At 32.6% G+C, this 120,624-nt stretch overlaps 8 protein-coding genes and 1 long non-coding RNA gene across 16 annotated transcripts; 6 read left to right on the top strand and 3 right to left on the bottom strand.

Annotated features, from left to right (window-relative positions):
• Positions 1-22,714: 22,714 nt before the first annotated feature.
• Positions 22,715-49,770, bottom strand: LOC103578409 (cone-rod homeobox protein). Its single transcript, XM_053742991.1, has 5 exons — positions 49,198-49,770; positions 31,718-31,955; positions 28,768-28,973; positions 26,456-26,862; positions 22,715-23,621 (listed from the first exon to the last, which is right to left on the bottom strand). The coding sequence occupies exons 2-5, from the start codon at positions 31,800-31,802 to the stop codon at positions 23,129-23,131; spliced, it is 1,191 nt and encodes a 396-aa protein (XP_053598966.1). The 5' UTR covers positions 31,803-31,955; positions 49,198-49,770; the 3' UTR covers positions 22,715-23,128.
• Positions 49,771-54,022: 4,252 nt separating this feature from the next.
• On the top strand, positions 54,023-81,101 carry LOC103578414 (cGMP-dependent protein kinase, isozyme 2 forms cD4/T1/T3A/T3B). Of its 4 annotated transcripts, none has more exons than XM_008559506.3 (9): positions 54,023-54,963; positions 66,997-67,163; positions 75,003-75,222; positions 75,467-75,530; positions 75,636-75,808; positions 76,587-76,733; positions 78,487-78,933; positions 79,015-79,377; positions 80,283-81,098. In XM_008559506.3, exons 1-9 carry the CDS (start codon positions 54,353-54,355, stop codon positions 80,446-80,448), a joined length of 2,358 nt encoding a protein of 785 aa, XP_008557728.1. In that variant the 5' UTR covers positions 54,023-54,352; the 3' UTR covers positions 80,449-81,098. The 4 variants fall into 4 exon arrangements, with proteins under 4 accessions (XP_008557728.1, XP_008557729.2, XP_053599158.1 ...); XM_008559507.3 differs by lacking the exon at positions 54,023-54,963 and adding an exon at positions 64,857-65,166 and having other exon boundaries at positions 80,283-81,094; XM_053743183.1 differs by lacking the exon at positions 54,023-54,963 and adding an exon at positions 66,496-66,677 and having other exon boundaries at positions 80,283-81,094.
• An 865-nt stretch (positions 81,102-81,966) lies between these two features.
• LOC103578413 (piwi-like protein Ago3) lies at positions 81,967-87,995 on the top strand. Its single transcript, XM_008559505.2, has 5 exons — positions 81,967-82,163; positions 83,157-83,675; positions 83,759-83,957; positions 84,464-86,194; positions 87,324-87,995. The coding sequence occupies exons 2-5, from the start codon at positions 83,158-83,160 to the stop codon at positions 87,654-87,656; spliced, it is 2,781 nt and encodes a 926-aa protein (XP_008557727.1). The 5' UTR covers positions 81,967-82,163; position 83,157; the 3' UTR covers positions 87,657-87,995.
• Positions 87,996-89,764: 1,769 nt separating this feature from the next.
• LOC103578412 (uncharacterized) lies at positions 89,765-90,455 on the top strand. The gene is made up of 3 exons (XR_549459.2): positions 89,765-89,866; positions 89,930-90,047; positions 90,130-90,455. It is a non-coding gene; the product is annotated as an uncharacterized LOC103578412 (long non-coding RNA).
• Positions 90,456-91,249: 794 nt separating this feature from the next.
• Positions 91,250-96,106, top strand: LOC103578411 (cytochrome P450 6k1). Its single transcript, XM_008559504.3, has 3 exons — positions 91,250-92,602; positions 93,412-93,633; positions 93,704-96,106. Exons 1-3 carry the CDS (start codon positions 91,747-91,749, stop codon positions 94,117-94,119), a joined length of 1,494 nt encoding a protein of 497 aa, XP_008557726.1. The 5' UTR covers positions 91,250-91,746; the 3' UTR covers positions 94,120-96,106.
• A 91-nt stretch (positions 96,107-96,197) lies between these two features.
• Positions 96,198-97,744, bottom strand: LOC103578410 (PI-PLC X domain-containing protein 3). 2 transcript variants are annotated; one of them, XM_008559503.3, is made up of 3 exons: positions 97,424-97,744; positions 97,277-97,357; positions 96,198-97,207 (listed from the first exon to the last, which is right to left on the bottom strand). In XM_008559503.3, the coding sequence occupies exons 1-3, from the start codon at positions 97,560-97,562 to the stop codon at positions 96,432-96,434; spliced, it is 996 nt and encodes a 331-aa protein (XP_008557725.1). In that variant the 5' UTR covers positions 97,563-97,744; the 3' UTR covers positions 96,198-96,431. The 2 variants fall into 2 exon arrangements, with proteins under 2 accessions (XP_008557725.1, XP_008557724.1); XM_008559502.3 differs by having other exon boundaries at positions 96,199-97,357.
• A 2,006-nt stretch (positions 97,745-99,750) lies between these two features.
• Positions 99,751-115,312, bottom strand: LOC103578415 (PAT complex subunit CCDC47). 4 transcript variants are annotated; one of them, XM_014439793.1, is made up of 6 exons: positions 115,166-115,312; positions 113,007-113,113; positions 112,146-112,870; positions 111,435-111,529; positions 110,448-110,547; positions 107,039-110,325 (listed from the first exon to the last, which is right to left on the bottom strand). In XM_014439793.1, exons 2-6 carry the CDS (start codon positions 113,076-113,078, stop codon positions 107,343-107,345), a joined length of 3,975 nt encoding a protein of 1,324 aa, XP_014295279.1. In that variant the 5' UTR covers positions 113,079-113,113; positions 115,166-115,312; the 3' UTR covers positions 107,039-107,342. The 4 variants fall into 4 exon arrangements, with proteins under 4 accessions (XP_053598781.1, XP_008557734.1, XP_014295279.1 ...); XM_053742805.1 differs by lacking the exon at positions 115,166-115,312 and adding an exon at positions 114,412-114,569; XM_053742806.1 differs by lacking the exons at positions 107,039-110,325; positions 110,448-110,547; positions 111,435-111,529; positions 112,146-112,870; positions 113,007-113,113 and adding exons at positions 99,751-100,677; positions 101,677-101,848; positions 101,918-102,952.
• Positions 103,938-107,049, top strand: LOC103578416 (kinesin-like protein KIF3B). Its single transcript, XM_008559511.3, has 2 exons — positions 103,938-104,266; positions 104,340-107,049. Exon 2 carries the CDS (start codon positions 104,348-104,350, stop codon positions 106,532-106,534), a length of 2,187 nt encoding a protein of 728 aa, XP_008557733.1. The 5' UTR covers positions 103,938-104,266; positions 104,340-104,347; the 3' UTR covers positions 106,535-107,049.
• Positions 115,313-117,149: 1,837 nt separating the features above from the next.
• Positions 117,150-118,719, top strand: LOC103578418 (uncharacterized). The gene is made up of 2 exons (XM_008559515.1): positions 117,150-117,184; positions 117,709-118,719. The coding sequence occupies exons 1-2, from the start codon at positions 117,157-117,159 to the stop codon at positions 118,578-118,580; spliced, it is 900 nt and encodes a 299-aa protein (XP_008557737.1). The 5' UTR covers positions 117,150-117,156; the 3' UTR covers positions 118,581-118,719.
• Positions 118,720-120,624: the final 1,905 nt, after the last annotated feature.

Genomic DNA, 120,624 nt, shown 5'->3' with positions numbered 1-120,624 from the left:
CAAATCCTAGAGAAATCCTAGAGAAAACTTAGACAAATTTATTTCTCTAGATATCCTAGACAAATCCTAGAGAAAACTTAGACATATTCAATATCTCTGAAAATCCTAGACAAATCCTAGAGAAATCCTAGAGAAAACTTAGACAAATTTATTTCTCTAGATATCCTAGACAAATCCTAGAGAAAACTTAGACATATTCAATATCTCTGAAAATCCTAGACAAATCCTAGACAAATCCTAGACAAATCCTAGAGAAATCCTAGAGAAAACTTAGACAAATTTATTTCTGTAGATATCCTAGACAAATCCTAGAGAAAACTTAGACATATTTAATATCTCTGAAAATCCTAGACAAATCCTAGAGAAATCCTAGAGAAAACTTGGACAAATTCATTTCTCTGGAAATCCTAGACAATTCCAAGAGAAAACTTAGACATATTTAATATCTCTGAAAATCCTAGACAAATCCTAGACAAATCCTAGAGAAATCCTAGAAAAAACTTGGACAAATTCATTTCTCTGGAAATCCTAGACAAATCCAAGAGAAAACTTAGACATATTTAATATCTCTGAAAATCCTAGACAAATCCTAGAGAAATCCTAGAGAAAACTTAGACAAATTTATTTCTCTAGATATCCTAGACAAATCCTAGAGAAAACTTAGACATATTTAATATCTCTGAAAATCCTAGACAAATCCTAGACAAATCCTAGAGAAATCCTAGAGAAAACTTAGACAAATTTATTTCTCTGGAAATCCTAGACAAATCCAAGAGAAAACTTAGACATATTTAATATCTCTGAAAATCCTAGACAAATCCTAGAGAAATCCTAGAGAAAACTTGGACAAATTCATTTCTCTGGAAATCCTAGACAAATCCAAGAGAAAACTTAGACATATTTAATATCTCTGAAAATCCTAGACAAATCCTAGACAAATCCTAGAGAAATCCTAGAGAAAACTTGGACAAATTCATTTCTCTGGAAATCCTAGACAAATCCTAGAGAAATCCTAGAGAAAACTTAGACAAATTTATTTCTCTAGATATCCTAGACAAATCCTAGTGAAAACTTAGACATATTCAATATCTCTGAAAATCCTAGACAAATCCTAGACAAATCCTAGAGAAATCCTAGAGAAAACTTAGACAAATTTATTTCTGTAGATATCCTAGACAAATCCTAGAGAAAACTTAGACATATTCAATATCTCTGAAAATCCTAGACAAATCCTAGACAAATCCTAGAGAAATCCTAGAGAAAACTTAGACAAATTTATTTCTGTAGATATCCTAGACAAATCCTAGAGAAAACTTAGACATATTCAATATCTCTGAAAATCCCAGACAAATCCTAGAGAAATCCTAGAGAAAACTTAGACAAATTTATTTCTCTAGATATCCTAGACAAATCCTAGAGAAAACTTAGACATATTCAATATCTCTGAAAATCCTAGACAAATCCTAGACAAATCCTAGAGAAATCCTAGAGAAAACTTAGACAAATTTATTTCTGTAGATATCCTAGACAAATCCTAGAGAAAACTTAGACATATTCAATATCTCTGAAAATCCCAGACAAATCCTAGAGAAATCCTAGAGAAAACTTAGACAAATTTATTTCTCTAGATATCCTAGACAAATCCTAGAGAAAACTTAGACATATTCAATATCTCTGAAAATCCTAGACAAATCCTAGACAAATCCTAGAGAAATCCTAGAGAAAACTTAGACAAATTTATTTCTGTAGATATCCTAGACAAATCCTAGAGAAAACTTAAACATATTTAATATCTCTGAAAATCCTAGACAAATCCTAGAGAAATCCTAGAGAAAACTTGGACAAATTCATTTCTCTGGAAATCCTAGACAAATCCAAGAGAAAACTTAGACATATTTAATATCTCTGAAAATCCTAGACAAATCCTAGACAAATCCTAGAGAAATCCTAGAGAAAACTTGGACAAATTCATTTCTCTGGAAATCCTAGACAAATCCTAGAGAAATCCTAGAGAAAACTTAGACAAATTTATTTCTCTAGATATCCTAGACAAATCCTAGTGAAAACTTAGACATATTCAATATCTCTGAAAATCCTAGACAAATCCTAGACAAATCCTAGAGAAATCCTAGAGAAAACTTAGACAAATTTATTTCTGTAGATATCCTAGACAAATCCTAGAGAAAACTTAGACATATTTAATATCTCTGAAAATCCTAGACAAATCCTAGACAAATCCTAGAGAAATCCTAGAGAAAACTTAGACAAATTCATTTCTCTGGAAATCCTAGACAAATCCAAGAGAAAACTTAGACATATTTAATATCTCTGAAAATCCTAGACAAATCCTAGAGAAATCCTAGAGAAAACTTAGACAAATTTATTTCTCTAGATATCCTAGACAAATCCTAGAGAAAACTTAGACATATTTAATATCTCTGAAAATCCTAGACAAATCCTAGACAAATCCTAGAGAAATCCTAGAGAAAACTTGGACAAATTCATTTCTCTGGAAATCCTAGACAAATCCAAGAGAAAACTTAGACATATTTAATATCTCTGAAAATCCTAGACAAATCCTAGACAAATCCTAGAGAAATCCTAGAGAAAACTTAGACAAATTTATTTCTCTAAATATCCTAGACAATTCCTAGAGAAAACTTAGACATATTTAATATCTCTGAAAATCCTAGACAAATCCTAGACAAATCCTAGAGAAATCCTAGAGAAAACTTGGACAAATTCATTTCTCTGGAAATCCTAGACAAATCCAAGAGAAAACTTAGACATATTTAATATCTTTGAAAATCCTAGACAAATCCTAGAGAAATCCTAGAGAAAACTTAGACAAATTTATTTCTCTAGATATCCTAGACAAATCCTAGAGAAAACTTAGACATATTTAATATCTCTGAAAATCCTAGACAAATCCTAGACAAATCCTAGAGAAATCCTAGAGAAAACTTGGACAAATTCATTTCTCTGGAAATCCTAGACAAATCCAAGAGAAAACTTAGACATATTTAATATCTCTGAAAATCCTAGACAAATCCTAGACAAATCCTAGAGAAAACTTAGACAAATTTATTTCTCTAGATATCCTAGACAAATTCTAGAGAAAACTTAGACATATTTAATATCTCTGAAAATCCTAGACAAATCCTAGACAAATCCTAGAGAAATCCTAGAGAAAACTTGGACAAATTCATTTCTCTGGAAATCCTAGACAAATCCAAGAGAAAACTTAGACATATTTAATATCTCTGAAAATCCTAGACAAATCCTAGACAAATCCTAGAGAAATCCTAGAGAAAACTTGGACAAATTCATTTCTCTGGAAATCCTAGACAAATCCTAGAGAAATCCTAGAGAAAACTTAGACAAATTTATTTCTCTAGATATCCTAGACAAATCCTAGAGAAAACTTAGACATATTCAATATCTCTGAAAATCCTAGACAAATCCTAGAGAAATCCTAGAGAAAACTTAGACAAATTTATTTCTCTAGATATCCTAGACAAATCCTAGAGAAAACTTAGACATATTCAATATCTCTGAAAATCCTAGACAAATCCTAGACAAATCCTAGACAAATCCTAGAGAAATCCTAGAGAAAACTTAGACAAATTTATTTCTGTAGATATCCTAGACAAATCCTAGACAAATCCTAGAGAAATCCTAGAGAAAACTTGGACAAATTCATTTCTCTGGAAATCCTAGACAAATCCAAGAGAAAACTTAGACATATTTAATATCTCTGAAAATCCTAGACAAATCCTAGAGAAATCCTAGAGAAAACTTAGACAAATTTATTTCTCTAGATATCCTAGACAAATCCTAGAGAAAACTTAGACATATTTAATATCTCTGAAAATCCTAGACAAATCCTAGACAAATCCTAGAGAAATCCTAGAGAAAACTTAGACATATTTAATATCTCTGAAAATCCTAGACAAATCCTAGAGAAATCCTAGAGAAAACTTGGACAAATTCATTTCTCTGGAAATCCTAGACAAATCCAAGAGAAAACTTAGACATATTTAATATCTCTGAAAATCCTAGACAAATCCTAGAGAAATCCTAGAGAAAACTTAGACAAATTTATTTCTCTAGATATCCTAGACAAATCCTAGAGAAAACTTAGACATATTTAATATCTCTGAAAATCCTAGACAAATCCTAGACAAATCCTAGAGAAATCCTAGAGAAAACTTGGACAAATTCATTTCTCTGGAAATCCTAGACAAATCCAAGAGAAAACTTAGACATATTTAATATCTCTGAAAATCCTAGACAAATCCTAGAGAAATCCTAGAGAAAACTTAGACAAATTTATTTCTCTAGATATCCTAGACAAATCCAAGAGAAAACTTAGACATATTTAATATCTCTGAAAATCCTAGACAAATCCTAGAGAAATCCTAGAGAAAACTTAGACAAATTTATTTCTCTAGATATCCTAGACAAATCCTAGAGAAAACTTAGACATATTTAATATCTCTGAAAATCCTAGACAAATCCTAGAGAAATCCTAGAGAAAACTTGGACAAATTCATTTCTCTGGAAATCCTAGACAAATCCAAGAGAAAACTTAGACATATTTAATATCTCTGAAAATCCTAGACAAATCCTAGAGAAATCCTAGAGAAAACTTAGACAAATTTATTTCTCTAGATATCCTAGACAAATCCTAGAGAAAACTTAGACATATTCAATATCTCTGAAAATCCTAGACAAATCCTAGACAAATCCTAGAGAAATCCTAGAGAAAACTTAGACAAATTTATTTCTGTAGATATCCTAGACAAATCCAAGAGAAAACTTAGACATATTTAATATCTCTGAAAATCCTAGACAAATCCTAGACAAATCCTAGAGAAATCCTAGAGAAAACTTGGACAAATTTATTTCTCTAGATATCCTAGACAAATCCTAGTGAAAACTTAGACATATTCAATATCTCTGAAAATCCTAGACAAATCCTAGACAAATCCAAGAGAAAACTTAGACATATTTAATATCTCTGAAAATCCTAGACAAATCCTAGAGAAATCCTAGAGAAAACTTAGACAAATTTATTTCTCTAGATATCCTAGACAAATCCTAGAGAAAACTTAGACATATTTAATATCTCTGAAAATCCTAGACAAATCCTAGACAAATCCTAGAGAAAACTTGGACAAATTCATTTCTCTGGAAATCCTAGACAAATCCAAGAGAAAACTTAGACATATTTAATATCTCTGAAAATCCTAGACAAATCCTAGAGAAATCCTAGAGAAAACTTAGACAAATTTATTTCTCTAGATATCCTAGACAAATCCTAGAGAAAACTTAGACATATTTAATATCTCTGAAAATCCTAGACAAATCCTAGACAAATCCTAGAGAAATCCTAGAGAAAACTTGGACAAATTCATTTCTCTGGAAATCCTAGACAAATCCAAGAGAAAACTTAGACATATTTAATATCTCTGAAAATCCTAGACAAATCCTAGAGAAATCCTAGAGAAAACTTAGACAAATTTATTTCTCTAGATATCCTAGACAAATCCTAGAGAAAACTTAGACATATTTAATATCTCTGAAAATCCTAGACAAATCCTAGACAAATCCTAGAGAAATCCTAGAGAAAACTTGGAAAAATTCATTTCTCTGGAAATCCTAGACAAATCCAAGAGAAAACTTAGACATATTTAATATCTCTGAAAATCCTAGACAAATCCTAGACAAATCCTAGAGAAATCCTAGAGAAAACTTAGACAAATTTATTTCTCTAGATATTCCTAGACAAATCCTAGAGAAAACTTAGACATATTCAATATCTCTGAAAATCCTAGACAAATCCTAGACAAATCCTAGAGAAATCCTAGAGAAAACTTGGACAAATTTATTTCTCTAAATATCCTAGACAAATCCTAGAGAAAACTTAGACATATTTAATATCTCTGAAAATCCTAGACAAATCCTAGACAAATCCTAGAAAAATCCTAGAGAAAACTTGGACAAATTCATTTCTCTGGAAATCCTAGACAAATCCAAGAGAAAACTTAGACATATTTAATATCTCTGAAAATCCTAGACAAATCCTAGACAAATCCTAGAGAAATCCTAGAGAAAACTTGGAAAAATTCATTTCTCTGGAAATCCTAGACAAATCCAAGAGAAAACTTAGACATATTTAATATCTCTGAAAATCCTAGACAAATCCTAGACAAATCCTAGAGAAATCCTAGAGAAAACTTAGACAAATTTATTTCTCTAGATATCCCTAGACAAATCCTAGAGAAAACTTAGACATATTCAATATCTCTGAAAATCCTAGACAAATCCTAGACAAATCCTAGAGAAATCCTAGAGAAAACTTGGACAAATTCATTTCTCTAAATATCCTAGACAAATCCTAGAGAAAACTTAGACATATTTAATATCTCTGAAAATCCTAGACAAATCCTAGACAAATCCTAGAGAAATCCTAGAGAAAACTTGGACAAATTCATTTCTCTGGAAATCCTAGACAAATCCAAGAGAAAACTTAGACATATTTAATATCTCTGAAAATCCTAGACAAATCCTAGAGAAATCCTAGAGAAAACTTAGACAAATTTATTTCTCTAGATATCCTAGACAAATCCTAGAGAAAACTTAGACATATTTAATATCTCTGAAAATCCTAGACAAATCCTAGAGAAATCCTAGAGAAAACTTAGACAAATTTATTTCTCTAGATATCCTAGACAAATCCTAGAGAAAACTTAGACATATTTAATATCTCTGAAAATCCTAGACAAATCCTAGACAAATCCTAGAGAAATCCTAGAGAAAACTTGGACAAATTCATTTCTCTGGAAATCCTAGACAAATCCAAGAGAAAACTTAGACATATTTAATATCTCTGAAAATCCTAGACAAATCCTAGAGAAATCCTAGAGAAAACTTGGACAAATTCATTTCTCTGGAAATCCTAGACAAATCCAAGAGAAAACTTAGACATATTTAATATCTCTGAAAATCCTAGACAAATCCTAGAGAAATCCTAGAGAAAACTTAGACAAATTTATTTCTCTAGATATCCTAGACAAATCCTAGAGAAAACTTAGACATATTTTATATCTCTGAAAATCCTAGACAAATCCTAGACAAATCCTAGAGAAATCCTAGAGAAAACTTGGACAAATTCATTTCTCTGGAAATCCTAGACAAATCCAAGAGAAAACTTAGACATATTTAATATCTCTGAAAATCCTAGACAAATCCTAGACAAATCCTAGAGAAATCCTAGAGAAAACTTAGACAAATTCATTTCTCTGGAAATCCTAGACAAATCCAAGAGAAAACTTAGACATATTTAATATCTCTGAAAATCCTAGACAAATCCTAGAGAAATCCTAGAGAAAACTTAGACAAATTTATTTCTCTAGATATCCTAGACAAATCCTAGAGAAAACTTAGACATATTTAATATCTCTGAAAATCCTATACAAATCCTAGACAAATCCTAGAGAAATCCTAGAGAAAACTTGGACAAATTCATTTCTCTGGAAATCCTAGACAAATCCAAGAGAAAACTTAGACATATTTAATATCTCTGAAAATCCTAGACAAATCCTAGACAAATCCTAGAGAAATCCTAGAGAAAACTTGGACAAATTCATTTCTCTGGAAATCCTAGACAAATCCAAGAGAAAACTTAGACATATTTAATATCTCTGAAAATCCTAGACAAATCCTAGAGAAATCCTAGAGAAAACTTAGACAAATTTATTTCTCTAGATATCCTAGACAAATTCTAGAGAAAACTTAGACATATTTAATATCTCTGAAAATCCTAGACAAATCCTAGACAAATCCTAGAGAAATCCTAGAGAAAACTTGGACAAATTCATTTCTCTGGAAATCCTAGACAAATCCAAGAGAAAACTTAGACATATTTAATATCTCTGAAAATCCTAGACAAATCCTAGACAAATCCTAGAGAAATCCTAGAGAAAACTTGGACAAATTCATTTCTCTGGAAATCCTAGACAAATCCTAGAGAAATCCTAGAGAAAACTTAGACAAATTTATTTCTCTAGATATCCTAGACATATCCTAGAGAAAACTTAGACATATTTAATATCTCTGAAAATCCTAGACAAATCCTAGACAAATCCTAGAGAAATCCTAGAGAAAACTTGGACAAATTCATTTCTCTGGAAATCCTAGACAAATCCAAGAGAAAACTTAGACATATTTAATATCTCTGAAAATCCTAGACAAATCCTAGACAAATCCTAGAGAAATCCTAGAGAAAACTTGGAAAAATTCATTTCTCTGGAAATCCTAGACAAATCCAAGAGAAAACTTAGACATATTTAATATCTCTGAAAATCCTAGACAAATCCTAGACAAATCCTAGAGAAATCCTAGAGAAAACTTAGACAAATTTATTTCTCTAGATATCCCTAGACAAATCCTAGAGAAAACTTAGACATATTCAATATCTCTGAAAATCCTAGACAAATCCTAGACAAATCCTAGAGAAATCCTAGAGAAAACTTGGACAAATTCATTTCTCTAAATATCCTAGACAAATCCTAGAGAAAACTTAGACATATTTAATATCTCTGAAAATCCTAGACAAATCCTAGACAAATCCTAGAGAAATCCTAGAGAAAACTTGGACAAATTCATTTCTCTGGAAATCCTAGAAAAATCCAAGAGAAAACTTAGACATATTTAATATCTTTGAAAATCCTAGACAAATCCTAGAGAAATCCTAGAGAAAACTTAGACAAATTTATTTCTCTAGATATCCTAGACAAATCCTAGAGAAAACTTAGACATATTTAATATCTCTGAAAATCCTAGACAAATCCTAGACAAATCCTAGAGAAATCCTAGAGAAAACTTGGACAAATTCATTTTTCTGGAAATCCTAGACAAATCCAAGAGAAAACTTAGACATATTTAATATCTCTGAAAATCCTAGACAAATCCTAGAGAAATCCTAGAGAAAACTTAGACAAATTTATTTCTCTAGATATCCTAGACAAATCCTAGAGAAAACTTAGACATATTTTATATCTCTGAAAATCCTAGACAAATCCTAGACAAATCCTAGAGAAATCCTAGAGAAAACTTGGACAAATTCATTTCTCTGGAAATCCTAGACAAATCCAAGAGAAAACTTAGACATATTTAATATCTCTGAAAATCCTAGACAAATCCTAGAGAAATCCTAGAGAAAACTTAGACAAATTCATTTCTCTGGAAATCCTAGACAAATCCAAGAGAAAACTTAGACATATTTAATATCTCTGAAAATCCTAGACAAATCCTAGAGAAATCCTAGAGAAAACTTAGACAAATTTATTTCTCTAGATATCCTAGACAAATCCTAGAGAAAACTTAGACATATTTAATATCTCTGAAAATCCTAGACAAATCCTAGACAAATCCTAGAGAAATCCTAGAGAAAACTTGGACAAATTCATTTCTCTGGAAATCCTAGACAAATCCAAGAGAAAACTTAGACATATTTAATATCTCTGAAAATCCTAGACAAATCCTAGACAAATCCTAGAGAAATCCTAGAGAAAACTTGGACAAATTCATTTCTCTGGAAATCCTAGACAAATCCAAGAGAAAACTTAGACATATTTAATATCTCTGAAAATCCTAGACAAATCCTAGAGAAATCCTAGAGAAAACTTAGACAAATTTATTTCTCTAGATATCCTAGACAAATTCTAGAGAAAACTTAGACATATTTAATATCTCTGAAAATCCTAGACAAATCCTAGACAAATCCTAGAGAAATCCTAGAGAAAACTTGGACAAATTCATTTCTCTGGAAATCCTAGACAAATCCAAGAGAAAACTTAGACATATTTAATATCTCTGAAAATCCTAGACAAATCCTAGACAAATCCTAGAGAAATCCTAGAGAAAACTTGGACAAATTCATTTCTCTGAAAATCCTAGACAAATCCTAGAGAAATCCTAGAGAAAACTTAGACAAATTTATTTCTCTAGATATCCTAGACAAATCCTAGAGAAAACTTAGACATATTTAATATCTCTGAAAATCCTAGACAAATCCTAGACAAATCCTAGAGAAAACTTGGACAAATTCATTTCTCTGGAAATCCTAGACAAATCCAAGAGAAAACTTAGACATATTTAATATCTCTGAAAATCCTAGACAAATCCTAGAGAAATCCTAGAGAAAACTTAGACAAATTTATTTCTCTAGATATCCTAGACAAATCCTAGAGAAAACTTAGACATATTTAATATCTCTGAAAATCCTAGACAAATCCTAGACAAATCCTAGAGAAATCCTAGAGAAAACTTGGACAAATTCATTTCTCTGGAAATCCTAGACAAATCCAAGAGAAAACTTAGACATATTTAATATCTCTGAAAATCCTAGACAAATCCTAGAGAAATCCTAGAGAAAACTTAGACAAATTTATTTCTCTAGATATCCTAGACAAATCCTAGAAAAAACTTAGACATATTTAATATCTCTGAAAATCCTAGACAAATCCTAGACAAATCCTAGAGAAATCCAAGAGAAAACTTAGACATATTTAATATCTCTGAAAATCCTAGACAAATCCTAGAGAAAACTTAGACAAATTTATTTCTCTAGATATCCTAGACAAATCCTAGAGAAAACTTAGACATATTTAATATCTCTGAAAATCCTAGACAAATCCTAGACAAATCCTAGAGAAATCCTAGCGAAAACTTGGACAAATTCATTTCTCTGGAAATCCTAGACAAATCCAAGAGAAAACTTAGACATATTTAATATCTCTGAAAATCCTAGACAAATCCTAGAGAAATCCTAGAGAAAACTTAGACAAATTTATTTCTCTAGATATCCTAGACAAATCCTAGAGAAAACTTAGACATATTTAATATCTCTGAAAATCCTAGACAAATCCTAGAGAAATCCTAGAGAAAACTTAGACAAATTTATTTCTGTAGATATCCTAGACAAATCCTAGAGAAAACTTAGACATATTTAATATCTCTGAAAATCCTAGACAAATCCTAGAGAAATCCTAGAGAAAACTTGGACAAATTCATTTCTCTGGAAATCCTAGACAAATCCAAGAGAAAACTTAGACATATTTAATATCTCTGAAAATCCTAGACAAATCCTAGAGAAATCCTAGAGAAAACTTAGACAAATTTATTTCTCTAGATATCCTAGACAAATCCTAGAGAAAACTTAGACATATTTAATATCTCTGAAAATCCTAGACAAATCCTAGACAAATCCTAGAGAAAACTTGGACAAATTCATTTCTCTGGAAATCCTAGACAAATCCAAGAGAAAACTTAGACATATTTAATATCTCTGAAAATCCTAGACAAATCCTAGAGAAATCCTAGAGAAAACTTAGACAAATTTATTTCTCTAGATATCCTAGACAAATCCTAGAGAAAACTTAGACATATTTAATATCTCTGAAAATCCTAGACAAATCCTAGACAAATCCTAGAGAAATCCTAGAGAAAACTTGGACAAATTCATTTCTCTGGAAATCCTAGACAAATCCAAGAGAAAACTTAGACATATTTAATATCTCTGAAAATCCTAGACAAATCCTAGACAAATCCTAGAGAAAACTTAGACAAATTTATTTCTCTAGATATCCTAGACAAATCCAAGAGAAAACTTAGACATATTTAATATCTCTGAAAATCCTAGACAAATCCTAGAGAAATCCTAGAGAAAACTTAGACAAATTTATTTCTCTAGATATCCTAGACAAATCCTAGAGAAAACTTAGACATATTTAATATCTCTGAAAATCCTAGACAAATCCTAGACAAATCCTAGAGAAATCCTAGAGAAAACTTGGACAAATTCATTTCTCTGGAAATCCTAGACAAATCCAAGAGAAAACTTAGACATATTTAATATCTCTGAAAATCCTAGACAAATCCTAGAGAAATCCTAGAGAAAACTTAGACAAATTTATTTCTCTAGATATCCTAGACAAATCCTAGAGAAAACTTAGACATATTTAATATCTCTGAAAATCCTAGACAAATCCTAGACAAATCCTAGAGAAATCCTAGAGAAAACTTGGACAAATTCATTTCTCTGGAAATCCTAGACAAATCCAAGAGGAAACTTAGACATATTTAATATCTCTGAAAATCCTGGACAAATCCTAGACAAATCCTAGAGAAATCCTAGAGAAAACTTGGAAAAATTCATTTCTCTGGAAATCCTAGACAAATCCAAGAGAAAACTTAGACATATTTAATATCTCTGAAAATCCTAGACAAATCCTAGACAAATCCTAGAGAAATCCTAGAGAAAACTTAGACAAATTCATTTCTCTGGAAATCCTAGACAAATCCAAGAGAAAACTTAGACATATTTAATATCTCTGAAAATCCTAGACAAATCCTAGAGAAATCCTAGAGAAAACTTAGACAAATTTATTTCTCTAGATATCCTAGACAAATCCTAGAGAAAACTTAGACATATTTAATATCTCTGAAAATCCTAGACAAATCCTAGACAAATCCTAGAGAAATCCTAGAGAAAACTTGGAAAAATTCATTTCTCTGGAAATCCTAGACAAATCCAAGAGAAAACTTAGACATATTTAATATCTCTGAAAATCCTAGACAAATCCTAGAGAAATCCTAGAGAAAACTTAGACAAATTTATTTCTCTAGATATCCTAGACAAATCCTAGAGAAAACTTAGACATATTCAATATCTCTGAAAATCCTAGACAAATCCTAGACAAATCCTAGAGAAATCCTAGAGAAAACTTAGACATATTTAATATCTCTGAAAATCCTAGACAAATCCTAGACAAATCCTAGAGAAATCCTAGAGAAAACTTAGACATATTCAATATCTCTGAAAATCCTAGACAAATCCTAGACAAATCCTAGAGAAATCCTAGAGAAAACTTAGACATATTCAATATCTCTGAAAATCCTAGACAAATCCTAGACAAATCCTAGAGAAATCCTAGAGAAAACTTAGACATATTTAATATCTCTGAAAATCCTAGACAAATCCTAGACAAATCCTAGAGAAATCCTAGAGAAAACTTAGACATATTTAATATCTCTGAAAATCCTAGACAAATCCTAGAGAAATCCTAGAGAAAACTTGGACGAATTCATTTCTCTGGAAATCCTAGACAAATCCAAGAGAAAACTTAGACATATTTAATATCTCTGAAAATCCTAGACAAATCCTAGAGAAATCCTAGAGAAAACTTAGACAAATTTATTTCTCTAGATATCCTAGACAAATCCTAGAGAAAACTTAGACATATTTAATATCTCTGAAAATCCTAGACAAATCCTAGAGAAAACTTGGACAAATTCATTTCTCTGGAAATCCTAGACAAATCCAAGAGAAATCCTAGAGAAAACTTAGACAAATTTATTTATCTAGATATCCTAGACAAATCCTAGAGAAAACTTAGACATATTTAATATCTCTGAAAATCCTAGACAAATCCTAGACAAATCCTAGAGAAATCCTAGAGAAATCCTAGAGAAAACTTAGACATATTTAATATCTCTGAAAATCCTAGACAAATCCTAGACAAATCCTAGAGAAATCCTAGAGAAAACTTGGACAAATTCATTTCTCTGGAAATCCTAGCCAAATCCAAGAGAAAACTTAGACATATTTAATATCTGTGAAAATCCTAGACAAATCCTAGACAAATCCTAGAGAAAACTTAGACAAATTTATTTCTCTAGATATCCTAGACAAATCCAAGAGAAAACTTAGACATATTTAATATCTCTGAAAATCCTAGACAAATCCTAGACAAATCCTAGAGAAAACTTGGACAAATTCATTTCTCTGGAAATCCTAGACAAATCCAAGAGAAAACTTAGACATATTTAATATCTCTGAAAATCCTAGACAAATCCTAGAGAAATCCTAGAGAAAACTTAGACAAATTTATTTCTCTAGATATCCTAGACAAATCCAAGAGAAAACTTAGACATATTTAATATCTCTGAAAATCCTAGACAAATCCTAGAGAAATCCTAGAGAAAACTTAGACAAATTCATTTCTCTGGAAATCCTAGACAAATCCAAGAGAAAACTTAGACATATTTAATATCTCTGAAAATCCTAGACAAATCCTAGAGAAATCCTAGAGAAAACTTAGACAAATTTATTTCTCTAGATATCCTAGACAAATCCTAGAGAAAACTTAGACATATTTAATATCTCTGAAAATCCTAGACAAATCCTAGACAAATCCTAGAGAAATCCTAGAGAAAACTTGGACAAATTCATTTCTCTGGAAATCCTAGCCAAATCCAAGAGAAAACTTAGACATATTTAATATCTGTGAAAATCCTAGACAAATCCTAGACAAATCCTAGAGAAAACTTAGACAAATTTATTTCTCTAGATATCCTAGACAAATCCAAGAGAAAACTTAGACATATTTAATATCTCTGAAAATCCTAGACAAATCCTAGAGAAATCCTAGAGAAAACTTAGACATATTTAATATCTCTGAAAATCCTAGACAAATCCTAGACAAATCCTAGAGAAAACTTGGACAAATTCATTTCTCTGGAAATCCTAGACAAATCCAAGAGAAAACTTAGACATATTTAATATCTCTGAAAATCCTAGACAAATCCTAGAGAAATCCTAGAGAAAACTTAGACAAATTTATTTCTCTAGATATCCTAGACAAATCCTAGAGAAAACTTAGACATATTTAATATCTCTGAAAATCCTAGACAAATCCTAGAGAAATCCTAGAGAAAACTTAGACAAATTTATTTCTCTAGATATCCTAGACAAATCCAAGAGAAAACTTAGACATATTTAATATCTCTGAAAATCCTAGACAAATCCTAGAGAAATCCTAGAGAAAACTTAGACATATTTAATATCTCTGAAAATCCTAGACAAATCCTAGACAAATCCTAGAGAAATCCTAGAGAAAACTTGGACAAATTCATTTCTCTGGAAATCCTAGACAAATCCAAGAGAAAACTTAGACATATTTAATATCTCTGAAAATCCTAGACAAATCCTAGACAAATCCTAGAGAAATCCTAGAGAAAACTTGGACAAATTCATTTCTCTGGAAATCCTAGACAAATCCAAGAGAAAACTTAGACATATTTAATATCTCTGAAAATCCTAGACAAATCCTAGAGAAATCCTAGAGAAAACTTAGACAAATTTATTTCTCTAGATATCCTAGACAAATCCTAGAGAAAACTTAGACATATTTAATATCTCTGAAAATCCTAGACAAATCCTAGACAAATCCTAGAGAAATCCTAGAGAAAACTTGGACAAATTCATTTCTCTGGAAATCCTAGACAAATCCAAGAGAAAACTTAGACATATTTAATATCTCTGAAAATCCTAGACAAATCCTAGACAAATCCTAGAGAAAACTTAGACAAATTTATTTCTCTAGATATCCTAGACAAATCCAAGAGAAAACTTAGACATATTTAATATCTCTGAAAATCCTAGACAAATCCTAGAGAAATCCTAGAGAAAACTTAGACAAATTTATTTCTCTAGATATCCTAGACAAATCCTAGAGAAAACTTAGACATATTTAATATCTCTGAAAATCCTAGACAAATCCTAGACAAATCCTAGAGAAATCCTAGAGAAAACTTGGACAAATTCATTTCTCTGGAAATCCTAGACAAATCCAAGAGAAAACTTAGACATATTTAATATCTCTGAAAATCCTAGACAAATCCTAGAGAAATCCTAGAGAAAACTTAGACAAATTTCTTTCTCTAGATATCCTAGACAAATCCTAGAGAAAACTTAGACATATTTAATATCTCTGAAAATCCTAGACAAATCCTAGACAAATCCTAGAGAAATCCTAGAGAAAACTTGGACAAATTCATTTCTCTGGAAATCCTAGACAAATCCAAGAGAAAACTTAGACATATTTAATATCTCTGAAAATCCTAGACAAATCCTAGACAAATCCTAGAGAAATCCTAGAGAAAACTTGGAAAAATTCATTTCTCTGGAAATCCTAGACAAATCCAAGAGAAAACTTAGACATATTTAATATCTCTGAAAATCCTAGACAAATCCTAGACAAATCCTAGAGAAATCCTAGAGAAAACTTAGACAAATTCATTTCTCTGGAAATCCTAGACAAATCCAAGAGAAAACTTAGACATATTTAATATCTCTGAAAATCCTAGACAAATCCTAGACAAATCCTAGAGAAATCCTAGAGAAAACTTGGAAAAATTCATTTCTCTGGAAATCCTAGACAAATCCAAGAGAAAACTTAGACATATTTAATATCTCTGAAAATCCTAGACAAATCCTAGACAAATCCTAGAGAAATCCTAGAGAAAACTTAGACAAATTCATTTCTCTGGAAATCCTAGACAAATCCAAGAGAAAACTTTGACATATTTAATATCTCTGAAAATCCTAGACAAATCCTAGAGAAATCCTAGAGAAAACTTAGACAAATTTATTTCTCTAGATATCCTAGACAAATCCTAGAGAAAACTTAGACATATTTAATATCTCTGAAAATCCTAGACAAATCCTAGACAAATCCTAGAGAAATCCTAGAGAAAACTTGGACAAATTCATTTCTCTGGAAATCCTAGACAAATCCAAGAGAAAACTTAGACATATTTAATATCTCTGAAAATCCTAGACAAATCCTAGACAAATCCAAGAGAAAACTTAGACATATTTAATATCTCCGAAAATCCTAGACAAATCCTAGAGAAATCCTAGAGAAAACTTAGACAAATTTATTTCTCTAGATATCCTAGACAAATCCTAGAGAAAACTTAGACATATTTAATATCTCTGAAAATCCTAGACAAATCCTAGACAAATCCTAGAGAAATCCTAGAGAAAACTTGGACAAATTCATTTCTCTGGAAATCCTAGACAAATCCAAGAGAAAACTTAGACATATTTAATATCTCTGAAAATCCTAGACAAATCCTAGAGAAATCCTAGAGAAAACTTAGACAAATTTCTTTCTCTAGATATCCTAGACAAATCCTAGAGAAAACTTAGACATATTTAATATCTCTGAAAATCCTAGACAAATCCTAGACAAATCCTAGAGAAATCCTAGAGAAAACTTGGACAAATTCATTTCTCTGGAAATCCTAGACAAATCCAAGAGAAAACTTAGACATATTTAATATCTCTGAAAATCCTAGACAAATCCTAGACAAATCCTAGAGAAATCCTAGAGAAAACTTGGAAAAATTCATTTCTCTGGAAATCCTAGACAAATCCAAGAGAAAACTTAGACATATTTAATATCTCTGAAAATCCTAGACAAATCCTAGACAAATCCTAGAGAAATCCTAGAGAAAACTTAGACAAATTCATTTCTCTGGAAATCCTAGACAAATCCAAGAGAAAACTTTGACATATTTAATATCTCTGAAAATCCTAGACAAATCCTAGACAAATCCTAGAGAAATCCTAGAGAAAACTTGGAAAAATTCATTTCTCTGGAAATCCTAGACAAATCCAAGAGAAAACTTAGACATATTTAATATCTCTGAAAATCCTAGACAAATCCTAGACAAATCTTAGAGAAATCCTAGAGAAAACTTAGACAAATTTATTTCTCTAGATATCCTAGACAAATCCTAGAGAAAACTTAGACAAATTCATTTCTCTGGAAATCCTAGACAAATCCAAGAGAAATCGTAGACATATTAAATATCTCTGAAAATCCTAGACAAATCCTAGAGAAATCCTAGAGAAAACTTAGACAAATTTATTTCTCTAGATATCCTAGACAAATCCTAGAGAAAACTTAGACATATTCAATATCTCTGAAAATCCTAGACAAATCCTAGACAAATCCTAGAGAAATCCTAGAGAAAACTTAGACATATTCAATATCTCTGAAAATCCTAGACAAATCCTAGACAAATCCTAGAGAAATCCTAGAGAAAACTTAGACATATTCAATATCTCTGAAAATCCTAGACAAATCCTAGACAAATCCTAGAGAAATCCTAGAGAAAACTTAGACATATTCAATATCTCTGAAAATCCTAGACAAATCCTAGACAAATCCTAGAGAAATCCTAGAGAAAACTTAGACAAATTCATTTCTCTGGAAATCCCAGACAAATCCAAGAGAAATCGTAGATATATTTAATATCTCTGAAAATCTTAGACAAATCCTAGACAAATCCTAGAGAAATCCTAGAGAAAACTTAGACAAATTTATTTCTCTAGATATCCTAGACAAATCCTAGAGAAAACTTAGACATATTCAATATCTCTGAAAATCCTAGACAAATCCTAGACAAATCCTAGAGAAAACTTAGACAAATTCATTTCTCTGGAAATCCTAGACAAATCCAAGAGAAAACTTAGACATATTTAATATCTCTGAAAATCCTAGACAAATCCTAGACAAATCTTAGAGAAATCCTAGAGAAAACTTAGACAAATTTATTTCTCTAGATATCCCTAGACAAATCCTAGAGAAAACTTAGACATATTCAATATCTCTGAAAATCCTAGACAAATCCTAGACAAATCCTAGAGAAATCCTAGAGAAAACTTAGACAAATTCATTTCTCTGGAAATCCCAGACAAATCCAAGAGAAATCGTAGACATATTTAATATCTCTGAAAATCCTAGACAAATCCTAGAGAAATCCTAGAGAAAACTTAGACAAATTCATTTCTCTGGAAATCCTAGACAAATCCAAGAGAAATCGTAGACATATTTAATATCTCTGAAAATCCTAGACAAATCCTAGAGAAATCCTAGAGAAAACTTAGACAAATTTATTTCTCTAGATATCCTAGACAAATCCTAGAGAAAACTTAGACATATTCAATATCTCTGAAAATCCTAGACAAATCCTAGACAAATCCTAGAGAAATCCTAGAGAAAACTTAGACAAATTCATTTCTCTGGAAATCCCAGACAAATCCAAGAGAAATCGTAGACATATTTAATATCTCTGAAAATCCTAGACAAATCCTAGAGAAATCCTAGACAAAACTTAGACAAATTTATTTCTCTAGATATCCTAGACAAATCCTAGAGAAAACTTAGACATATTCAATATCTCTGAAAATCCTAGACAAATCCTAGACAAATCCTAGAGAAATCCTAGAGAAAACTTAGACAAATTCATTTCTCTGGAAATCCTAGACAAATCCAAGAGAAAACTTTGACATATTTAATATCTCTGAAAATCCTAGACAAATCTTAGAGAAATCCTAGAGAAAACTTAGACAAATTTATTTCTCTAGATATCCTAGACAAATCCTAGAGAAAACTTAGACATAATCAATATCTCTGAAAATCCTAGACAAATCCTAGACAAATCCTAGAGAAATCCTAGAGAAAACTTAGACATATTCAATATCTCTGAAAATCCTAGACAAATCCTAGACAAATCCTAGAGAAATCCTAGAGAAAACTTAGACATATTCAATATCTCTGAAAATCCTAGACAAATCCTAGACAAATCCTAGAGAAATCCTAGAGAAAACTTAGACAAATTCATTTCTCTGGAAATCCCAGACAAATCCAAGAGAAATCGTAGATATATTTAATATCTCTGAAAATCTTAGACAAATCCTAGACAAATCCTAGAGAAATCCTAGAGAAAACTTAGACAAATTTATTTCTCTAGATATCCTAGACAAATCCTAGAGAAAACTTAGACAATGCAGAGTTTAGTTTTATTTAATGCAGAGTTTAGTCGTTAAAGTAACCAAAATCAATTTCTTTGTAGATTCGTGTCTAAGCTCTATTTACCTCTAAAAAAATTTGAATAGTTTAAAAATTTACGAGTAATTCGAATACTCCTAACTTAGAATCATTAGATTGGAAGTCCAAGTCGATTAGTTTTATTTGATTCGATACAAATAATTTGTCAGTTCGAAGTATTCCTACATCCATAGTATTATACTATCCGAATATTTATCAGATCCAGCTGATGCCGCTAATTCCCAATTACTTCATTTTCGCTACCATAGATAAAGTGGACAGAAGGATAAATGAAGAAAGTGGAAATTTAAAATAACTATTTTCTGGTTAATTTAGATTAATATGATGTTTGTTTTGTAGAAGTTATCTTTTGAAGTTTCATTTTTATTTCAAAAACTCGTTATTTGAAGATCCTACGGTTCGAATATCGAAGTTGATGTTTTTTTCTTCTAATTTTGTTAGCGTACAGCTTTGAAGGCCAAAATTTTTTGTATATCCTATAGAAAGGTTGTAATATAAATTGTAAATATATACTCGAAAAATATTTAATATAATTATATTTGACTTTCACCGTCGGTTAAGTTTTATTTTTTATTTCGTTAAAAAAAATTCTTGATTACATTACATTATTGTTTTTATATTCCATAATTTTTCACCTTTGGCAGAAAAAATTTAAGCGCTTATATAAAAAAATATACTGCGTAATTTTTTTTTAACGAAATTGGAACCCCCACCCCCCACCTCGGCCTGGGTTTCCAACTCGGTCTGGTGACGGTTAAAAATGAGAGATCCCATAAAATGTTTTAAGAAATAAAATAAATATACCTGAGGGAATGATGATATAAAAAAAATGTATATAAAGCCAGAAAGTGGATTTTAAAATTGAAAATCATTGCGGTTTTTGATCCCCTTATTTCCGACAGCAATGATAAATTTACCTCTCTCTTTTCATCTCCGAATCCCTCAATTCACTCTCGAGAAATCAACTTTGACTTACATCTAAGCCCATAACTTACAACCCCATGATACCTTTACAGAATAAAATAACACTGAAAACAATTATCTATGACGTAACACAAAGGCATGTAAATAACGTAAAAATCAATTTATATTATCCTTTTCATGCTATAAAGTATTTTTTGAATATTAATTAAATGATGAAAAGTAATCGCGTAGGGTTTGAAAAATGCCTGCGCCATTTTATGCATAAATACTTGAGAGTGTACTCGTGTTAGACAAGAGAACATCCCGTAAAGAAGTATAAGGAAATGCGTTACCGCATTCTCTTGATACTGTATTCTGGGTCTTTCTCTCTCCCCATACTGCAATATATATATTAGCTTTGACATGCAAATTGCCGACAATGAATTTCGTAAAACCTTTTATCATCGGAAAGGGAGAGAGTGAGAGAGACAGAGAGAGTTAGCTCGAGCTCCACAAGTTAGGAAGGGTGGGCGATGCTGATATGGATGCATGAGGGTAAAGTGTATGAGAATGTGGTAGCAAGACATGCCCGCGATATTAAAGACCAAATTAAGTGAAACAGAAATAGAAGAGCAAGAAGGAAAAGGTTGAAAGGAAAATGACGTGGTATTAATCACTGTCTAGCAAAAGATAATTAACTTCAGTGAATCTTGAAATTTAATTCCTCGGCTGCATATAATTTCAATTAATCTGCCTCTATTCCTAACGGAGCTTCGTTAATTACAAAGGCTTTTAAATGGCTAACAAATTTATCCAACTTGAGAATGGAATAAGACTAGACCTTTCCAGGGAAGGTGATGCTGCTTCGTAGGAAAGGAAGAGGTTACACGCGAGTATCGAGATACGTCATTAGATCGTCTGCAGTAAAGTGGTTTGGCGTCTCCCTCATCACTCTTAAATGGGTGTTTTGGTTGGTCTATGCTACGGCCACTGCTATCGCTGGTGTACCAGGTTCTCAGAGGACCTAGATGATCTATAAAGAGCACAGTCCACAAGCTCGGAGAATGAATAAGTCTGGATGTTGGGCGAAAAGGAGTAAAGAGATTGGTAGGGAGAGGAGAAAGCTGATGTCTTGCGAGGATTGAGAGGCAGAGAGTGAAAGAGAGATCTGACTGAGGAGCCAAGGGGATCAGGGGCTAAGGGGTTGATGGGTTTGGTTGGGGGATAAACCATGATGTCGTTGATTAATACGGTTTACCAGTAAGTGTAACGGAGTGTGCATAGTTGAATCCCCTTCCAAGACTCGTTCCTCGCGAGCGGGGAGAATCGTTAAGGGGCTGCTGCTTGGAGATACTTGGAATTACTTGGATGTAGTTAGGGGTAGTTGAATTCCCTCTCCTGCGACTGCGGCCACGTGCCGATCAATGGCGTCTTGGCTCTGATTGGCTGAGACTACGACCAACCCCCAACAGCCTTATTTAGCCGCGTAAGAGCCTTCATACTTGCCAGATAAAGACAGACTGTAGAAAAAGTGTGAGGAGAAAAGCTTGCTTTTTTCTTCGGCAGAACATTGATTGCCAACAACTATGTCTACCTCTTACATTCAACCATCTTCCTGTTTCCGAGGTTTACTTGCCTTTTTTCATCTCGCTCCCTGTTACTCCTACACTCTGTTCATTTTTCCTCTTCAATCTTGAATTCGTTTTCACGATCTGAGAAAGCGGGTAACGAGTCTACCTTGAGATTTACTCCTTACATTTCAGTGGCACGCGACGATCATGCTTCTGGAACTCGAGAATTAGACCAATGTCTGATAGATTTAGTGAACCAAATCATGGTATCTGATTTTTTATATTTATATATACACTTTAAAATCAATGAAGCTGAAAGAGAAAGCTCTCCATTAACGAGGTATCGATGGTAAGTAAATGAAAATTAATATTATTTATCACGAGAACAAGTTTTTATTCCGACTTCTATAATGTCAGTTTACAATACCTAAATTTAAATCGTTTAATTTTTTTATTTATATATAATCATATAATTTTATTTGTATATTTTTTTGTTACATCATTTTCCATTAATGCATATACAAGATTTATCATTTTTTGTTGGATTTTTTAATGTCTAATACCTAAGATCGGTTCACCCTAAATAGCTTTCATTCCTTTATTCCATTGAAAAAAACATTCATAACTTTCTACATATTTTTCTATATTATTATTAATAGTGTTAAAACGTCACAAGACGCCTTTTATAACATTACCATTCAATCTCACTTTCTAAATAACACTATAGTCCTAGTAAATCAATCATCAGGCACAACACATATTGGTCCTGATTCTCCATAACCTTTTTTAGACCAGCGTGATTAACAAATACTTGTCGTGGTTTGATTTCTCTTGCTTCAAAAACGTCTACGACAAAATGTCTTCCATAGAGGTCTGTCCTTATGGATCTTCTTTGGTCGTGGGCTGGATTTGATGGACTACACTTGATAAATGATGATGATGATGATGGTCAGGTCGCCGTGACAGTCCAAGTAACGGTGGAAGTAGAGGCAAATGAAGAGGCAACGGTAAACCACCAGGAAATCCAGCCAACCCACCAAGTAACGCTGTCGCTGTACTGTGTTCCTGTGCTTTACGACGTAATTCAGCTAGACTGCTGCTCCGATGGAGATCACCACTACCAGGCTTGCAGCAGCCACACAGTGATCCTGGCCAGCCTGCTGGTGTTGTCCATGACAGCATCTCCTGCAGGCTGCTTGGACGATGATCACTGGTGGTCCACAATGACGGCGTTGCTGATGTCAGTGACGTCGATGCCGTTGAGCCAATTATTTTACTACTGCCAAACAGCGGTGGTGAAAACTGGGCTGCCAAGTGGGGGGAAAAGAACAACGATGTTGGAGGTTCCAATGGCCTGAATCCTGCTGTTGAGCTGAAACCAGAAAAACTTTTGATTATCATTCAGTCACGTTACCATGGTAAACAGTTTACAAAGTGATTTTTAAAGCTACGAATTATGAATTTGCATAGTCAATAACTAAGTCTTTAGGTAAGTTAATTATTCAGCCATTCAAGATGTCACTTTATCGATGACTTTGATATAGCGCTGATCAGTTTTAAATATTTATGCGGAACATTTAGGTAACATTCGATCAGAAACATAGAGGTAAGTATTTTGAATTTTAGAAGTGACATTCCACAAGTGAGATGGAACCAATGATTAGATGTAGAACGTTAGTTAGAGTAAGCGCGATAATTAACGGCAATTAGTTGCGCAGAATCCCGTGTAGTGTATACGTTTGGGGAATTAGTTGGTTATATTACCTAGAAACTTTATAAATCTAACACCTACGAGGGAAATTGATACACAAATATAATATATATTCTCATGTGTAGTTTGTATAAACTTATAGTTCCAAAGTTATCTTCTGAAAATCAGAGAAATGCCTCAAATTTACTTGAAGGCTTTCAAAGTTATGTCACTTTTTCAAAAATTGTTAACGCTTGATGATAAAGAATAACTAAAACTAAATAATGTGATCTATGACTCGGATTACTTTAATTGAACATTATGAGTATCGCAAACTTTGCCTCGTTTCGTAATTAGAATCGCTAATAATTTTGCTAACATCAACGCGACCAAACTCTTGTATGCATCGTTAGTGAGTTCCAAATTAGAATATGCTTCGACAATTTGGTCACCAGTCTACAAAAAAACATATTATTGAGACTAAGAAAGTCCAACGCAAATTTCTTAATATCTATCATATAAAATGAAGGGTGAATACCCTGTTCTTGGTACTAATTACTCTAAATAGTATAGAGATGGTATTTAAACTTTAGAAGAAAGGAGATGTGTGGCTCTATTATTCGTTAGAAATCTCTTGAAGCTCCGTTGAATTTCCTAAATTCCTTGAACTATTACCAATGTATGTACTTCCCAAAAACTCTAGGATACACCAACCTTTTTATATACCTTTTATATATATAAAACTATACAGGTTAACTTTGGCATGTAATCACTTGGCCAGCAGTAGTGGAAGAGTTAGACTTATTTGAATGTAATCACCCGCTATCGACCAATGCCTAATTGCCTGTTTTAACATCTCTTAGAAAACAGTAAACTCTAAATAACGTATTGTAAAAACCTAAGGGTTTGATAGTATCACTTAGTTACTATTATGTAATGTAATGTATCGACGTAAATTTAAATTTAAACATAAACTTAATGTCAAAACATACTTTGTAAGTCTACGGATAAAAAACTGTTGCTGCAACAGGAAGGTTCTGTAGCAGATACAAGACCCGTATTATTACAGCTACAAGATCATTCCCGTTGCAGCTACATGAATAATCCAGTTCCAGCCATAGGTATATTTCTGTACCTGCAACAGAACTGATCGTGTGAATACTACGGGGCTTTCCTGTTGCAGGTACAAGGTTATGTTCTGTTGCAGCAAAAGTTTTTTTTTTCTGTATAAATTTAAATAATACACTTGTACATATTTGTCACTCTGTAATATTAAGTGACCCTGTTACTGAAGCAAGCTGTTGGGTCTTTGTATGATAAATAAAATAGAATAATAAAACTAAAATAACCATAACCTAAAATCGAACCCGGCCTTCGACTTAGCCAGGCGTTCATTGTTGGATTGGAAGAAAATTGGATAGTTTTTGAATTGGTTATGCATCGTAACAAACTTATAATCCAGTATAGACGTTAACTTTCTAACGGAAGAGGATTCTCAGAAAAATATAGCGAGTGAAAAGTGGCGCTCTTTAGTACGGTAGAAAAAGATAAGAAAATGCTGGGGAAAAGAAGATACCGAACGGGGTAAGAAATGGTTACTGTGTATGTATGCGAGGTAATGTCTTGATAGAGCGGGGAAAAGGAAACGATGGGAGCGGGTTCGTGCTCGAGAAATTCAGAGCTTACCCTCTCGGGTACCAAGAAGCTTCTGGAGTAGAGCAGAGCTAGTTTGAATAAATGATGAGGATATATTTACGGCGAACTGTTTTTAATAAATTACAGATACGAAGACCAACTACGTCTCGACGTTATCGTATTTTTCTATTTTATTTTTTATTATTTTTTTTTTTTTTACTTATTTCCAATATCTTCCGAAGCTCAACGTCCTTAAATATATGAATAAATACGATGGTTCGTTTTACATCGAAAATACAGGATTTTTTGAATAATCGAATGCTGATGTGCCATTCAAATATTTCAAGCCCTCTACCAAACTCAAGTTGATGAACACTTAAAGTAGTGAAATAATTAGCAGAATTAATTACATTGACTAGAATTAAAGCTGGCTGTTAAAGACGGGAATAGTTTAGGGTAAACTATAATAGCGGGTCTTAGTAAACAAAAAATACCAGAGGAAAGCGAGGGAGCATAACGGAACTATGTACAGAAAAAAAAAAAACAGAAGATAAGGTCGGTAAGTTTAATGGCGCGTATCTAAGTTCCGGTTTCACTGGCTTGGACACATATTGCTAGGAGGGTAGTTTATAATCTCAGTGATATTTCCTAAAGGCGTAAATACGAAGAGCTAAAAGCTCACCTCGCTGTTGGGGGTCTGAGACCACCAGCTGTGAGAGCCATTTTTACGAGACTGTGTGTGCCACGAAAATTCAACGTCGCGACACGAAAATTCAACACTACCCGGCGATTTACGATACTACTGTTTATCATGCCCATTCATTTATTCAAGATAAAAAGTTTAAAACCCATAATAAAAAAAATAGTAAACGATTATTTACCTTTCCGAGGGTGGCCCTAGCGAACCAGTAACAGAACTAGTCGACAGTGGCGCCCTTATTGGCGTCGGCGGTGGCGTCGCAACACCACCCAATGACGGCTGGCTCTGTGACTGCTGGGGTCTTGGACTCACGGACGCAGATGTCGTGCTGGGACTGCGAGAACCAGTCCCGCCACACTCTTGTCCGGTTTCCTCAACATCATTGGTCTCCATTGGGTCGCCCTGATGACTCGTCGGACTGGGGCCACTTGAAGAAGATGGCGGCATTCCTGCTTCGGGTGTCGCACCTCCCCCACTGATACCAGTACCAGGAGTACCACTAGTAGCTACCCCTCCTTCACGCTTTCTCTGTTCCTCCTTCAGCCTTTCGCTCTTACGCCACTTGGCTCGCCGGTTTTGGAACCAAACCTGTAATCAGCAAACATCATTAATGGGATTGTCCAGGTCTAGTGTAGGGTCTAGGGGGAACTTTGTTGTTAACTCATTTGTACGACCAAGTCTGTAATGGTGATAATTAGAGGCGAGTATAAAGTGATAAGAGGTTATTTTTGCTGACGGCAAAAGAAGGCAGAGTAGGTTTGCTCTGATGGTATTCTGGTGCATGTTCAACGAGCCATAAACCAGCAACGAAGACCACTGGGACCCGAGTGTTGTTGTAAAAAGAGTCTGCATTCGTATTAACGAGTCTAACTTGACATAATGCCAACTGGTAAAAAAAGCTACAGAATACCGCCTAGATCTAGTTGTAGCTGGGAAACTCAACGGATTTCATCAGCCAACATAATAAATTAACCTCTCAAAACACCTTTTTCATAATTACACTAGCGTGCTAATATAATGAGGATATACCAGACTAAATAGATGTTATTTTATGTGACAAAATAAAAAAAAAGGAAATTGTGGTGAAGAATGCACACGTAGTCGGAAGGATTTAACGGCACAATGAGCAGGATGTCGAGGTGGCTTTTAAACTTTTCTATCGTACCTAAGGGAGGGGTTGCTCGTGGAAAATGGTTTAATAAAATAAATACACGAGAAGGCAGACGTTCGCTTGCTCCGGCTGGTACTCGGGTGGGTGGAGAATTCTCCGAGATCAAGTAGACGAGGGAGCGAAAGAGTAAAAGAGGATGTTGGGGTGCTTGCTGCTGGTGGTACGACTAGTGGGGTGCCAGAAGGAGTTGGGTAGCAGACAGGAGATATAATAATATCCTAAGGGCTGGCGGGGAGAGAGTAATAGCCAGGAACAAAGCCATGTTTCCCGTGAGAATACTCTCAGAGCCTCTCTCTTGCATCCTTCAATGCTTCTTTTTCCCGGTCCTATTTTTTTCAATATAAATTTAATCCCTTTTGGTGCATGTCAGTACTATGTACGGCCTTAAAACTCCTACTTCAAGACATTTCGGATAAAAAAAATAATTATCGTTGTAAATTTTATTAGGGACATTATTTTAGTTTTAATCCTTTAAAAATGAATTTATTATTGTTAATGGCCGAGAGAAAAAGTTAAGTGTCAGGTGTGGGTAGATGACGTTATACATGACGCGTGTACGTGCTTCGTGTGTTGTCGGGCCTCCCAGGAGCCCCTAATTGGCGTGTACAAGACAGAGAATGACCGGGACGTGTGTGTGTGCGCTAGTATATATTTATATATTATATCACAGCTGTATAAAGTACACATTGAGACTGAGACAGAGTGTAAAAAGTACTGCATAAATGCGCCTATTTGTTCATTATTTCAGATTCTCTTTGTTCTTTACTAATGAAACAATGAGTCTGCGCGGTAATTGCGTCATACTCAAGCCCCATTTTTATTTTTTTTTTTTTTTCAATCTTTACTCTCGCTTCTTGTTTCTTCCTCTTTTTACCACCACCAAAGCACCGGCATTATGTGTATATTCTTCAACGCTTTCCGAATCTCTACCGCATAAATCTCTTACGAAAAAGCACCTGCGTTATGCTAATCCAGTAAAGCTGCAATAATTTAAATGTCTTTTATTACCAACCGCAAATTGTTTTCCTTTTGTATGGATCCGAATTTCTGACGGTTTTCTTTAATACGTTGATGAAAAAAAAAATAACGTACAGTTGTTGGGAAAGGGAGGGGGGGGGGCACGAAGAAGTAATCCAACAGGATTACCGGCAGCTCACCTCGTCAGAAGATTACGTCAGTTTTAGGGTGTCAGGTTTACCCTGGAGAGCCCAAGTAGGTTGCAGAGGTAACCTATGTCACGGTACGCGTTAGTTTTCTCACTCATCTACCGATTATTCATGCTAGATTATGCTGCCCGAAGGCTATTACAAATTAAAACAAACCTGGACACGAGCCTCCGTGAGGTTTATTTTCATCGCCAGATCCTCACGTGTAAATACGTCTGGGTAATGGGTCTGAGCAAAAGCTGACTCCAACTCTTCCAACTGCTGAAGCGTGAAAGTCGTCCGATTTCGCCGTTGTTTCCGTCGGACAAATGAATCCTCGCCGACTCCATGCAATGCCGGGTGATAGGCCGAGTAACTTGTGTCTGAAAATGGATTTTGAAAATATGTAACAAAGAAAAATTTTTTATTTTACATTATTTGGGGATTAAATAAATTTTCATGTTGTCTCTGGGTTGTCCAGAAACCATAAATCCACTCGGGAAACCGATAATTTATTTTTAAATCCAATTTACAATGTTGTACATACGTTACTGTATTTTGTGATTACAGGGTAAATTTAATAATGTGATATTTGTTTCATTTGTGATTCGGTAATGGATTTCTAATTGCTTGAGATTACACATTATAAAGTAGATGAGTGTGGGCGTATATGTGTGTGGGTTCAGTGTCATGCATTTGATCACGAGCACAGTAATGATGGTAGCCTTTGAATCCAGCAGCACAAAGCGGGCAAACGCTCTCTGGTTGCACAGTGAGGTTTAGAGAGTAAATCTAGTCGAAAGGAACGTAGCACCAGTAGTAATAAAGCTTATAATCACTTTATCAATGATGCAAAGCAATCAGCACAATTAATTACCGCAGCATTAATCCCTCCTACTATACGCGGGATCAGCATACAAAATTAAGCGAAATTGATTTTTGCATTGAGAGTAAAAATAATGAATTTTAAATTTATAATTGTAGCAGTTATTAAATCTGTAATGAAAATTAAATATTTAGCTGACAAAAAAAAAGTATCGATTGAAATAACAAGTACTGAAAAACAAACACTGAAAAAAGAATAAAGAAAGAATGATAGTCGTAAATAAATTTATCCTGGTCGTACTGAACTAAAATCCACTCAAGATCTTAGATTAGAGTTGGGAAAGTAAAGCCAGAAGCTAGACAACTCATACAACTCATCCGTGCTGCTAAAGAGAGGGCGAAGTCCTCAGTATCTTGGGTCTATAGATATAAAGTCTATATATATAGATATGAGATGTAGAGAAGACGGGAATGAGAAGTTGATCCAATTTATAAAGCAGTGGTAGGGAACCGAGGAGTTTGCGAGCTCGAAAGCCACGAGCCGATATTCTTCATTTGATTTCTCAACCCCAGATAGCTCTAGATTTTGTTACTCGATCTACCGCAGGTAAATAAAAATAAATTTTCCATCTTGGATGTTCCATCGAACCTTGTGGAATAAAGGCTGGATGTATTCATTACTGCCGTAATCCTTGAAAGTCTATTGTAAAAAGGTGACGTGCTTGATTTGATAGCAAATGGATCTTGCGACCCTCATATTCCTGTCTCGATGATGAAGTACCCACGTAGACAATCTACTTCATCAGGATCCAGGACATCCTCCAATTAATACCAACAAAGTAAAACTTGATTTCCGACGTCGCGATGACGGAGGTCGAGTCACTTTTTTCAGTCAAGTACCGGAGCACTTTTACTCGAGTTTAGCAGCAGTAGTTACATCAGCAGACCAGGGTTGAGTCGTCGGTGGAAAAACTACACGTAGCAGGAGCCAAATCTAATGACACCTCGACCGTCACTAATGACACTAACGAGGTAGTGAGATGTTAGAGAACATCGTGTGGTACTCAGCTAGTTCATCCTGCCACTGTTGTAGGGGAAAAGACACATGTACGATCCAGCCTGGCTGTGTAGGGTCCAGTGCTTGGATCGGTGTGTGGCCCGAATGAACCCACTTACCGACTTATCACGTAGTTACCTAATCTGTTTATCCCAACATGAGTTGTGTGTGTAAGGGGGAGACGTTAATGTACGGACAGGGGTTTGATGTTGATGATGTTCCCGATGCTAGTAATAGTGATGGTGGTAGTGCCGCTGGTAGAATAATGCGAAAGGGTGTGTCTCGATGTCCCTAAGGGATTTTTCCTTTCTTCCTCCCCGTTTCATATATTGCTCAATAAGCCTTACTCTATTATATTATCACCGAGTATTGAAGCCAACGGTAACAAGAATCTAATGATAGAATTACAAGTTTGCTATAAATCGAATGAAAGGTTAAAATAAAATATAGTTAAAGTTTTCATTATTTGGAAGCGTAACCGAGGTTGTGAACAGTCCGAAAACTTTTGACCCGGATGTTCGATTTCAGCTGGGGTGGAAAAGCGAATTTAGCCCGAAAGGTCTTGTCCGAGTCCTTGGTCTGAGTTTCCACTTTGCGTAACTCAGTCTTGTAACTCTCGGGTAATGCAACTATCGATGTGTTACACTGAAACAACTATCCTGATAAAATTCAATATCGTGTAACTTTATTTCCCTTGGATATTTTTATTTCGACTTGCCACTGCTGGCTGTCTTTTAGGATGTAGAGAGCGTCTGTGTGTGTGTCAGTGTCATCATTTAAGTACTTCAAATTGCGTAACCGGTATTTTGCGATAGGTATATATTATAATCGTATAATTCATCTTCATAAGTACTATTTCCTGCTACTATGATCAATAATTCAACAAGTAATAACGTTTGTGTGACATAGACTAAGGGCCCCCCACATCGATCTCCACTGGTTTTAAGTTTCACTTTTAAAAATACCTTGAAATTTATATTATAGAAACTCTTAAATAAAAAATTTTTTCACCCTATCCGAGGGGTGAGCCACAGAAAATTCAAAACTGTAAAACGAACTAGTAATAATTCACAATATAAAACTTAAATTCATTTATAAATTGATAAATTACCCGTAGGGAGATTATCATACTTATTTCAAACATATAACTACTAACGCCCCCCCCCCCTTACCCGTCTATCTTGATCGAATTACTACCGAAAAAGCACAAGTTTGCTCTGACAATGACAATATTGAGTAACTTACAGGGATGAGTGGGCGCAAATGAGTACTCCAAGGTGGGCGGAAGTCTCGGTGCCGGCAAACCCGGGGGGCAATGATAGCAAAACATGCCCCCCGCCCTTGCTGCGACACTCGGGGTAGCGCTTGGGCCCCCCGTCGTTGCTCCGGTACCTGCCACTGGATTTTGTGACTGCGGCGATGTCGACCGTACCTGAGTACCTGATTGATGATTCGTCGACTGGTGGCTGTGGACTGAGCCAATCTGTAACACACAATTAATATTCATTAGAATATATGTACACTAATACATATTTATACAAATATATATGAATATATAAACCTATTGCTACTTTGATCGACGTTTCGCATTCAGAAACTGTCAAAGTGAGTTACGGGGGGGAATGTTACGGGGACCCGTACCAAGATTATCTTTGGGGATTGTAAATTCATGCATAAATAATGGAGTTAAATTGAATAAAGGCACAGCAAACTTTAAATTAGTAATGAGTTTATTACTTTTGGTCGACTTAAAAGACATTATCAAAATGGCGAAGGCTCTTCTGTGCCTAACTCACCTGCCCTATCATATATCTATATATTCATGCGATATACTACATTATAAATAGTATTGTATGTGTGTCTATCATACATTTATGCTGAGTGGGTTTAGCAACATCTCTGTTGATTCAAATCTCCCTCTCACTTGTCGTCCCCGGATGGCTGTAGTCTATATAGACCTATAACACTACAGAGGGACAAATTGAATTTTAGATCATGGCGTGCTTCGACGAGGCGTCCGGGGACGTATACCCAACCCGAGAGCAGTCGCTGAGATGATACTAATTGAAATTTGAAATTGATATTAGCGGATTATTATCATCCCCACAACCTATGGGCATTTCTCTGTGCTCTGTACTCTATACTCCTTCGTCTCATTTAAATTTACAGATATCATGATGTTAATTATTTACGTCTCTCTACAGTATCCTATCTTTAAAAATTAGATTACCGCGTGTCGGATATCAAAAGTAATTGCTGTAGAAACTTAACCAAATTTTGTTAATTTTCAAAGCTCTTGCCTTAGAGTTGTAATAATAACAGCACTTCCGAGATTTATAGTACATACCCATATAACAATCTTTTTCAATTTTTGAGCAAGTCTGCTCCCAACATCGATAGGTGCTAGTGTCTTTCTACGTATGTGTCTTGCAGCAGATACTTGTGACCAAGATCTGCTCGTGACTCAAGATCTGCTTGAGACTCAAAATCGACCTTGAACTTTGAGCAGATCTTGATCAAACCATGCGTAAGTTACTGGTGCAAGAAATGCGTCAGACACTTCTTCATTGCACCGTGTTCAAGATATCTTTAATATTCTTGCGTATGATATCATGAGCAAGACATACACAACTCTTGACATAGGTTTATTAATGCACGTTCTTGCGATACACACATACGTAGAAAAAGACACTAGCAGCTAGGGGTCTTGCACAAGATACTTACTCCAGAATCTTGCTCAAACACGTGTTACTCGGGTAGTCAACTTAACGTTAATTTTAGGAAATAACATTTATTGTAAAGTAGAATATCATTATGTAAATATGAATAATAAAAAAAAACTATTTCCTTAATAATGAATATTGTAAGAGCATTATTTAGTTATTTATTTTACCAACTCCCCAATTCCCATAACTTAAATCCTATAACCCTGAAGCGAAAAGATTACAAGCCACAACGTATGACTATGACTACATCATCGTCATTATTATTATCATCGGGGGTCCCAAGCCATTAATCGTAAGTTTGATTCAAAAGTTTACTACATAAGAGTATTGAGTTTTATGGAAAGGGGGGCTGACATTCATGAGTACCACCGCTCAAGAGCCCCCTGTTGTGTAAATACGTCTATGAAGCTGAGGTGGCGCCACTGAGAACAAAAAGTTTGCTTTTTATCACGGAACATACGCGTCGACAGAAGGGATGAAATGTAGCGAAGCTAATCCGTGTGTATAGAGGGTGAAGAGACCGGGCTTCCATTTCTCGATACTCTGCCCCCTAGACTACTGCACTGGTTACATTTTGCTACACAGTGTTTAATAGCTACTAGTCGGCATGTGGTCGACAATATTTGCACTGGTCGTGGCCAATGCCCCGAAACCTCCACTCGTCTGTGTGATCATCCGATCGCGCTAAGAAGGGTTGCGGGGTTCGATCTCAACAAGGGATTGAGGTTTCAAGTGTTTACTTATCGACACTCACTACACTATTATTATAATAGACTTCTTTTACAATACAAACATTTTAATGGCCCTCAAGCAATTTGCTGTTTACTTTTGATAATTGGCAAACTTTAATAAGTCCTATTATTTTTGCTAGTTGATATCTTATCGAATAGTCGTCATTAGCTCCAGACTATGCCGTGAAAAAAAAATTCGTCATAAGCCTGGTCTAGGGGACGTAGGAGAAATTTTTCTTGGAATTTCAGATCCCCACCCGTGCGATTAGTTTTGTTATCGACTACCCGTTATAAGCCTGTTTTATTTTATGCAATTTTGAAGGTTATGTTTGCGTTTTGTTACATCCGCCAGTCCCGATTTTTCTGCTGCTTATGGCGCTAAAATAAATACTTATCTTTTTACACTAATAATAATTATAATGCAAAAAATTATAATGACAACGGTATTAATTACAGTAATAATAATAATAATTTTATTGATCAACATAATGATCAATAAAACTTTTAAATTGTAACAGAAGCTTTAAATGCAATTCCGGATTACAATTATCAACAATAAATTATATTTTACTTAACAATGATTAAATTATTCTCCGCGAAACATAGATAGTAAATTATCATCATTAATTTAGATATTTTGTTTCTACTGTTAGTTTATAATTTTGTCAATTTTAACGGAGGCTTATAACGGGCCGTCTGGTACAAAACTCAAAAAGTGGTTAAGTGGGGAGCTGTGGGCCTAGAAACTGCCAATTGGGGGAAAGGGCTTTCTACAGGCAGGCTTATTATTACGATGACGATCGACTATGTCAGTTAATGTATATTGTCATATTTAATAATTGATCTTAATATAAACTATTTAATAAATTTTATCAAGCAATTATGAAATTTCTTAATAGCACTTATGTAATTGCTGGCGTATTTAATTTATAAAATTCAGTATTGTGCCACTATGTCACTCTATTCCTATAATTTAAATTAATTACTCGTTTCTAAGCTACAAATTGATGTTTATTGTTTGATATCCAATGAAATTCTCACCAGCAATTCGTCTCTTACTATTTAACTTAATCCGTATGATTGAAAACAATAAAAAATTTAAAAAGTTGCAACACTATTTTAAGTAACGCATACTGTAAAAATAAAAAAAATAATTAAACTGATAATTGACACTACAAAAAATTTATACAAAAGAAGATTTTATCATTGGGGCGTCTCGCTTTTATGTAATCCACCCTTATTGGTAGGGATGGTCATCGCTATTGCTTCCGGTTTCCGGGGATAAATTCGTCATGGACCCGTGACTCTGAACGGTTTCACGTTAGAGATATATCTCTTATGAATAGACTAAATTGCCGAGGATATTCATAGCATAGTGTCCTCGTCAGACTCGATGCTGCTTCAATAAATAAAAAATCCATTGAGAATACAGTTCTCCGAATGAGTTTATTGACTGCTTTGGCTCCATTTATAAACACGTATAAATATATGTGCATTGATAATATAAATTAATAAAATATGTTGCATTAATTGATCAATGCAACCTAGAAAATACATACTCAGACGGAAAGATTAAACTAACATAACCAACATACTCTACGTAGTATGCAAAATTAACCTCCATTAAATGCGTTTACTAAACTTCGTCTAGAAAATGAACGTTACCAAAATACGTTTAATTTCATTTACATCATAAATCTTCATTATACTTGACACTATTGTTAAAAATTTAGATATATTCAAATTCAATTTTTTTTTCTTTACTGTAATGTAAATTTATAATGTAAGAAGAACGTGGAGTTTTTTCTTGGTAGTCGAAGAATAACTCAGATATTTTTGATGAATCTGCTGAACTCTGAGGTTTTTGTTACTTTACTATGACATTTTATGTAGAGAAGAGTGGGACAATATGAAACAGTTGGCCAAAATGGGACAGTAAGACCAAATTTTACAAGTGAAAAAATGGGTCAGTAGGTAAGAATGGGACGGTTGGGCTAGTGGGACAGGTGCTCGAAATGGGCCAGTTATAAAAAATGGGACAGTTGGGCAGAGTGGGGCAGGAACAAAATGTGGCAGCTGAACAAAGCAGGACCGTGAGCCAACATGGGAAAGTTGTGCCAAGGGGGCATTTGGACAAAATGGGACAGTTGGAGAAAATGGGACCGTGACTCAACATAAGACAGTCTTTTTAAGGGGACATTTTGACAAATGGGACAGTTTCGCAAAGAACGAATTTACACAAAAATGAGACAATTGGAGAAAATGGGACCGTAACTCAACATGGGACAGTCATTTTAAGGGGATATTTAGAGAAATGGGACAGTTGGGTAAAGAGATAATTTACTCAAAATGGGACAGTCAGAGAAAATGGGACTGTGACTCAACATGGTACAATTGATTTAAGGGGAGATTTGGACAAAATGGGACAGTTCCAGAAAATGGGACAGTTGAGCAAAGAGATACTTTACTCAAAATGGGACAGTTGGAGAAAATAGGACCATGAGTCAGCATGGGAAAATTGGACCATGAATTTGTGGGACAAATGGGACAGTGGGCCAAAAATGGGACATCATTTTTTGCTAAAAGAATTGTTTTAAGTAAATGTCTATTTACCCTTCACAAAAAATGAGGTAAGTTGGTCAGTCAAATAGTGCGACTATCTCAAAATTTTCTTTAGGTTTCTTATCTCAGGTATTTAACTGCAAGTTGGTACAAATGCTGGTAGATAAAATAAAAAACTTCAAAAAAAAAAGAACTTCTTTTATGAACTGTATTTCAGTGAACTTTATTTTTAAAAATTCGATAAAAGCAAGATTTGATCAATACCATGGCAACTTAGAGTAACTGAACCTAAATAAATTTATCTGAAATGAATATTTCTAAAATGACTGCTGGGATTTCATACATTTAAAAAATTGAAAAAAAAAAATGTATTCTTAAATTAGACGTATTTTATAATTTTCTAGACATAAAATACTCGTAAAGAAAAGTGGGTTTCTCTAAATAGCTAAATTTTATCCCGCATAAAAGAGAAATGTATATTTTATCCAGCAGAGTTGTACAAAGTAAGAATAAAAAAGGGGTCAGACTCAGAGAAATGTTAAAAGAATAAAATAAAATATATATTAAGTAAATAAAAAGATAAATAAGAATAAGAACAAGACCAAGAAGACCAAGTTAAGTGAATAGTGGAGATGGTTATTAAATTGTGTCATCTATGAATAAGGGTCTTAACGCGCAGCATCAAATTTTCTTATGGTTGATTAATTTTAATAAGCTCTCAAGCTTCACTGGTGGCATTTCATATATTTATATACATTATCCATTATATATACATGCATCATACATACATTTATTAACTACATATATATATAACTACAAAAGATAACGTCACAGAACGGCTACCCTCACATTGGCCCTAATGAAATCTTCGTTAATCTCAACTGACCGAATTGATTTATATTAATTAACCATTTATATAAACAATATATATGTATAAACATTGTGCGAGATCAATCTATCTAACCTATTTTAATTAACTATTCATTACTCACAATATCTCATCATGTAAATCAGTCCAATAAAAAAATATTGTTGCGTCAATTGGATACACGGATAATTTATTTATGAAGACAAATGTTTAACTCAAGAACTTTTAATTTAAAAAAAAAAAAATATATATATATTAGGGTAATTCAAAAAATAATAAATTTTTTTTCTTTTTTCGCAAACAGGTTCAAAAGTTTCATTTAGATAAAAAAGACGCCTGTGAAAATTAGAGCTCTTAATACTAACAAGAGGTTCCGCATTGCACTTTTCTATTTTCCATAAGAATAACATGGAAAAAATTTTTTTTTCGTCTTCTGATTTTTATAAGTAGCTAACGATGCGTCATAGGAATAATTGGCAGGCATATTTTTGTAGGTAATTAAACACTTTACAAAAAAAGTTTCTTGTCATTTTTTGATAAATCTATTTGTTAAAAAGTTATTTGAGGTTGAAGTCGAATTCATATAAAATTTTGAGATTTTTTTACTTTTCCGGCGAAACTATCAGACCTATTACAAAATATCATGGGACCTTTTTTGTAGACAATTTTATTCCCTATAAGTTATTCTAATAAAGTTTTTTCGAATTCCGCATTGTTTTCTAGTTATTTAAATTTTAATGTCAAGCTCATAAAAGAAATAGTTTTCTGATCGATTTTAAGAGCTTGACATTAAAATAAAAATAACTAGAAAACAATGGGGAATTCGAGAAAATTTTATTAGAATAACTTATAGGGAATAAAATTGTCTACAAAAAAGGTCCTATGATATTTTGTAATAGGTCTGATAGTTTCGCCGGAAAAGTAAAAAGATCTCGAAATTTACTATAAATTCGAGTTCAACCTCAAATAACTTTTGAACAGATGAATTTATCGAAAAATCATAAGAGACTTTTTTTGTAGAGCGTTTAATTCTTTACAAAACTATGTCCTGAACTTCCTTACAATGACCCATTGCCGAGGTAGAAAATTCCAAACTTAAATTTCTTTCCGTTATTTAAATGGAAAATAGAAAACCGCGATGAGCGGCCTTTAAATATTAATATTAAAGGCTCTAATTTTAAAAGGCATCTTATTTTACCTTCCTGCAAGTATAGAAGCTGTTAGAGCATTTAAAAAAAAAGTCCTAAAATTGCACACCCTAACATATATATTAAGGACGCGCGTGATATATAATAAACTAATAAATAAAAACTATTAAATAATTATTTTTTAATTGGAATTTGTGCTAGATATTACATATTTTCGCGATTCAATACATATATATATATATATATATATATATATATATATATATATATATATATATATATATATATATATATATAAATATATATATATATATATTTGTGTGTGTGCATTGTAAACGTCGCGTGCCGAATTATTTAACGCTGACGTATGTGATAATTGTTGCTATATATATATATATATATATATATATATAGTAATGATGGTATTCAATTCTTTGGTAATTTGCCGCATTCGTCAATTATAAAATTAATTGATACCGTCATTACTAAACTACTTTATTAATTCAATCTATGTCTCGAATAATTTTTATAAAGAAAGAAAAAAAAAAAAAAAAAAAAAAAAAGTTTGTATACAATATAATTTTTTTCGAATCGACAAATGAAAAATGATTATTTAATTTTATTTAATAAATTTAATTATGATCAATCATTTCGTATATGACGGTATAATAAATAAGAGTGAGTGTGTGAGTGTGTCATTGTTTGGTTTAAATTAACTTATAAAATATATGAGGAGAATTAATTTGATAGGGTTATGTTGCGGGTTGACTGAAATTAAAATACACAGGCGAGTATCAAATGGATGTTGTGAATAAAATTTTAAGTTAGTGATGTAATCTGTTTAAATTATTAAACAATTTGATGAACAGAATAAACAAAAGTCATATATATTTTTATGTGTATATATTTTATAGCGAAATTAAGTTGATTCGAATTTGCATCAAATTGCCTGTAATAGTTATTCCGGGATATTCCAAAGGCCATCGAAATTCCGATTTGCTTCCGGATTCTATCCCCGGGGATCAAAACAGAGACAGACTCAGATTTAGGTAGTCTGTAAGACCGAGGCTCAAGTTCGATCTCTCCCTTTGGCTTTATTCTACGGCATCCACTCGATTCCAGCGCATTACCCTCAATCTAGTTCCTTTCTTTGTCATTACAAACCCCACTCCAAAACTCTCTTTCCGGTTATTTTTATTCCGCCTATAACAATTGACGTCCTACCATCAACAAACTCGCTCGGGACTTTAACTCGAGTACTTTTTACACCCTATATATTTTTGTTAACATTAAGCTCGTATTTATTACAAGTCAACTTGTACATTTCATTTCTATGTTGTGCCGCTATTGCACTTTAGTCATAAGACTAATAAATTTTTTGGTTCTTCTTTTTAATTTCTTTCAAAAAAAGTCATTAGAACTTATGAAAATTCATAAAAAAGAAAATTTATAATTTATGGTTGGATTACTATGTCATTTTATTGATATTCGTACGAGTAATTAATGATTATTAAGCCTTCAGATATTTTTTCAGTATCGTATTTAATCAGGATTTCACTTAGAAAGCTGGCAAAATTATTGTCTATTTATTAAAACCCATAATATTTCATTTTTAATTCAATGTTTCAATACTATGTCATTTTAGTAATATCAGTATCAGTAAATAATGATAATTACGCGTTGAAAAATTTTTTAGTATCACATATCATCAAAATTTGACCATAGGAAACTTTCAAAATTACGTTCTCTTCATTAAAATCCAAAATAATTTTTTCTATGAAATGTTTCATTACTATGTTATTTTATTCATATCCGTACAAGTATTTAGTACTTATTACGCCTGAAAAAAGTTTTCAGTATCTCATATCATCAAAATTTGATAATAGGAAGCTTTCAAAATTACATTCTCTTCATTAAAATCCAGAATATTATTTTTTTCATATTATTATTTCATTACTATGCCACTTTGGTAATATCCGTATCTTTAAATAATGATAATTACGCCTGGAAAAAGTTTTCAGTGTCACATATCATCAAAATTTAACCATAGGAAGCTTTAAAAATCACAGTCTCTTCATTAAAACCCAAATTAATTTTTTTTAAATATAATATTTCATTACTATGCCGTTTTATGATTATCCGCACAAGTAATTAATAATTATTACACCTTGGAAAATTTTTCAGTATCTCATATTATCAAAATTTGACCATAGGAAACTTTCAAAATTACGTTCTCTTCATTAAAAGCCAAAATTTTTTTTTTTTTTTTCATATTATTGTTTCATTACTATGCCATTTTAGTAATATCCGTTCAAGTAATTACTAATTATTACGCCTTCAAAAATTTTCCAGCCTCAAATTTTCCAAAACCTCATACCTAAAGCTATCAAAATTACGTTCTATTCATCAAAACCCAAAATACATTTTTCAAAATTCAATGTTTCATCACTATGTCACTTTATCAATATCCATCTAAGTAATTAATCATTATCCATCATATATATTCATTTGTACCTTCATTAAACAAATTTTTCGTGTGTTCTCAGAATAGAAAACTGCTTTAAGAGCAATATCCCCGAGTTAGTCACCATCGAATTTACTATTAACACAACAAAATGGCGCGAAATTCAAATGCTACCTTACCTACATGGCATAAAGTCATAGTAAAACGTAGTGGTCACTATATAAATAGTATTGATGACCGTAGTCGATGCTAGACGTGTGTTGAGGTTATCCCAAGTCACTGGAATTTTTTTACCCAAACTTGAGATAACCTCAACTACAGCCGCTTTAGCAACGAAAATTTGTTCCCGTAACTGTGTAACCCAATAGTACATCGGTCGCTCATCAAAACGAACCTTTAAATAGCAATTTATCACATTGTCATTCCATAGAACATCAACTATGTCATTTTATTCATAGGACAATATTGAAATCAACCAACTTAGTAATATTTAATACCAGGATTATAATTTCCATTATCGGTTATTATATTTGCATCGCACACTACCGAATAGTTTTATTTATACTTAAGATTAAACACCGCTCAATATCAATAACAGTATCAGCGGATGATTGAATAAATAAATAAATATTATATGTCATGTATAATAATAAATAAAAAAAATAATCACAGATACTCATAGCAAGCTATAAATCAATGAATATATTTACAAATACCAATATAAATAGATAAAAACAGTAACGTTTATTCAACGCTCATTTTCTCGATGCATTGATTGAATTAATCTGGCAATTTAGCAATTACGCGGATGAGTTTGTTTGATGGCGTCCTCGGTGGCGTTCATCGATCACCATTGGATCACTAAATGTGGCGCGTGAATACACACAATTACATCGCTATAAGCCTTTATATATGTTATTTACAATTTATACACATATACATTTATCAATCTACATAAACGTACGTATATAGAGTCGACAATACTAGTAAAATTAAATCGTTTAAATGTGTGCGTGTGTGTGCGTGTGTGTATGTGTAATAAAATGTGAAGCATGCGTAACCGCGTGGCTCGGGGCACAGATTCAACGAGCTCAATTGGTCCACCACCAAACGCAAAAGAGCTGGAGAGGATCGTATTGATTCTAGAAATTATCGTGTAATGAAATGTATTTATAATGATAAATCAAATTTGGTAATCAAAATTATCATCATATGTCCTCTTGACAAAATATTTAATTTATTAATAATATTTGGATTTCATATAATTAAATTATTCATTTTTGTATAAATATTTATTTTATTTTATTTTTAATAGAGTTATTTGGTGATTAATTTCTTGAATAAGTAATTAGTTGAACAGGTACGAGTTTTTAAAAGTGATAGGAATAGGCGGTATTTGAAACTAAGGAATAGCTGGAAGGTATCATAGAGTACAATTACTATGTCTGTTTTAGATTATATGCATCAATTTCAGCGAATATGTCGCACTGAGACGAGAATCCTGCGCACTCAACATGTCATGTCTTAGCTCCAAGTTGTTCTTACACTATGTCACTTTAGACTTATTATTTTTATAAGTTGTTGATTCATCATTTCTAATATAAGTCTGCTGTTAAACGAGGGTAATTTATATATTTTTTATTGCTATTGTAAGAATTTTATATAGGAAAACTTTTTAGCGGCTGAAATGTGGCTGACAAAGGGCCCAGTAGTGATCACAAGGCCGAAAAATGTCCGAAAATTAGGCCTACAAGAAGACCGAAATTAGGCTGATTCAATCTATTGGCCAATTTTCGGCCTGTTTGTGAAGAATAATCAAATTTCGGCGAGATTTCGACCAAATTTAGGCCTTTTTGAATAAAATTCTATAGTTTCAGTGTGATTGTAGTTAAATTTAGCTATTTTGGTTAAATTTCGGCTTTTTCCAATAAAATTCTTCCACTTTAGCAAAATTTCGGCCAAAATTAGGCCTTTTCAAATTATTTTTCATGTTTTCGGCATTCCTTCGACTAAATTCAGATCTTTTTGAATGAAATTTTAAGTTTTCGGTCTAATTTCGGTCGAATTGAGTCTTTTCGGCCGAAATTAGGCTTCTTCCCATAAAATTCTACGACTCTAGCAAAATTTCGGCCTTCTTAAATTTATTTTTATGTTTTCGCAGTATTTCGGCTTAATTCACATCTTTATAAATGAAATTTCAAGTTTTCGGTCTAATTTCGGTCGAATTGAGTCTTTTCGGCCGAAATTAGGCTTCTTCCCATAAAATTCTACGACTCTAGCAAAATTTCGGCCTTCTTAAATTTATTTTTATGTTTTCGCAGTATTTCGGCTCAATTCACATCTTTATAAATGAAATTTCAAGTTTTCGGTCTAATTTCGGTCGAATTGAGTCTTTTCGGCCGAAATTAGGCTTCTTCCCATAAAATTCTACGACTCTAGCAAAATTTCGGCCTTCTTAAATTTATTTTTATGTTTTCGCAGTATTTCGACTTAATTCACATCTTTATAAATGAAATTTCAAGTTTTCGGTCTAATTTCGGTCGAATTGAGTCTTTTCAGCCGAAATTAGACTTTTTTCAATAAAATTCTACGGCAACGAGGTAATTTTCGCAAATTATAGTCTTTTCAGTGAATTTTCAGCCAAATATTTTAACCCGCGTTAAAAAAAATATTATGATTTTCGTAATCTCACGAATATGTCATTTCAAATTTATTTGTTATATTATTTTTAAATTTATGAATAATGCAGACTGTTATTAATTTTAAAAAAAATAATATAAATCTCGCAGAATTGTTTTTACAAGATAGATTTTTTAAAAAATGAATAATGGGTTTAGTAAAGCGTAAAATATATATTGCTATGAAAAAATAAAATAAAGATCAGGAAAGAGCTAAGAAAGATGGCGTTTTCAGGTGCATTGTAACTTGTATATATATACTCACATATATACTTAAGAGATACGATGTAAATATATATACTTCGACCCTCATCTCATTTTTTTTTTCTTTTTTCCCACCTCGTGTTTTACGCCTTTCGACTTTTTAAAGATTTATTCTTAGCTTCCTTGCTAAATCGTTTTCCGGAAAAAATTTATGACCAAGCAATAATATTCTCAACGTCAATATTCATTGCACTAAGTCATATATTTATAAATATATAAACATTAAAAAAAAAAAATAATAATTTTCAGTCTCGTATAAAAAAATTCAATTTCATTTTCTGGTAGCAAATAATTCTGCACCCTAAATTTTTTCATCATTTTAATTCGCATGGAAATGGCAATAAAATATTCATAAAAAACAACCTATTGATTATATTTATTCCAATAAATATTTATTGTGTTTTTAGTTGTTTTTTTTTTTTCATTTCTGTTGAGGGTGGGGGTGAGGGTGAACGGGTGGTAAAAACCGTTGAAATAAAATTGACGAAATTGTAATTGAAACAAAAACGTTGATCCATTAGCCGGATATTGGTAGTCGGAATCCGATAGCTAATGTCCTTTTGGACCGCGCGCGTCCTGCTTTAATATTGTCGAGGGAACGAGCTTAATACAGTTTGCAAATCCATGGATTCACCGTGTGCTATGAGGGGTTTAAATAAATGAAGGTATAGGCGCGCGCATACTCTAAAACCAACCCCCGCTTATCAGTGTCTATATATATGTATATAAATAGAGGAAATAAGAGAGAGAAAGAGAGTTGATCAGAGCAAGCTTGTTGGACCGCCGCTGATCGTCAAATTCATTTGTGACGCGGGTAATTATTAATGGCGAAAGGCGCGCCGATTAAAACGCTCAAACGAGGTTTTGAACCTCTACCGCATTTCCCGATTGCATCTCGTGACACGAGACATAAAAGCTTTCATAGTTTTAAATAGTTTTGGGAAACCAAAAGCGCCCACCTCAAACGATTATTTGAAAAACAAAACCAATTTCGGTTTTAATTTTGAAATAACTCTAATTAACTCGACTAAAATTTTGATCATTATGATTTATGGTTCCTTACAATTGTTAGTAGGGTTCTAGACTATCATTGGATGGACCGACTTATGAAAAATTTTTTATTTTATCAGTTGAATACTAGGCTCGCCCAAATAAACCGAACAAGAATGCTTCAAAAATCAGCTGGATACAAAATTTTTAAGGGGTCGAAAAATTTTGAAAATTTAAAAAATGATTTAAAATTCGGATTTTTGTTTTTAAGTATGTTCTTTCTCGTGAGAGTGATAGTTTGTATGTAAAATCTTTAATATGCTGAAAATTTAAGCCCGAAATTTGAGTATTTGAACGTCGCTCGAGAATTTCGAATTTTTTCGAGTGCTGTCTTTTGGAAATTTTCGAGTGACCCTGAAATATTAATATTAAGGTTTCTCGATTTTTTTACCACCATTTTGTATCATAATGATGATAAATTTAACCCGAGTCATAGAAAAAATGATTTATTTACACACTTTTCCTTTTTTAATTCAATTTTTAGGTTTTTTGGTTTTTCAAATCTTACCCAATTTTATTGTTTAAAACTGTCCAGTATATTTTCGGTTTTGCAAAAGTTATATTTTAGTGGAATGATAATAAGTGAGTTACAAAAAAATACAAAAATTAATTCAAAGTATCAGTTACATATTATGAGTTAATATTCAAAATTATTGAGCGACGTTTAAAAATCTATATTTTGAGCTAAAATTTTCAGCATGGTATTTATTTTACATAAAATATTTCTGCTGCGAGGAAGAAAAAATTTCGAAAAAGAAAATCCGAATTTCAATAATTTTTGTAATTTCCAAATTTTTGAGCGACCCCTTAAAAATTTTTTATCCAGGTGATTTTTGGAGCGGGTTCTTAAAACATTAAGCCAACAAATTTTCATATGAGTCTCGAAAAAAAAAACAGTCTGTTTTTTTGGGCCCTCTACTGAATATGCTTCGGTAAAAATTTTGAAATTATACAATATAATTTTTTCATCTATCTTTGGTCATGACGTTATAAGTGAATTGACTAGCAAGCGTTAATAATTGAAATAAATAAATAATAATTATGGATAAATTGAAATGATCTGTCATGATGCTCGAGCTTGGGTTTATCATATTGACCGGTTGCGAAACAAATTGATGGAAATGGTCCGCTGATTAAATTCATTCAGTTCCAACGTTAAACATATCACATATATACATATATATTTAACAACGAGTAGAGTGAAGTATGCTCAATCTAGTTACAACAACTTATAAATTTAATATTGACTGAAATAAGAGGGCAAGGAAGTGGCTCGTGGCACTTAGTATTATCCAAGATGACATTTAGTAATGATTGATCAGTTTATGTCTGTTTTTATTGTTATAAATAACAATAATCTAGACATTACACTATCACTTATTCAAACTCTGCCAGGAATAAACTTGAATGAAGATATCTTGGGAATCAGACGGGATTAATCTGCCAGATTGACGAGCGAGTTTTCTCAAAATCTGGCAAAGAGCTTTTCATTTTTATCCCGAACATAAAGTGGATTCTAGCGGTAGATATTTATACGTGTGTGTGACAAATATGGAGGTACAAGAGTATAAAGTGTTCTAAAGGAAGTGTCCACCGTGCCGCGTCGTAGAAATAAACGGTCAGTGACGCGCGGTAATGGCCGACATCCTAATCCTGGCCCCCTACAGTTTAATGGCATATACACACTCGGTAAATGATAATACGCTAACTACACTACATACTCTCAGAAGCACTGCATGTGCCTTTTTTATCATTACCAGTTGGGATGAGTGGGGATTTGCGGTGGATGTGTGTTGATAATGAGAGTAGACTGCTCAGCAGGCGCTACCGCCGTCCTACATTGTGACCCTCATTGAACACCATTTTGACCTTTGTCTAATGACCAACTTTTTGTCCTTAGGTCCTTGGTCTAAGTCTGCGATTTAATTGAACTATGGGTCGAATGATTTGATCTGATTTGAGTCTAACTGGACTGCATTTAAACTAATTGGTCTGTTTTTGAACTGTTTCGAAAAATAATTGCGCTGCGGGTAGACAGAACGAGATTAAATCATAGACTTGTAATAGAGGCGACTAACCGCCATAAGTTTGCCCGTAGAAGGTTTCTTCTCCCCAATCGGCAGTTACTGGGCCCACAGCTCCCACTTAACCACTTTTTGAGTTTTGTACCAGACGGCCCGTTATAAGACTCCGTTAAAATTGACAAAATTATAAACTAACAATAGGAACAAAATATCTAAATTAATGATGATAATTTACTATATATGTTTCGCGGAGAATAATTTAATCATTGTTAAGTAAAATATAATTTATTGTTGATAATTGTAATCCGGAATTGCATTTAAAGCTTCTGTTACAATTTAAAAGTTTTATTGATCATTATGTTGATCAATAAAATTATTATTATTATTACGGTAATTAATACCGTTGTCATTATAATTTTTTGCATTATAATTATTATTAGTGTAAAAAGATAAGTATTTATTTTAGCGCCATAAGCACCAGAAAAATCGGGACTGGCGGATGTAACAAAACGCAAACATAACCTTCAAAATCGCATAAAATAAAACAAGCTTATAACGGGTAGTCGATAACAAAACTAATCGCACGGGTGGGGGTCTGAAATTCCAAGAAAAATTTCTCCTGCGACCCCTAGACCAGGGTTTTGACGGGAAGTCGACTGTATTTTCAATTATAGACAATATTTATCAAAAATATTCAAAGTTACAGAATTGACTATGTTTTGTTTACCCTTTACTTAGTGTTTTATTTACAAATGTCGGCAGTCAATGATAGTTTGACGACTTTTTTTTCAGTTATCTTGAATGAATATTTATAATATTGAATCAAAGTAATGTTCTATTTTTGATCTAAAGCCGATTAAAAGTAGACAAAACACTTTATTTAAAAAAAAGTCTGTTTTTGTCCTAAAATCAAATGAACACAGGCTGACAATCATATTAAAAAATTAAGTTCATAATCTAAAAGTCATAAAAACCGACTAAATACAATACGATGTCAAGTCTGATATTAGCCTCAATAGGGAACATAATTCAAAAATCTAAATTAAATAAAGAATATTTGAATTTATCATAAATTTTGAAACAGATCTAACTTTTCGACCGGGATAACGTCATTCAATAGACGAGAAAACATAAAATGAAATCTATAAACTAGATTTGGATCAATTTAATAAACGAGCATTTGCCATCAGGACATCATTTTAATTCACGCAGTTGATACGTGATTAATTTTACCCGTTATTATTATTGTAATAACAATAAGACAAGTCAGAGCAAGACACGCATGAAGAATATTGTGAAAAGTGACGTCAGTAGGTCAGGACCCGTTTCGTTGGTGGATATTTGTAAGCATCATATCTGCGGGCTTGTTGTTTGTTCTCTTTGTCTTTGTTCATGTCTGCTGCTGCAAACTTATATATATATATATATATATATATATATATATATATATATACATATATGTGTAATGTGGCTTATGAGATGAAGATTTAAGTGTACAAATTATGGGACATGTACAAGTTTAAGAGAGAAAACGATACTAGTGGAATAAGATGGAAGAATGAGGGCGGCGGAGACCCGCAGCTGCCTGGCTACCAACACAATAATATCTAATTAATTTATTAATGAGGTTAAGTTGGCAGTATTGGACGTCAGACGTGCGCCACTCAGTCGTTATAAAGTTATTAAATTCCATCATCGAATTCAATTTACTTCCATTTAAATATATATATATATATTTAAATAGATATTTTGATGAAAACTTTTAAGTAAGACGTAATTGTGAAGGATCGGAAGATCCAACCGTTGTCTTGGAAGGGAAGCAATGAGTTTATTATATTACGAGATATGAAATAAAAAGATAAATGATTTGTGGTAAAAGTTACGATGAGCTTTAGTGCTGGTGAAAAGCTTATCCACCCGCAGACAGCTGCCTTTTCTGATGCTCAGTCCCCGGAGATATTTTTGGCGGGGATCCCAGTCAGACTTAAATTGCATCTGACAGCTATCCTTATACCCATCATCATTTATAGTCCGTAGTATTCGCTTTCCGTTTATGTTTTTGCACTTTGTGAGTATCGTATGTGAGCAGAGTACTGTCCTGTTATACCGAGACTATTTAGGATCACCTTAAAAACCCGTCGGATGCGGTTATTTGTAGCGAGATCCTTTTGGAAAGGGTGTAAGGTAGTGGACAGGGAGTAAAATCATACCTTGATAAGTGGCGGACTGTGCTGTGAATGGTAGTGTCCGGTTGGTGGGCTCGCAGGAGGCCCAGTGCCTCCGGGCGAGACAGCACCACCGCCGGGGGTGAGAATCCTGGACTCGTGGCTGAACAACACTTTCCCGATCTCCACCGCGACCTCGCGGAACTCCCACGACCTCCAGATTCGTCTTCTTTCCTGGTAGAATTCGTCGTTGCTGGACGCGTCGTCACCGACGCACGTTAATTCGCCCTCAAATCCCGTGTCTGATACTTGAATATTTATTTACTTATCAAAAATACTCAACCCCACAACTATCAACATCACCCTGTTGCAGTTTCGTCTATCCAACGAAAAACATTTATCACAAAAGCTAAATATTATTGTGCAAGCAAGTCATTGCACTTTTTTCGTCACTTAAATCCTTATGACACCTGAATAAGAATCACCTTTTATGGTCACTTATCACTTTAGATAGGCGGGAATTTGAATTATTGCTCGAGATGACAACCGGCAACTTAATAGCGTAGAGTAAACTTGTGATTTTCTACGAATAGAACGACTGTCACAAGTTCTGTGTGAAGAAGCTTTGGCCGAAAGTAGTAAGCGTGTGTATCCAGATCCAGAATCCACTAACTGGACCGAAAGCGTGCGTTTGATAGGCGTGCCGCGCTTGCGTATTTAGCCATGTAGGCGGTGATCCACATCACGTCCCCACTTTGTGTTACGCTATAAAACACACGTACACACACTTGCTACACAATGATACTGCTGAGAAGGGGTAAAAACCCACGTGGTTTTATTGGGCAAATAACGCGAATGACAAACATACTTATTTCTGTAATACCGTGACTCGGAAAACAAACACTGTTTGAATGTGTTGTGAGTTTGTTTTCACAAGTTCACCGAAGTTGGGGATGGGTGAGTTCGTAGCTGGATAGTCCCGTTGAAAATCATGCTCGCGATTAAATAAAAATTGATACCTCATATCTCGTATCCGAGAAGATACCAGGGTACGAAAAATCTATCTTGGTTGGATCCAATTTAAATGTCATCAGCCATCACTTTGATCCTTGTCAATTCAATATAACCGACAATTGATACACATATAACTTTCGTAATCCAGCAGAGCTACTTTGGTAATAAAGGATGGGGTGGATGCTGCTGCGTGCTGCGAAATATCGTTTTGGCTCATGTTGAATTTACAATTTCAACACCCAATTATTAAGCCAGTTGAAGGAAGAGGAGTATAATTTTAGCTCTGATGTATCTGGTAAATGAGGGAGAGGTTGCGTAATAAAGTAAGTTGATTAGGCTGCTATTGGACGTCGTTCAGCGTCGAGGCAACGGAAGAGGGAAAGGATGTCTCGGTATCTCGTCGACGGAATTTTCGTGTTTCTATATGACATTAGAGTGGAAAAGAGTAATGTAATGTAATGTTGTGTACGGAATAGAGATGCGGGACGAGGGACAAGGGACGACGGGCTGATGAAAGAGACAGGGGGCTGCAGATTGAACGAGGACAGGACATAACGAGGAACGAGGGTGTCCAAGTGATGGAAATACTGGAGCTGAGTGTAGGTTGGTTCAGGGTAAAGGACAGATGTTGGGCGCGAAGAAAGGGGAGATGCTAATACATAAAGTAGCTTAAAGTAGAAAATTGTGGAAGCGTCGTGATGCTTGGTGATTGCGTTACCTCCGGGCTTTGATTTAAAATGCAACGAGGGGCATTACGGAAGTGAGGAAGAGGAGAAGAAGGAGGTAGAGGAGAAAGAAGAGAAGGGTGGCTTGCTATGGAAGCTCTGCTACTAGAGATGCGAAGGGAGTAAATGTGGAAGCTCTTGATGCTCTTACTCACTTACTCACTCAAGTAACAGGGGGTTGGTTACCAAGAGCTAAAGGACGGAAGAGAGAGACTGCGCCCGCGGCTTCACTCTCAGGTCGGGGTTTCTAGAGACGGTTTCTCCTACGCCATCTTCCATTTCTTCCTCACTCCTTTCCCCGACTACATTTTCATTCGGTTGATGTTAGGAGGCCGTAGGGGAAGGACTCAGACATCTTACAAATTTATTTTTTATTTCGTTTACTCATATGGGTACTAAATTTTTTTACTTTCATTGCTGGGTTTCCAAGTTATTGGAAGCCCGCTCCATCACGGTGTTCCTCGTCATGGATAATTTGATCGGTCCTTCTTTTTTTTGACAGTGGATACTGGTCAGATTAAGCTGCGTTTTAAGATGACTGACAGGCTCACGTTAAGATACTGGGATTTTAATCTCATGAGAATTTATAACCAACTACAGACCCACGACATGGGTTTCCCCGCTGTCAATATCGAAAATATATATTTTATAGCTGATATAAATTTATAGCTACCACTTTTAGACCTATGTATATATATATACTATGTATATACATATATTAAGGAGAGTTTTCTTGGGTAAACATCATCATGGAAGATTCGCTACGGATGCTTTAAATTATTACTTGCTCAAACTCTGTTAGCAAGTAGCAAGTTCTGAAAATTTTAGTACAACGGGTGAGAATCTTAAAACTCGTTATAACAAAGAAACGTCTGGTTGAGGCCTTCAGGCGAACAAGGTGGTAGTTAAATTTCATTTATGACATTTATAATAAATGGAATAATTATTAAATTTTACGGTAATTAATATTTTATTACAACTACAACCCGACCAACTTTTTATCGGAATCGAATAAAATTACAATCCATTAAAAAGCAATAACTGCATTGACAGATAAGTTGACGTGGGTACAGAAACGTTAATAATAAATAAAGTTATTTAGTTTTATATTTTTAAGTGAAGCTCTAGGGGACGAAAGCAGTTCTGAGTGATGGGTGCGTACTGGAAACAAAAGCTCAAGAGCTTTCAAAGAGGTTCTAAAGATCAAAGCTCACTGCCTACTCTTTTTATTCAATACACTATTGTTTTTAAAATAAACAAATCTTTTTTGCAACGAAAGTACCATCAATTATTCACATTTGTTTAAAAATTATTCTGCCAATAGGGATTTTTAATGCGAGCTCCATCCCAGCTCTCATGGTGTAACAGACCCACCCTCCCCCCCACCACATGTTAATAGAAAAACCAACGGCTATACAATATTTTTATATCGACGTAAAATTGGATTACGGTCCACCGAAATCAGCCAAAGAAAACACAAAAAAGAAGATTGGGATAGCAAGTTAATAATAACGATAACGATGTCCTAATCTAATTCCATGGTGATCTGCAGTGTAGTTTGATCAAGAATCGACAGCTCATAGCTCATAACAGAGAGCACAGAGCACAAAGAAGAGCCAATAAGCTCATAACAAGAACCGAAGAGAGTGATAATAAGTAAAGATAAAGCAGGAAAGTAAACGCGTGTGAATTAAGAGGGTTTTGGGTTATTCCCTGATTGCCGGCGGTCGTAGCTGACTCTCTCTGTCAGCCACCAGCAAAGCATATAGCGGATAGGAGGATATACCAGCGAGACAGATGGAAGCTTAACGAGTACACAATGTGATGCAAATTGGCTGGACTCAACCATTCAATCGGTTGCTGCGTCTACACCACACCAGTCTAGTCTGCAGAGTAGTGTAGTGTTGTTGCCTCAGTATGTATCTATGTTCCACGATGGTATTACTAACATCGCTATTCTATTATAACATTACCAGACTCACTCATGTGTACGCTCACTCGTGCTTATGCTCCCGCTACAGCAACTGCTTGATGCTTGCTATTATATTCTATTCCCTGCATAGCACAGCAGTGTTGTGTATGCGATATATAGCTATTACTCGGTTCTCTACCTCCGTTAAATCTACTACACACTAACTCGCTCCCTGTAGGCAACCAATCAACTAACTCGGTAACTACCTGCCACCCATGCGAGAGAGAGAGAGAGAGAATGACGAAGAGAATTGCCTTAGGCTACTGAGTTATATATATATATATATATACATATATTCTGTCAAATGATTTTGACTAGTTCAGTTGTATTCGCTGGTGGTTTAATTCAATTTAATATAATTGATGACTTGGAAAATTACTTATTTATAGTTCTCGTCTAAATAATTATATTCATATAAATAATTGTATTTTTAAATATGAACCGACAAGTAAATTGAAATAACTATTGACAGTGAAACCTGGAAGTGGGACCCAGGTAAGTGAAAAACCTCTATATCTGAGACTTTTTGTCGAAAAACTTCTTAAGTGATACTGAGAAACCGCTCTAAGACGTTGTTTTAATCTATTCATTGTTTACTTTCATAGTTAAAGCTATTTATTTTATTGTAAAGACAACGTTTGTTAGTCTGTGCTAAAATATCAAAAGGAAGCTACAGATGTGATCATTAATGCATTTTACACTAAAGTATAGCAATGCTGTATTGTCTAAAAACAGGTGATAAATTAAAACGAAGGAGTTTTTAAACTAATTTCGATGTCCTTAAATAAAGTATTATTTATAACTATATACATTAATTATGTGTATTTGACTTTTATTTGTTTTGCTATCCTTACCTTGTATTGTTACTTTGAATTTGAAAGTTGAATTCAATAAAATGTATGCAGCGACATCTGACTGTTTGAGTAGAAAATAGAGAGTAACTGTATCGGTAATCAGTGAATTATCATAAGAAATGACAGATGGTGTAAAGTGTGAAGATTTAGCCAGGAGATGTCAGTTAAGCGGAGGAATGATTTACTGCGCATGTGCGATTTGAAAAAAGCGCCTCTGTCGGTTGTGGAATAAAAATGTTTAATTGAAATGAAATGGAATGCTGAGATGTAAGTGAGACAGTGAATTGAGAAAAACATGCCGAGTGAAGAGAGTGAGGGTAGAGCACCCCACCTCGTGGTACATATGAATCCGGGCTACCGTCGTCGTCCCGGTCGCTAAAATGATGCGGCAGACACTTTAAAGTGACGCCCGTGGTCACGGTACACGGGTAACGTGAGTTTGTTAATCGGTAATAAAATAACAATAATAAACTTCGGGTTTATTTATCAATAATATCGATCAACTAAAGCAACAGTTGGTTCTGAGATCCTCGGCTAGAGGGCGTATTTTAAATGTTTACTTTTAAATACCCGGTTTAATAAAAGATTAATATAAATTTGAATATAAATATAAATAAAAAATAATATAACGTTGAATGAACGGGAACGAGTGTGGAATTATCAACGACGCCTGCGTGTCTATGCGCGTGTGCTTTGACAGTTTGTGCTTCTCGTCGACGCAGCAAAGGCTCGCCGACGAGGAAGACGCATTTCAACTTCAGTCGAACGGTACAGCAACAGTTGTCTCCTCAACGTCAACATCTTCGTCCAGTTCTCCGACGTCTACCTCTCCTACTACTGTGACAACGGTCACTGCTGGTCTCAATTCAACCACAATCACGGCATCAGCCTGCAGCGAAGCTTTAGGGGCTCAGGTCGGACCAGGTCAGGTCCTGATCCGAGCCACTACGCCCCCCAACAACATGATGCCCCAAAATAACAACACCATGGACACACTAAGGGAGCTCCAGGAGCTGCTCCGAATCAAGGACGAGAAGATATCCCAGCTTGAGGCGACACTCAATCAAAAGGACAACGAAATCCAGGACCTTAGGAGCCACTTGGACAAATTTATCAGCATAATGTCCATAAAATCGCCACTGACACCCACCAAATCCCGGCCCAGGAAGCAGAGGGCTCAGGGAATCTCCGCAGAACCTCCACTTCATCAGCTAACACCTCTCAAGTTCTACGACAAGAGCGACAGGTTCGTATCCAAAATATATATATATATATATTACATAGGCTTGCTTTTTACTGAATCTAAAATATACGAATATCGGATAAAGACGTTTGAGCAAAGTGATTTTCCACTCTAGGTCACTTGAATGACATCCATTGATAAAAGTATGTACGCACTAATATATTGCTGTGATATTTTGTTTGTTATGAAATAATCACCGCTACTAATTACTGTAAATAGAGATTATTGTCTATCTACAATAAGTTTTTTCATTCCTTAAAATAGTTTTTATTGATAACTGCGATAACACATCGGCTAGAAGTAGAAGCATAAAAATATTATTTTCTTACAATACTTAACAATATGTTTGTAAGTATGTATAGATATATCTGTATGTGTGTGAATGTTGGTTAGATTATTACATTACTATGTAAATTGTCATTGCTCGTGTAGGTTTTTTAGCTGACATGCTATCACACTGTACACTAGGTATATATTTACATTCCACGCTCAAAGTGACGGTTCATCGTTGACTTAATAATACATACGGCTTTCGATACGATAGTTGCTGATATATGTCTATGTATACATGTACATATATATCTGTGATTACAGTCCACACAATTGTGTAGGAATTACAGATATATATTTTATACTGTAGTACTATATTACTAAGAACTATAAGTTATGTCAATAGATTGATAAATTGTAATAAAATCTGGGCTTTAATTAAACCTCACAAGTGTCATAAAATACGTTATTTTGTAAAATAAGATTATATATCAAGGTCTTATTAGTAACCTTACATGTAACAAAGCCTATTATGTACAATAAAACTACTAGACTTCATGGCCGAATGGTTCTTTTGGTTTTCCGAAATCCGAGTGAATTGAAGAATTGGGACCGGTTGTAAAGAAAAGAATCAGCTGGAGACCTGACGGCCGAAAACGCATTGGGAATTTAAAAATCCGTATGAAAGTGTCGTGGAATCTCTGGACAAAGATAGCGAGCGTCTTAGTTGTCAACAGGCGGTGGCGGAGTCCGTCGATTGACGTCATCCTGGCTGTCGCAGAACGGCGATTGGTTTCATTAAATCACGCATGGCAGCCATATCACGTGGTCATCATCATCATTATGATCATAATATAGCCAAACTCCCGAAGAGAGTATTGTTAAGCTAAACTATCATATCTTACAGAATTAATGAATGTATAACAGGGATTTAAACTCATTGATTGGTCCCTTTGTTCCAAAAATGAATAGTATGTTTATGGTTATAATTGTTGTTAGAATAAACTGTTGATAATTAGAGGAACCCGTTAAGTAAAAGTGAAATATTGTTGTTTTCTTTGGATACGTGTTGACCAAGATCGTACCTGTTGTTTTTCGACGAGGGTTTTTAATAACTACGGGGCGTCGAAAGGCGCCATTGACCGGTTGTTTCGCCGCGGGCCCCTTGCCACTTAAAAATTGTATTTTCGTCCTTTTAAATTCCTCTGGTTAATATATATCAAGACCAAACCACATTCTTCTTTATACGGTCTTATTATTTTTATTTTATTTTGTCGCTGAATGATGTCCGATCAGATGTGTGAATTCTAGCGTCTTAAGATTGAGAATACAAGAGACATGGGTCACCTCCAATCCCACTCATACAGTGACTCTCAATATTTCTTACGTCATATATTTATATATAATATGGTAGTGTAAAGTGCAAATGGGATAGATGTTGAGTATCAGTTTAAGTCAAGTGAAAAAGAAGAGTCAGGCGCCATCGACCGGTCTTTCCACTCGTGCGCAAGCAATATATTCCTCGGACTTATTTATGTCCAGTCGTTAAATCACGCCTACTTAGAGTACTCTGTAAAATGCCACTTGGAGTTAAAACTTTGCTAATTTTTATTCATCCGTCAAAAGACTGCTACTTGGACTGAATCACCATCGCCAGCAAAATCACCAAAATTATAGATCTATTGCCCATTCTGATGATCAATTCTGCCACGAAACTACTGACGGGCCATAATTTGAGAACCCAGTCCCTGATCCAGTTCTTGGTCCTAATTTCGACCACTAGGTTCTCAATAAGACGATTTAGTGACTTGTGCTCGGAATAAGCCAACTGATCCCACATGAAAAAAATTCATTGCCATGCGGAAGTACTTGATAAACAGACAGCAATCATGATTTAATTCATTCAAATGTACTTAAGTCTTTATTCTTAAGTACCGTATCTATTTTAAGACCAGCAGCGGACTTTCAGTAACATCTTACAAGCTTATTTAATAGCTACCTATAGATGTTGACGACCTACGCACATCAAATTAGTCCTTTTTTCTTTCCCGGTTGCTTGTCACTTCCGGTGGATATTTTATCAAGAGAATTAAGGATCATTTGATGAAATCATGCAACGCTCGTGATAATAGTCCGTCTGCAGTAATTTCAGTCCACGTTCGTTATTAGCGACCGTCAGGGATCGTAGGGAAAAACTATTGGAAAAATCCAGGATTAAGGATCTCTCTGCATTTTAGTTCTTTGCGCAAGTTCTGCATGCGTGACGTTTTTCTGTCACTCATTATAAGCAACGATTGAAATTGAATTAAAAAGACTAGCATTCAATAAGAAATTATGTGCAAATCAACGAACGTCGAGACGTGACATTTCAGTGACCAAAAGAGTGGGAGAGCTTAAAAATCGTAAGGAATAGTTCGACAGAGGAAATTGCTTATAACGAGTTTGGACTGTATTTGTATATGTGTGTTGGGTTTGCGTGCGTAAAGAGAAACGGCAACCAAAACACCTGCTACGAGGTGTCCCCTGTCTTATTTTATTAACTTCAAAAGCTATGCAAACCGGTATGCTCGTCCATCCTTGTCGTTATATTAATTCCCTCTTAAAGCCAAACTCGTTTCCACTCTTCGCGGCGATATATTTTATGGCCTCGTTACATCGCGCTTTTACCCCCTTTTACATACGTCGCTTCTCTACTCGAACACACTATCATACTTTTATCTATTGCCGATCGAAATCTTCCGCTCATTGGATTTAGATGAAAATCGACCAGAAACTTGGTCCAACAAATCCTCTAACCAAGTAAACGTTGACTAGGTCAATGGTCGGTGAATCATAAAACTTCTTATCGCGAAAGATTCAAAATCAGTAAATATTTTTGTAATATTTTGGTGTCAATGTCAATTTATATCTGATTATAGCTTTAAAGTTAACACACCGTTTAGTTAAAAGATCAGTCTACTGTTCATAATGTTAATGTTAATGCTAATGTTGCAACTAATGTTAATGATGAACCGGCACTCCTGTAATATTGTAATATCCCACGACCTAGACTTTCTAAAAATACTATCATTTTCAAAATTTAACAAACCACAAAAACCAAAGTGCGAATGAACATTCATATTGTCTTTTATCAACTCACTATCGTATGCGTTGTCAATAATATCATTTTTTTCTAGTAATGAGGCGTTTTCGAACGAGTTCCCATATGGTTTCCTATGGAAATTCAGCTTGGATTCATATGTGGATTTCCATGGGAATTCACATCATCCAAAAATCTATATGGAAGCCTAATTTAGATTCCTATATTCCTACATCGCCTTTTTGTATGGATTCCCATATGGTTTTCTGTAGGAAAATCCAACATAGATTCATACATGGATTTCCATGGGAATTCACACCATGCATAAATCCATATGGAAGCCTAATTTAGATTTCTATGTGAATTCTCTCATGGCGTTTTCGGACGGATTCCTATATGGATTTTTTATATAGGAAACCAGATACCCATACTTCCTTACATGGATTCCTATATATCTGTTCTGTCCTTTGTTGATACCCATAGATCTTTATATAACTCTATAGTTTTCTATATGGGTTTCTCAGTTTCCCATATGGATTCCATATAAATCTATATTCTTATGTTGATCCTCATGTAACTCCATAGTATCCCTTATAAATTTCATGGACCCCCATAAAATTTTTTGACAGAATTATCCAAATTCAAAACCACGTGTTTTTCGGCTATCAATAGCTCGGCAGTTTGCAAAAAATGCATACATGTATAAATAACTTTTCAGACATTGCGTAATGTAATTTATCAATGAATGCTTCGCGACTTTCACCAGGTTGCTTATAGTTACTTATGGGTTTATTTAAACGCTCATGTTTTATTTAATACATCAAAAAATTTAAAAGGTCTTTTGTTGAATATTTCCATCTACTGCAGCCTTGATCCCTTCCTCTTTCATTATATATATATATATATATATATATATATATATATATATATATATATATACATACATATATTTAATATAATACAATCCAACAACACTACATGCGTTTCTCATTACCATGACGGCTTGAGATGTTGGTTGTTAACATCAGCAAGTGATCTCATGGAAATCACCAGATAATTATATATTAAGTATACATTTATTTATTATCTTTAATTGTAATTATCCATCTTTTTTAAATCTACATATAATTAATATATGTGTGCATATATGTATACTTTTTGTTGTTATGCTCGGTCTGCTGTGCACAATTCAATTCGTTGTCGCACTTGTTTTATGTCTTTTATATACTGCAATTCAACATTCTGAATTGTTACTGGCATCAAAACCAGTTTAATGACGTCATGGATAATTAGTTATTTTTTATTTTTTTTCTAACCACAATTTTAATGTTATTATTGTCTATATATATATATTTTTTTTTATCTCTTTTGCTCTTGTGGTCTTAGTATTTATTTATTATTATTATTATTATTATTATTATTATTTTGTTTCTTGAAGCCCACGGGATTCTCTTCACGTCCCACCGCGTCACTCTCTCGGCCTCGCTTATCTCACCGTATTCTAAAAATAACCGTTGTCACGGCCACCGGCGACATTTTAAAAAAAACTTTACCACATTTATACTTTTATATACAGATATATATTTTGTATATATAAATATGTATAAAGAGCTATACAACAAATAACAGATATTTAAAAAGACAAGTCAGTGCCATCTTACACAATACTTCAGTAAACATTTTCGTAGCCACATCAACAAGTGGCGCCCTGCGGAAGTAAGCGACACTAAAATGGTAAACAAGATTTTTATCGGCTAAGTTATTTTGAGGTACTTCGTCTTTCAAACGGTTGTAACAACGAAAATATTGACTTTATGGAAAAATGTTCCAAATAAATTTTGTAGGAAATTTAATGCTCTACAAAAAAGGTCCTCAGCAAAATGACCATAGGAACACTATTTACAAAGTTACAGCGCAAAATTGTATGGTTTAAAAGTTTCTTTTTTTTTTTTCAGTTTCAAAAATTTAATTTTCGTCTCCAGCTTCTAAAATTACAATTTTCGATAATTTTACTCTGAATATTTTTTATAGCAAATTTAATGCTCTACAAAAAAGGCCCTTATCAAAATGACCATAGGAACACTATTTACAAAGTTACAGCTCAAGAGTAAATAATTTAAAAGTTTTTCTTTTTTTTTTCAGTTTCAAAAATTTAATTTTTGTCTCCAGCTTCTAAAATTACAATTTTTGAAAATTTTTGTTCTTACATTTTTTGTAGGAAATTTAACGCTCTACAAAAAAGGCCCTTAGCAAAATTGCTATAGGAGCATTATTAGCAAAATTACAGCTTAAAATACTATAGTTTAAAGATTTTTATTTTTTTCCCCAAGTTTAAAAAATTTAATTTTCGTCTCTAGCTTCTAAAATTACAATTTTTGAAAATTTTTGCTCTTACATTTTTTGTAGGAAATTTAACGCTCTACAAAAAAGGCCCTTAGCAAAATTGCTATAGGAGCATTATTAGCAAAATTACAGCTTAAAATACTATAGTTTAAAGATTTTTATTTTTTTCCCCAAGTTTAAAAAATTTAATTTTCGTCTCTAGCTTCTAAAATTACAATTTTTGAAAATTTTTGCTCTTACATTTTTTGTAGGAAATTTAACGCTCTACAAAAAAGGTCCTTAGCAAAATTGCTATAGGAGCATTATTAGCAAAATTACAGCTTAAAATACTATAGTTTAAAGATTTTTATTTTTTTCCCCAAGTTTAAAAAATTTAATTTTCGTCTCTAGCTTCTAAAATTACAATTTTTGAAAATTTTTGCTCTTACATTTTTTGTAGGAAATTTAACGCTCTACAAAAAAGGTCCTTAGCAAAATTGCTATAGGAGCATTATTAGCAAAATTACAGCTTAAAATACTATAGTTTAAAGATTTTTATTTTTTTCCCCAAGTTTAAAAAATTTAATTTTCGTCTCTAGCTTCTAAAATTACAATTTTTGAAAATTTTTGCTCTTACATTTTTTGTAGGAAATTTAACGCTCTACAAAAAAGGTCCTTAGCAAAATTGCTATAGGAGCATTATTAGCAAAATTACAGCTTTAAATACTATAGTTTAAAGATTTTTATTTTTTTCCCCAAGTTTAAAAAATTTAATTTTCGTCTCTAACTTCTAAAATTAAAATTTTTGAAAATTTTTGTCCGAACATTTTTTGTAGAAAATTTAATGCTCTACAAAAAAGGTCCTTAGCAAAATGACCATAGGAACACTATTTACAAAGTTACAGTCCGAATTTCAATGTCAAATTTTTTCCTTCTTTCAAAAATTTCGAAAATTTGATTTCCACCTTAAAATCCCACTAAAAATAATTGAATTTTTCAGCCACATTTTTCCGCAACGTTTCCGTACAATTTTCTATCACAAATAATTTTCTAAAAAATTCCATATTTATTTTGTCGCCAAATCTGTCGTATTTAGCAAATAAATATTTATCTATAAATCATATTCCAAATTTATATATCTTATCTTATCTATGATAAAGTCATAATGTATTCATCACAATTAGACAAGATCCATTTTCGATTTACATCAATTATCAATCAGTTTTAAATTTTTGAATAAAATTATTTATCTCCCAGTATAACAGCAGCCTTCAATTAAACGAATTATTTCACTAATAATATAATCCGATCACTAAAATACAGACACAATAGCCTCTAAATAGCCTACAATAACTGTTGTATTAAAAGTTGTAATAAATTGTGTAATAAATATTCTAAATAGTCTATCAAGTTACGAAATAAATAACGATGGTGTTAAATAATAATAAAAATATCACGATCACTGAATGGATAATAATAATAACGATGATGGTGTGACTTAAATAATTCAAAAGAAACCGACCATATAAACGTCGTTGAATTGTCACGCTAGTTTAATACGTGAATAAAAAAAGCACGTGCCTTGTTTGGTCGCCTGAAAGTGAGGCAAGGCCTCTAGTCTAAGAAAAAAAAAATCCATAAGATTACGAAATAATAAATTAATATATTGAAAATACAATATTATTATATATTTGTATTCATATATTAGGTAATATGATACATAGATATATAAATAATAGCATTGGGTGATAAAAAAAAAGTGCGAGCCCCAGGCGACATTTTAATGACCTGGTCCTGGTCCGAAATCTGGGGCACGAAATTTTGAGTCCTTGATCCTGTAACAGAAAAAAGTTTGGTCAAGTATCGCAGACGAATATATGTGTATGTATATATATTTGAATTGGTGGTTTTTTGACGGGAACGTCAGTACGTCTGGTTTAGATGCCTAAGGGGCTATTGGAGAACGTGACTGAACTCGGGATGTTGATCATCATTCTGCAATATACAACAGTTGTGTTCAGTCGTTATTTGTGATTCCTCCGTGACACTGGATAGAATATTTTAGATTTTTTTTTTGTGGAAAAAGGTGACAAGTCACTGGTTTCGTGTGAAATTTAGTGAAAGGATTTTTTGTAATATATATACATATATATGGATACAAAAAAAAATTTATCTTGAGTCAAGACGATATTTTGGAAGCCAAACATCTCAGGAACACAGTTAACATTTTTTTAAGCCAAGAAAAGTCGTCTTTCAAAAAAAAAATTTTTTGAATCAAAAATATCTTTACCATCGGGTAATATTTTTTTCTTGTGGGTATATATGTATATATATGGAGATATTAAGGCTGTGGGAATTGAGTTTGAAATGAATCGAATTTAATATTTTACTATTTGATTTGAAATTAGAAAAGAATAATTTGAATTTTTGAAAATTTGGTTTGTAAATGTCCGCATGTCGATTGACATTTAAATAGTCGGTTAAAATTTTGAAAATGAAGTTCTTGTTTAGTTTTTAATAACTTATAAAAAGTAAAATTTTGAATAATTTAAGAATTATGCAAATTTTTTGAGTAATTATAAAAATTTATAAGAATTTGAATTTTTTGGATAATTTGATAACTTACGAATAATTTTGAAGCTGGTAAATGATTGGAAAAGTCGAGAGTAATGTGAATAGTTTGAAAATTGACAATTCGAAAATTGGCGGGGAATTTAAATTTTTGAATTTGAAAATTCACTGATTATTCGAAAATCGACGGGAAATAAAAATTTTTTAAATAATTCGAAAATTTACGATGAATTCTAAGTCACTAATCATTCGAAAACTGATAAATAATTTAAAAAGTCACGAATAATTCAAAAAATTCACGAATAATTCGAAAATTGGCGGGAAATGAGAACTCCTAAAGTAATTCAAAAATTTACTATAAATTTCAAGTCACGAATCATTCGAAAACTAATAAATGATTTGAAAACTCACGAATATTTCGAATAATTCAAAAATTGACTTATAATTCAAAAATTGGCGGGGAATTTAAATTCTTGAACTCGAAAATTCACGAATTATTCGAAAATCGACGGGAAATAAAAATTTTTTGAATAATTCGAAAATTTACGATGAATTCTAAGTCACTAATCATTCGAAAACTGATAAATAATTTAAAAAGTCACGAATAATTCAAAAAATTCACGAATAATTCGAAAATTGGCGGGAAATGAGAACTCCTAAAGTAATTCAAAAATTTACTATAAATTTAAAGTCAAGAATCATTCGAAAACTAATAAATTAATTGAAAACTCACGAATATTTCGAATAATTCAAAAATTGACTTATAATTCAAAAAATTGGCGGGGAATTTAAATTCTTGAACTCGAAAATTCACGAATTATTCGAAAACCAACAGAAAATAAGAATGTTTCGAATAATTCGAAAATTTACCAACAATTTTAAGTCACGAATCATTCGAAAACTGACAAATGATTTGGAAAGTCACGAATAATACAAAAATTGACAAATAATTCGAAAATTGGCGGGGAATTTAAATTTTTGAATTCAAAAATTCACGAATTATTCGAAAACCTACAGAAAATTTGACTTTGTCGAATGATTTGAAAACTGATGTATGATTCGAAATATCACGAATGATCGAAAAATTGAGCAATAAGTGAATTTTCCAAATCATTAGAAAATTCAAATTATTCGATTCGATTCGATTAAAACACTTTCCACACACCTCCACATTATGCATAAATTTCCGAAATAATCACTCAGAAATTATAGATTTCACATGTTTATTATTTTTATTTAAAGTATTTGAATATTCCGCCCATTAATCTGTCAACACTTTCTTCGGCCCCAACTTCTTCTTCTTCTCTTCTTCTTCAATAAGTGATTAATCTTATAAATAGACCTTGTGGTCTTTGGCGAAGAAACAACGGTAGAAATAATTCCGAGTTTATTTATTCCGATAAACTAAATCCATAATTCAATAAGATCTGAAGAAGATTCCAAGAAGACGAGGACAAGAAGAGGATTACAATTAAAAAAAAATTTATTTCATTGAATTATTAAAACCCAATCACGTGTTTCCTTGCGTCAAGAAGGAGAACTGTAAGATTCTTCATCAGTCACGTTATTGTCTTAATGATCGACGCACGCGATAAATTTATTTAATTTTTTTTTTTTCAACAAAACATTCAATATTTAGCTTAGATGTTTTGCAATTGCGCGCGTTTTCTCAAAAAATTTGATGACATGGACTCAGTCCAGGATTTGAAACGTCTATTGTACGAACGCACCGAGTCGTTGAAACGACGGGAGGAAAGAATTGAAATGCTTGAAAAATTACTCGAGGAACGGGAGTCGACTATTTGTTATTTGCAAAATGAAATAGATAAATTTCGTCAGATTGTCGAATTGTCGATGAATGCGGGTGCTTTGAATCCGAGATTAAGATCTAAAAGACAGGCGATTTCTGCTGAGCCTTCGATTTACGATTCAGAACCGCTGGTTAAATTTATCAAGCCGCAGAGGTGAGTTGACTTCAATTCGATATTTCAATGGGAAAATTTTTTTTTATGTTCTATTGTTTATCTATTACGTTATTTTATTATTTTTGCAATGGGATATCTATTGAATAGTTGTATTGTTTTTTTTATATATATATTGTATATCTATTTAAAAGTGAAACTGGTTATAATGCTCAGGCTCAGAGAATGAGGGTTCAACACTTTCGCTAACATGACCTACTATTTCTGAACGTGATTGTCTTTTTTTTTATTTATTTTGTTAGTCGAGCACTTTTTAGCTGCTTATTATTTTATTGTGATATTTGGTGGTAAGGAAAAGTGGCAAACATGAATTAAGTGTGAGGTTATTTGAAATTTTTCTGGAGAGTTTAAGCTTGAACGCTTGGAAATTTTTAAATATTAGAGATAGCGTTTCAGTGCTAAGGACCTTTTTTGTAGAGCGTTGAATTTTCTATAAAAAAATATTTTTGAAAATTTTTAATAAATTAATACAGTTTCATTGTAGAATTTTTTCAGGAAAATTTTCGATAGAGTCAAAGTTTGAACGCTTGGAAATTTTTAAATATTAGAGATAGCGTTTCAGTGCTAAGGACCTTTTTTGTAGAGCGTTGAATTTTCTATAAAAAAATATTTTTGAAAATTTTTAATAAATGAATACAGTTTCATTGTAGAATTTTTTCAGGAAAATTTTCGATAGAGTCAAAATTTGAACGCTTGGAAATTTTTAAATATTAGAGATAGCGTTTCAGTGCTAAGGACCTTTTTTGTAGAGTGTTGAATTTCCTACAAAAATATACTTTTGAAAATTTTTAATAAATTAATACAGTTTCATTGTAGAATTTTTTCAGGAAAATTTTCGGTAGAGTTTAAGTTTGAACGCTTGGAAATTTTTAAATATTAGAGATAGCGTTTCAGTGCTAAGGACCTTTTTTGTAGAGCGTTGAATTTCCTACAAAAATACCCCCTTTTATCAATAACTATATATTTATATATTTATCGGTAATAAACAGGAAAATTATTTTGTCATAACTTATGATTAATAATTGCTATAAAAAAAAAAGTATTTATGTATATATCAAATTTATAAATTAATCGTAATAACTGATAAAGTCCATTTGCATTGAATTAAAATCTTCATAAAGCCAAACTAAATATATATTCACAAACTAAATCCCTATTCTCAAAAGTAAAATTTTCTGACCTGCCTTAACTCAAACCCTCAGTACACTGTACTATTTACAAACTAATTACGCCTATAATTATATCCATAGACTATACACAAAAAAATTAAAGCTGTACTCACAAAACTTAAGTCCTCAATTAAAGTTCATCAGTTTGTCTTGTTATCTTGCAAAGAGACGTCAGAAATGTGAAACTGTACAGTCATATTAATTTATTAAAACATAACCAAGTATTTTCCTTTTGGAAAATTACAACAGAAAAATGTTTAAAAAAACTAAAAAAATATATTTCAAATTAATCCGTAACATAAGACAGCGATTGCGCAAAAGAAGGTATTATATATTTATTTTTATTATTCCCCTTAATAAAAAAAACGTTGCGTTATAATTTATAATAGACCGCAACAATTAAATTATAAATAGAATCGCAGTCTTGCGAATAAAAAAAAATGTTTCGAAATTATCATCCATTTAAATTGCAAGTTAACAATAAAAGGAATAAATATAAGCGAGCACTTAATTTGACACGTGTGTAGAAATATAGTTTGTTGTTAAAACAATAAATTTTTTTTGTTTATAAATATGCAATTCGTCTACTTTAGAAAAATATATGAGCGCGTTATTTAAAATTAAATTTTTTTTTTTTTTTCAGATCCCGAGAGCTCATAAAGGCGGCAATTCTGGACAATGATTTTATGAAAAATCTCGAACTAACCCAAATCAGGGAAATTGTTGACTGCATGTATCCAGTGAGTTTTCCTGCTGGAGCGATAATTATTCAGGAAGGAGATGTCGGATCAATTGTTTATGTTATGGAAGGTATGTTTCATTTTTTTTTTTTTATTTAATTCATGTGCCGTTGGAAAATATTTTGAGTCCAATGGAGGGGAAGTTTTTTTTTTTTTTTCTCAATTAATTTTTGCGGAAAGTTATATTGGGCGAGGAGAAATTTATGCTTGAGAGGAAAATTGACGTGAAATTTTTCGATAAATTTATGAGTCCTAAGAAATGATGAAATATTTTGCAATGTGGATACTAGATGGCCTCGTAGTTACGGACGGGCGATTTTTGCTGGAGTCGATGTGTCGGTGACTAGAGTTTTATACCGGGCTGTGATGCCGAAATTTTGAATGTTGTCATTTTTTATTGGACTGTTGTTGAAAACTTTTTATGTAGGATGCTAGGAATTTTTGGTTGGGAGTAGGGAAATTTTGATTATTCATGATTGTCTTTGAAAATGTGTATCTCAAAAACTATTGATCGGAACTAGGTCAACCAAAGATCAAAATTTTAGCTTGAAATTTCCTCTGGAAAACGAATCCAAGACCAAATTTTTATCTTAATTTCTTCAAAAGTTATGAATTTTTTAAAAATGTAGAAAAAATAATGAGATCAAAATTTTGAATTTTTGAACTTTTATTGAGCTAGTCTTTAAAAATTTATATCTCAGAAACTATTGATCGGAACTAGATCAACCAAAAATGAAAATTTTAGCTTGAAATCTCTTCTTCAATATGAATCCAAGACCATATTTTTATCTTAATTTCTTCAAAAGTTATGAATTTTTTAAAAATGTATAAAAAATAATGAGATCAAAATTTTGAATTTTTGAACTTTTATTGAGCTAGTCTTTAAAAATTTATATCTCAGAAACTATTGATCGGAACTAGATCAACCAAAAATGAAAATTTTAGCTTGAAATCTCTTCTTCAATATGAATCCAAGACCATATTTTTATCTTAATTTCTTTAAAAGTTATGAATTTTTTAAAAATGTATAAAAAATAATGAGATCAAAATTTTGAATTTTTGAACTTTTATTGAGCTAGTCTTTAAAAATTTATATCTCAGAAACTATTGATGGGAACTAGATCAACCAAAAATGAAAATTTTAGCTTGAAATCTCTTCTTCAATATGAATCCAAGACCATATTTTTATTTTGATTCGTTGAAAAGTTATAAATTTTAAAAAAATGTAGAAAGAATAAAGAGATCAAAATTTTGAATTTTTTGACTTTTACCGAGTTTTCCTTTAAAAAATTTATTTCTTAAAAATTACATCTCAAAGTCTCCTCTTCAAAATAAACCCCAGCTAAAATTTTCATCTCCACTCTCACAAGTTAAAAATTTCCAAAAATTTGAAGCCCCAAATTTCCACATAAAAAAATCTTGTAAAATTCCCAACCCACATAACCACAATTTTAAAAAACAGCCAAACCCTTCTCAAATTTTCCACTAAAAAATAATTTACAAAAACCTCAACTCAAAATTATAAAAATAAACTCCATCGCCTCCATCAACTCCAACAATTTGTTTCACAAAATAACTTACTAAAACAATTCCTTATCAACAAAAACGTCCTTAGTACTAAAAATTCCTCAGGCCAAGGTCTTATCTTATGGAAAATTCCCAGGCATGTCACCACAAGTTATAGGAAATATGTAATGAGTATAAGTGAAAATAAATATAATAAAGGAATAAGTAAATAAATAAATAAATGCCCAACTGAGAACCACTGTCTCCTTTCTCTCACGTTTCGAAGCAAAGCAAAGTGGGGATTTGCGTGACTGTTTAACAAGGTTCAAAGAGGGGGTGCCTCTGTACATACGTTGTAAGTTTGTGTGACGGGTCTTAAAGAACCGAGTATACAACCATCTATAATTTTATCCCAGTCCCAGTATAGTACAAGTTTCAGTCTCGTATCGGTCTCAGTCTCAATCTTGAGCCCTAGTCCAAGACCAAGTCCCAGTTCGTCCAAGACCAAGTCTCAGTTCAGTTTATCCGAAACCCAACCAGTGTCTTGTATCTCTACCATTATTACCTTACCATAAACTGGTACCATAAAAAAACGGGCCCACATGCATCCGCATTCAAGCTCATACGTGACACACACGCGGCTGGATCCACTGGACACTTTACTGGTGACTCAGAATTTATTCCAAGTCGACGTAGCCAGCGGACCGAGTCGAGATTAATTAATATGTGATATATTTATAATTAATATCAGTAGCAAGTAAAATGTTAAAGTGAAGACTTGAAGGGAAACACGTGCGGTAAAAATCTAAAACGATGAAGGTGAGAAGTTATCCTGGAAGAGCGGTCCTGGAGGACTCGGAGTTTATTTTGGACCCAGAGGCGACCCGCGGTCGGGCAATGGAACTACTTTACGAAGCCAGTTGGCGCGAATGTGATATTAATTGGGCCAATGGATCGTCGAGCCATAAAACGTCAACTAGTCACGGTCTCTCAAGGGAAATTGACGATTTTAGAAGACACGCGGATGTTTTGAGTCAATTAGAAAATGTCCTTGATCGTGATGATGATGATGGTGATGAGGAAGAAGACGAGGAGGAAGGGGAGGGGGAGGGGGAAATTACTCGGGACAGACTTAGCAAAAGCTCTAAATGCAGCTCTGTAGATAGTGATCTAGAAATAGGTGATAAGGACAACTCGAGTGCCAGTTTTTTGATCCCCAGGCCGAGGCTCATTGTGCCGGTTCACACTTACGCGAGGAAACGGAGAACTGGCGCCCCTTTACCTGTAAAGAGACACAGAGGTACTTGTGGTTTATTTCATTTTTTATTGGGTTATGAACCCAAGGTCTCATCTAGATTTTTTTTTATACATTTCGCTTTCACTAGCCTACTTTTGGAGAAAGAGATGTGGAGCCGACTACAATAGGGATGAAATGACCATGGAATTTTTTTTGTTCACCGTTAACTTGACCGCAGTGTTTTGTAAATTTTTAGTTGAAAAATTAAAATTTCGCAGATATTTTTTTTTCATATCAATTTTTTCCTCAAATCAAAAATTCTAGAGTTTTATGCTATGGGTTCATTTTACTCCTGATATTTTATTTTTTATATGCCCATTTTACCTCAATCAAAATTTTTAATCTAAAATTTCATGGGTTCATTCTGCCCCTAATTAAACATTTCATAATTAATTTTTTAAATGTCCATTTTACCCCTAATAAATTTTTACATTTCGATTTTTCCTCAAATCAAAATTTTAAATTTTAATTTCATGGGTTCATTTTACCGCTAATCAAAAATTTCATATTTAATTTTTCAAATGCCCATTTTACCCCATATTAATTTTACAAATTCAAATCCCATAAGTCTAATTTTCAAAAAAAAAAAAAAAAAAAAAAAAACCATAAGTTCATTTAATTTTCAAATGAGCCCTGAAAAATTTTTCCTGCCCACTTTTATTATCCTATAAATTTTCTCCATTTCCCTCATTACAATAACAGTCCAATTAACAAATAAACTTTCCAACAAAAATAAATATTTATTAATTGCATAAATTTCTCAAACAATTATCTCAAACATAAAACACATAAACTATAAAACTATATATTAATTCTCTATAACACTTTCACACGCTATATACTTATATTATACTTAAAATTTTGCATTGAGAACAAAAACCTCCTTCCCATAATTAATATCCAATAGAAAATGCAACTGAGCCGCGCACTAGTCGCGCTATTCTACTAGGTCAGTAACAATGAATATTTATATAATAAAATAAGGCATAAAAAAATAAAATAATAATAAAAATATTTTTTCCGGATTCTTATGAGGCAATCAAGTAAATCCCGGAAACTAAATATGTTGAATAATGATTAGCATCAGTGTTCAGTCACTGAATAAATTGTTTCTCATCGTATCAGTTTCTCCCACAGCTGGCCAACTTTTTTATTTCATTTTTTTGTAAACGGAAAAACACCCGTTTCACCAGTTCAATTACTAAACATACTCTTCATATAAATATAAACGGATATATATACATATATTTGTACATTCATATACATATAAATATACATAAATGTATGTAGAGTATGAAACAAATATATTAAGTATCGTATGCGAAGCATGAATTCTCTTTGTCCTGTTATGTCGTCATGCTATATATATATATATATATATATATATATATATATATATATATATATATATATATACATAAAATTTCTTACTTGAAAAAATTTTTTATACTATGAATTGAAAAAAGAAATTTTCTCACCTCAAGAAAATTTTCTTGAGGCGAGCGAAAATTTTTGCAGCAAAAAATTTTTTTTTTTTCGTCTCGAAAAATTTTTGACTTCAATTCAAAATGCAGACAATTTTTTTGTACTAAAAAATTTTTTATTCATTGTACATATATCGAAAAAAAATGATTTCTTGTTTCATGAAATTTTTTGTACTCTAAATTAAAAAAAAAAAAAATTTTTTTTCTCATCTCAAAAAAATTCTCAAAAAATACTAAAAATATTAAATTTTTCAATAAATTATATCATTCAAAGTTTTGAATTAAATTCTTATGCTGAACCAAGTTTTACTTTTCTAAAAATTGTTTTTTTTTTTTGTGTCAGAATTTGTGGTCACTATTGAAATTTTTTTAAGGGGTTCTATCCCCCCACTTCAGTCCTTTATTCAGTGAGGAAAAAAAAATTTAACTAAAAAATGTCGGAATATTGAAAAGAAAAAAAATTTTCCATAACGCAGTTGGTGGTCGGTTTGTTGTGACTGGTTCATTTGAAACCTGGAGCATTCAAAGTACCAGGTGTTGGAATACAAGTGAGTGTAAAATGATATTATGAATAAGTATCAAGTTGAGAGAATGTAAAACATAAAATAAAGTAAAGAAATTTAAACGAAGGATTCGAATTTTTTGAAGCCCTAGAAGTTCCCGGATGTATTTGGTCTAGACTTCTTAATTCTTATGGCGAACTGGAATAGAAATGATAAACCGGTATCGCAACTAAACGTCGATGTCTTGGTCTTGGTCGTGGTCTTGGATTTTTTTTTCTATCGAGTCTTAGATTGAGTAAGAATTGTAATGACATGAGTTTTGTTTCATAGAATATTGATGTAGATAAATCGTACGGTTATGAAATTAAATGAGTTACTGAGGCGGAGATAGTGGTGGAATTACGGAATAGACGTTGGTAAGATAACAGGATTGTTAAGACGTCGGAGCTATTTCTGGATATAATTCGCCTGTGGGCAGTTTAGATAACGTTATTTTTTATGCTTTTGTGAAGATTGTAGCTGAGAATATGGAGTTGACATGAATATAGAGTAAATTTTTTTAAATTTTGGTTACTGTGATAGTGGACAAGCAGCGGGAAAAATTTGAAATTTTTCCCGCGAAATTACTTAGTTTTTAAAATTTATATCTCAGAAACTACTGAACGTAATTTAGTAAACCATAAACCAAAATTTTAGAGGGAAATTTTATCTTTAAAACGAATCCAAGACCAAATTTTTATCTTTACTTGTTCAAAAGTTATGAATTTTTTAAAAATATAGAAAAAATAATGAGATCAAAATTTTGAATTTTTGAACTTTTATTGAGCTAGTCTTTAAAATTTTATATTTTAGAAACTATTGATCGGAAGTAAATCAACTCAAAACCAAAATTTTAGTTCAAAATCTCATCTTCAAAATGAATCCAAGACAATATTTTTAGTTTCATTCGTTCAAAAGTTATGAATGTTTAAAAATTTTGAGAAAATATTTGGATCAAAATTTTGAGTTTTTATTGAGTTTGTCTTTAAAAATAAATATCTCAGAAGCTATTGACCGGAAGTCCATCAACCAAAAACCAAAATTTCAGTTCAAAATCTCATCTTCAAAACAAACTCAAGCCCATATTTTTATTTTTATTCCTCCTAAAGTTATGAGCTTTCAAAAATTAACTAAAATATACTCAGAGCCAAAATTTTCAATTTCTGGGATTTTATTCTCTTCAAAAATTAATATCCCAAAAACTATGGACCGGAATTAGACCTAAAAACCAAAATTATAACGGGAAATTTCATCTTTGAAATGAACCCAAGCCAAAATTTGAGTTTCAGACTTATAATGAGTCTTATAAATAAAAAACAAAGTTATCATCCAAAAATTACATTCTCCTCAATCTTTGATCTCTCCGTCAAAATCAATCAACCCTCCAATCACAATTTAAAAAACAGAACCTCTCTTATGAATTTCTCCCAGCCCATATCATCTCTCGCGATTCCACGTACGTATCTCGTTCATTATTACAATTTTATTCTCAACATCGAGCCCGTAGGTGTTGGAAATAATAAAAAATATAAAGGCCAAGCCTTTCACCAAGGTTACATGTCCCACTTACTTGCGCGTTCTCATCTCCGGTACCGCAGTAACTAAATTCAAATTTTAAATAACTACCGACGATAATAATAAATATATAAATAATAAATAAATAACATCATTAAAATGTAAAAAAAAAAAGTTAAACAAAACAAATAAAAAGTGATAGATGGTTTACTGACCCCTGACCTCTTACATGTTTATTATCAGAACTTTCTTGTTTCCTCTATCTCTTTACTACTACACTCTTACACGCCTATTATAATATCTCGGTACACATACAAGAGGAATTAGAAAACTCTACAGATGATTAATATATTTATTAAAAACTTTCTAAGGTTAATATTAGATTTATTATTTTTACTTATATAACAAAATATAATTTATTATCGCGAATTCTTTGAACCGCGGGAATTTTATTTAAATTTTTTAAAAATTTTGAAGTCTAGTTTTTGTTGCTTTTGGTCAGTTTTATAAAAATAAAAAATTTTTAATGTAAAAAATGATGAAAAATTCGAATATTTTGAAATTTTTAATTTTCCGCCAAAAAAAAATAATTTTAATTTTAAAAAGTTCGCGGTTTTAACTTTCGCGCCAAAAATAAAAAATTGCAATTTTTATTTTTGCGCCAAAAAAAATATTTAATTTTTAAAAATTTGTGGCTAACTTTCGCGCGAAAAATGCAAATTTTTAATTTTTAAAAATGCTGTTTTAATTTTCGCGGCAAAAATAAAAAAATTCGCGGTTTTAATTTTCGCGCCATAAATTAAAAAAAATAAAGTCTGAATTTATAAAAACTTGAAGTTTAAAAGCTTCAATAAAATACTGAACTAAATTATTGTTATTCTTTTACTGATAATGATAATTATTATCAATTATTTTTATTTGTTTTGTCTATAAAACGGCAAGTGTAAAAAAAATTTTTAAAATAAAACTTTTACTTGAAATTTCCGGGATTGTAATTTAGATATTTTGAACTTCGTGCATTTTTTTTTTCTGCAGTTAATTTTTGAAAATCCCTAATTAAATTTCGCGGCAAAAATTAGCGGGAATTTTCAAAAATTCAAATTTTAAATTACTGTGGATTCAATTAGTATGTAGTACAATTAATCAAAAAGAGACACAAATATTTTATGAACAAAGAATGAATAATAAAAATAATAATTAACGAGAATTAATGACCGGAGATGGACTGCATATGAATAAGTCCTACGTACATTTGTCTTGTTAAATATTTAACTACAGTATTAACTATATGTATATATAAATATATATATATGACATAGAGACAAAGGTTTCAAGTAGACGGTTGAGATGCTATGCGTGGATTGTGAAATTTCCTGTGTAATGAATTGTACATTTTCTTTATATCTTGTCGCGTCATCATCAAAGCAGAGAAATTAAATAGGAACTATTCGCTGAATAATTATAGACATTTAAAATTTTTTTATATGATTATGGGTAATTTAAAATCGTGATGTATAAATATATATATATGTATATATAAATGTATATATTTATTTAATTTTCAGAGGGAAAAGTCGAAGTCTCGAGAGATGGAAAGTATCTCAGTACCCTGGCACCGGTTAAGGTGTTGGGCGAATTGGCTATTCTGTATAATTGCAAGAGAACAGCAACTATTACTGCTGCAACAGACTGTCAATTATGGGCGATTGATAGACAATGTTTCCAGACTATTATGATGAGAACTGGATTGTCCAGACAGGCTGAATATACCGATTTCTTGAAAAGGTAGATATTATTATATGTATTTCTGGGTAACTATTGATCGGAACTAGATCGACAATTAACAAAAATTTTAGCTTGAAATCTCCTCTTTAATGTGAACCCAAGACCATATTTTTATTTTCATTCGTTCAAAAGTTATGAATTTTTAAAAATTAAAAATTTTTCCCGCAAAAAAATTTAAATAAAAAAATTCCACTATCCAAATTTCCATGTTAAATTAATAGCAAAAAAAAATTCTTTATTCCAGTGTGCCCATATTCAAAAACTTACCTGAAGACACTTTATCAAAAATATCTGATGTCCTGGAAGAGGTAAAAATCCACTTCCGTTATATTTAAAAATTAATATCTACCATTATATATTTTGACATTGAAAAAAAAAAACTTATATAATACCAATAAATTAAAATATTGCAGACCTTTTATAATAACGGCGACTACATAATCCGTCAAGGAGCGCGGGGCGACACTTTCTTCATAATAAGTCGCGGTCAGGTACGCGTGACAATAAAACAACCGGATACAACAAATGAAAAGTACATCAGGACACTGGGCAAAGGAGATTTCTTCGGTGAGAAGGCATTGCAAGGGTACGTAGTATTTTTACATTTAATCTCAACATAAATCTTTCTTAGACTGATTCAAAAAATTTTTTTAAATTTCCGGTCTCTTTAAATAGTTTGACTTCAAGCCTAATGGCGCCCATTTTTAAAAATAATTTTTATATTTTCTATATTTTTCATCAGGGAATCAGTGTATCGGATAGGTCGATATATATTTTTGTTGGAAATTGACTGCTCTACAAAAAAGATCTCTTATTATTTCTCGATAAATTCGATTTTTAAAAAGTTATTCGAGGTCAAAGGGAAATTCATCGCAAATTTTAGTATTATGTGACATTTCCGGCGAAAATATCAGACTTATCACAAAATGTTACAGAACCTTTTTTGTAGATCATTTCATTTGTTACAAATTATCTTTTATGAAGTTTGCAAAATTTTTGAAAGTTCATTAGTTATTTGCATTTAAAAGTAATTAAGTAATCGGCCAGAGTACGATTTCTTGGAGGAAATTGACATCAAATGCAAATAACTGAAGAACTTTTTGGAATTTTGAAAACTTCATAAGAGATAATTTGTAGCAAATGAAGTGATCTACAAAAAAGATCCTATAACATTTTGTGATAAGTCTGATATTTTCGCCGGAAATGTCAAATAATACGAAAATTTTCTATGAAATTCCATTCGATCTCGAATAATTTTTGAAAAATTAAATTTATCGAAAAAAAATATTCGATTTTTGAATCAGTCTACTCTTCATATTAATATGTTACTTACTAATATATATATTTTTTATTTTTATACTTAGCGATGATTTAAGAACCGCAAATATAATAGCCGATGATCCTGACGGTGTCAGTTGTCTCGTTATTGACCGAGAGACCTTCAATCAATTAATATCATCACTAGATGAAATCAGGACACGTTATAAGGACGAATTAGTCGAGCGCAGAAGGTAATTTTTTTTTTATTTCTTAAACTTTTCGCTGCTTCAATTTTTTATTAGAAAATTTGAAATTTCGCGGACGAAAATTTAATTTATATGCATAAATATATAAATATGTAAATATATATAAATCATTGTTTCATGCTAACATAAATAGAAGGACTGGAGTGTAAGACTCAACTAGTAAGTCACGATTTATTTTGTAATATCAAGATAAATGGATTTAATGAAATGTCATCAAGTGAATCTTCATTTTATTATTATGTTTTTTTTTTCTACTGACTGAAAGAATTATTGTGACCTAATTGTACCACTTGATATTTCTTCTTTAAATTTTATTTTCATTGTTTAAAATTATGGAAATTTTTTAAAATTAAAATTTATCCATTTGTTAAATAGAAAATTTTTGGCGCCAATTAAGTGATTTTTAAAAATATTCATGTGAATTAAAAAAAATTAATACAAAAAAAAATTTCTTTGGCATTTTTAAAAAGTCGCTATTTTAAAAAATAAAAATTTTTTATTCAACAAATGATCTAATTTGATATTAAAAAATTTTTTTATTATTTCCATAAAAAATTAATTTAAATATTTGAAATTATATTTCTTACAAATATATATTTTATATATTAGGGTGGCCCAAAAACACCGACTATTTTTTTTTTCGAGTCTCTTATGAAAATTTGTTGGCTTACGATGTTTTAAGAAGCCTTCAAAAATTAGCTCGATAAAAAATTTTCAAAAGGTCGCTTACGAATTTTGAAAATATCAAAAATAATCGAAATTCAGATTTTTTACTTATAAATTTTCTCTTTGTCGTGGCAGCAAGAGTTTATAATTATAAAATCATGTCCATGCTGAAAATTTCAGCGCGAAATTTAAATATTTAAACGGCGCTCAAGAATTTTGAATATTAACTGATAATATGTGACTAATACTTTGAATTATTTTTCGTATTTTTTTATAACTCAATTATTGTCATTTCATTAAACTATAACTTTTGCATAACCAAAAATATACAGGACAGACTTAAACAATAAAATTTGGAAAGTTTTGAATAAGCGAAAAAACCGAAAAATTGAATTAAAAAATAAAAAAGTATGTAAATAACTTACTATTTCTATTTCTCGGGTTATATTTTCATTCATTGTGATGCTAATTGATTGTGAAAAAATCGAGAAGCTTTATTATTAATATTCAAGGGTCGCTCGAAAACGTTCAAAAGACAGCACTCGGAAACATCCAAAATTCTTGAGCGAGGTTTAAATATTTAAATTTCGCGCTGAAATTTTCAGCATAGACATGATTTTATAAATATAAACTATTGCTGCCACGAGAAATAAAAAAATTTGAAATAAAAATTCAAATTTCGATCATTTTTGATATTTTCAAAATTCGTGAGCGACCTCTTGAAAATTTTTTATCGAGCTGATTTTTGGAGGCTTCTTAAAACATCATAAGCCAATAAATTTTCATAAAAGACTCGAAAAAAAAATAGTCGTTTTTTTTTTTCGACCCTATTATATATATGATATATAAGACCATAAGAAATATTTATAGATTTCAATAACAATAAATATTTCTTTGTTCCAAGGAAAAAATTAAAAAATTTTGCGCGTACTTTTAATAATTATGTCTCCTCATTAATAATTGTTTTTTTTTTTTTTTCATGCAAAATTAATTATTTTTAAGTCAGCAATAAAAAAATATATATCACTTCTAACTAATACTCTATACATTTTATTAAAATAAATAATTTCAGATTAAATGAAGAATTCCGCGATTTACGTTTACAAGACTTGCGTTCAATAGCGACATTGGGCGTCGGTGGATTTGGACGAGTCGAATTAGTCCAGATGGCCGGTGATAATAATCGATCATTTGCCTTGAAGCAGATGAAGAAGTCTCAGATCGTCGAGACGCGTCAGCAGCAGCACATTATGTCAGAAAAACGAATAATGGGCGAAGCTGATTGTGATTTCATCGTTAAATTATTCAAGACTTTCAAGGACCGGAAGTATCTGTACATGCTGATGGAGGCCTGTTTGGGCGGGGAATTATGGACGATTTTACGTGACAAGGGACATTTTGATGACAGCACTACCAGGTTTTATACTGCGTGTGTTGTCGAAGCATTCGATTATTTGCACTCGCGGAACATCATCTATCGAGATTTGAAACCGGAAAATTTATTACTAGATAGTCAAGGGTAATTATATTTTTTTTTCTTTGGATTCATTTAGCAGCTGGTTAATTGACTTGTTAAGTAGATGAGTAATTTCTTTTTTAGTTACGTGAAATTAGTCGATTTTGGGTTCGCTAAACGTCTGGATCATGGCAAGAAAACTTGGACCTTCTGCGGGACACCGGAATACGTCGCGCCGGAAGTTATTTTAAATAGAGGGCATGATATTTCAGCTGATTACTGGTCCCTGGGTGTTCTGATGTTCGAATTGTTGACTGGAACTCCTCCGTTTACTGGAGCAGACCCCATGAAAACTTACAATATTATTTTGAAGGGAATTGACGCCATTGGATTCCCGAGAACCATCACCCGGAATGCGACCAATTTAATCAAGAAATTGTGCAGAGATAATCCGGCTGAGCGGTTGGGTTATCAGAAAGGCGGGATCAGCGAAATTCAAAAACACAAGTAAGTTTCAATTTTTCTTTTGATTTTGTGGCCGGGTCTTTAGAATTATTTTTTAAAATTATGGGAGAGAAGTAATGGATGTCTAGTTGAAGATGTTGGTTTAATTTTTGGTAATTCGAATTCGAGGTGACATTAAATTTTTAGGTAGAAAATTTTATAAATTTGAAATTTGTATATTTGATATATTTTTGTATTTTTGAATTTTTAAATGTGAATTTTTGAGAAATTTGAGTTTTTAGATTTAGTACTTTTGAAGAACTTGAATTTTTAAAATTTATGTAAAAGAAAAATTTTTAAATTGGAATTCTTAATAAATTAGAATTTTTTAAAAATTTTAGTTTTTAAATTTTGAACTTTTGAAAAACAAATTTGAAACTTTTATTTTAATTCTGAAAACAAATGTATAAAATTTGAATTTTTAAATTTAAATTCTTAATGAATTTGAATTTTTAAGAAATTTGAGTTTTTAAATTTATAATATTTAAAAAATTCAAATTTTAAATTTTAAATTTCAATAAATTAAATTTTTTTAATTTCTAACTAAAAAAAAAAAAACTTGAAATTTTCGAATTAAAATTTAAAAAATTTCATCTTTTCCAAAATCTAGAAATTTTTTAATTTTTTTCTAAACAAATTTAAATTTCTAAAACTCTAAATTAAATAAATTTAAAATTTTGAATTCTTCAAAATTTAAACCAAAAATTTTTCACATCCTCACTATCATAATTAATAAAATTACAAACTTTCCAAATAAAATTTCCGCTCAAATAAAATAACCAAAATTTTAAAAAACCCGCCAATATTTCAAAATTTAAAATCCAACTTTATCCCCCCAAAAATTACACCCGCCGCAAAATAATTATAGTAAAAACACTCATTTACAAAAAACTTTTTTAATTAATCAGGTGGTTCGATGGTTTTAATTGGGAAGGATTGAGAGCAAGGACACTAGAGCCTCCAATAATGCCGCGTGTCCAAAACCCAACAGATACCGCAAACTTTGATGAGTACCCGCCAGATTCGGACCCGCCACCGCCCGACGACGTCACCGGATGGGACAACGATTTTTAATTATTATTATCATTATATTTATTATTATTATAATTAATTACGTCTTCCAAATCAAAATTTTATCACTTCCAATTTTAAATTTTTTTAAAAATAATAGTAATTAATAATAATGATAATAATTTGTATAGTTACCAGTAAAATAAAATGGAAATTAAAAATGAAATTTAATAGGAATAAACTTATATAAAAACTAGATAATTTTTAAATAATTAGATAGAAAAAAAAAAACTAAATAAAAGGGCCTGTGATAAAAAAAAAAAAAAAATGAAATTAGGCCAAGAATTTATGAATATTAAATGTTTATTGATTTGATATTTAATCAATCAATGTTGGATTAAATTAATTAATTACTTAGTGATTTAATGAGTGAGTGAATTTTAGTAAGAATGAATTTTTTTTTTTTTTTTTTTAAATTTTCGGACATTTTTAATTTTAAAATTTGGTGTTTAATTAATAGTGCCAGTGTCACGTGCCATTGTAATTAAAATAAATCAAAAAAGAGTGTTTTTAATTTTTTAAAAGTAATTAATAATTTGATGAATAAAAAAAAGTTTAAATTCTTGCCAGATAAATAAATATTTAAATGCACTCCTTTATTTTTTTACTAGTAAATTTTTATTGTTCTAATTATCGGAAATTTATTTTTATTTCAGTAGTTAATTATAAAAATATTTTTTTCAATATATATATATATATATATATTTTTCCTTGATAAATTGTTATAAATATGAGAACTTATTAAACAATTTTAAAATATTGTAAATAAAAATGAATGTTCATTTATTTTTGTCTGTATTTAATGTGAGAAATTTTTTTTTTAATAATAAAACTGATAAATATATTTTGTTGCATTTAAAAAGTATATTCTTATGAGAAATTTAATTTCTGATAAAAATACTCCTGTGTGTTTAGTTTTTAAATTTTATGGGAAAAAAGTTATCGGGCTTTGAAGTCTGACGTCTCGGAAATGGAAATTCAAAATTAATTTTTGAAAAAATATATATAACTTTTTAAATATTGAATTTAATGACTAATTGCACTGGACTTTTTTTGTAGGGAATTAAATTTTCTATAAAAAAGGTAGCAGTGATAAACTCTGTAAACCCAGTATTTAAAAAGTTATCAGACTTAAAAGTTTTATTACCCGGGAATTATTCAAAAAATTTTAATTTTATTGAAAATAAATTACTTGTTAGTAAATATATATATAAATATAAATATATACATAATATACACAGATGTGTACATTTTCACATAAATGTATACACATATAAATATATATACATATATATCTAAAATAAAAAGAAATAAAAAAAAAATTGAATTTTCCCGCCAATTTAAACTAAAAAAATTCAAACCAATGAAACCATCAGAACTGAGAGTTTGAACCAATGGCAATCACTCACTTATTTTCTTTGTCTTTTAACCAATGAGATAAATCCCAACCCTTCTTCTTCTCTCAGATGATTCTGGGAAACAAACACCAGACACCCGAGCAGACAAAACACGAGGCAGGAACAGACGCGCGTTACCACCGGCATTGACATCTTGTGTCTCGCCGGAAAAAAAACCGGCAACCTTTAATTCTTAATAAATTTTCCATCATCCAATACAATTTAGTTTCCTCAGTGTTAATTTGTGATAATTAATAATAATAATAAATTAATTATTTAAAAATAATTAAAAGATAAATAGAAAAGTGAAAAAAATATCAGGTAAGATTTTATTTTACACGACGCGATTCTTCTCTTTTCTTTGCCGTCTTACTTTTATCTTTTCTCATGTTCATATTTTTCAAACATATATATTTATGAATTTTCATTAATGAATTTTTTATTTTTTAAATTTTGTTTTTTTTACTGATTAAATTTTATAATGAAATATTTTTATTTATTATGTTGTAAGTGAAATTCAATAGATAGCGTCATAGTTTACATTGGTAATGCGATTGAAGATCAAGTTACTTGTGTATTTAGGGGGAGGTAGAGAAATTTAAAAGATTTTTTTAAGATTTAAGTTTTTATCTTTCATCTTTTGTTACCATTTCATTATTATTTTTATTTTTTAAACTTCAAGTTTGTAATTTATATACTTATATATATAAATATAGATATATGTATATTTTTTTTTAATTCAATTATTTATTTAATTGTTTTTACTACTGTAAAATGAACAAAAGTAATGACTATTATTTTTTTTTTAATTTATTTATTATCGTACTGAAGATGGCAGACGATTAAAAATGTTCGGATTTTTTTTTTATCGAATGAATTACAAAAAAAAAAAAAATCTAAAAATCTGCACATGTGGGGAAATAAATAAACTACAAGTGCAATTTTTTTAAATATTTTTTTTTTATTGTTTATCATTTTAAATAAATTTCAAAAATTATTAGTCGGATTAGTTTTATAAATTAGCCAACGTCTGATAATTTTTCGATTTTTAAAAAAACGATAAATTACAAAAAAAAAAAAATATTTAAAAAAATTGCACTTGTAGTTTTTTAAATTTTCTACATGTGCATATTTTTTTGCCGTAAGATGGACAAGAAAAATTGATTTATTTTTTTAAAAAATTAATTTCTCTTATTTATTAACTAATTTAATTTTTGCCATGAAATGCGCGGGAAAAAAATTTCAAATTTTTTAAAAATAATTTCTTACATTTCTAAGTCTCCACATAATTTGTTTTTTTTTTAATTTTCACAGAATGGCTGATCCAGGACGTGGTAGAGGTTCAGCAGGACGTGGCTCAGCGTTGCTGGCCATGTTAAAAAAATTACCGGAAGCAGAAGTAGGTGAAGCTGTACCCCACCCACCAGCTCCAGCACCAGCACCAGCTGGTTCTCAATCACCCGGTGTCCATGCCGAGCCAACGCGACCTCGAGGACGAGCATCGCTCATGGACATCGCCCGCCAATTGTCAGCACCCGGCCAGGTCCCGCCTTCTCCACCCGCACCATCAGGACCAGCAACCGTGCCTCCATCCAGACCACTTACAGTATCAACGAGCGTACCTATGTCCGGTCGAGGTGCCGGTCGCGCGACACTTCTGAGTCTCGCACAAAAACTGAGTCCTCCTGGTGAACCAGAGCTCATCAAACCCCGAGCTCAGACTGCTGCTCGTCCCGGTGGGGATTTGCCAGTAACCGCCTCCGTTGCGGGACTCAGTCTTGACTCCAGCGACTCACGTGGTCCAGTGATCCGTCAGGGTACCGATGGAACTACGTAAGAGATTTTTTTACTTTTCACTTGGTACCCAGCTGCCTAATCTAGACAAATGTTAATTTAATCCTCGATTTTTTTTACAGGATCGATATAATGTCTAATTATATAAACATCAAAATAAATCCCAGCAAGGGAATTCATCGCTATGAGTGTAAATTTGAACCAGAAACCGATTCCCCACGTCTACGTAACGCTCTCCTGAATCAGCACTTGGCATTTTTAGGCAGAACAAAAGTTTTTGATGGAATTATTTTATTTTTACCACAAAAACTTCAACAAGATGTGAGTTTTTTTTTTCCATTCATTAAAAATCACCTGGGATTGGAATTTTTTTTAATCGTCTTCTTCCGCCTCTTTTAAATTCGTCCTTTTTACACAAAAAATTTTATTTTAAATTATCGGTACCAAGACCAATAACGCGGCAGTAATTATTTTTTTTTTAAATTTAATTTTTTTGGCGCGAAAAATTTTTAATCCCAATAAATTTTTTGCATTTTAAGTTTAAAATGAAAAGTTTTTTTGGCGCCAAAAAAAATTCTTGCGTCAAAAAATTTCTCGTCTTTAATATCAAATTCAAAATATTTTGGCACCAAGAAATTCAAATTTATATAAAAATTTGTCCCTCTATTGGGTTAATTGTCCCACTAATAAATTCCACGATTCAAAAAAATTGTTTATCATTTAAAAAAAAAAAAAAAAAAAAAAAAAAAAAAAAAAAAAAAAAAAAAATCGAATGTCAGGTAACTGAATTAAAATAAAAAAAAAATAATAAATATATTTATTTGCAGCGAACAGTACTTGAGTCAGTGCGCAAAGACGGAACCAAAATAACAGTGACGTTAATTTACCAGCGACAACAGCGCGCAGACTGCGCCGAAAGTATCCAGTTCTTCAACATCCTCCTGAATCGCATTCTCCGTATGCTGAAGATGATCTGCATCAACAAAAATTACTATAACCCACGAGCGCCGCACAAGATCGAGCAGCACAGGATGGAATTGTGGCCCGGGTACGTGACAGCGATTGAAGAAATGGAAGGAGGGTTAAAATTGAACATCGACGCGTCGCACCGCGTGATGCGCACCGACACGGTCCGCGATTTCATTCAGGACATCTACAAGACCACGCAAGACCGCGGTAACTTTAAAGAAACAATTTTCAAAGAGCTCTGCGGCATGACGATACTCACCCGGTACAACAACGCGACCTACCGCGTGGACGACATCCTCTGGGAAAAAAATCCCACATTCACTTTTGATTACAAGGGAACCCAGACCTCGATTGCCGAGTACTTCAAGTCGCACTGGGACCTAGTGATCAGAGATTTGCAGCAGCCACTGATCCTCCATCGCGCCAAGAAGAAGCTCTCCCAGGGTGGAACTCGCGAGGAAGAAGTTCTGCTGGTACCTGAGCTCTGTTACTTGACTGGTCTAACGGACAAAGTCCGATCCAATTTCCGTATCATGAAGGACCTGGCCCAGGTGACTCAAGTCCAGCCTCAAGAACGTCGCGGGGTGATAAGAAAATTCATTCAGACGGTCAACGAAGAACCAGCAGCTGCTCAACTGCTTGCAGACTGGGGTCTGTCTCTAGCAGACGACATCGTCAGACTCAAGGGTCGCGTTCTGCCAGCAGAGAAAATTATTTTCGGCAACTCGAAGGAGTTCAATGTCAATGAAAAGGCCGACTGGGGTCCGATGGCTGCGCGAAACCCGGTTTTGACATCCGCGAGCTTGCAGAATTTCTGCATCGTCTATGTCCAGAAGGACGAGCGAATCATCAACGAGTTCGCCAAGATCCTGAAGAACGTCTGTGGCACGATGGCTATTAAATGCGGGGACCCTATCAAGGTTCCGCTGCGCAATGACTCAGCCCAGAGCTACATCACCGAGATCCGGAAGCTGATTAATCCCAAGCTGGACATGGTGATCGCGGTGACTCCGACCAACAGGAACGACCGGTATGCGGCGATTAAAAAACTCTGCTGCGTTGAGTCCCCGGTCAAGTCCCAGGTGATTATGACCAAGACCATCTCCCAGGAAAATAAGATTAAAAGTGTCACGGAGAAGATCGCGCTGCAGATGAACTGCAAACTGGGAGGCGCTCTGTGGGCACTGAAGATTCCGATGAACGACATCATGGTCGTGGGAATTGACGTTTATCACGCGGGCGCCGGCGCCGTGTCCAAGGCAAGTGTCGCTGGTTTCGTTGCGAGTCTCAATCAGAATCTGACTCAGTGGTACAGCAAAGCCTACTTCCAGCGACCTGGACAGGAGTACGTTGATGTTCTCAGAGCCTGCTTCGTGTCGGCGCTTACTTCCTACAGGAAAGTCAGAGGCGAGTTTCCCAACAGGATTGTCGTCTACAGAGATGGAGTTGGGGATGGGCAGCTCAACACTGTGGCTGGTTATGAGGTCGAGCAGCTTTCAAAGACTTTTGCGATGGTTGATCCTAACTATTCGCCTAAGTTGACGGTTGTTATTGTACAGAAGAGGATCAATACACGTGTCATGGCCTTGGTAAATTTTATTTTTAGTCATTGAATTTTTTTTAACTGAAAATTTGGACATTAAATTTTGAAAAAATTTTTTTTTATAAAAGTAGCTATTGAATTTTTGAAAAACTTTTTTCTTAAAATTTTTAATCACAAATTGATTAATACAGGGTGAAACGGGCCGAGATACAAAAATAAAAGAGCATCTTTGTAATTTTTTTTTTTTTTTTCAGAGTATGTTCGTTATTAAAATTTTCAAAATTTGTGACATAATTGAGTGACATTCCAAGAATATTCTCCTAAATTTTTGGAAAAAAATATTTAAAAATAAGCCAGTGGTAGTGGGGAGAGACGAGTCAAAAAAAGTCTCCGTGCCGTAGGCAGGATAACTAATGACTGCCTCATCTGAAATAAAAAAACCAAAAAGATTTCTTTAGAACACAAGTTTATCTTGGATTTGAACGAAGAAATAAACAAAATATTCATTTTTGAATTTTCGGTTAAGGTGCAATAAAAAAAACTATGATTTTTCCCAAAAATTGCTCCTTTTATTTAATTAAAAAATGAGTAGTAATTGAAAAATAAAATCCTTTGTTCAAATCTAAAATAAATTTATGTACTAAAGAAATCTTTTTGGTTTTTTTATTTCAGATGAAGCAGTCATTAGTTATCCTGCCTACGGCATAGAGACGTTTTTTTTTTTTTGACTCGTCTCTCCCCACTACCACTGGCTTATTTTTAAATATTATTTTCCGAAAATTTAGCAGAATATTCTTGGAATGTCTCTTAACAATGTCACAAATTTTGAGAATTTTTATAACGAAGCTACTCTGAAAAAAAATCACAAAAAATATCCTCTTTTTTGTTTTTTTGTATCTCAGACCTCTCCCCTTAATAATCGACTTGCAATTCAAAATTTGATGAAAAAATTTTTCTTACAAATTCAATGGCTACCCTTAAAAAAAAAAAATTTTCCAAATTAAATGTCCAAATTTTCAGTAAAAAAAAAAACTCAACAGCAAAATTGAAACTTTTCTATTGAAAAAAAAAAAAAAAAAAAAAAAAAAAAAAAAAAAAAAAAAAAAAAAAAATCAATTACTAATTAATGGCAAGAAAAAAAAATTTAATTCTTAAAAATAATTAATTATTTACAGAAAGGACAAAGATTAGACAATCCACCACCCGGTACCATCGTCGACTCAGAAGTAACCCGCAGAAACTGGTACGACTTTTTCCTGGTGCCTCAAACGGCTCGTCAAGGTACCGTCACACCAACGCACTACGTCGTTCTCCGCGACGAAGCCGAATTTAAGACTGACTACATCCAGAGACTGACTTACAAAATGTGCCACCTGTATTACAACTGGCCTGGCACAATCCGCGTACCTGCACCCTGTCAGTATGCCCACAAACTCGCGAATCTCGTCGGGCAGAGTATCGGCACTGAGCCCAACGAGTGTCTCGCCGAGTCCTTATATTATTTATAAATTATTTATTATTTAAAATTACTGACCAATTAAAAATTTTTACTCGAGTATCAATCAATACCTCGACCTACAATTAGCGTTTTTTCAAAAATCAAGTCCGCGCTTTTTTTTCTTTCTTTTTTGTAAAAATTACAAACGCTAATTTTAAGTTTTTATTTTTTTTCTTTTTTTTTAATTCAAGTAAACGTAAGTGAAGTATTATCGTCAGTAATTATTTTTCATATTAAAAAAATTTTTTTTTTATTACGAGCAATCGCCCGAAGAATTAGTTTTCTAAGATTTGATATTTTAATATCAATTTAAAAAAAAATAGAAAGAACTTCAATGAAAAAAAATATATATATATATCTATATAGATATTTGTTATAATTATAAATGTTGATTACATTTAATAAGTTTGTTAAAACTGGCGCGAGTCGCTGGTTTATTTCAAATATTAAAAGATATTTGTTATTTAATCGTTACTATTAATGATGAATTAATATATTACGCTTATTAATAATATATTGATATTGATATTTAGTTGACAATAAGTATTATTGTAACTCAAGTGTATTGAAATTCGATATTTAAGTACATTAAAGTTCTTTCAAAATAATTATTTTTATTTTTTTAGCCAGACCAAGTTTTCGCGCTTAAAATTCATTTAAAATTTTTTGATAATTAGTAGAATTTTACGAATTTGGAATTTTGCCGGTGGATTTATAAAATTTATGATAATAAATATGAGTTTTTTTTTTTTTTTTTTTTGAAAATTGGCGGCAAGATTTAAATTCTGTAAAATTTATATGGAGGCTGGGATGCCCAGTTTTGTCTGGTTTAGTTTTCATTGAATGAAATTTCCTAGATGGGTTGGAAGTTCTTAAGAATTTAATTTCCTACAAAATTGTTCCTGTGGTTTTTTCCTTTAATCTGCATATTTCATGAGACATTTAAAAAAAAGCAGGTGTTTTTTTTATTTCAAAAGAAAAAAACCAAATTCCCCATGTATTTTTCACTAAAAAGAAACTTTTTATGGTGCGTTTGAGAAAATTTAATTTTTAACGACCACCTTAAAGTGGATAATTACAATTAAAAATTAATCTAGGACACAGTTTTATTTTTTTATAAATTCGACGACACTATTCTTGCTTCGACAATTTTTTATTCAATGTTTTATTTGTTATGAAATTACTAGACAGCGTATTAACATAAATATATCGATGTGTATGTTGAGGAGATTAAATTATTTTAGTTTGTGGCCTGTCGCAAGTTGACACACGTGAATTTTTATGTACCGACTATTGACACCCGATATTTTTAAATGATAATTAAGATTTATCAGTCTCAATCAATGATTCTGGGGTTATTTAGACTATAAATGATTTGAAAAAATTTTGAATGATGCATTTACATTAGAACTGTATAGGGAAATCCGTTTCTAAAAATACGGTCTCTCTTAACCCAATTGCTAATAAATTAAAAACATTCTAGCGATGGTGGTGTACTCGGGAAAATAAATTTTTTTACAGCGAATAGTTTATACCCAGAAATAAAATTGAACTATTTTTCCATTTAAAAATATCAAAAAATTGATAAGTATTGAGCAATGTGATTATTCATAGTTTATTAAAAAATTAATAAATTAAAAAAATATGTCAATAGTAGAGGCCCTGCCATTAATGGGGGTTATTACCTTAATAGTGAAAAATAAATTTTTTTCGGACGTGGACACCAAGTTCCACTTCCCTGTACATTTTCTCGGCAGATGGATTTTTTTATCAATCATAATACCCAACAAAATTTTTGGTAGTAAAAAATAAATAATGACTCAATATTACTTACATTATCCACATCATTATTAATATAATGCTGGTAATAAAATAATTTATTTTATTTAATTACTAAAACTAAAATAAAGAAAAGAATTTTAAAATTTTTTATCTACGCAAAAGGATCATAAACCATCTGTGTTTCTATTAAATAATTCATGTCAAATAAAAGATTCTCATAAAGCGTTTACTCAAGTGGAAGTATAAATATTTTATTACATCCACACAATCTTATCTTAAAATTTTGAATGTAAAAATTTGCTGTTAATTGCAGATGTTTTACTTTTATCAGCAAATTAAATTATCATAATATTTAACTCGTTTGTTTCTTCAGCTTATAAAAGAATGTCTATAAATTCCAGAGCAATTTAGTTACTTCCTTGCACTTCATCGTGATTGGTGAGTTTTTAAACAAATATTTCTATTTTATTTTTTCAATAAATTAAAAAAAAATTTTTTTAGAACCGGTTCATAAAAAATGAAAATGGTTAAATTTTTCTGGTACGTTTTCTTTGGGCTAATCTTTAAAATATTGATGGTAAACACAGCCGCAGCCGAATGCCTGAACTCTGGTAGCAAAGTTAGTGTAATTTTTAAAAATTAAACATTTTATAGATTTGTTAATTAATTACTATTATTAATTATAATACTAATTATTATAGTGCACTTCAGACGATGATTGTTGTGAGAATTATAAGTGTCAGCATGTGTTCATTGGTATGTCGCTTAAAAAATGCCGCCTGATATAATTTCATTATTTACACAATTTTTAAAAATTATTTTTGATACAATGTAAATTCGGAAGCGAATTTAAACTTTATTTTGTTATGAATTCACTACTTCATTCAAGGTTCTGGAGTTTTTTTTTAAATTACTCCTATTAGTAAATAGAATGATTATTTTCTTTATCAGAGTGATGTAAATTTCATTTTAATTCTAATATACTTGAAATAAATTTTATTACAAGAGAATTAAATAAAAAAAATCATTTTTATTCGATCCACATACTCCCCATCTGACCCGCAATTCGTCTTTCATCCGCATTCTCCCAATAATTACTCCGTATCTAATCCGCGTTTACTCCGTACTCGATCCGCGCGAATTCAAAATTTAACCCGCGAATTTTCAACAGCATTACCAATGTACCTTTCAAATCTCATCCAGTTTCCGTAGAAAGTAATATAAAATATATCATCCACTTTAGGGTGGTCGTTAAAAATTAAATTTTCTCAAACACACTATAAAAAGCTTCTTTTTAGTGAAAAAGGGAATTTGGTTTTTTTCATTTTAAGTAAAAAGAACACGTTTTTTTTAAATATCTCATGAAATATGCAGATTAAAGGATAAAGTCATAGGAACAATTTTGTAGGAAATTAAATTTTTGACAAAAAAGGTCATATTCATTTTTTTTTATAAAATCGGTATTTACGAAGATATTTTAAAAAAACGTTTAGATCTGATGAATAGTGCGTTTTAAGGATCGCGAATGTTAGAAATGAAGTTTTTTCTCAAATATAGACAACTTTGTAACTCGTAGCATATCAATCATTAATGCTTGTTATAGTTTCTGTATACTTATAAAAATGTTGTTTTCAAAATTTGTATTTATAATCTTTTAAACGCACTATTCATCAGATCTGAAGAAGTTTTTTTAAAATATCTTCGTAAATACACATTTTATGAAAAAAATTAATTTGACCTTTTTTGTCAAAAATTTAATTTCCTACAAAGTTGTTCCTATGACTTTTTCCTCTAATCTGCATATTTCATGAGATATTTAAAAAAAACCTTAACTTAGAAAAAGAAAATCAAATTTCTCACTTTTTCACTAAAAAGAAGCTTTTTATAGTGCGTTTGAGAAAATTTAATTTTTAACGACCACCCAATCCACTTAAATAGTACCAAATCTATAGTTTCCTATTCATAAATAATTAATTTATCATATTATAAAAAAAGATGATTAATATGGATCCAGTTTGTATTTATCAATTAAAAATTCGTTAATGTTTTTATAAGTAACATTTGACCCAACATAAATATACGAAGCAGATACCAACTCACGATAAATTTATCTACATATATCCATATATATTTATACTACTTGATTATTAACAAAGTGAGTTGTCATATTTCTAATAACCGCAGTCATTTCTCTTAAAAGGTTCATTAAAACCGTTTCTGTCGTGCGCCATCTTGTCTATCCACCAAAGCTCCATTAACCAGTGGTCAATTAACCAATCAATTGATTGCATTGCCGATTCGTAACCTAAAAATTGGCAATGGGGTATTCAGTGGAAATACTGTTGGCCATAGTCGCGGTAATAGTTTTAATTTACTACTATTTTGCATCGGCTTACAATTTCTGGTCATCCCGGGGCGTGAAGGGGCCGAAACCTTATCCACCCCTGGGTAACATCACCAAGATACTTATGGGTAAACATAACCCTGGTACATATTTACAAATGCTGTATAATGAGTACCCAGATAAGCCAATCGTTGGAATTTACCGTGTGCGTGAACCAATAGCCTGCATTAATGACTTGGACCTAATAAAGGACATTCTGATTAAAGACTTCAGTAAATTCGTCGACCGCGGAACGGAAATGTACGAAAATCACGAGCCCTTGTCCATAAATATATTCAATTTGGAACCAAAACGCTGGCGGTTATTGCGGACAAAGTTGTCCCCCATTTTCACATCCGGTAAATTGAGGGACATGTTCCATTTGATTGTTAACTGTGCGGAAAGTATGGGAAAGTATTTGGAAAAACATAACAATGAGGTCATCGATATACGAGAAGTTTCCGCGAAATTTGCAACTGATGTCATTGGAGTTTATGCATTTGGGCTGAAAGCCAACGCCCTGGAAGACGAGAACAGTTTGTTCAGACAAATCGGCAGGCACATGTTTGAGGTTAAATGGACGACGGCGGGTAGAAATTTACTGGGAACTTTTTTGCCGACGATTTACCGCATGATAGGTTACATCATGCGCGATGATAAGACTCATGATTTTTTGATAAATGTTACCAAGGAAACTTTGGAGTACAGGCAGAAAAATAATATTGTGCGCAATGACTTCATTGATTTGTTATTGGGGATCAAAAACCAGGGGAAAATGATTGATGATGTTGGTAAGTATTTGGAAAATTACTTTTCAAATAAACGCAGACATTTTCTAAAGGGAAATTATCCTGATTGATGTAATTGACAGTCATTTTTAGGGCCAAGATTTTGCTTTGATTTAAAAATAATAGTTGATGATTAATTGGGTCAAATTTTTGATATTATGGCAAAAATATTGGTCGTATAAAAAAATTTTTGCAATAAAAGTTGTTCAGAATGTAATTTTCTAAAAAAAATGTCTCTTATAATTTTGTCATAGAACTAATAAGAAAGCCGTAATTTTAAAATTACGATTTTAGTAGTTGTCAAAAATTTGAATCAATCATTATGAATCTTAATTTTGGAATTACGGTTAAAATATTAGTCATATCAAAAAATTTTTCAAATAAAAGTTGTTCAAAATTTAATTTTATAAAAAAAATGTCTCTTATGATTATGTCATAGGACTAATAAGAAAGCCGTAATTTTAAAATTACGATTTTGGTAGTTATCAAAAATTCGAATCATTTATTATGAATCTTAATTTTGGAATTACAGTGAAATTATTGGTCGTTTAAAAAAATCATAAGAGAGATTTTTATTAGGAAATTAAATTTCCTACAACTTTTATTTAAAACTTTTTCTGATAAAACCAATATTTTCGCCTTAATATCAAACGGGGGTAATTAACCGGAAACTTGTACAGTAAATTTACTGTCGCAGTTAACTGGCCGTAAAAATTTGGTAAATTTGTCGTCAATCGAACAACGAACTGCAAAATTTTTATAGAAATTTTGTACCATTGCCATAAATGAACTTAATTTACATGATTATTTAGAAATAACGGATAATTTACTGGCTGCCCAACTGTTGATTTTCTTTGTGGGAGGATTTGAAACCACGTCATCAACAATGAGCCATACATTGTATGAACTGGCTATAAATCAACATTGTCAAGACCGTTTGCGACAAGAAATAACCGAGCAATTGGAAAAAACGAATGGACAAATAACTTACAACAGTATCAAGGAAATGAAATATCTCAACCAAGTCTACCATGGTAATGAAAATTTCTGTACTGTATTAACTCATTACTTAACTGCGGTTTTATAATTAACGTTTATTTTCAGAATCATTGAGAAAACACCCGGCGCTAATGATGTTCACGAGACGTTGCACGGAACCTTATACATTTGCGCGGACGAATGTCACCGTGCCAGCGAACACCAAAGTCTGGATCCCGCTGTACGCGATTCAGTGGGACCCCAGGTATTGGCCGAACCCAGAAGTCTTTGACCCGGAGAGATTTAGTGAGGAAAATATCAAGAACCGGCACCCGATGGCCTTCCTTGCGCTGGGTGACGGACCGCGGAACTGTATCGGCGCGAGATTCGGTGCCTTCCAGGTCAAAGTTGGGATAACAAAATTCCTAAGCGAATTCAAAGTTGAAGTCTGTGAGAAAACTGATCTGACCCATGAACTAAATAGACGCGGTTTTCTTTTGGTACCGAAAAATGGAATTCACTTGCGTGTCAAGAAAATATAATTATTTTTTTTATTAGATAATAGTTTTTATAATTAAAGTTTATTCGACTTTGGTTTATTTTTATTGTTAATGATCAATTTTAGGGTAAATAAAGTAATCATATCGTAGAGATATGTGAGGTCAAGATTTTTATAGAAAGAAGAACAGGGGACGCTAAAAATCATACGCTCGGAGTTTATCTATCGAGTGCGAGCGTCTTAGACTCGATTGTACGTGATTGTTTCCAGTATCTCGTTATGAGTCCGTTTGACTTGAGTGTTATGTTTTTTATATGTAAATAGGACTAATATGATAAATAAACTCTTAATTTCTTTTCATGAATATACGGACTCATATCCAGACTCTGAAATTAATTTTTTTTTCACGTTGTGGAGGGGGAAGGTCTTCCGTGGAAATCCTGGTTTACGGACTCATAACGAGCGGACTCATAACGAGACTCGACTGTACATTAGTTTTTGTGACAGATATTTGAAATTTACTACATTTAGTGCCTATGAATGGCAGGTTATAAATCCGCGTTTATTTATTTGGTAAGATTGTTTTAAGTATTTATTGGAAATTAGGGAAAAGTCGGTAAGTGGACAAATTTAAATGATAATAAATTTTGTCACAAGATGGCTCGTTAAGTTACTTCGATATTTTTTGGTCGTTTGCTATCGCACATCATGTAACCAAAAAATATTTTTTGATCCGATAATGATGTCACCTTTAGAACGGTTAGGTATCTTTTTTACCAGCTGTATCTTATCTAATATTTTTAGCTGCCGGCTATAGGCGCTCAATGTCGTAGATTTCAAGTATCTGTCACAAAAAATAATTATTATTTTTTTTTTACTACACGTCATATAATTTTTCATCTTCTTTATACTAACGGTCCGATAGTAGGGAAAATGTTAGTTTTTTTTCTTTTTTTTTGTTGTATTGAACTAAAAATACTCATATATGATTATATATGCCCAGATATAATGATATATGATGATATATGATTAGATATGAGTACATGATATATGACCAGATATGATCATATATGGCCATATATGATGATATATGAGCAGATATGATGACATATGCCTAGATATGATGATATATGACCATATATGATGATATATGACCATATATAATCAAGCAGGATCATATCTGTGAACACATAGATACTGAGTATTGAAGAAATTCAAAAAAATAGGCTATCTGATCATATATGCACGTGCATTATATCATAATCTATATGATTGTATATTATAGGATCATATAAAGTCATATATGTCTACATAAGAGCGTGCATAATGTTATATGCTCATATTTTGCTGTATATGACTATATGTGACTCTATAGCTGTATATAAAATCTGATGTTCAGATATATCAGATACGGCCATTTTTGTATATGACTAGACTTGAGTGCTCGTACATAATTATATATGACGATATATGATCAGATTAAGCTATTTTTTGTAACAAATCGGATCAAATGTTCGTGCAAAATCATATATGATCATATAAAATCAAATAGGAACAGTTTTCGTATTATATAAGATCAATTGCTTGTATATGATCATAGAAACTCATATATGTCTATATATAATCATATATAACTACTCGTGATCATATATAATCAAATATGATCATATATGATTAAATACTGACATTCTTCGTACCTCATCAGATCAAATGTTCTTATATGGTCACATAAACTCATATATGATCATATAGGATCAAATAATGAAATTTTTCGTATCTCATCAAATCAAATGTTCCTATATGGTCACATAAACTCATATATAATCAAATAGTGACATTTTTCATATCTCATCAGATCAAATATTTGTACATGATCATAAAAACTTATGTATGACTATGTGTGATCATATAAACTCATATATGACCATGGGTGATCATATATGATCAAATAATGAAATTTTTCGTATTTCATTCGATCAAATGTTCGTATATGATCATACATTCTTATATATGATCCCATAGAGCCTATATCTCCAAAAAAATTTAAAATAAAGAATTTTTATAACTTTTATCAACTAATAAAGTAAAATAATGGAATAAATTGCTTTAGTATTTTTAAAAAAAAATATTTATTTATAAAAATACTATTTATTTCCTCCTCTAACTAAAAAATTAAATCTAAGAAATACTTTTTACAACTGAGCCATTTAAACCCTCAATTATTTATAGCCTACGAAAATATTTTTTACATAAACAATAACTGTTGAACATCATAACTGTAGCCTATATCTAACAAAAATAACCCCGTAAAATTAATTGAGCAATGACCCTGGGTTATTTAACCGTCACCTCAACTTACAACTCCTGGCACGGATGCTGACCAAAAGTATCCAAAAATTTACCGCAATTATCCATCAGCAAAGCATTCCTCTGAATAACAACCCGCGAAAACATAAAATTGTTATAAGAAACATAGTCCGTGATGACGATATTGAGCCCCCCAGCTCCGGGCGCGTGTCTTCTGATCCAGTCCAGCGAAGTCTTCCTGCAAACCTCTGCCAAGTCACGATGAAGACTCCCGCACAAATGTTTCAGAATATATCTAGCATCCGGGGTCAGCAGGCACTGGGACACGAACCCCGTGTCCGCTAACCGGGTCTTCAGTCTCATGTCGAGAAAATCCACCAGCGCCCTAGGTCTCGTAGTGTCTGGCCACGGGGTCGGCCACAACCCACTCGGCCAAAAATTTATTTCCTTTCTAATTATTTCATTCCTGTAGATGATGATCACCTGGTACCGGTAATTTACCATCCACTCCAACGTCACCTTCCACAAATTGACCGTCGACGGGCACATTAAATTCTTGAATATATTTTTAAGTTTGCTGACGAATTTCCCATGGACCCGTTCGCTGAATGAATAAAAATGCTGGCAATCAATGATTACTATTTCCCCTGGATGTGACAGCAGCCAATGATTTATTTCTACTAGATGTTGTGTCACCTCGTCACCATAGAGACCGTGCAGAAAATAGACATCGTCATCATTGCGTTCAATATCATTGTCATTATTCCTGGCCTTGGTCGCCAATCGAAAGTCTAGGTATCGCACTCCCCCGTTTAATTGCTGGACTACGTCATCGTATTGCGTGACAGACCAATTAAATATGAGAGGTTTTGAAATAATGGAAAAATATTTACCGAAAAACTGAAGCGAGGCCGGTTCGTCGGGTCCTACGTCATTAAAACGGTTTATTGTGTAGGTCATTGTGTTGTGGGAGCCTAGAAATTTATGGCTGATTGTTGATTTAGGTTAACTATTGACATTACACTAGACTATCAACGCACCTGGAATCGCCAAGTTGATGAGCGGGATTTTTTTCAGTGCTCCTGGGAGTCGGGTCATCCAGAACTCCAAGTTTTTGGTCAGCACCTGATCGTTATCGTGATTTGGACCAATGAGATGCGTTCTGATGTTCTCGTCCATGATTGATTTTTGATTTATTTTTTTTTCTTTTGTTTTTTTGATTGTTTTTTATTGTTGTTGATATTGGTGGAAATTGTTGAGAAAAATTAACTCGAGAGACGACGACAACACTGACGTGGCTTTTTATGAAGTTGTTTTATTTAATTATTGATATACTTGGAGAGAAAATAAATTTTTTTAGTGGTTAGGGCGAAGGTGCGTTTTTTTGCTTTCTACGCTACTGAGTAGCGGGAAAATTTGAAATTGAATAATTGCAGAATTATTTATGTATATAATAATTATTATATATACAATTTTAAATAATTCTGAAATAATTGAATTTCAAATTTCCCGCTATTTCCAGTAGTAAAAAAACAAAAGAACTCGGGCCATCATAAATATTTCAAATAAAAAATTAAAATAAAAATTAAAATTTCACCTAATGGCCCATTCTACCCCCCCCCCCCTCCCTCTGTAAAACTATATACATTTATATATTTTTATAGAATAATTTCAAATATTTGAAAAATAAATTATTAACAAATGGAGACAAATTAAAATTCGTATGTTAAAATAAAATGGCCGCAATATGATAGAAAAATATTTAAAAATAACACTTGAGTGTTTGAACAAACCTTGGCGGAGAAATAATATGCAGAAGGGTATCCTAATACACTTGGAGATTTAAATAAAATTGCTTTAAGTGTATTGCAGCTAAAAAACGTCACTTAACTGCTATTTCCCCACCAGACGATGCCAGATGATTTTGCTCAGGAACTTGGAAGTTATCAGCATCAGCCATCAGCAACACTTTACACTACCACTGAACACTTATCACTTAACTGCACCACAGACACTTTGCACAATTTAAATTAATAAAAGATAAATTTAACAATCACTGCACAATTTTACACGACAACTGCAATACTGTGTTTCAATTCAAACGTAAAGAAAGATCTGGACTACTGCTGCCATTTTCGATGATACTGACTGCCGCTATCAAACCTCCAGTTGATACACAGCAATCGATCTTGTGATTCATTCGACTTTCCCCACTCTAGCATAAATTTGAACATTGAGTACAGTAGCGCCAACTTGGCGCGAAATTTAAAAATTGAAATTTAATTATTTTATTAAAAATTAATTGTGTTAATAATTATATTAATTAGGTTGCAGTCCGAGATGCTCTTTTTAAATGACAACGCCATATAAATAAAAGTATAGAAGAAAATAAGTTCATATAAATAAAATTAATAAAATAATTAAATTTCAATTTTTAAATTTCGCGCCAAGTTGGCGCTACTGTACTCAATGTTCAAATTTATGCTAGAGTGGGGAAAGTCGAATGAATCACAAGATCGATTGCTGTGTATCAACTGGAGGTTTGATAGCGGCAGTCAGTATCATCGAAAATGGCAGCAGTAGTCCAGATCTTTCTTTACGTTTGAATTGAAACACAGTATTGCAGTTGTCGTGTAAAATTGTGCAGTGATTGTTAAATTTATCTTTTATTAATTTAAATTGTGCAAAGTGTCTGTGGTGCAGTTAAGTGATAAGTGTTCAGTGGTAGTGTAAAGTGTTGCTGATGGCTGATGCTGATAACTTCCAAGTTCCTGAGCAAAATCATCTGGCATCGTCTGGTGGGGAAATAGCAGTTAAGTGACGTTTTTTAACTGCAATACACTTAAAGCAATTTTATTTAAATCTCCAAGTGTATTAGGATACCCTTCTGCATATTATTTCTCCGCCAAGGTTTGTTCAAACACTCAAGTGTTATTTTTAAATATTTTTCTATTATATTGCCGCCATTTTATTTTAACATACGAATTTTGATTTATCTCCATTTGTTAATAATTTATTTTTCAAATATTTGAAATTATTTTATAAAAATATATAAATGTATATAGTTTTACAGGGGGAGGGGTAGAATGGGCCATTAGGTGAAATTTTAATTTTTATTTTAATTTTTTATTTGAAATATTCATGACGGCGCGAGTTCTTCAGGTTTTTTTACGCTACTAAAAATAGCGGGAAAATTTGAATGTTAATTATTGCAGATTTATTTAATTATATAAATATATATTACTATAGAGGGGCGAGAGGTACAATACGCCAGTGAAAGCTGGTTTTTCTAAAAAAATTTTTACTTAACATATTTACGACCCATTGATAAAAAAAAAATGATAAAAATAAATAAATTTTCAAATAATTATTGTAAAACGCACGTTTTTATTATGTACAATAAATTATACGTTATAATAAGTATTTATAATTTATAATCTATTTATAATTATATGTAAATTTTGTTTTTTCTTTCATTAAGTGGATATTTTATTTAACGCACATCACACTATAAAACAATAGTTTTAATTCACTCAACATTTAAATATTATAAACTTAATATGCGATATTACATATGTAGATAGTTATTATTTATCATATTTTTTAAATTAACTCACAGTAGAACGATATTTAAATTTATTACTACAAGGCGCGAATTTTAAGTTATAAAAAAATTTTTTGTAATTTTGAATTTTTTAAATTCGCGGGCTTTCAAAATTTTCGCGCTCAAACTAAAATTTGATATTTTGGTACAAATATTTGTGGTTAGACTGGTTATTTTTGAAAAATCAGATAAATAATTATCACCTGATATATTTATTTATAATTATTGATATTTGTTCGAGATACAACAAGAAAAAAAAGAACGCAAAATCTTTAGTGATAACGGAAAGGAAAACAATAAATTAATATGTGAGATATAAATTTAATATTCCCAATGAAAGTATGCACGATTTAAATGCGATGGTCAGTCCTCTTCTCAAATTATATATATGTAAATTTATAATCATGATATTAGATTACTAAAAAAAAGATATTTATAAAAGAATTTAAATCACAGGGCTTTGACTTTAAGTTGTTTCATTCTGGGAGCGCGTTTTTTTGCCAAACGCTTTTGTTCTTTTTCTTCCCACTTGCGTTGTTTGTCAGGATCCTCTTCTTGGAGAATTCTCTCTTTCTCTTGTCGACGTTTTTCCTCGCGTTTTGCTGCCGCGGCTTCGGCTCGCGCTGCGTGAGTAGTTTTCAAAAAAGCTTCCTCCACTTTTTGACGGTTTTTGTCTGCTTTACTTTTACCCTGGAAATAAAAAAGTTAATTAAAGTCTGTACGGGTCGAAAGTAATAGTAACTGTTCCCAGTATATTAGGGTTCCCAGTAGGAAAAATTTCAATAATTATGGGAACGAGTGTCGTAATGGTTACCATAATAGTATAGTAACAATTACTATAATAGTACGGTAACCATTACCATAATATTATCCTAATAGATATTATACTGTCATAGTAATTATTACCGTACTTTTATGCATTGTTATAACATTAATGTAATGGTTACTATACTATCATAGTAATTATTGCCATAATTTTATGGTAACCATTACTGTAATATTATAGTAATTACTACCATAACAATAATATAATATTTATTATACTGACTAGTAATTATAACGATAACACTATGATAATTGCTATTCCGTATTATGTTGACAAAGTAAACATTACCGTATTTTTATGGAAAATATTACTATACCATCATATTAATTACTATTATAACACTATTGTAATGGTTACTATACTATCGCAGTAATTATTACCATAATATTATGATAATTATTATACTGACATAGTAAACATTACCATGCTTTTACGGTAACCATTACTATACTAACAGTAATTATTACCATAGTGGCATGACAATTGCTATTATATTGACACAATAATTATTGTAATACTTTTACGGTAACAAATACTAAATTATCATAGTAATTATTACCATGACATCATTGTAATGATAACTATAAAATTTAAGTAATGATTACCATAAAAGTACGGAATTATTTTCTATGACATGAACAATGTCTCAGTGTGATGGTAATCATTACCACAACATTATTGTAACCATTGCCATCACATATGGTCACGTTTACCATAGTAGTATAGTAACGATTACCATACCGATTTAGAAATTATTACCATAATTTCCAATGAACTATTCCAATATCGTACAGGAAAAAAACCCATACAGATAGTAATTGTTACCGTAACTTATTATTTATATAAAAAAAACTATTCCTCACTTCTTTCGACAATTTAAACCGCCTCAATTTATCAACAAGATAAAACGTCAACTGCAATAGCGCTCGCATTTTTTCCACACATTCAGCATTAGAAATTTTTCCTTTAATGCTGATATTCAGTCCAATCAGCAACACACGTTTTACTTCTGGCATCGTCAGTGCTCCCGAGTCCCTAAAAATAATAAATAAATTATCGAATTAAAAAAAAAAAAAAAAAAAAAAAAAATATCAATAAACTCACTCCTGTTGTTTTGTTCCGCTGTACTGATCACTGACATGAATGTAATCAATAAATTGTGAGTATTTATTAAAAGCAGCAACGACTCTCGTGTCGAGAATCGCCGGTGTAGCCTCCGCTATTTCGGACATGACGTAGAAACCCGGGGGTAATCCAAACTTCTCTCCGGGTCTCTTATCGGGGCAATAGGTCGCGATATCCGCGATATCGCGGATGAAATGGACGGCGGTTCGCTTGGTAGCGACTGCGAAAACAAAATTATCCGTTTCATCTTTGGCCAACTCGATCTTCAAATGCGTCTGGTCATTCTGTGGCCTCAATATTTGGGCGATTACGTTTATCAGATCCTGTCGCTTCAATAACTTAAGTTCAATCAGCAGCGAATCGCAGCCCACTCGACCTGAACAGTAAATGCTGTATTGAGACTCGCTTTCTTTTACTAAACAACTTTCCGAAGACTCTTCGATTGATTTTCCCGTGTCGCCGACTAGGGAAAAATTGTCCTGAAGAATTTTACGGTGCTCCGCAAACCAGGACTCGGCAATGCGGCAGTTTTTCGAACACCCGGTGAAATAGTTGATGAAGTAAATTATCAACCCGGCGACCATCAAAATCTCCAGGTAGTAACTGTCCCAGCGAGCACGTAAATGCAGGGGTACTTTGGTTATGGTAAGAGTCGAAGGCTCGTCGGATTTCCCGGGACTTTTGTTCTCGAGACCCTCGAATTCTTCTTCGTCTTGGAAGTGATCGAACTCGGAGTCGACGTCATCTTCGACTAGGGTATCGTCTTCTTCGTACTGGTCTACTTGATTGTTATCATCCATATCATTATCATTGTTGTTGATATTGTTGCTATTTATGTTTTTTTTTTCATTTGAAAACTTTTCGGAAGCGGCCGCTGATTTTTCGTCTTCGAAATCTTCGAATTCAGCGAACTCGTTGTCTTCGGTCAGCTCTTCATTGTAGTGAGCAGTCGCCCATAAGTTTGTGCCGACGAGGATGATGTGAATTATCACCAGCCAGAGTTTCATTTTCAATCTGGAAAAATTCAAATTTTTTCGATCGAAATTAGGGTTTTAATTATTGGCCATTTCTGGACATTCATATAAACAAAATGTTTAACTTCGGAGGTCTTTGGAAAGGAAATTTAATTCCCTACAACTTTTGTTTCAGTGAAAAATACCCTAAGATCAATTTTTCAAAAGTTACAGCCATTTTTTTAATTTCAAAATTTTTCCATTTTGTTACATAACTAAAAAACGCCATATCTTTTGAAATATTGATTTTATAAAATTTTTCAAAGACACAAAAATTGTAGAGAATTCAATTTCCGATCCAACGATCTCATTTTTTATAGTTTTATAATTTTTTTCAAAAATAATACGAAAATTCGAATTTTTATCAAAAAACAAAAAAAAAAAGAGACGTCAACCTTCAAATTAAGGGACGAAATCTCAATCACACAAATATATACATAAATATATGTCATAATATTAAAAAAATTCTAATTAATAAAAAAAAAATTCAACTTACAAATAATGAAAAAAATCGTAATTATTTTTTTTATATTTGACCACGTCCCCTCATGTGATTTAGGTTTTAATCAACTTAATTATACAGGCCGAGGTAGAATAGGTCGAGATTCTAGAGCTCTATAATACATATATATATACGTAAATTCTATATATATATGGCGGGTCGTAATCCAGCGGTTGTAAAAAAAATTATAAACCCATTTGTAGACTGAAGAGAACTAAACTCGTACTTTTTTAATTGTCTTAGTTGTCACTATCTTACTACACTATTTTGCGAGGATACTATTGGAGTAACGTCATCATCTCGCGTGGTTACAATACTTGACCCCTGGTTTTGTAGCCACAAGTGATAGAAAACTCAAGATTTTTCCGCGATTTAGGCATAGTTTGGTCTCAAACTCTACTTTTCCACACTACGGTAACACGAACTCCTGTTTTACCTTCGAAAATCCCGAGTATTCCCTCTCTGTTCCACGCATTCATTGATCGGTCGAATGAAAGTCCGAGGTGACTACGCGTGCGCAACTTCAAGCAAAGTCTTGAATGTGAACTGAATTTCGATAAACAAAAAAAAAACGAAAGATGTGACGCTTATCCAGAAAAAAAATCTAAATCGCAGTTATCAGAAAAGGCGAAGATATTTTCAATAATCATTTTTATAATTGCCGCGATTGGAATCGAAAAATATAAGAGAGCTATTAGAGGTGATTGATTCAGAAAACATTGACATGGTTGGTATGGACTCAAACAATGGATCAATACACTCTGTTTCCAAGTGTTAAATAACAAAACTCTTAATAATTAATAAGGATCCAAGGTAAGTTGACATTAACTGATAGAACTTACCCTAAAAAATAAAAATTTTTTACGAGAAACAACGAAAATTTCAGATTTCAAGATGGAGAAAGAAGGGAAGCTGTCGAAAAAACGTGCCAAGGCACTGACGATATCCGAAAGTGGTACCCAGTGTGTGCAAGTTGTGGTCCGATGTCGGCCGATGGATGCCAAGGAGACGTCACGTCAGTGTTCGAGGGTCGTGGAAGTCGCCCCTTCGCGCGGGGTCGTTGAAATCAAGAACCCGAGGGAAGATCCGTCGAAGGACAACCTAAAAATATTCACATTCGATGCAGTGTACGATTGGCACTCGAGTCAGCAGGACATTTATGAGGAAACCGTCAGGCCACTGGTGTCCTCAGTCCTTGACGGGTTCAACGGGACGATATTCGCTTACGGTCAGACGGGAACTGGGAAAACCTACACCATGGAAGGCTCGAAGAACGACTATGACCGTCGAGGTATCATTCCAAGGTCATTTGAGCATATATTCAATCATATAGGACGCACTGAGAATATGCAGTACCTGGTGCGAGCTAGTTATCTTGAAATCTACCAGGAAGAAATACGGGATTTGCTGCATGCTGATCAGTCCTTGCGGTTTGAGCTCAAGGAGAAGCCGGAGAGCGGAGTTTTCGTCAAGGATTTGTCAACGGTGGTCTGCAAAAGTGCTCATGAGATTCAGCAGCTGATGAACAAAGGGAACCTCAACCGGACGATAGGCGCTACGAATATGAACGAGCATAGTTCGAGGTCTCATGCTATATTTCTGATCACTATTGAGATGGAATCGCTGGTAGGTGACAGTCGGGGAATTCGAGTTGGTCGGCTGAACCTGGTTGACCTAGCGGGTAGTGAAAGGCAGAGCAAAACTGGTTCTTGCGGTGATCGACTCAAGGAAGCGAGCAAAATAAACTTGAGTCTTTCAGCTCTGGGTAATGTCATCTCGGCACTAGTTGATGGGAAGACAACGCATGTTCCTTATCGTGACTCAAAGCTGACTCGACTGCTTCAAGATTCCTTGGGTGGTAACTCCAAGACTATTATGGTAGCTAATATTGGACCGGCTTCTTATAATTATGATGAGACGCTGACGACACTGAGGTATGCTAATCGTGCTAAGAATATTAAAAATAAACCGAGGATCAATGAAGATCCTAAGGATGCTTTGCTGAGACAGTATCAGGAAGAGATCAGCAGATTGAAGGAACGGCTGGCACTCAAGGGACCGGTTGCTAAGAAAAAGAAAAAGACTAAGAAACGTGTAGATAAAAGTGATAAGGACGAAGATGATACTGAGTCGGAGATGGAGGACAGTCGGGAAGACAACCGGGTTACGGAGGCTGAGAAGAAACTTATTGCCGAGCAGCTGCGTGCTGAGAAACAAGAAACAGAACAGCTGGTGATGAGGATCAAGGAGCTGGAGAGCAAGATGTTGTGCGGGGGTAAGAATATTGTTGACCACACGAACGAGCAGCAGCGGGCACTGGAGCAGAGATCTGCGGAGATCGCCGAGAGGAAGAAGCGCGAAGTCGAGATGCAGCAGAAGCTAGAGGATGAGGAATCAACTTTCCTAGGAGTGAGAGACACTTATGCTAATTTGCAACAGGAAGTAGATGTCAAGTCCAAGAAGCTGAGGAAGTGTTTCGCTAAACTGCAAGCTCTGAAGCAAGAATTGGAAGACATCAATGGCGAGTACAACCGGGACAGGCGTGAATTGGAGGAGACCCAACATGACCTGATGAAGGAGTTGAAGCTCAAGTACTTGATCATCGACAACTTCATTCCTGTGGAAGAGAAGCACAAGATCCTATCCAGGGTACGGTTTGACGAGGATGAAGACACTTGGGTCATCAAGGAACCCAGTGTCTCCAGTGTCGAAGTGATCCAGCGACCCACTGCGACTCCTGGTGCCAGAAGACCTACAACTGAGTATGCAAAGATAGCTCTGGCCATGGGACGAGGCTACCGATACGCTGGCGAGAACATCCTTAACCTGGAACTCGACATGCCTTCGCGTACGACCTTGGACTACCAAGGGCCCGCTATCGCCCCAACTATTCAAGCTGTCCTCGAAGAAGCGCTTCGTGACGAAGGCGACATCGACGTCGACGCATCGAATGTCAGGCTCAGGACACCCAAACCCAGGATCCCATCTGCTAAGACGAGGCCTCGGAGTGTTGGTAAGATCCCGCAGATGCAAATTCCCGCTCCAGTTTACCCTAAGACCCGGGGACTTGTTCCTAAATAGGCTTGTTTTATATTTATATGTTATATATATTGACTTATGTCTACGCTATTTTTCTCGCTGGTCTCCAGTCGATTTCACGTCTGCTTATCCTAAGAAATCAATGGAAACTTATTGATTTTGAGCAGGATTTTTTATTTTTTATAAAATTCATAATTGTACAGCAGTAATTAATAAAAAAATATCGGGGCGTTTAACTAATAATAGTATATATTATTAATTAAACACCCTGATATTTTTTTTGTCCATCAGAGGATGGTCAATAGTTTCAATTAATTTCTTTTACAGCGGTTTAGGTATTTTTATCAGAGTATTTTGTAATTATACAAGAGTGGACTCCAGAGTAATCTCGAGTCGACTTTTGTATAAAAGCCGTATTTATAATTTAATTGTCTTATTAAAATTAAATGACTAAGGATAAGATAATGAACGTGTACTTGTTTGAAATAAAACTAGACTGAATAATCTAGTCATAAATGTGCAATTTAAACACTTAAATAAAATAAATAATTATTAATTTGAAAGTTTATTTAATCACTAGCTTATTGACGTACTGGGTACATAGTAAAATCTTAAATACTTAATTTAAGCTGAACAATAAAACAAATAATAATTAATTAGACAAATCTAAAAAAAGAGTCATGTTAACATTTTTTTACACGATAAAAGTTAAACCTTTTGTTCACGCAGGCCTGTAAAAAATGCGGTAAAAAAAATATCAATTTGTTTTCCAGGCATTGGTTAAACTTAAGACTTAATTTAAAACGGAGGACACTTAAAATCAGGGGTAGTTTTGTCACTTAAGTGGAGATTAGTAGAACCTGTTACTGTAGTTGCTGTACTGGTTGTTTTGCTGGGGGTACCCGATGGGTCCAGGAGCTGAAGGTCCTGATCCGTATTGAGGGGGAGGGGCTCCGTACATCTGCTGAGGCTGGGGCTGGAGCTGGGATTGGGGCGGGTACTGGTTCTGATGTGGTGGAGGTCCGTATTGACTTTGGTTGGAGTTGATGTTGTTGCCAGAGTAGGGTTGGTTGTAATTGTTGTACCCGTTGTTCATGGTGGAGATCGGCTGGACGTTGTTGTTCATGTAGCCGGAGTTGGAGTAGTTTTGCTGGGGGGGTTGATAGTTGTAGGGCTGGTTGGGCAGATTGTAGGGAACTTGGTGAGATGGGGGCTGATGCTGAGATTGGTGGTGCTGAGACGGTTGGGGTTGGTGCTGAACCTGGTGAGCCTGGGTCTGGGGCTGGGATTGATGGTGGCTCTGAAGCAGGGGAGGGTTGAAAGCTGGGTAACTTTGGGGAGGGATCGTTACGTTGGTAGAACCCGGAGGCAAGACGTCGGTATGGATTGGAGACCGGTCTCTCTGCATGTGGGATTTAACGACATACTTATTGGGAAGTCCGCCCATGATATTGTCGATAAGCCGTTTGGTTTCGTTAAGAATAGCGGCCGCGTCGTTCGGCTTTTCTTTGCGATGCGGCGAGCGCGATCGCGAACGCGACCACGAGCGTGCTAGGGAATCTGAATGTCTTTTAGCTTTCTCGCTTTCCAGAACGTTCTTGTCAGCAGCTTTGTAGATGTCTTCAAATGAGTAGTCGTCATCGTCGTCAGACAAATCAAGTTTCTTGGATTTATCGTCTTCTTTGAGTCTACGATCTTCGTCCTCGTCGTCGGCAAATATATCAATCTTGGGTTTCCATTTTAGATGCTCGTCATCTGAGGGATTATGAGCGCCCTTACGCGAAGCGAATGGAGATATGCTGCGAGATGTTTTTGTGGTGATCTCATCATCACGCGGTGAATCTTCACGATGTGAACCTCCAGCATTACCAAGATTCACGTAACCACGTAGTTTTTCAACCCGCGCTGGGTCACTGGCTTCGAGTTTCTTCAAGAAGTTTATCAGACCGTGCTGTTTATCAGTTCCCAAGTCGTTGAAATTTTGTAGTAGATCTTTAAGATCATTGTCAGTAAGATTTTCCATCCTTGCGGTATGAGCTTCGACAGTTTCGACTGGTGAAGGAGCTGGTTTCTTTTCTTCAACTACAGCTACAGGAGCTGGAGCTACCGGAGCTGGTGCTACTGAAGCTGGAACTACTGGAGCCGGTGCTACTGGAGCTACTGCTACTGCTACTGCTGGAGCTGGTGCAGGGGCAGGAGCTGCAGGTGTTTCAGTACCAGCCGTCAGACTCTTGACGAAATTAGCAGTAGTAATCGGTTTGTCGCTGTGTCGCGAGGCTTCGGCCATTCCCACGACAGCATTTATCAAAGTCTCCAGTTCATCTTGCGACACATTAGTCCGACCTTGAGCAACCAACGCTGCAGCTATTTGCTGAGCAATAGCAACTTTATCAACGGCACCAACACCCGGTACACTGACTGGTTCCGATTTAATTAAACCTATATCCGTAAGACTGCGCGTTCCCAAGAAAGAAGATCGCGATAACGAGGCTAAGGAACGTGCGATTTCCTCAGTCTGTTTCTTACGTTTTTCCTCTTCTTCTTCCTTCTTACGCTTATCTTCTTCCGCTTTGTGCAACAACTGAGCGATATTTTGTATCGCTGATTTAGTCGCTGGAATCGCTTTCTTTTCAATCATACCCGCGAACAACTGACCCTTCAATTTCTCTTTTACCGTTTCAAAAAACACACTTACCTCGTCATCAACCAACAATTCTTCCGCGGAATTCGGCTTTGCTTTTTCCAAAGCCAACGCGCGTTTCAGCAGCTCCACGACTTTAGGACCCATCGAACCCAACTGCTGCTCGATAGCTGACAGTAAACGCAACAGACCGATTATCTCCAGGTCCTCTTTCAGAGCATCCAGGTTCTGAGCAGATGGACTTGGAGATTTTTCTTTCATCGCGTACGGGGCGTAGTGACGCGGGCGGGGATGAATCACTGGTCTAGGGGTCGCTTGATAATAGGGTCGATAAGGCGGCTTATCACGCGCATACAAGTAACCATAGTCACGATCGCGTACCAACTCGCGACTATGCTCATGATGACGTTCACGATCGCGAAGATATTCACTGCTGCTACGAACAGTCGGCTCCGGTTTTATGGTTTTGGTTCCTACGTATTCGACATCATCGTCGCTGTCCTGCTGCCGTGACTTCTTACTCGGAGGCGGGGGTGAAGGCAGACGATCTTCTTTGTTATTGCGTTTGGTACTGGATGCCCATTTGCTGATTTGAGGCTCTGGTGGTTTATCTTCGGGCAATTCCAGCTGCTTACGAATCTCCTCTTTACGCGACGCCAGCTGCTCGTTATGGATTTCGCGCATCCGTTTGTTCCAGAACTCGATCCACTCGGGCTTGAAGTCGTGCTTTGATGGATCTTTGCCTTCAGCTTGAAGTTCTTTGTACCGACGGTTCCAAAACTTCTTCCATTCGTCCGGATACGCTGAATGTTTCTCCGGATTTTTCTCGTGGAAGGCTAATGCACGGTCGAGATTTTCCTCGGCGCGACGTATCAGCTCGCGGTATTTTTCCCATTTATCACGTTCCCGTCGAGGCTCGAGGGAGTGGGAACGAGAACGTGATCCACGTACGTGGTGACGTGATTTCGAGGACGCGAGACGGTACTTTGAGGAGGGATGGGCATGTTTCGAATGGTTTGGTAGATCGAATCGTAAATCATGGGGCGAGCGTGAGCGCGAACGCGATGGCGATGGACTACTTGATATACTTGACAAGGATGACAGTGATTTTGTATCGTCTGACGGACGTATATTGTCTTTTGACGGCTTCTTCATCAATTTTTCTTTTGTCACTATCCGTATTTTCATTGACCTAAAAAATAGTATCTATTTTTAGTATTTATTTATGAGATGATATTTATTATAGTGTTTCACTACTGGATAGTTTTACTGTGGGATGTAGAGTTTTTATATATTTTCATGTTTATTACTTACGATTTAGTAGTATCGGGTTCTATTTTCTTAGGGAATGCTTTTTCCATAACTTTGTCTTCTTTTTTTGGTTTTTCCTCTTTATCCACTTCTTTTGACACGTCTTTTTTGTAATAAAATCATAGATTATTAGTCAATGATTTGAAAATTTTATCGTTTATTTATAATTATTCTTAGTAATCATAACTATTCACAGTAATTATTAGCAGAATAGTATTTTTCTAAGGATTGGTACGAGAGATTTACTTATATGTAAATTTTTACTGCAGAGGTAAGAAAACATGGTCATAGTAATTATTACTGTAACGTTATTTTTACAGTAGTTATTACCCGAATAGTATAATTCAAAGGATTGGTAGCAAAGATGAACTGTTGTTGAAATTTTTAGTATAGAAATAAGAAAAAATACTCATAGTAATTATTACCGTGACGTTATAGTTATAGTAATTACTACCGGAATATATTTTTAAGGATTAGTAGCAAGGATTCATTTACATTAGAATTTTTTCTGTAATGCTAAGAAAAAATATACTTAGTAATTATTATTGTGATATAGTCACAGTAAATATTACCAGAACAGTAGTTTCTAATAATTTGAAGCAGGAATTTTTTTACTGGAATTTTTGTTATATCGTTACAAAAAATTATTCATAGTAATTATTACTGTGACGCTATTTGCAGAGTAATTATTACCAATAATATTTCTATAAGGATTGGTAGCAGGAATTTACTTTCATTGAAATTTTTATTGTACCACTAAGAAAAAATATTCATAGTAATTTTCACCGTGAAACTATATCCTCAGTAATTCTTAAATTACTAAAAAGAAGTCTCCACGGTAATCTTTACCATGGAATTATCTTGATAGTGATATTGGCTAAAAAAAAACAATCTCTACAATAATTATTACAGAACTACCTCAGTAATTATTACTAAGAAGCTCTATATTTTTTTTATTTGAAAAAATAATTAAGAAAAATACACACTCACCTTTTTTTTCAGCAGACGATTCAGCCAATTTCTCTTCAAAGTTTGTCACCCATCGCACATCATAAACTTCCATAAATGTTAACTCTGGCGTTTCCCTGCGCACGTAGGAAACAGCCACTTTTAATATATTCATATCAAACAACATTAATTTATAACAATACATACATATATATAATATATATATAGACATATATATATATATATATATATATATATACATATTATATATACATATATCAACAAAACTTCCACTTCCCGTATTATTTACAAGTTGATTTATATGTTTACTTTAATTACTAACATCATTTCTAACTAATCAAACAATATCTCCAAAACTATTGATCTTACAAGATTTTTTATTGATACCAAATTTATAGATCATCAAATTTCCTATCCAAAACCCATATAGCAAATCAATTTATCCCCCATAGATAATGAGATATTTACCCTTACAAATATTCTCCCTAAAATTCTTTACTATCCCCATTTTGATTTCCATCAACTTAAGTGGCTATATCTCCAAAACTACTGATCTTGCAAGATTTTTTATTGATACCAAATTTATAGATCATCAAATTTCCGTTCCAAAACCCATATAATTTATCAATTTATCTCCAACAAATACCAAGATATCAGTAATTAAAGTCAAGGTAAAAAATCAACTCAAAAAATAATAAAATGCAATTAAAAGTAAATAATAATAAGACCTACCTGAAGTGATAATCTTGAAAGACATTTTTAATAAACTGAACTCTGTTTTTTTCAAATTGCGCCTTATCAACAAGCTGTGGTTGCAATCGACCAAATTTTTCTTCTATTTTTTTAGCCACCAACACTGACATTTCATTCGCCCCACGTTTATAATTAGGGGTACGTGGTAGGTCCGCGATAGCACGTGATATAGTTGGAAAGTGACGATTCAAATAAGTAATACGATGATTATAACTGGTAATGTGCGCCATAACAGTGCGTGGGTCACCACGTTTATCACACAACACACAAGTGTAACTCGGTTCACATGAATCGTTATCAACTAATTCTAATAAATATTCCAACCCCACAAGCGGTGAACTCTGATGGCGATCTAAGCTCATCTGAATAGTAGTAACCCGGGTTATCTGGTCTTCCATACCCGGCGGAACGGGTTCTCCGGGCGCCAAAGAGTTGGGAATCCCAATTGTCCCTCCCTGCGGGCCCTGCAGTTTCTTAACCGTGTCCCTGTCGGACCACAGTGACACCGGGTAAGGCCATTCGTCCAGCTTCAATTTGTGTCTCGACGACGTGTTGTGGCTTTGCAACTTGTGGGCGCCAAATAATTGCAAGTTACAAATGTGGCACCAGATGTCACCATCTTCCATCCGCGAGTACACGGGTCTCAATGTGCTGTCTTCCGCGGTTACGCTGCATCTCATTAATCTTTTCCGATCATTTTCTTCCTGAAATTAATTTTATTATTTATAAATACGTTGACTCTCTCGACCTAGTTATTATTTTATTATTTATTGGCTGAAAATAAGTTTGTTTAGTCGTTGACTGCGACTGGTTTATCTTCGGATGATGACATTTCTTTACCTTTTCGCGCTCTTCTTCAGATAAATACGAAGGATTACGTCCTTCTATATCGAGATCATCGAAATTCTGCATTCTGTTCGGTAGTTAGCTTAAGTTTTTAACGCATTCTGAAAGTATATATATATTGAGATTTTTGTAAAAGTTACCAAGGGGTAATTAGTTTTTACTTAAACTATGGCCGTGTCATGTAATCTATCCTTTAAAACCACAATCCATCTACTTACCGGAGTTTTATTATTTCTTTTTAGGTACAATTACTTTAAGAGTAATTGTAGGAAATACTTTTTTCAATTATTGGTTACTTGTTTAAGTTTTTAATTATTTTTATTTGACAAATTTGATAACAAGGTTTGGAAATTTCTGTTAGAAAATTTGAATTTATTTACATATATATATATATATATATATATATATATATATATATATAGAGGTAATTGTCGATGTAATTTATAAAATTTATCATTCTCTTCAGAAAATATAGAAAACATTTTGATAAGTGGGCGCCATTAGGTTCCAGGTTAAGAATTTAAAAAGCCCGGGAATATTTAAAAATTCAAAATTTTAAAAATAGTCACTTTCAGAAATACTTTCTAAAGTTTGATAGTTTTTTAAACAAATATTGATATTTTTTAAACTAAGCCGGAAAATTTCAAAAAAGCGCGCGCAAAATAAAGATAAGAAAGATTAGTTTTGTACAGAACGCAGCGATGCGAACTGAAAACTGAATATTGTTTTTTTTTATAATTCGGAAAAATTTCACTTGTAATTAATAATTTTATTAAATTCTTGGTAGTAAATTATTTTTTTGTCGGAAAATTTAGTAAAATTTTTCGATTATTACTTTACTGTAATTCAAAAAAGTTTTAATTACCCGACGGCTGTACAGGATATTGGTACCATTTATGGCCACTGCCATTTGTGGTCAATGGTAAAAAATTTCATTGCAATGAGTGTAATTACAGAAACATTAAATCCATTAAAAAAATTAATTATTTCATTGCTTATTATTAAAATTAAATTAATTTATTTAAATTTAACGATCTTGAAAATAACAGACAATTCAAAAGTTTCGACAAATTCATTAAAAAAAAAAAAAAATCAAAAAATGCACATATAGAAAATTAAAAAAACTACAAGTGCAATTTTCTTAAATATTTTTTTTTTATAATTTACCGATTTTAAAAAATTTCAAAAATTATAAGACGTTAGCTGAGATCAGTATCATGAAGTTTTGACAATCAACAATTTTAGAATTTTTTTTCCCACAACTCAACTGAAAAAAAAAAAAAATAAAAAAATGCACATGTAGAAAATTTAAAAAACTACAAGTACAATTTTTTTAAATATTTTTTTTTTATAATTTATCGGTTTTAAAAAAATTCAAAAATTATTAGAAGTTGACTACCTTCAGTATTATATTTTTCCAGCGTCCAAAATTGGCCAGAAACTGTAACCTCTAAAAATCCCTAGTAAAAATAAAAAATAATAACAATAATTACAAATATTTATAAAAATTTCCAGCCTATTTTTAAATATAAATTTCAATAAATCAGTATAAAATTTTATAGAAAATCTTAAACAAGTCACCGATAAATAAAAAAATTGTTTTTTAGTTACCATTAACTATAATTATTAAATATATATATATATAAATATATCGTGTCTTGATCACAGAGATTTAAAAAAACAAAAAATTTCATAAATTTTTTTTATAACTTGTCAACAAATTATCACAGCTTTCAACTTTTTACGAGTAAATTACCACTTTACTTACCAACAACTTTAATATATAATTAATTTATTATTTAATTACGATATAATTCAACACTTACACGTATTTTTTTTTTAATTCAAAAAAAAAATGGTAAAAAAATTGGTATTTAATTTTTAAAACCAAGTCAGCGTCTCGGTAAAAAAAAAAATGATTAAATTTAAAAATGTAAAAAAAAAAATATTTAAAAATAATCATAACAATAAATCATAATTTTATTATTTAAAATTATTTTTTTATGAAATTTAAAACAACGCCGAATTTTAGCACAACGTAATGTATGTATGCATATATATGTATGTATATATGTACGGACGTAATTCAATTATTTAATAAAATTACTTGAATAAATTAAATTTACAAATAAATAAATCAAGTAATCACTTACCAGCGCGCAAAATTTATTCAATATAAATATATGTGTATATTTATATATTTTTTAATATTAGTTATTTATATTTTTAATAATTAATGATGAATTTTTATTGTAGTCACGTTTAGATATCGAGTCTGTGACCTGATTGCGTCCATTTTGTTTTTTTTTCCTTCGAGTAGAGACGGAGACAAAGAAGTTTGCGGTGCTGCCATCTGTTAATTTCTTTAAACATTCACTTTGCAGGTTGAGGTCTGGGTTTGAATTCTCGGCGGGAAAATTTGAATTTATTTAATTAGCTATAGGAATTATCTTTTTATTTCAGGTTTTACATGGGTTTGTGTAACAAATATATGATAGTTAATAAATTTTTAAAAATACGCGTGGATTAATGTAAAAAAAATATCAGTTGATTATATCTTATATTTATTGTTTAATAATAACTTGAAGTTAATCTGGAATTTGTACGAATGCATTGTAAAGTCATGTGTATTACTTTAACACATATTAAATGTGTTCTATGTTTAAGAGTGTAGTCTATTCGGTAATTTTTTAAAAATCGTTGTTTTTTTTACATTTTTTGAATATATGTGTATTCAAGCATATTGTGTCAAATTTTTATGAAGACCCGATTAGTGTAAGTGTATTTTTCTGAATCTAAAGTTCGACACCATGATTTTACACGTACATCGAATATGTGAACCGCCACTAAACGAATCCAAATAAGAAGCAAACGAAAATTTTGAACAAGAAGAAAGCACTTCGTATGCTGCAGGCATCGAAGAGTAAATTTCAGTAAGATTTTTTTTTTTAATTTAAAAAAACTTTAAACCCGTTTATTTCAAAAATACGTTTTCGCCAACGTCAATCACGATTTCTCCGGAGCTCGTGGGCTGATTCTTCTAAAATTTTAACCACATTCTACACATAAGTACTTACAGGTTAGAGACTAAAATCATGTTAAAATTTTCATTTTAAATAATTTTTTTTTACAAATAACACCGAATACAACACTTTTTTTCAATTTTTTTTTGTTAATTAAAATTAGTAAAAATAGTCTAAAATTAATATTCTGTTATACCGGATTAAAAACACTTGGATTTTTTTGTTTCAAATAAGCCGTTGCTAAGATATCGTGATTGAGCCGACCTGCCTTTAAATTATGGCATTCCGTTAGAGTACACCTTTTGTATGAACATACTTATAAAAATAAATAAAAAATTTTTTTTTTATAATTCAAGACTTTATTTATCATCTCTAACAGTGTTTGTATACTTATCTTTTATAGCAAGCTCACAAGAAATTCCCAAAAATAGACTTCTTTTTTAGCCCACGAACTAGACTACACCCTTAAAGTGGGCGACTAATGGTACTGATAATATTTTGGGTCTTTCACCTTAAACCAAATATTAAAAAAAAATTTGATATTATTCAAAATTTATTTTTATTTCACTGTTCACTTTTGTCTCAATAAAAGTATTACAATTTGAATTTTAAAATTTTTTTTTTAAATTTTATTTCCTAAAAGGATAAAATTTATTTGTGCCGCGGTATTTGATTTTAAAATACAACTTATATTCGGCCGCGAGCACGTCGCAGCGCAATGTAAAATCAATATTGTTGACAAAAAAAATCTTTTGTTCCCCGGAAACTTTAGTTCCGCGTCGAAAAAATACTAAATCTACCTTAAATTATAAAAAACATCGTTAATTACAAATAAAAGTAACATTTTTATTAAAAAAAAACATTTAAGCTCTTACTCTACAGCTCCCATAACATAAATTGATTAAATTGAACGTGATTACGTTGAATTGAATAAATCGTACCTTTATGGAACCAATTGTCTATATATCTATACCTATATATATACATATATATATATATATATATATATATATATATATATATATAAACAAGCACATTAATGTTATATATTATATGAGTATGAGAGCTTTAAAAGGACGCTTAAAAGCTTCATTCCTCGTTTAACCACCGTCAATAACGCTATGGAGTATTTGATACCCTTTCTTCTCAGTAAGTACTCACATTTAATAACTAACCAAACAATATATGTATAATATATATCAGTGTGGTCTGTAAAAGGTTGATATCCTAAATTTTTTACTATCACTTCTCAAACGGTTCAAAATATTAAATTATTCTAGTGGTTTTTTATAATTTTTAAATTTCCCGCCATAAAAATTTCAAATTTTCAAAAAAAGAAGTTATTGGTTCATGTTCGATTTTCGATGATCGAGTTTTCATCAGATCTTGACATTTGGAAATCTTAGAAAATTATTCTGTTTTTGGGTCGACGTTCGTGTGTGGGTGGGAGAGGGGGGTGTGTAAGCTAATTTTTGTCGTATATCTTTGGAACAAATCAACCGATTTGAATTTTTTTGGCGGCAATCGAAAGGGCTTATCAAAACTTAGATCTGGATAGATTTTGAAGCCGAAGGTCCAGTCTAACGTTTTGCGAGGTGATGGTAAAAAATTTCAAAAATCGCTCTTTTAAGGATAGCTCTATTATATATATTTTTTTTTTTGAATTATTTCAGCTGCCCAGTATTCAATAAATGATCCAAATGTTTACTACGCGCCCGAATATGTATTCAACTTCACTAAAAATTGGGAAAGGCACTACGACAATTCAACAGTCGGCCACGGAAATATTTTGACGATACTGAAATGTCAAAATTCATCGCTTACAAGTATAATTTGTTTTGTAGAAAATTCATGGACTCAAACGTACATTGAAGTACCTGGTGGTACTACAAAACCTTCGGAGCCAAAATTCGTACGTGAAAACTGTGAAAAAAATTCAAATCGCGGACTGTGCGAGCCGTTTGAAATAGTGTTCGATAAAAATGGAGTGACCGAATTGGTGGCGCCCAACGATACTGACAAATCAATTTATGGATCCTGGTGGGAAATGGCCAATCAGCTTAATGTTTTGTGGATCACCAAAATAGATCTTGGTGGGCAACTGGTTCCCAGTTTAGAATCGACAATTCATGGGAAATGCAACGCGACTATCAAGGCGAGCAAAGAAAAACTGGGGATTGAATATTTGGACAAAAGTAAAAAATTTTATAGGTTTAAAATTGACATTGACGGCGGGTTTGATGGAATGAGATTAATTTACAAAAAAACACGAGATGTCAAAACCTGCACGCGGGGTAAAAAAGTTTTGATGGCGGATGCTAACTCATTTTTGATTTATTCTCTGGAGATGGCGATGATGAGAGTTGTTGTGTCCGAGTATGAATTTTCTTCCATGTTCGAAGATGAAATTTCGTTCATCCTACCGGATATGGAAACGGTTATTAATCATCACAAAATTGGGTTGACGCTTACTGAGATTGGGATCGCTGGAGATAAAATTCCACCAGTTAAAAATCCTAAATCTAATCTGTTTACCAGTGGGTGAAATCCTTGGTATTAATTCTAAAATATAATAATAACAATAATAATAATTATATAAATAGATTTGTAATAGAGGGCGCTGCAAAATTATTTGAAATGTTCAATCGATGTACCTGTGGTTAAGGGAAAATTTATTTGATGAATTGGTTGAATAATAAATTATTTATTTTGAGGCTTTGTTGTTATTATGCTTATTATTTGTATTTTAATTTTATTTTCTTAATATTTTATACAGTGGATTTATTATGAGGTAAATAAAATTATGACGTAAAAAATATTTCGCATTATGAATTGAAGACTAAAATTTTCTGAGTACGAAAAAATTTTTGGCGCGCAAATTTTTTTTGCAGGGGTCCATTTTGCCCCACTTTCCCCTATTAAAGAAGGGGGGGGGTGGGCCACTGAAAATTTTGAATGCCTCGAATGATTTGGGGGCAAATGGGTCCCTTTAATTTTGGGGGCCCATTTTGTCCCCCTCCTTGCCCCTAATTAATTACTGGGCTATAATTAATATACAGAGGGGGGGGGGGATTTTTTTGTAAAAGTTTGTGATCTTGGTAATCTCTAGAAATATTGTGGGGTAAGCTGATCATGTGTAGTGCGAAAATTGATGAGTATTGACAATAAAAATTTTTGTGGTTACTAAAATTCAAAAAAGTAAAATAACGCGGGAAAAAATCATTTTAAAAAAAATTCAAATTCTGTGGGAAAATTTTGGTAAATAAATTAAATATCTACATGCAATCCATAGCTGATATATTTAATTTGGGAATTTTAAATAAAAATTTCTTCAAAGTTCATTTTATTTTTGAGCTTTTTTGCTTTTTGTAAAAAAATTTGGATAATACACAAAAAAATTTTTTTGTCAAAATTTTGGAACCGTCGGACTATAGAGACTGACCAACTCACCCCATATTTTTTGTAGACGATAAATATTTCCAAAAATTTTGATTTTTTGATAAAAAGTAGTGACTCATTTTGCCCCACTCCTTCAGATTATTAATTGAAAAAAAAAAAAAAGTTTTTAAAATAAAAATGTTAAATAAACTATTTGTCAAACAATTTGAACAAAAAAAAAAATTCCAAGAGTTGCTAATTTATAACAAAGTTATCGGATAGACTGGAGCGAGGTAAAGTTTTAGAAAAAAAATTTAAAAAAAAATTCAGTTAACACAGCTAACAATTTAAACTCACTTCTATTTTAATTTCCTGTTATATTGTTTCAATATCAAACTACAAAATACTACAAGCCAAGTAATTGTTTTATTTCTATAAAAAAAATTTTTATCGCCTCCTAATTTCGTGCCATTTCTGCCAGTTAATTATTCAAATAAAAACCTGCGGAATTTTTTTAGCAGGGATCCCAAAAGTAAAAATAAAACATCTCTGGCAAATGGCGGGCTCATAAATAAAATATATAGTAGAATTATTTTTTATATATATTATATGAAATTCAACATTTATATTTTAAGTCGTGTAATTTTAATCATCCCGACTCACTGGTCGATAATTTCGTCTAAAAATATCCGCGAGTTCGGCTTTATATATTTTTCATACTTTTTACTTGTCTATTTATTTCAATTTTCGATATAACAAAAAAATAAAAATAATAATTGTCATATTTTTAATAATTATATATAGACTTATAAAACTTTTCATCGACAATATTTCAACATTTCATCAAATTCATTAAAAAAGTCAACAAATTTTATTACAATTTTTTTTTTTTTGCAAATTCGAGCCAAGTCAATATATATATATATATATATATATATATATATATATATATATATATATATATATATATTATAACGTTTACACAGCAAATATATTTTTTAACGAGGAATTTTTTTTTTTAATATATATATTAAATATCAGCATATCGCTACCCGTATAAAAGTACTAAATATGGTAAAAATATATGATAAATATCAGAAAATATATGTGACGAATTTAACTATATTTTCTGATATATTTTTTTTATATTAAAAAATATAATATTCATCATATACGAGTCCGTATATGCTTAGCATATATAAAATATATAT

This window comes from Microplitis demolitor, chromosome 2, assembly GCF_026212275.2.
Source record: "Microplitis demolitor isolate Queensland-Clemson2020A chromosome 2, iyMicDemo2.1a, whole genome shotgun sequence".
NCBI classification, from domain to species: Eukaryota; Metazoa; Arthropoda; class Insecta; order Hymenoptera; family Braconidae; genus Microplitis; species Microplitis demolitor.
The sequence above is the reverse complement of the archived record's forward strand: the minus strand, read 5'-3'. Positions and strand labels throughout refer to the sequence as shown.

Bases quoted from the DNA above. Each gene is read 5' to 3' on its own strand.
- LOC103578409 (XM_053742991.1), bottom strand. From the start codon at position 31,802: ATGTTTTGCTATCATTGCCCCCCGGGTTTGCCGGCACCGAGACTTCCG. The intron at 26,863-28,767 runs GTTTGTTTTAAT...TGCTGATTACAG, and splicing joins TCACGGAGGCTCGTGTCCAG to GTTTGGTTCCAAAACCGGCG. The intron at 23,622-26,455 runs GTAAATAATCGT...TTCTGGTTTCAG, and splicing joins CTAGGGCCACCCTCGGAAAG to CTCAACAGCAGGATTCAGGC.
- LOC103578414 (XM_008559506.3), top strand. From the start codon at position 54,353: ATGAACGGGAACGAGTGTGGAATTATCAACGACGCCTGCGTGTCTATG. The intron at 54,964-66,996 runs GTTCGTATCCAA...TTTTTTTTTCAG, and splicing joins TTCTACGACAAGAGCGACAG to ATCCCGAGAGCTCATAAAGG. The intron at 75,531-75,635 runs GTAAAAATCCAC...AAAATATTGCAG, and splicing joins TATCTGATGTCCTGGAAGAG to ACCTTTTATAATAACGGCGA.
- LOC103578413 (XM_008559505.2), top strand. From the start codon at position 83,158: ATGGCTGATCCAGGACGTGGTAGAGGTTCAGCAGGACGTGGCTCAGCG. The intron at 83,676-83,758 runs GTAAGAGATTTT...TTTTTTTTACAG, and splicing joins CAGGGTACCGATGGAACTAC to GATCGATATAATGTCTAATT. The intron at 83,958-84,463 runs GTGAGTTTTTTT...ATTTATTTGCAG, and splicing joins CACAAAAACTTCAACAAGAT to CGAACAGTACTTGAGTCAGT.
- LOC103578411 (XM_008559504.3), top strand. From the start codon at position 91,747: ATGGGGTATTCAGTGGAAATACTGTTGGCCATAGTCGCGGTAATAGTT. The intron at 92,603-93,411 runs GTAAGTATTTGG...ATGATTATTTAG, and splicing joins GAAAATGATTGATGATGTTG to AAATAACGGATAATTTACTG. The intron at 93,634-93,703 runs GTAATGAAAATT...GTTTATTTTCAG, and splicing joins TCTCAACCAAGTCTACCATG to AATCATTGAGAAAACACCCG.
- LOC103578410 (XM_008559502.3), bottom strand. From the start codon at position 97,562: ATGGACGAGAACATCAGAACGCATCTCATTGGTCCAAATCACGATAAC. The intron at 97,358-97,423 runs GTGCGTTGATAG...ATAAATTTCTAG, and splicing joins CATCAACTTGGCGATTCCAG to GCTCCCACAACACAATGACC.
- LOC103578416 (XM_008559511.3), top strand. From the start codon at position 104,348: ATGGAGAAAGAAGGGAAGCTGTCGAAAAAACGTGCCAAGGCACTGACG.
- LOC103578415 (XM_014439793.1), bottom strand. From the start codon at position 113,078: ATGCAGAATTTCGATGATCTCGATATAGAAGGACGTAATCCTTCGTAT. The intron at 112,871-113,006 runs GTAAAGAAATGT...AATTAATTTCAG, and splicing joins CTGAAGAAGAGCGCGAAAAG to GAAGAAAATGATCGGAAAAG. The intron at 110,548-111,434 runs GTGAGTGTGTAT...ATTACAAAAAAG, and splicing joins ATCGTCTGCTGAAAAAAAAG to ACGTGTCAAAAGAAGTGGAT.
- LOC103578418 (XM_008559515.1), top strand. From the start codon at position 117,157: ATGGAGTATTTGATACCCTTTCTTCTCA. The intron at 117,185-117,708 runs GTAAGTACTCAC...GAATTATTTCAG, and splicing joins TTTGATACCCTTTCTTCTCA to CTGCCCAGTATTCAATAAAT.